Source organism: Ranitomeya imitator, chromosome 2 (assembly GCF_032444005.1).
Source record: "Ranitomeya imitator isolate aRanImi1 chromosome 2, aRanImi1.pri, whole genome shotgun sequence".
NCBI lineage: Eukaryota > Metazoa > Chordata > Amphibia > Anura > Dendrobatidae > Ranitomeya > Ranitomeya imitator.
The window spans coordinates 772722083-772866261 of NC_091283.1; the positions used below are offsets into that span (position 1 = coordinate 772722083).

Genomic DNA, 144179 nt, shown 5'->3' on the forward strand with positions numbered 1-144179 from the left:
GCCCTCTCAGACAGTCATATCTATACCCAGCGTGCATTGTCATCTACCTAGAACTTATTCCCGGGTCCTATTACCTATATTGAAAGTGTATGTTCTGTACTTCACAACATTAATAGTTACGATATTTGGATAGATTTATACCTGCGTCTCTGGCTGATCTCTGTATTGTTTATTATTTGTAACTGTGAGGCATTTTTTAATTGTTTGTGGTTTTATGTATTAATAAAGTTATTTGAATTGTTTAACGCTTCATGATCTGATGGAGTTTAACAATTCTGTGATCAGTATGATCTAAGTTGTGTTTGGAGTGTTGCCCTGCCTTGGTATTAGGGAAATGGGCTTGTGCTTTGTGCTTATTATATCATTAGAAAAATGCCTAATTCCAAAAATTTATACCTCTTAGGGTATGTTCACACGTTCCTGATTTCCATCCTTTTTTTTTCAGGACTGTTTTTTAAAAAACTGCAGCTCTTGGCAGAAAACGCAGGTCCTTTTTTTGGTCCTTTTTTTGATCCTTTTTTTGATCCTTTTTTTGATCCTTTTTTTGATCCTTTTTTTGATCCTTTTTTTGATCCTTTTTTTTATGCAGTTTTCTATGCAGTTAAAATGGCTGAAAATACCCTAACCCTACCCCTAACCGTACCCCTAACCCTAACCCTACCCCTAACCCTACCCCTAACCCTACCCCTAACCCTACCCCTACCCCTAACCCTACCCCTAACCCTACCCCTAACCCTAACCCTACCCCTAACCCTACCCCTAACCCTACCCCTACCCCTAACCCTAACCCTACCCCTAACCCTATTCTAACCTTAGTGGGAAAAAAAAAAATTCTTAATTTTTTTTATTGTCCCTACCTATGGGGGTGACAAAGGGGGGGGTCTCATTTATTATTTTTTTTTATTTTGATCACTGAGATATATATCTCAGTGATCAAAATGTACTTTGGAACGAATCTGCCGGCCGGCAAGATGGCGGCGCCCAGGGAGAAGACGGCCGGACGGACACCGGGACGCCGGGTAAGTATAAGGGGGGGAGATTAGGGCACGGGGGGGCATCGGAGCACTGGGGGGGGCATCGGAGCACGGGGCGGTGGGATTGGAGCACGGGGGGCGGGATCGGAGCACGGGGGGGCAGCCACACTCCGCCCACGCACTTCCGCCCGCTTCCCCGCACTTCCTGCTGCAGCGGTTCGGCACCACAAACCGCAGTAAAACCCGCAGATATTTTTTTTCATCTGCGGGTTTTACTGCGGGTTTGACCTCACAATGGAGGTCAATGGGTGCAGAACCGCTGCGGCTCCGAAAAAAGAAGTGACATGGTACTTCTTTTTTCCCGCAGCTATTCAGCGCGTTTTTTTTTTTGATTTTCCGCATTGTGGGCACAGCAGTTCCTGTTTTCCATAGGGTACAATGTAATGTACCCTGCATGGAAAACAGCTGCGGACCCGCAGCGGGAAAATCGCGGCAATTCCGCATGAAAAAAAGGATCGTGTGAACATGGCCTTAGCAATTAATGAAGTTTTTTTGTTTCTTGTTTTTGAAATCCGTTCTTGCTAAGCAGAGTTCTCTATGTGGAAATGTCCCATCCGTCCTTAATCCAAGAAATGTTCTCCTCGCCACAATCTCATCCATAGACGTCTGATATTATTGAGTAATTTTGTACTGGACGCTTGTAGGGAATGTCTGTCTGGTAGCACAGGGCATGGCATTAGTTGTTCTTCAGCAAGGATGACACCACTGATATTTAACAAGTGTGACTTTAGGACATGCTCACCACGTGTGGTATTTTGGAAATCAGCAGGGGCAGCACAGCCTCAGGGACAGAACAGTAGGTGCTTGGCAGGAGGAAAATTAAGGTCACAGGTGGCCAAGTCCTTTGATGAAACTTGCAAATGATGTTAAGGAGACTTTCCTTGTTCCCAAAGTCTTTTCCTTTATTATTATCTGGACTCCTTTATCACCTCCTCCCTTTTTTTGCCTCCTGTGAATAAATTGCACATTATTTTATAGTCTAAAGTAATGGGAATACACAGTATTTGTGCCTAGTGCTTCAGTATGTCAAGGTAATGAAAAAGTATCATGTCCCTTGTGCATCAGGATTGTTATTTCTACACAGATCATATTGTACATCTCAAAGATTTGCAAAAAAATGGAGGTTCAATACTTGTGTTGTAGCTATCTGATATGTGACATGCAGCTCTGGTAAAAATTAAGAGACCGCTGCAGAATGTTCAATTTGTCTGATTTTTCTCTTTGAGTAAATGTAAATTGTTCATTTATTCTATAAACTTCTGACAACATGTCTTCGAATTTCCAAGCAATAAATTTAGTATTTCTTTCTGAAAAAGAAAAATGGTCAGAATAAAAAAAACTCAGTGCTTTTAGACCTCAAATAATGCAAAGAAAAAAAAAGTTCATAATCCTTTAGAAACAACAATACTAATGTTTTATCTCAGGAAGAGTTCAGAAATCAATATTTTGTGGAATAACCATGATTTTTAATCACAGCTTTCATGCGTCTTGGCATGCTTTCCACCAGTCTTTCACACTGCTTTTGGGGCAAAAATGGGGCAAAAATGTAAGCAGTTCTTCTTTGTTTGATGGCTTGTGACTATCCATCATCCTCTTGATTACATTCCAGAGGTTTTCAATGGGGTTCAGGTCTGGAGATTGGGCTGCCCATGACAGGGTTTTGATATGGTGGTCTCCTATTTTTGCCAGAGCTGTATATGGTGGAAATGTGAATCCATTACTGTGATATGTATGAAAGTTACCCTTCTCCCTCTGCAATGTCATATATAATATCTAAACATCTTTCTTTTTGAGTAGAGACACTCTACTTATGAGTAGAAATGAGCAGATCGATCATTGGAGGTTCAACTTTGAGTCAAATTTACTTAAATTTGAGGTTCCATGTGAATTTGAACACTTTGAGATAAGATTTGAGGTTCGCAAAACAAATCAAAAACATATCCAGCACCATTTCCCTCTAATCTCTTTTTGTGTGGTCATACATGCCTCCCGATAATGCCCTGCACCTATGACCTCTAACGGATTATCATAGCTTGAAAAGTGGTGGTCAGTACCGGGGACAACACAGATCAGCGGTTCCCAGTGGTGGACAGTTTATACAGCAGTCATTTTCCATCACTGTTTTCTAACACCGGAGTCACTGGGTAAGTCTCTATCCTGTAGTGTGTAAACTCTCATGGTCAGTAGGGTCCTCACTTTCTTCCTCCATTAAATTTTAAGCTCTCATGGTCAGTGGAGCCTTTTCTCTTTCTCCTCTCCCCCACATATATTTTCCAAGCTATTACAAGCTTTTCCAGTATTGAGATTCATGCTAATTTATTTGCAGAAAATCAAATTATTGAGAAAATTTGGCAAAGTCAGAAAATTTGAATTTGAAATGATCCACTCATCTTGACCTTTGAGTATAAACCAGTAGTATTAAATATATCTTAATTGAAAACAGACTAAAAACAGCTAAATGTTGGAAAAATCTCATTTCAACCCCCTTAGCAGAAATCACAAACCATTTTAACAAAATTTTGCCTCTCTGAAAAGATTTATGTTGGCACTCACCTTAAAACTAGGGTCACGTGGACATATATTCTTTCATCCGAGAGAATTGGGTGGATTACACACTCTGAAAATGTGTAAGTGTGATCAGAGTTTGATCAGAGTGTGATTCGATTGCAGATTGGTCCGACAAAACATTGGATCACACTCAAGCCAATCTTATTCTACAGTATGTTGCTGCGCACAAGTCCAATTTAGTCCTCGAACTGAGCCGGTTCAAGGGAACAATTGCAGTATGTCCGAGTTTGATCTTATTATCAGAATGCAGCATAAAAGAGCATCGTTCATGCATTATCTTGGGGGAACAGGACTCATGCTGCTGAGAACCATAGCAGCCTATTCTCACGGACTGTTAGTGGGCATTGTTGGCTTTGGTCCACCTGTGTAAAGAGGCATTCAAATGACCACCAATAGGTAAAAGTTTACCGATTGCAGGTAGCATCTTGCCACTGGTCCGTTTGTGTAAACGGACATTTAGGCTACGACCGTAGATTCTTTCATCTGAGAAAATCAGGCCAATTATGCAAATTGACAATCTGATCAAACTCTGGTCCTAGTGTTAGCATATTGTGATCAAAGCCTCGGATGAGAGAATCGTATCACACTGTAAGAAGATGGAGAACAAAATTTCTCCATCTTCTCCATTGTGTCACTGCTCGAAAATTGGACTACACGTGATCATTTGCATTCACTCATTGCTTTGCATGGTCGAGAGCGTTACGATAATCGGATCAAATTCTGACAAGCTGCAAGCCGAGTCAAGGAAAAAAAAATCAAACATGTGCGCGGCGCCATAGAATAACATATCTCCAAGTGTGATACAATTTTTTGTTGGATCGAACTTTGACGGAAAATGAGCCCTAATTGTGTTAGTCTGCAATGTCTTATTTGTACATGTACCCTCTGATTTGTAAAGTGCTTTCGAGTTTTTGGTGCTACATAGACAACAATATGCCATGTTCAAATTACTGTATTGAAGGCGACCCCATTGGATTTTATAGGGAAAGGATGAAAGTGTGTGTTGAGTTATGGGTAGCTAATAAGTAGAAAATAAAATCCTGTAACCTGATTCTAGTGATTTACGAGCGGGGACACCATGGCTCAGCATTGGCAGGAGCAGTTCAGGGGGTGGAGTGCAAGTACTTAGCATTACAGTACAGGCACCTGAGTTTGAATACTGTGGCTCAGCATCAGAGCGGAGACATAGAGCTGACATGTGGAGAATTTGCAAATTTCCTCTGGATCTGTGTGGGCTTAGATAACACGCATTGGATATAAAGAGCTGAGGCTGCTGCTTGTCTGACCCGGAACTCAGTCTATGGTAAGCAGATCTCAGCGTAATCTACAGAAGTTATGGCAGGAATTCCTTTAATCTGTATAAATGAGAAGGAAGCGGGGTCTACATCACATCCAATAGGTCCTGTAAGAAAATGCAGTGACATAAGTTGGTGTTTGTGGTTTCATATAATTATTGCTTTTATATCGTCTTTATAAGCTATCATTATTTTAGCCTTGTCTCCAAATAAACTATAATATGATGTTATTGCTACTTAGTTTATTTAGAGATGAGGCTGAAATAATGATTACATATAATTAGAGAAGACAGTTTTTCTCATTATCTTACAATCTAAACTATATATATATTTAATTGTAAGTTTTGCACATTGGGTTGAAAAAATATATATTCAAGATCTTTTATCGTTTGAGAAAGTGGTGCAAATTTTGTCAAAATCATACGATTTTGACAAAATTTGCACCACTTTCTCAAACGAAAAAGATTAGGCATCTTAAAACGGTTCTTTTTATTCTGCGCTGTCTAATTTTGGAACTGAACGACATTTTGTTATTGTATAACTGCATAACTTTTTTCCCCCAAAAAATATTTCCCGGCTTGATTATAATATTTATATTGGAAATCACTTTACGTCTTTCTACTCTCTATTTTGTCTTGGCCTTTTCTTCTTTTTCTCTCTGTCTTGTTGTTAACTCTTCGTAGTGTTGGTTTAGATGATCTCACCATCATCTGGAGAGATGTTTGTAATGCAGATCTTTATGCTCCAGCAGAGGAGGGCAGGTCAGGTAATGGCCTCGGGCTGGGGAGAGGCAATGTGTGTAATAAAGTGAAGGATTATACACTGCATGTCGTTTACATAAGACTAGCTCTGGCCTCCACACTCAATGAGTAGGAAATTCTGCCATATGTTTTGGTTGAATAAATTCATAGTTTTCTATTGGGCAAGGGTCACATTGCCTCTCATCTGAGAGAATCGGGCCGATTAGGTTAATGACAGTCTGATCAAAGGTTAATGCGCTTGATTCGACTTTCTCAGATGTGTAGAAGATGTAAAACAAATGTCTACATTCAGTCCATGAAAACTGGACTGCAGTCGGATGTCATCTGAGTGCTCTCCAATTTTTTTATTTTTTGGGCACAGACACATTGACTGGCATTGCTGAGTGCGATCAGATTTACAGATGCAAATCATGCATGCTGCAATTTTTTTTCCTACAACAGACCCTGTCTGAGGAAAAATTGGACATGTGTAAAGCCCTATAGAATAACATTAGTTCAAGTGCAATGTGATGCTTTGTAGGATCACAGTCAGACCAAAAATACTTTGGTCTGCATGAGCCCTTACTGAGTTATGGCAAACGATCAGTATCTGATTGGCTACTATACTATTACCTGAGGTGTGCTAATCATGCCCATACAGTTGAATGTGGTGCATGGGGGGCGGCGGCGCCGGGTGGGCCCTTCTGACTCATGAGTGGCTACGGGCTGGGGACCCTAGGCAGGTGCCTATTCTGCCAGCCCCTAACGCCGACCCAGTAACTAAGCTTCTTAACATATCTGCATACCAAAATGTATACCATACCAATACACCTCTATTGCTTGTGTTTTTCCCCTCTTGGATTATCAACCAAGTATTATTATTTTAGATATTTAAAAAATCAATGAGCATGATCTTTTATCAGATATTATACAGCCTCCTATTCCTTTAGAAAATCCTTTACTCCATTTGTGCATTAAACAGAGAAACAAACATTGACATTTGTAATAACTAACATCACCCTTATTTCCTTAGTTTGGCAAGATCTCTCCATTACTCCTCTTACTGGAAAGGGAATAATAAAATACCGTTTGATCCTATGTAGCTTAATGACGTTCACATTTTCTGCCTGACATTACTCCAAATGTGACGCAGATTTTCATGTCAAGTGACAAATTCTGGCACGTTCCTTTTAAAACAATATGCCATAAGTGGTGTGAACATGCACTAGGTGGCAGCACTGAGTAAGGCTGGGAAAAAGACATGTGAAACATTTGGTGGCCATGCGTGTCCTATAATGGAATGTGCTCTGAAGTAACAATAACAACAACAGGGTCGGCTTTATTACCAGGGCCTGTCCGTGTAGGCTGCATACACTTTATACTATAAACAGATCAGAAATATGATTACTTTCATATGCACTTTACGGTATATTTGTTTCACTCCTTTATATAGCGCCATCATATTCCCTAGCATTTTACAGACATCATCACTGTCCACAATGGGTCTCATATTCTAAATTCTATATCAGTACATCAGGTGAAATAGCTATTGAACATGTAAGTAAATGTATTTCTAAAGGCACTATTGACATGACATTTTCACCAGATGTCAATAACAACCCATCCATTCCACACAGGCAAAGTAGTCAAACCATAGATGTCCATCATTTACGTTATATGTAATAATGAGAAATGACACAGGAAAAAGTATTGAATACGCTTACTGAAATCTAATTAATACTTTATACAAAAGCCTTTGTTGGTGATGTCAGCTTTAAGACCTCCTGTTTTGAGAAACTAGTCTCAGGCATTGCTCAGGTGTGATTTTGGCCCATTCTTCCACACAAACACTCTTCAAATCCTGAAGGTCCTGTGGTCTTCTATGAACTCTGAACTTTAGTTCTTGCCATAAATTTTCTGTTGGATTCAGGTCCGGGGATTGGCTGGGCCATTCTAGCAGCTTTATTTTCCTTTCTCTGAAACAAATTGAGAGTTTCCTTGGCTGTGTGTTTGGGATCACTGTCTTTCTGAAACGTCCACCCTCGTTTCATCTTCATCATCCTGGTAGATGGCAGCAGATTTTTATTAAGAATGTCTCGGTACATTCATCTTCAGGCATCACACACTCGTACCCAGGCCAGTATGGCAGCACACCTAGAAATGGCTAACAAAGGTTTCTTACGCCGCGATACAAACCTGTGCACGAGTGCATGATGCCTAAATCTGTGTTTAGATGGGATGAGCTAATATAACTAACCAGGTCCTTATGTGTAAATGAGTATTAATTTCCGATAATCTAATGCGAATATGGATAAAAGCAGATGTTGGGGGTATTCAGAATGGACTGTATTGAAGTGAATGGTGTATAGTTTTCTGATAAGATGGGTTCCAAATTTTGTGTTTTTGTCTTTTTTTATCAATTTAATTATTATTATTATTGTTTTTACAAAATGTTGAATATAATGTACAGTAAAAAAAATACAAATGAATTTACACCAGGGCAGTTCTTGTTCCAGGAAAACATTTGGCCTTGCCCTGTAAGAATCATTCCAATGAATTCCATTTACCAGGACATTTTTTTGTTCGCCACTTATCTGTGAATTGTGTGGACTTTGCCATTAGTCCCCCCTGCCTGCATTCTACACTGCATACAATACTTTAACCCCTTCAAACCTAAATCAGCACTTGGATATTCCTATTTTCACGTTAGACATATTAGTTGATCACGCGTAAAGCTTTCTAGTATGATGTTCATAAATTACATGGCTTCCCAAAGACTTACTGTATGCCTAATGGCGTGAAATATCAACTCACCTTTGCCTAGAACTGTTTTATGCATTGTTCCTGTTATTCCTCCTGAAAGTAGTTGATACTAAAACAGACATGTTAGAGTTAAAGAGGTTGTCCAGTACTTTGACATTGATGACATCTCCTTCAATGCCTGATCGGCTGGGGTAGGGCACCCAGCAACACCTCCAATCATCTGTCCTCGGTGGCGGCAACGACCGGAAGTGCTCAATTACGGAACTGCGCCATTTACTGATAGTGGCTGCGGCCAGGTACTGCACATCTACCCCATATTTAAATCAGAAATTTCCTTTGATGTTACTTTAAAAGACTAATTTTTTTCCATGGGAAAAACATGGCAAAACAAAAGCTCTTGGACATGCTGACTGAGGTACCGGAGGACACTGAAACAAGCTTAGAGAGTTGGTTCTAATGGTTTAGTAAGAATACTGACTATTGTTCCCATTTGGATGTTTGAACATATTGTAGAAAGTTAGCATGTTTTATTTTACTTTCAATTTTCAGTACCTCTTGCATAAGATTCCCCAAAAGAATCATCTGATTTTGCACAATGTTGAGTATTTTTACTACACCTATGTCATTTCTTCGACTGAAGGGGTAATTGATGGAGATGTCACCTAATTAGTCCATGAAATGTACATCTGGCTTTCTCCTTATCTCCCAACCTCCACATTCGTGTCACATGCAATTATTCTCCCACTACCATAATTACTGCTCCCTTCCTCCAGCAGCGCACATTTCCTGATAAACTGTAGGGCCAAGAGCCACCATCATTAGTTACACATTGCTCTGTACCACAAATGCCAAAACTGTCGGGAGGGAGTTATATATACAGAACATTTACAGTAATGGTAGAAATAGTCACTGAGTTAACCAGTGTTTCATTTACAGAGTGTTGCAAAATTCACATGACTCCTCTGTCATCGAAATCTGCGCAATAAGTGTAGTAATCATTAATGTTATTTTACTTAGTGCGACCATTTACTGACATCCAGGGGAATAGAGGGTTGTCAATAAAAGTGTGTTGTAGAAAATTAAAGGATGGAATTACGACAATCTTAAATTTAGATTGTGAGCCCCATCGGGGACAGCGTAGATAATGTGATAAAGATAGATAAAGCGCTGCGGAATATGTTAGCTCTATATAAAAATAAAGATTATTATTATTATTATTATTAAAGGATTTCTACTTTTGATACTTTTTTTCCTTTAAGAATGGTGCCCTGAAAATATGCTAACCATAGGGATCTATTGGAAGACGAAGCCTGAGGGGTTTAATACTGTATAACTGCAGTGCCTCCACAGGAAGAACAATGCCTCCCGCTGTGGTCACTAAAAATCAATAATCTGTGGCACGTAGACATGCTGGGTCTTCCAGGAAGATTGAAGGATAAAGGAGTTGTGAGGTCTTCTGTGTCCCTGACTGCAGACGTCTAGGTTCTCACAGCATGCTGCGTATGGTGGCTCTCCGATATTGCTGCCGAGAGCAGGCGACCGCATGGCCACATGTATGTGATTTGCATACTTTCGGCCACATTACAACTAGACGTGCTTGGCTTCACTCCGTTCACTTGTATTTATAAATAGGTGTATTGAAATGATGCTGCATGAATCAGCCATCAGCCATTATCTGATAAAAAGTGTTAAGGTACCTTCACACTAAACGACGCTGCAGCGATCCAGACAACGATCCGGATCGCTGCAGCGTCGCTGTTTGGTCGCTGGAGAGCTGTCACACAGACCGCTCTCCAGCGACCAACGATGCCGGTAACCAGGGTAAACATCGGGTTACTAAGCGCAGGGACGCGCTTAGTAACCCGATGTTTACCCTGGATACCATCCTAAAAGTAAAAAAAAACAAACGCTTCATACTTACCTTCAGCTGTCTGTCCCCGGCGCTGTGCTTCTCTGTACTGGCTGTGAGCACAGCGGCCGGAAAGCGTCACCGCTCTGCTTTCCGGCCGCTGTGCTCACAGTGAGTGCAGGAAAGCACAGCGCCGGGGACAGACAGCGGAAGGTAAGTATGAAGCGTTTGTTTTTTTTTACTTTTAGGATGGTATCCAGGGTAAACATCGGGTTACTAAGCGCGGCCCTGCGCTTAGTAACCCGATGTTTACCCTGGTTACCAGCGAAGACATCGCTGAATCGGTGTCACACACGCCGATTCAGCAATGTCAGCGGGAGAGCCAGCGACCAAAGAAAGTCCTGGACTTTCTGCCCCGACCAACGACATCACAGCAGGGGCCTGATCGCTGCTGCGTGTCACACTGAACGATATCGCTAGCCAGGACGCTGCAACGTCACGGATCGCTAGCGATATCGTTCAGTGTGAAGGTACCTTTATTCAGTGTGGGGAAGTATAGAAGTATGCTCGGCCAAGAGTGATGATCTTTCTTAACAGTATCAAACTGCATAGGATGGCACTTTTGACAAAAATGTTCTAAATCTCAAAATACCCAAAGAGATAATCTTTGGAAATAGTTTTTGCTACTGTTTATGAGCATAGTGGGTCCTGACACAGCAGTGGGCCACAAGGGTGCATCAGAAGACAACCCCATTTGGGCCACAGTTTGAGGTAACCTCTTGCCTCTATGGTCTATTTCTCGTGGGTTGTTCACAAATAGCCCATTAAATCTTGTTGATATGGTTGTACACCAATAAAGTACGGCTACATACACAGATCCATGTGACTTTTTAAGAAACGGACTGTTTTTCTTTCATCATGAGTCATCCGTTTTGCATGCTGCATACTTTTTAAAAGATGAAGGTGAACTGTCTGCACTTTTATTTATTGAGTTTTAACAATAGATTAGTGTACTGTAGTTTTTCATTCGTGTTTCATGCATTTTTCAAAGCCCGTCTTCCATGTTTCACCTGTTTTACACAGATACCCATAGACTAATGGTTAAGTCTGACCTGCAAACCAAGAATAGGACGTGCTCTGAGTCTCACAGACCAGAGATACGGATCCATTTCTAAAAAGGACGTGTGTCTGGATCAATGAAACACTATGGGTCCATGTGCTGCCTGAAAGAAGAAGAAAAAAAACTCCAAAAACTGGACAGCACATGGGTGATGGGTGAATGTAGTCCAATTCCGAAAACCAAGTCTGAAACTGTGAGGAAACCAGCAGATTTCTGACCTTAAGTTGGGATGTATGGAGAGATAAATGTTGAGCAACTCATTAGATTTTTGTTGTTTTTTTTGTATTTTTTCAATCAGAACAGGGCTTGTGTGTAATTTTAAATCCAATAGTGAAGATTTCTAAAGTGATAGAATATACGTGACAAATTGCTAAATGGGGTAAATGTATTTTTTTCAAAAAGCAGATTCTTTTTTTCTTAAAATAAACTAATTATATGATTCCTTTAAATCTACTAACCCCCATCTTCAAAGTAAGAGAGGTCAAATTTTTTACGAGAAATGTTGGCTTATTGTGTGAATAGAGGGGATGTCAGGCCGGGTTTTGTTGGGTCAGTTAGGATGCATGTTTTTGGAGAACCTTTTTGTTCAACCTGTCAGTTTGGAATTTCATATCATCTCTACAGAGTTAATTTGATTATTCCAGTCATGTAGAAGAAGGTGCAGCCAGTGCATTTTTGGGCTTGTTGAAAAATGGCTTGAATTTCAGTTCACTTTATTTTTTATTTTATGTCCATATACTGTACCTCTTGATAGAATAGCTTTTTTTCCTCAAGTTCTAGTGATAATGTGGCTATCTGTCAGATATTAAATTAGTACGTAGAAGTTGTTTATGTATTCTTCTTCAAAAGCTTCTATTCCTAGGGATAATTTTCATTGTGAAATGTTTAGTTTTACATATATAATCAGTAGTCTCTCTGTAATGAATACTGTGTAAAAGATTTTACTACAAAATACATGCCCTAAACTTTAACAAGGATTGATCACCATGACGCCCTAAGAGAAGACATGTGATGTCTGTCTGTGGTGTCTCCTCTCATGCTTGGTTTCCTTGCACGTTCTTCATTTAGAAGTTAATGAATCATGTAAGGAGACATGGTAAATTACAGTAATTCTAGCTATTTGGAAAGAAAATGAATCTGGAAGAATTGAGACTGTTCATACTATTTGCTTCGGGTATCACTGAAAGATCTTCTCACGCTTTCATTTTAAAAGTGCTTTTCCACGTCTTGGAACTAACCTCTTCATATATTGCATTTTGGATCACTTTGATTAGCAACTTTTCTCCCAGTAGCAGCATGGATAGGTTGTAGTCCACACATCTTGTAGTTTTTACTCCACGACTCATTATGGCACTGGAGACGAAAACAACGTGAATCATGGTTGGCTTGTGCTGCTCTTGGGAATAAAATAGCTTGTAATCCTGCAATGCCTCATTCCTCCTGAAAATCTGTGAATACATTGACAACCAGTTGTTGTTTGTTGGGTTGTGCCCCTGCACAGTGTGATACTCTCACCACTGAATGGACAATGTAAAAGTGTGAAGAACACCCCCCATTAGCTGGTAATGTAACACCCCAGGAAGCCTGTTGTTACAGTGGTATTGCCTTCCTCACAGGGACGGTGATGCCATGCCTGGAAGCGAGGAAGTTCCCTTTACCAGGTTATACGTACACACAACACTGTTCTGACTCCAGGCCAGAAGGGGGAGCTCTGATCCAGTTTGTGGGTGGTTTCCCTATATATTCTGGCTGGGGGAGGAGTTAGGTAGTCAGTCTTGAGGAGAGCTGGGGTCGTGCAGACACATGGTTCTGCAGCTCCTGACAGGGCAGTCTGTGAGAGACTGTGAGGGGAGCAGAGGCAAAGGAAAGGAAAGATACTGGGAGTGGAGCTGTGGGAGGGCTCACTCCAGAATCAGCCCAAGTAACTGGAGGCCGGAATTCCGAGGTTGTTGGGATAACTGTATGCCCCACAGCAGAAACTGGCGGGCAAGAGATTTCAAGTAACCTGTCCACGATTACACCTGAAGGCACAGCAGATTATTTATAACCTACAATGCCATAAGTTGTGAGAAAAGCTCCTGGCCCCTATATACAGTGGGGCAAAAAAGTATTTAGTCAGTCAGCAATAGTGCAAGTTCCACCACTTAAAAAGATGAGAGGCGTCTGTAATTTACATCATAGGTAGACCTCAACTGAGAAAAAAAAATCCAGAAAATCACATTGTCTGTTTTTTTTATCATTTTATTTGCATATTATGGTGGAAAATAAGTATTTGGTCAGAAACAAACAATCAAGATTTCTGGCTCTCACAGACCTGTAACTTCTTCTTTAAGAGTCTCCTCTTTCCTCCACTCATTACCTGTAGTAATGGCACCTGTTTAAACTTGTTATCAGTATAAAAAGACACCTGTGCACACCTCAAACAGTCTGACTCCAAACTCCACTATGGTGAAGACCAAAGAGCTGTCAAAGGACACCAGAAACAAAATTGTAGCCCTGCACCAGGCTGGGAAGACTGAATCTGCAATAGCCAACCAGCTTGGAGTGAAGAAATCAACAGTGGGAGCAATAATTAGAAAATGGAAGACATACAAGACCACTGATAATCTCCCTCGATCTGGGGCTCTACGCAAAATCCCACCCCGTGGGGTCAGAATGATCACAAGAACGGTGAGCAAAAATCCCAGAACCACGCGGGGGGACCTAGTGAATGAACTGCAGAGAGCTGGGACCAATGTAACAAGGCCTACCATAAGTAACACACTACGCCACCATGGACTCAGATCCTGCAGTGCCAGACGTGTCCCACTGCTTAAGCCAGTACATGTCCGGGCCCGTCTGAAGTTTGCTAGAGAGCATTTGGATGATCCAGAGGAGTTTTGGGAGAATGTCCTATGGTCTGATGAAACCAAACTGGAACTGTTTGGTAGAAACACAACTTGTCGTGTTTGGAGGAAAAAGAATACTGAGTTGCATCCATCAAACACCATACCTACTGTAAAGCATGGTGGTGGAAACATCATGCTTTGGGGCTGTTTCTCTGCAAAGGGGCCAGGACGACTGATCCGGGTACATGAAAGAATGAATGGGGCCATGTATCGTGAGATTTTGAGTGCAAACCTCCTTCCATCAGCAAGGGCATTGAAGATGAAACGTGGCTGGGTCTTTCAACATGACAATGATCCAAAGCACACCGCCAGGGCAACGAAGGAGTGGCTTCGTAAGAAGCATTTCAAGGTCCTGGAGTGGCCTAGCCAGTCTCCAGATCTCAACCCTATAGAAAACCTTTGGAGGGAGTTGAAAGTCCGTGTTGCCAAGCGAAAAGCCAAAAACATCACTGCTCTAGAGGAGATCTGCATGGAGGAATGGGCCAACATACCAACAACAGTGTGTGGCAACCTTGTGAAGACTTACAGAAAACGTTTGACCTCTGTCATTGCCAGCAAAGGATATATTACAAAGTATTGAGATGAAATTTTGTTTCTGACCAAATACTTATTTTCCACCATAATATGCAAATAAAATGTTAAAAAAACAGACAATGTGATTTTCTGGATTTTTTTTTCTCAGTTTGTCTTCAATAGTTGAGGTCTACCTATGATGTAAATTACAGACGCCTCTCATCTTTTTAAGTGGTGGAACTTGCACTATTGCTGACTGACTAAATATTTTTTTGCCCCACTGTAAATGCTGATACAATGTTTTCCAATACTACCTTTTGCGGTATGACATTCCACAGTCTTACTGCTCTAACTGTAAAGAATCCTTCCTATTTAGATGCCAAACTTGCCTCTCCTCAACACCTAATGAATAGTCCTTATGTAAGTTCCTTTGAAGAAATAACATGGGATGTGTTCTCCTGTGCAAGGCAACAAAGATAAATGCTAATTTGTGCCAGTCTTGTGTGTGAATTACAAAATAATTTGTCTTGTAAATTGACCAAATCTAAGGATAACTAGACATCGTCCCCTGAACTGCAATAGTAAAATGCCCTCACGCTCCCTATCGCCTCTTATCCATTCCTAGTAAGTTATTACAGCCTTATGACACCATGGCCACGTCTCTATTTGTAAATGGGAAAGATGGAGCCCCGCACATTTTTACACTACTGATGTGGAAGAATGATTACATAACCTGGGTTGAGCCACCTCGTTCCATGGGTCCCACAGCAGATTCCCTGACTACCTCTATGGGGTCACACAGCCCACTTCTCGAATGATAATCACTTTAACCCCTTATAGGATTTTTTAGCTGTTCATGCTAACAAATAGATACAGTAACTAGGTATTATGGATTCCTGATTTTCCCCAATTTTTATTAGCTTTTTTTTTTGTGATTGCACATTTGTGGATTCAGTGTGTACACAGATTACATGAGGGTGAAGCAGGTCACAAGCATAGGTCGGCATTTACAGTATCTCCTGGGACTACGCTCATGTTGAACTCTGAACGAAAGGATGCGAAAGTTGCAGGTCGCACTATTTACCTTGGAAAGAGTTGGTGCGGACCGCGGTCAGTACAAAGCACAGCACATGTGGCTTGTTCCCACAAGCAGCGAGAAGAAATCAGCCTCATTTTCCTGTCAGCAGGGATAGGCTGATGTCAGAGCAGGCTTGGATCATACGTTCTTCACGTGTTCCTGCCACAACTTATAGGCTTGTGCATTCATGAAGATACATGGTGTTCTACGGGACTTGAAAAAACTGATACACATGACCCGTATAGAAAAGACAGGATTTTCTTTCACTTTGTAAATATTCAGAATACCCCTCCCTTTATTTTGACAGAGCTAGGTGGTGTGGACTTGCCACTTCTAAACAAGTTCTTAATCACTGACAGATACAAAACCTTGAAACACTTTGACAGACAAAGATCAAGAGGCCAAAGTTTGCTAGGTGTCACTGCTACATGTTGGCACAATACAAATTGATGGGGTCGCATTGCGCCCCTGAGGGCACTGCGACAGCAAGTTGCAAAAAGTCTAACTGTGTCAGATTTTTTGCAAACTGTTTATCTCGATTGACAATATGAACGAACTGATTGGTATTGCATCTAAGAAACTTTGGCCATGAAGCCAGAGTCCCATGTAAAGCTAACCTTAGGTCATGTTCAATATTTTACAGCAGTATTTGTAAGCCAAAACAAGGAGTGGGTGAAAAAGGCTTAAGTAGTGACATGTTCCAATTATACCTCTGATTGTTCTACTTCAGGCAGCAAAATGCAGAAAAACAACCTGTAAAAGCCAAACAATGCAACATTTTTTATTAAAATGAAGTGCAAAAACTATTCTTGGCTTCCAAAAAATGCATCCAGGTCAAAAAAGGAAAAAAATATGGCTTATGGGAGCAGTCCATAATCTTTATCAGTAACGCGTTTCCATTGTAGTAGGACAGATCATTCTCACTTTGTAGGGGTGTACTTTATGTTGGAAAATAGTAGGGGTTATATTGAGATTCCTGTGGAGTCTCAAACATGATGTCACAGTGAGCAGCGCCAACACTCTGCTTCTATCGCCGTCTCCATAGCTTCTGTGAAAGAAGACCTTGTCAGGGGGCCGAGATAGCAGCAGTGAGCGACACCAGTGCCGCCCCTGGTGTTTGAGAGCAGTGCTAGAAGCTGTGTGGCAATGTTGGGGTCACTCACTGCTTCTATCTCCGCCCCCTGATGATGTCATCTTTCACAGAAGCTACGGCAGTGGAAATAGAAGCAGAGTGCCAGCGCTGCACTCACATCTCCAATAGCATCCATCACTCAGGATCCAGAAGGTCTTCAGATGGGGCAGCGATACCAGAAAATATATTTTTTAGGTGCTGGACCACCCCTTTAAACCTATCACCTTTTGCAGAGAATTGTTAAAGTCTAATGTTTATTGCCTCTAAATAAGACAGTCACACCAAGCTTCTCTTCTCTGTATGAGAACTATGGTGTTTGTAGTTAGCTATTCCTAAAGTTTGTAAGCACTTGTGAGTGAAAAAAAGTAAATAGCCATTGGACTTCTCCTTGGTTCTTGGGGGAGCCAATTTGTCCCCTAGATATTTAAAGGGACTCTCTAAACTAGCTTTGAGCCTTCTTACAACACAATGTCTGGAGAAGTTATAATTTTCCATTTCCTATGTGTCACCGCTCACTGTCTCATAGGGACGCTGTGAGCGACAGCTCAGCCGCCCATTAGATGGCAGGGGCCTACTGGGCTGTCAGTATTGTCAATGGGATATCTCAGCTGCCTAAGCAGGGACTGGAGTGTGCTGGATATCCTCGTGCTAATTAGGGATAGTTCAGTCGCCTAGTCAGAGACTGGGGCATGCTGGTTTGTCCCCATGCAAATTTAGGATTACTCATCTGTCCAATCACAGACTCTGCCTGCTGGGCTTGCTCAGTGTTTGCCTTTCAGGGTGATCACCTGGCCATTTAGCTGGCTAGCAATGATCATCCCATAGTCTGTTGTAGCTTTGCTCTGTGGAATTCCTGACTTGTGCTTTAGTGTACTGCTGTGTGACCTCAGACCTTGCCTTTGCTTCCATGTTTGCTTAGCTCCTTTGTCTAGATTGGCACTATTTTGGACTGCTGTCCTCGGATCGTGACCTGTTTACACTTTTATCTTGCCTTTGACGTACACTCTTGGCATTTGACCCCGAACTTCTTAACTTCCCTGCCTCATGGCTCATTCCTGCAAAATGACAATAGCCAGCGTCACACTATGATTCCACAGAACGTCTTGTGGAAGCAACGTTGCAGGGATGAGCAAGCAAACTATCGTTTGTGGTTTTCGGTACGGCTTTGAGTCAAATAACAAAAACATTTCTTTAAGAAAGTTGAACAACAAGCTGAGAAGGTCTTATTGCAGATGTCTCTGACAACCAGACCCTTGACCTGTGGCTACATGATGTTTCCACACAGCTGCTATTTTGTGAAAAGACAGTGAAGATTTACCTTACTAGCACTTTGCCAACACTTTCCATTATGGAAGATTTTGTACCATATAAAGCAAGGAATACATAAAAACTGATCTATATTCAAACATTTCAGCATTCTTTAGTGAATTGTAGCATCTTTGGCTCTTGTGTTAGAAAGTTGGTTGTCGAAGCGCCAACACTGAAGTTAAAATTTATAGCATTTTTGTGAGCGTCAAAGAGATTGTTCAAACAAGTCTGTCTGCAAGGCAACAAAAGAATTTTTCTTGAGGAGTTACTTGACCCAATGTACTCATATCAGCACAAAATAACCGGCATGTAAACAATGGATATGTCGTCAGCTAGTAAAATGTAGCTTAGTTAGATATCATGACTAAGCAAGTACAAAACTGTACATCTCATTCTACTGCTGTCTGAAGAAATGCTGGAGCAGCAATACATATCAACCAAGAGAAACGTTCATTTTATAGGCTGGTAGTCATTTGCAAAAACCACGTTGTTGGAGGTCTTGGCATAAAGTCAAGAAAAATACCACTTAAATCCAAAATCTTTAACAGGCTCTACAACCTTCCATATTGCATCACCATCAAAAGTAACAAATGGTAGATAAAGGACAAGTCTTTAAAAACTAATTGTTGTGTTAATTTTTATTTCATAAATCAATAGTACATATGAAAGGAAGAAAACTTTGTAAATCTGTTTCTTTCTCTGCCAGGACTGATCATTAACCCCTTAGTGACCGAGCCAAATTTTTGAAATCTGACCAGTGTCACTTTATGTGGTAATAACTCTGCAACGCTTCAACAAATCCCAGTGATTTTGAGATTGTTTTTTCGTGACACATTATACTTTATGATAATGGTAAATTTAGTTCAACATTTTTTGTGTTTATTTATAAAAAAAATCAAAAATTTGAGAAAAATGTTAAAAAATTAGCAATTTTCTAAATTTGAATGATTATCCCTTTAATCCAGATAGTCATACAACAGAAAACCATTAATAAATAACATTTCCCACATGTCGGCTTTACATCAGGACTATTTGTAAAATGTTATTTTATTTTGTTAGCATTTTAGGAGGTTTAAAAATGTAGCAGCAATTTTTCATTTTTTTAAAGAAATTTACAAAATTTATTTTTTTAGGGACTTATCCATGTTTGAAGTGACTCTAGGGGTCCCATATATTGGGAAACCCCAAACGTGATACCATTTTAAAAACAGCACCCCTAAACATATTGAAAACTGCTGTCAGGTAGTTTATTAACCCTTCAGGTGCTTTACAGGAATTAATGCAAAGTGGTATGACAGAAATGAAAATGTGTATTTTTACCACCTAAATGTTGCTAACTTCTAAACAGATTACTACAGCCGTCAGACTCTAAGGCCGCTATTTGGTCATGAATTGCCATGGCAAACATCAGGACCGCAAAATCATGATCTGAGGGCACCAATTGGGATAAAGAGGAAGCCCCCACACTCTGTTAACCATTTATAATGATGTAGTCACTATTGACAGCAGCATCTAAGGGGTTAAACAGATTTAGAAGGTGCAAATACTGATCGTGGCTGGTGCAGCAAGTTGTCAGCTATAGTGTACAGCCGACAGATGATGGATTGTCATCTGTATGGAGATACTATTCTCTTATATCTAAGGTCAGTTAAAAGACGTATTGGCGGTCATTAAGGGGTTAATATAAAAAATCTGTCTTCACTTAAAGTGAATCTGTCACCCCAAAAATGGCCTATAAACTAAGACCACCGGCATCAGGGGCTTATCTACAGCATTCTGTAATGCTGTAAGATAAACCCCCGACGTATCCTGAAAGATAAGAAAAACAGGTTATATTATACTCACCCAGGGGCAGTCCCGCTGAGGTCCGGTCTGATGGGTGACGCGGCCCGGGTCCGGCATACCCATCTTCATACGATGTTGTCCTCTTGTCTTCTGGCCATGGCTCCTGCTCAGGTGTACTTTGTCTGCCCTGTTGACAGAGCAAAGTACTGCAGTGCGTAGGCGCCAGGACTCTCTGACCTTTCCCGGTGCCTGCGCACTGCAGTACTTTGCTCTGCCCTCAACAGGGCACACAAAGTACATCTGTGGAGGAGCCGCGGCGAGAAGACAAGAAGACAGCGTGATCGTATGAAGATGGGAGGTGCTGTACCCTGGACCACGACGCCCATTTGACCGGACCGCAGCGAAACCGCCCCGCAGCGAAACCGCCCCTGGGTGAGTATAATATAACCTGTTTTTCTTATCTTTTAGGATACATCGGGGGGCTTATCTACAGCATTACAGAATGCTGTAGATAAGTGCCTGATGCCGGAGGCATTAGTTTATAGGCCATTTTTGGGGTGACAGATTCCCTTTAAGACAGATTTTATCTGTGAATTCAGAATTTTGAAAATTAACGATCGGTACTGGTAGTGAAAGAAGCAGATTTCTCTGATAATATTACAAAGTAACTTATTTTCATTTGAACTATTGATTTATGAAAGCTTCAGACTTGAAATCTCAAAGCATTCTTTGCTGGTCAATGTCTGCAGAAAAAGCCATCTGCATTATAAGGGCTCATACTCACTTGCGCGAAACTCGGATGAGTCTCGCACGGCAATACCCGGCACTGCACCTGGCACAGAGGAGCGGAGCGTGCTGCTGCATGTATTCCTATGCAGCCGCATGTTCCGATCTGAGTGCTGGCAGCAGTGACGGGTATTAACATGCGAGACTCATCCGAGTTTCGCCCAAGTGAGTATGAGCCCTAAGGGTTAGTTCCGTATTTGGACAACTGAAAAATTCCATTCTATACCAGTGAATAGTGCTTTTTTGCGGCATGTGCAGGGATTTCTGTTAGCCATGTTCAGATAAAGGAGACAATCGTAGAAAAGTTTCGACTGTTTCCAATAGCAGCAGAACAGTGAATTCTGTTCTGGACTATGATGCCTTTATATTTGCCTTTAAGACTAATCATAGATATATGATCACTTTCTTTCTTGTAGGTTTTGTATAAGTAAAAAAAAAGCAAAACTGCATCTAAATAACATAAGGTTCTTGGCAAACACTAAGCCTAAAAGCCATCCCACCATTGGCAAAGTGACCCTTTTTGGGATGGTCGTACACAGTCTAATATTTTTAATATTAGACAGTGTATGACCATCCTAAACAGGGTCACCTTGTTGCTGACACCTTACCGTGTGTCAGAGTTGAACTCAATGTGTATAAGGGCAGACAAAGAATCAGGTCCCAAACTGTGGATACCAGCCATGGGAAGCTATTTAAATGTAATATCCAGCTCAAGGGAGGGAGGCCACGCCATGGCTTGCACAAAATGCTTGAGCTTGGGTTTATGTTAAACTTAAACCCAAGCTCAATTTTTTTTGAGTCATAACTATAGGGCAGTGACCGCTCCTCAATATACGCATTAAGATTTCAATGGCTGAGTGTTTAACGTCAATTGAGCTCATCAGGATCCAGTACTGTCTGCTGGATACACACAAGCCGTGACACTTGTGTGAATAAAGCCGAACACTGGTTTACATGATGCAAGATCACTTAGAACGATTGTAAATGTCGCCTAAATCGGTAAAATGCCTTGTACTGTCTGTATCAAACATGCTCTGTATATCTCCAAAAAGGCTTGCCCCGTGTCTGTTCTGTCTGACCGCCGGCTATTCCTCTCTGTCTTACTTATTAGGTAACTAGGTATCACATTTTATACCTTGTACAGTAGAACCATCCGACCTTGTGCTGATACCAACGTGAGTTAAAATTTAAACAAATTTCCAGAATATGCCTGGACCTATGGAAATTTACAGGAGTAACCGATGGGGTTATAGCTTTAGATTCTGACGAAAGAACGGGATGTCCTCAGTTACTGCTGAGTCTCTAAATTATGATCCTACCTGGAATTATTGCCTGGGCTTTACTGTATAATACTGATGGAAAGCAATAGATATATACTTGTCTGTTGGGAGTCGATTACAAATAGGTGTAGTTTAAGCCCCTTCCATATTTTATTTTATTGCTTTTGTTTTTTTTCGTCATTGCTTTCCAAGCAATATTTTTTTAAATTTTCCATTAACAAAGCCATATGTTGCTGCTTTATAAACAGTAAAATAACATTATTCCCTTTTTATAAAGGTAATAATATCTTTGTAAACAGGGAATAATGCCTGTTCTCTAGATGGATCTTGCACTGTTAGATCACATCTTTTTCATAAACATGTTCAGAAAGCTCCTTAATTTCCAATGTATTTTATCCAAAGTTAAATAAAAATGTCTTTCCAGTAGATTATATTTTATCTTCAGGACAGAGACCGTTTGTAGCAACCCAACTGTTCTTAGATACTGGGAGGGTCGAATTAAAGGAGTTTTCATTTTCTGCATATTTTATTTCTGTTACTATTTGCTTGACAATTTTAGAAAATAAAACACACCAATACCCACTTTCCCCAAGTCCAGTTTTGCCTCTATTCAATCACTGTGATCCCGTGTTCCAAAACTTCTACCTGGTGGCATTAACAATTCCAAATATCTGACTTTTGTATCACAATTTCATACTAATAATTCCTCAATCTTGGGAATAAAGATGACTTAATAGCCTGCTTGGTAGTTTTTCCATTCATTCTTTGCCTTGATGTGGAAGATTACTTTGGACGTAGGTGCAGGTACTGGTATAACATAAGTCCTTAGTATTGCACAGGTAATAATTTCATCACCTGCGCAAGGATTAATTCCATCACCTATGCAATACTAAGGAAATCCTGAAAACATGACCTGTTGGTGGGACTTGAAGACTGGAGTTGAGAAGCACTGCTTTCGAAGATTTGCCAAAAAAAAACCTCCTGCCACTTTGTTTTAAGGATAGGCAAGGCTCCCAGAGGATGGACCTTCATCACTTATAAATTAATGGCATGCTCTGCGTAAAACCAACTTTCATCCAGTATATGGTGTATACATACTTGTAATCATTACTAAGATATTCTTATTCTTTTGCATCTTGGACAAATCCCCTTTGATAGCCATTAATTGATGAAATTGATATAATTTCCTGGATAATTTTCCACATATGATTGGGGACAAAGGTCCTTTTTCATCAAGACCAGTGTTTTTCATTTCGGTCTTAATGAGGACGCTAATTAGAGTCAGGTGCTCCTGATTCATTGAGCAGCACATCACGCTTAATGAATCTGGCATGTTTGATAAATCGTGTGCGTCTTGACACAAATCTAACTCCAGTCACGGACTGGATAATATTTGCGGCATAAGGAAGGTCGCGAATTTGATGAGCGAGGCTTTGCCTTGACCCTGTCCTGCCCCAGCTCCATCCTCTTTGTTGGGGCTGGGCAAAAATGGTGTGAGAATGCCTAAAGTGTCAACATTTTAGTGCCCAAATTTGAAGACTTTTCAATGCTTTTTGTGCCATAATTCTAGTGTAGAAGTTTTGAATCAGGCCCAAAGTATTTGATACATACATGTAAACTTCAGTAAGACACACCCTTACACCCATTACATGACATGTAAAAAATTGAAATCCTCCCATCTTTGTCCCACCCTAATCTTTCCAGCTTTAGGGAAAGTGTAGTGGATGCTTGTACCACAATTGGTTTATAGGGCAGGAGATAGGTGCCAAAAATATTCTGTAAGATAACATGAAATGTTCCTAAACATAAGTGAATTCTCCACTACAGACAAGTTAGAGCAGGTAATATTGTTAATATGCTAAGACATGAATTACTTGGGAACACATCAAGTTAGTAGGTGGTAATTATCAATGTACTATACTAGTGAATATACAGGTGCTTCTCACTAATTTAGAATATCATCAAAAAGTTAATTTATTTCAGTTCTTCAATACAAAAAGTGAAACTCATATTATATAGAGTCATTACAAACAGAGTGATCTATTTCAAGAGTTTATTTCTGTTAATGTCGATGATTATGGCTTACAGCAAATGAAAACCCAAAAGTCATTATCTTAGTAAATTAGAATACTTCATTACACCAGCTTGAAAAATTAAAATGCTAAAATCCGAATGTTGGGCTACTAAAATGTATGTTCAGTAAATGCACTCAATACTTGGTTGGGCTCCTTTTGCATCAATTACTACATCAATGCGGCGTGGCATGGAGGTGATCAACCTGTGGCACTGCTGAGGTGTTATGGAAGTCTAGGTTGCTTTGATATCAGCCTTCAGCTCTTCTGCATTGTTGGGTCTGGTGTCTCTCATCTTCCTCTTGACAATACCCTATAGATTCTCTATGGGGTTAAGGTCAGACGAGTTTGCCTGCCAATCAAGCACAGTGATACTGTTGTTTTTAAATCAGGTATTGGTACTTTTGGCAGTGTGGACAGGTGCCAATTCCTGCTGGATAATGAAATTTCCATCACCAAAAAGCTTGTCAGCAGAGGGAAGCTTGAAGTGCTCTGAAATTTCCTGGTAGACGGCTGCGCTGACTTTGGTCTTGATAAAACACAGTGGACCTACACCAGGAGATGACATGGCTCCCCAAACCATCACTGATTGTGGAAACTTCACACTAGACCTCAAGCAGCTTGGTTTGTGGCCTCTCCACTCTTCCTCCAGACTCTGGGACCTTAATTTCCAAATGAAATGCAAAATTTACTTTCATCTGAAAACAACACCTTGGACCACTGAGCAACAGTCCAGTTCTTTTTCTCCTTGGTCCAGGTAAGACGCTTCTGGTGTTGTCTATTGGTCATGAGTGGCTTGACACAAGGAATGTGACACTTGTAGCCCATGTTCTGGATACGTCTGTGTGTGGTGGCTCTTGAAGCAATGATTCCAGTAGCAGTCCAATCTCTACCAAATTTTTGAATGGCAATCCTTTCAAGGCTGCGGTTATCCCGGTTGTTTGTGCACCTTTTTCTACCACACTTTTTCCTTTCACTCAACTTTCCATTAATATGCTTGGATGCAGCACTGTGTGAACAGCCAGCTTCTTTAGCAATCACCTTTTTTGCCTTCCCATCCTTGTGGAGTGTGTCAGTGACTGACTTCTGGACATCTGTCAAGTCAGCAGTCTTCCACATAATTGTGGAGCCTACTGAAACTGACTAACGGACCTTTTTAAACGGTTAGGAAGTTTTTGCAGGTGTTTTTGACAATTATTCTAATTTACTGAGATAATGACTTTTGGTTTTTCATTGGCTGTAAGCCATAATCATCAACATTAACATAAATAAACGTAAAATAGATCACTCTGTCTGTAATGACTCTATAATATAAGAGTTTCACTTTTTGCATTGAAGAACTGAAAAAAATTAACTTTTTGATGATATTCTAATTTTGTGAGAAGCATCGGCATATTTAACTTTCAATCCATTCTTTATATAACTTTGCAGATTGAGACACTTTTCTTAAAGGGACTCTGTCACCTGAATTTGGAGGGAACAATTTTCAGCCATAGGGGTGGGGTTTTCGGGTGTTTGATTCACCCTTTCCATTGGATTGAAGTTCATTCTCTGTCCTCCGTAGTACATGCCTGCACAAGGCAATCTTGCCTTGCACAGGCGTGTACTATGGAGGACAGAGAATGAACTTCAATCCAATATTGCAGCCAGCATGCAGCCAGCGGGTAAGGAAAGGGTGAATCAAACACCCGAAAACCCCGCCCCTATGGCTGAAAATTGTTCCCTCCAAATTCAGGTGACAGAGTCCCTTTAAGAAAAGTGTCTCAATCTGCAAAGTTATATAAAGAATGGATTGAAAGTTTCATAGGCTTCAGTTGCGCTTGGAGAAGTCCACCCAATTCCCCATGATTGGTGGGAACAGACAAGGCAAAAGTTAGGGTACTAAATATTGCTGGTCACTCTTGTTTATGGAGAGGTTTTTATATAACAGAAAAGTGGATTAACCAGCATGGTTAGAGTAACCATTTTTTATTTCTTTCAACTCAATAATACACATGAATATAAGAAACTTTGCAATATACAGTATGTTATTAGAGAAATCCGGTTCTTTCACCTTCTGAAGTGACCATTCATTCTCAAAATTCTCAATTCATGGGTAAGATCTGACTTCAGTGAACACAGGTTTTCCCATTACTAAGAGCGGAGAAGACAATTTTTATAACATTTTAAAGAAAACTGTAACGGTGTTGTAGTGGAATTTTCCTTCTCCATAGAATCTTATAAGCACCAACTGCCGTCTCCTATCTCAGTAATGGGAAACTGTGACTTCACTGAATATAGATTTTACCTATTTATTTATTATATTATTGCCTATGAATTGAAAGTGGAAGCTCAATTCAAGAGGTGGAAGAAGCAGATTTCTCTGGCAAGATATATTATAAAAGTTGCTTATTTTCATGTGTAGTATTAATTTATAAAATAAAAAACTTAAAACTATGGTTAGTCATTAAAGGCAACCTGGTCCCTCAATAGAAATGAGGTAACTTGTGTAGAGAGCCTAATTTTCAGTTGTCCCTGAGCTAGTGGATAGATTAGCCGCTGTGATGTTGCCCATATGCAGAGACACAAGTGATATAGGATACTAGGTATGCTCCTGCCAACACCCTGCTTATTTTTTTTTTTGCTCCACTTCAGTATTCTTCATAAAAAAGGTCCATCACCTTGATTAAATGGCGTCAGCTCCTTGAATATTCCCTATGTGACCAGGTGTCAATGGGTTACCAACCTTCTAATCACAATGTGCCCACACATTGTTTCTCCATTGCCATATCCTCGGGGCTATCCTCCACAAATAGCAGCATCTGGTTTTAAAGAGACAGTACTCAGAAAATACTGTTAGCACAAACAGCAGATAATGCATAGAACCGTGTAATGCCATTACTAAGAGACAAGTATTAACAGCACTAAATAACACAATATAGGGCACTTTATCCCTTAGAAACAGGCACATATAACCATTTTACTGCATGGAATTCTGGCATGTATTATACATCATATTTTAGCATTAAAATAAGGCGCTCCAACAATGTGTGGATGATAAACACAATCACATCAGAGGGGCCCTCGCTATTTAACTGCCATGTTTTTGTAATCTGGTCTCAGAAAATATGCAAAGACAGACACAGCAGCCCAACAGTTGACTTGTAATGCAATGATCCTCTTTATTCTATTGATTTGTGGACCCAGGGCCGGCGTCAGCACCCGGCGCACCTGGGCAAATGCCGGGGCCCTGGGGAGAGAGGGGGGCCCACTCACACTGTCATAGATACAGCTGGGAGAGCAGAGCAGGAGAACATGCTCTCTCCGCCCACAAAGTCACTGCTGGCTGCGTTCTCTTAACCCCTATGTGCCAGCTCTGACACAAACATGTTCTCACTCACTCAGTGCAGCCAGGCAGGCACACATAGGGATTAAGAGAAGGCAGCCAGCGTGACATTGTTTGTGGGTGGAGAGAGCATTCTCCTGCTCTCCGCCCCTGGCTGGCTGCAGTGCTGCTGAACTTATCAGGCAGATTCCGGAACTCCTACCAGTGACTGAGTGAGTGCTATCGTATCCAGCAGTGGTTGCAGTTGGTCTTATGGCTCAGTCTGCTGCTGTCTGTCTCCGCTGCCTAAAAATGTGGGTGATGTCTGGAGGAGCAGCTGGTGGAGTGCAGCCTGCAACCTGCAGCCACCCAGCTCTCCCAGAATACATGCATGCCCCATCCGAACCTGCACCAGTGGGGTAGGAAGAAGCTTAACCCCTTCCCATCTGTATGAAGGTTATTGCTAAACCTTAAAGATAACAATCCGACCCGCATAAATGGGGTTAACCAGATGCCAGGAGGAAGGGGAGCTGCTACCATGGATAAAACTGAGCTGTGGGCTGTACGTTGGGGCCCCGTGGCCCCAGGCTGGTGACTGGAGGGACTCTGCCCAGTGCTGGCATGTGGGTGATTTCTGCTCCGGAGTCTCAGCTTCTCTCCTCCACATCACACTGTGCAGTCACAGCAACATTGGTTGTCTCTGTCCAGGTCCCAGCAGCTGCCACTGCTCCCACCAAGGACATGGCATCACTTAACCCTTCCCCTGCAGCAACCGGCAACAAATCCACATTATTCCTTGATTAAATCAGGTTCCAGCCCAATAGAGGAGCAGACATTTCCTGCTGCCATTAGGGTCCGGGAGGGGGTGACATTGGCTGCCCTGCTACTCTGTAGTGGGGGGTGACAAGTGTAACATGGGGTAACGATGAAGGAGAAATGCACAGGATAATAGTGAGCACGAGAGAGGGCAGTGTATGGTATGCAGCAGTCAGGGGGTGGGCTGCAGGATCCCCCCATACTGTACATGACTGCTCGGGACAGGGAGGCGTTTAATGAGGTTCTAATGGCTGGGCACTAATTGGGTCATTAGGGTTTGTGGAAAGGATTCAGCATCAGGTCCTTCATTAATTAATGCCCGAGCCGCCTGTTACTTTGTAGCACAGATCTGTTGGGGCCGCAAAACCAAACAACGTTTATGTAGAAAAGTCTTTGTTTCATAGAAATACTCAAAACAGAAAAGATTTTCTGATACAACAACGCCCTGCTCACGACACTGCACAGCACCTCTCCTGTATATATACACTGCACAGCACCTCTCCCCCTGTATATATACACTGCACAGTACCGCTCCTCCTGTATATATACACTGCACAGCACCTTTCCTCCTGTATATATACACTGCACAGTACCTTTCCTCCTGTATATATACACTGCACAGCACCTTTCCTCCTGTATATATACACTGCACAGTACCGCTCCTCCTGTATATATACACTGCACAGAACTTCTCCTGTATATATACACTGCACAGCACCTCTCCCCCTGTATATATACACTGCACAGTACCGCTCCTCCTGTATATATACACTGCACAGCACCTTTCCTCCTGTATATATACACTGCACAGCACCTTTCCTCCTGTATATATACACTGCACAGTACCACTCCTCCTGTCCTGTATATATACACTGCAGAATTTACAATAGCTATATAAATAAAAATTATTATTATTATTATAATAGCTGTCACTCATGTAAGAAGTGAAATCTGGCATTGTACTATACATTTCTCTGCCGTATCTGTGCATCATAAATTGGGGTATGTGTTAAAGGGGGGGCCCACTGAGACTCTTTCGCCCGGGGCCCTCGAAAACCTGGAGCCGGCCCTGTGTGGACCCCTAATTATTAGGTCCCCCATAGTTTCGTATAGTAAATTATATACTATTTATGGTTCCAGGGAAGTGGCATAACTAAAATCTGATAGGCCCCGGAGCAAAATTTGGACCTGGCCCCCCTGTATGTTGGTCAGATGTATGGGCCCTTGCAGCGTTCTAAATCCTATAAGTACATACGAGTTTCCCAACCCTCCCCCATTATGTAGTAATGTTCCCCATCCTAGGGCCTTCCTAGAATACATGTCCCCTTTCCTGGTATGTGTCCCTCATCCTGTTGTGTGAATATATACTGTATATATATATATATATATATATATATATATACATATATATATATATATATAACGTATATGGACATAACATCCATCCTGGTATATACTGTATGTTCCCCATCCCGGGCCCATTCTAGTGTATACAGTCATGGCCGAAAGTGTTTTCACCTTTTGAAATTGTTCCAGAAAATTAAGTGTTTCTCCCAGAAAATGATTGCAATTACACGTTTTGTGTGTATTGGAGCAACACAAAAAAACAAAGAAATACAAATTGGACATAATTGGACACAAAACTCCAAAAATGGGCCTGACAAAACTTTGTTTCAAGCATGTGATGCTCATTCAAACCCATCTGTGGCAAGTAACAGGTGTTGACAATACGAAAATCACACCTAAAACCAGATAAAAAGGGGAGAAGTTGACTCAATCTTTGCACTTTGTGCCCGTGTGTGCCACACTTAGCCTGGAGAACAGGAAGAGGAAAAGAGAACTATCTGAGGACTTGAGAGACAAAATTGTTGAAAAACATCAACAATCTCAATGTTAGAAGTCCATCTCCTCTCCAGAAATCTTGATGTTCCTTTGTCCACAGTACGCAACATAATCAAGAAGTTTACAACCTATGGCACTGTAACTAATCTCCCTGGACATGGATGGCAGAGAAAAAATGATGAATGGTTGTAACACTGGATAGTCCAGATGATGGATAAGCATCCCCCATCAAGTTCCAAAGAAATTAAAGCTGTCCTGCAGGCTTAGGGTGCATCAGTATCAGGGCAACCTATCCATTCACATTCGAATTAAATTAAATGTTATGGCAGAAGACCCAGGAGGACCCCACTGCTGACAGAGACATAGAAAAACTAGACTGCAGTTTGACAAAATGTTCATGAGTAAGCTACCATCCTTCTGGGGAAAGCTTTTTGTGGACAGATGAAACCAAGATAGAGGTTTTTGTAAAGCACACCAATCTATTGATTACCGAAAACTAAATGAGGCCTACAAAGAAAAGAACACAGTACCTACAGTCAAATATGGTGGAGGTTCAAAGATTTTTAAGACTGCTTTGCTGCCTTAACTGTGTGCAAGGCATCATGATATCTGAAGATTATCAAACAAACTTCAAGAATCACCCAGAAATGGGTGGAAACAAAGCTCTGGACAGTTCTGAAGTGGCCATGAATGGGTTTGAATCTAAATTACATTGAAAACCTGTGGAGAGATCTTAAAATTGGTGTTGGGAGAAAGTTATCACGGGAGGAGTTATAAGTGACACTCACCAATGCAATCTCCTGGGAAGATGGGACTCGGAGAGAGCCTCGGGCTTCCAGAAACGCAGGGCAAGCGAGACTGGAGAGAGATTACTTCAGGCCTGATAGGACCTGAAGCACCTGACTGCTGGGGGGCATGAGGAGCTGAAGGAAGACTGCTAGAAAGGTAACTAAAGGACAGAGCTACCAAGGGGCACAGACAGGGACGTAAACCAGATCAGGCCAGGTCAGAGCACGGGATAGCACAACGGTACCAAGGGACTTAACAGAACAGATAGTAGGGGCCAAGCAGAGGTCAATACCAAATGGACAGAGAAAGTAGAGACAGAATCCAACAAACAGTATCCAGAGAAAAGACCGAGTCAAAAATGAAGGAATCAGGCAAACCAGCACGCAGCACAAAACACACTCAGGGGTCAACACACTCAGCCAAGGGTGAAAGTATCACTGATGAAGGAAATTCCCAGATGGAGGCTATAAAAAGTCCACCCAGGATCAGAGTGAGGCTACAGGAAATAACCCTAGAAGAACCAACCCAGACAAACCATGACAAAGGCGCCTTCAAATATGAGAGACCTGGAGCAGTTTGAAAAATAAGAGAGGTCCAAAATTGCAGTTGACAGTTGGAAGAAGCTTGGTGCTGGATATAGGAAGCAATTGATTGCAGTTACTTATTCCAAAGGATGTGAGACCAAATACTAAATTGAGGGTCCCAGCAATTTTGCCCAGCCCAATTTTGGGGTTTTGTGTGAAATTATGTTCAATTTGCCATTATTTCCTCAATTTTTTGTTTTGTTCCAATACACACAATGGAAATAAACATGTGCATATCAAAACATGTGTAATTGCTCTAATTTTCTGGGAGAAATGCTACATCTTTCAATTTCATGGATGCCAACACTTTTGGCCATGACTAAATGCAGTATGTCCCAATCCTGGGCACATCCTGGGACATACGGAACGCCCACCAGGGCTGTGGGGTACCCGGTACTGGGTTCGGTGTTCACAGGGGGATGTCACGGTGGTGACCCGGTCTGTGGCTCTGGGTGCCCATGTAAAAAGGAAACTGAATAAAGTTTATGTTTGTGACGCCACCTGTGGTATTCAGTCAGTGGGGACCGATGCAGCTTTAAGGGGTCCTCTGGGGTGATGTTATGGCAGCTAGATGATACAACTTCTCACAGGTGAAGTATATCCCCAGGGCTCCCGGTGTGTAGATGGAAGATGGTGAATGGTGCAGTAAAAAACGAGGACACAGGTTTGCAGTCTCTTTACCTGGTTTACTGAAGACTTCGGGCAGCCACAGTCCAGGGCACCAGATCACAGGACAGGCAGGGTCTGGCTGGCTTTGAAGCAAATCCACAGTCCACTTTACCAAGTGGAGTTAAAAGCCTTCCTCAAAGCACAGTGGTGTTGTAGTCCCTTACTGCCTATGGCTTCTGATAAGGTCCTCTCAGTTCTCTCTGTCCTCCATAAAGGTGGGACATAAACCCATACGGCAGGTGACTCAAGCCTTTTTACAGGATCTCTATCATGACCCTAGCTCTATGTGTCACTGTGCCTCCTGGGTATTAGGGCGGACAGGTGATGTGTAATCCAGCTGTCCTGCTGGTTTCTGCTGTCAGTCTTAGAGTCCCTCACAACCTCGGTGTTTCGGCTACCGGTAATCTGCGCCAGCCAGGGAGGTAGCTAATTCACTGCTCTGCTCCACTGGTGTTCCTTCTCCTGTGCTTCGCTCTCCCACACGCTCACTACAATCTGTTCGGCTTTTGGCATTATCTCTGTCCCGGAGCTGCAGCACTTTTTCTTGGCTGCACGGCTCCTCATACATTCTTCCTGCATCAGGCTGCTACAGTGTGCACTCCGGCACTATCTGATTTACTTTTCCTCCAAACCACAATATATGTCTATATGCAGGAGAGTCACCTACAAATAGGATCAAAAGCTCCCCCTTGTGGCCTGGAGTGTGAACATGTTGCATGTTTGTGTTACCTGGTGTGACTTATCCTTCATCGCTTCCAAGCATGACATCACTGTCCCCGTGAGAAAGCAATACCACTGTGACGACCAGGACCCTGGGGCGTCACACATATGTTCCCAAACTTGGTATATGTCCCCTGTTCTGCTGCTATTCTTTAATGTATAGAAAAAAAAGATTATACTCACATCCTATCTGCTCCTCCACTGTGCTGCATCCTCTTCTGAAGCCAGCAGAGTGTGGTCTAAAGCTCTGCACGTGAGGACATCTCTACATTGCTGAGAAGTCAGAGCTTAGATGCACAGGGAGAATGGAGGAAGGAGCTGACAGTTTCCTTTTCCATCATTGCTTTCAACTGTATCTACTTTTATGAAACAGATGCAGTTAAGTGTGATGGCGAAGGTGGGTGTTGGGGACTAATGCTGCTCCCCGGTTTATGGGACACTTTTGACCAACTGACGGGTCCTCTTTAATGGAACCCTATAGTATGACATATAAATGGGTGCCAACAGCATGTACACAAGGCCCCATGTAACTAGAGGCTGGTGTAGCACAATTAATATATTCAATGTGTTGTGCCGAGTTACAAATTCTGCATTGATATATTTGTACCCGACAACTAGATCAGTCCAGTAAAATATCAGTCAGTTAGTAAATGTAGATAAATCGGATAACTGTCTTTACAACTTTATGCTCCGCGAGAGAAAATATCTCCTGCATTTGAGTTTTCTCGCCAGGTTATAGGTGATAGGTTTAACCGCTTAGATTGTGCTGAGTACACAATGTGTAGGTAAAAATAAACATTCCAGCTCAGACAGTGGTTGACTTGGCTAATTATTGGTGCTGGCCTTCAGTAATATGTAATATGAATGATTACACTGAGCGTGAAATAAGCCTCATAATGTAAAGCAGGAATATGTGGAGCGATCAGAAGTGCTGAGTGTCATTTAGTGAATGGTTATCTTTTCTCCCTGACTGCTCCAGTATTGGGCATTTAATGATTCTGCAGAATCCAGAACACAGCGGCAATTATTAACACGCTTGTCCCGCTGTCCTCTATATATTACTAATTCTTATTCATTGTGACTGTGCCAAGGAATATTACTGGGATAAGAAGCATCAACTCTTAATAACCAACTAGCTACGAAGGGTTAGTAGAGGAAAGTGCCGCATCTTCTTTAACTCTATTTTTCGATCATTTATATGCTCTTTAGGGGACAGCGTGCCGTATGGGGAAAAAAAATCTTCCATGCAAGTATAGGAATGCCCACGTAGCTGCAGTGATCCCTGAAATATTAATGTCATTAAGGGATTTCCTGGGATAAGAATATTGATTGTCCATAGTAATTATCAGATCGGCTGGGCTCTGAATCCCCTCTCCCGTTATATGGGTCTGCAGCTGTAGGTTGAGCACTTCTTCATTGTTACATCACTCCATCTACCTGCATGCCATGTACTTAGGAGTAGCCGTTATCCCATTCACTTTAATGGGACAGACCTGCAATACTTTGCGGTCACAGTATAAGGCCAGGATCACACACAGCGAGAAACGGCCGAGTCTCGCAGGTTAAAACCAAGCTCTGGCACCGGCACTCCAGAGCGGAGCGTGCGGCCGCACAGCAATACATGGAGCCGCACGCTCCGCTCCGCTCCGGAGTGCCGGTGCCAGAGCTTGTTTTTAGTCTGCGAGACTCGGCTGTATCTCGCTGTAGTGTGACTCGGGCCTAAGGCTTATTCTAGGGCTAATCAGTGCCTGTAGTAGGATGCTTTATGTGTAAGATCAGTTTTTCATGAATGATGCAGGACCATATTTGATGATTTATTAGATTGATGACTGGTTCAGGATTTGTGGCTTTTTTTTGGCTGCTGCTTTTCTGCATCCAAACCCTAATCTCTTGGCCGTAAAAAAGTTGCAGACGAAATGCAGTTTTTGCTGGCTTTTTTTGCTGAGTTTCTTTTCTGTGTTTTTCAGGATCTCAATGTTCCGCTTTGCTTCCACCATGTAAGCATAAACAATACAAGGTGTTAGGCCACTAATGAAAGGCGTAATTTGGTCAAATTATTTAGTGGAAAAAGTTTATGTCTGAAAAAATAGTGACTATGCTGAACTAAAAAGATTCATGAAAAAATACACAATTGCAAATGTAAAAGCAGTGGGGGGAGCTGAATTGGTCAGACATAGTTTACCTACATTGGTAGGGCATTGAATTAGTTGGTATTGTTCAGTTTCGCACAAATTGCTAGCATTGATTACTTTCTCACATATCTAATTTAATTAATCTGTTCTAATACTCACATCTGTGCTCATGTGAGCATATTAAGACATTATCTTTTCAGTTTGCCGGATCCTTACCTCCCTCGACAATCATCTGCCTGGGGCCCCATACACATTAGACAGTAGACCGTTGATATTGGCAGGTTTGGCCAACTTTAGTCTATTGTGTATAGGGGACTTTAAAATTGCCATTAAGCCTGCATCTTATTAGAAAACACCCTTACTTGTAAGACTTTGTTCACGGTTGCTTTCGGGGGATCCATTTTGTTTTTTTCAGCAAAAAAGAATAACTCGGTCTGCTTTGCTTTCCTTGCCCCCTAACATAACAGGGCAATATTTTTCTCACTTGCCATCTGCTGGAAATCCGTTTTATTTATTTTTTTTACAACAGTTGCTATTAATAAGTTGCAATGTATCAGTAAAAAATGGATGCTATACTTTCTCTCTATGGAATCCATTTTTTTTTTCACGCACCCATACACTTAAATGGGTGAGTTTCATCCGGCGCGCGCAAGATCTAGTACATGCTTACATTTTTTTCACATGCAGATTAAGTGAAAAAAAAAAATCTCATCTGTGCTGTCCCACTGAATAATTTTGGACCTGGTGCTGTACGGGTTCTTAACGGACAGCATCCTGCTGTAAATACGGTATTGTTAACTTGGCCTCAGAAGAATATATGTATGTGATTAATATTGGGCAACTGTTAGTGTGCAGAATTATCATGCAACTAAACGAAAGATGTTGTACATTTTCCCATCTCAATTGTTTCTTTTGATTTGTTAAAGTGAGAATATTGAGCAAATACCTCAAAATGTACAAAAATATATTTCTAATATTTGTTCTTGCATGTGGGCCTCTTCTTTACTGGCTCGTCAGAGGCTGACCCAGACAGAAGAGGCCCATGTGCAAGAACAATATATGGCCCCTTTGCAGTTCCCTAGCTCCCTGTATGTCTTCAGATACTTCTTGACCCAGTCTTGACTTGGTCAGTGATGATCAGGTTTCATCCTTCCTTGCCTTGGCCATGTCTATGAGCACTGAACACCTTGTGCTTCTGGGCCTCCTGGGAGGTTGCTGTTCTGTAATATGGCAGCACTGGAGGATAATGGCTTCCTGGTCGCTTGTCATCTGTTTCTTCTCAAATCTTTGATAGATAAGGTGCGTCTTTTTTTCTCCACACATTTTTTTTGCGACCTTATTGACTATTTGCAACAAAACCTTTGATAGTTCTGTTATTACGCCCCAAAAGCAGTTTCATGAGTGCTGCATCCCTTTCTAAGACTTGTAACAATTTTTCAACCTCTAATAATTCTGCACACAGTCTACATGTATATATGTGAGTTCATCAAAGGTGAGCCTAAACATGAAGCGTTCTTGTTGCTATCTATACCAACTGACTGGCAGAAATGATCTAATAATAGAAGCTTCTAATTATATTCTGCGGCTAATATGTGGATACAATGCTGTATGTACACATAGCTGTCTGGGATACTGTATGCATGTAATGTTTCACAGCATACATATATAGTCTGTCCAGGCTAAGTGCTAATGGGAAACCGGCAGAGATGGATACAGCAATATGGACAAAGCCACTTATAGCAAACCTACGTGTTTTCCAGGTAAACATCTTTACTCCTTGTCTTCCCATGCACATCATTACAGTGAATATACATAAATATAATGTTGAGTCTATAAAGACTGAGTCTTATGTGGTAAAATCACAACAGACATTCTATAGCAGGGGTCCCCAACTCCAGGCCTCGAGGGCCGCCAACAGTGCAGGTTTTCAGGATTTCTTTAGTATTGCATCGGTGGTAATGTGATCATCTGCACAGGTGATGATTCCAACCCCTGTGCAATACTAAGGAAATCCTGAAAACCTGCACTGTTGGCGGCCCTCGAGGCCTGGAGTTGGGGACCACTGTTCTATAGCAATCTTGCCTTGCCCAGGCGTGTACTATGGAGGACAGAGAATAAACTTCAATCCAATATTGCAGCCAGCAGGTAAGGAAAGGGTGAATCAAACACCCGAAAACCCCGCCCCTATGGCTGAAGATTGTTCCCTCCAAATTCAGGTGACAGCGTCCCTTTAAGCAGAAATCCAAGGGTCAGACCCAGATTTCTTTTGAGGTTCAACTACTAAAACATGTCAGATTTTTCCACCGTATGAATATAGCCTGACATTTTGATGGGGTCATGCATGGTATTCTTACCTGTCTGTTAAATGTGCTTTCCATTATGTTGGTCTGATTGTATTTTTTTATACATGGCCTTTCACAAGGACTTGCTTGCAAAATTGCAAGGTAAGCTGGTCTGTGAAGCCTTGGTCTAGGTGGAACTGCAGTCTCAGGAAAAAAAAAAATCTATTCACAGCTGTTCTGTGACATAGGCATATGCCTGCGGCGGCGGCGGCAGGAAACCGAGACTGCATTCATATAGATACTGTATGTCAGCTCAGTGCCAGTTGTCCTGGATGAGGAAAATAAAAATGCTATTTCAGCTTTATATCAGGTGGGAAAAAACCTTTTAGAAAGCATTATACAGTCATTCTGACGTGAACTTGCAAAGTAAATGCTCCATCCTCATCAGGTCAAGGAGATGTAAATGTAAAATACTTTACATATTTTACTGATGTAAAATACTGAATGTGTGAACGTGACGTAACACAGAGAATCCTTTGAGCATAGATTGGGCCAGCACCTACACTTATTCCCATCATCCTGGCTCTGCACAATTAGGACTGGATTTCTTCATGTAGAGCAAGAAAACGTCCCTTAATTCCTTATAAATCAGACAATTTATTTTTTATTTTTGCGCTTTTGTTTTTTCTCTGCTCTTTCCAAGAATCATCATGTTTTTTCTTATTCCATCAGCATAACTGTAGGAGGGTTTTTTTTTTGTGGGAATGGTTATAGTTTTGAACTACACCATTTATTTTAGTACTCAGTGTACTGGAGAACCCAAAATTGTAGGAGAAATAAAATGCAATTTTGCCATGTGTTTTTTTTCTTTCTTTTTTTTTACGACTTTGAGGCCGCCGTCACACTTGCGAGTTTTACGGACGTATGAGCGCAGAAAATACGTCCGTAAAACTCGCAAAACAAACGACACAATTATTCTCTATGCCCCTGCTCCTATCTGCCGTATTTTACTGATCCGTGTTATACGGCTTTCTACGGCCGTAGAAAATCGCAGCATGCTGCGTTTGTCACCGTACTGCGCAAGAAATACGCCAATGAAAGTCTATGGAAGCCTGAAAAATACGGATCACACACGGACCAGCAGTGTGACTTGCGAGAAATACGCAGCGGTGTTAGAGAGAAAAGCCGGCAATTCAGTGCAGTGTACAGTAAAACCACACTGACAGCTTACAGAAGAATAGGTAGAATAAATGTGTACACATAGAATAGGTATATATATATATATATATATGTCAGTGAAACACATATATATATATATATATTAATATTTCTTCCAGCGCGAAATAGCTTTAAAGCCGGTAATTCAATTACCGGCTTTTGCTCTCTCCTTCCTAAACCCGACATGATTTGAGACATGGTTTACATACAGTAAACCATGTCATATCCCCCTTTTTTTTGCATATTCCACACTACTAATGTTAGTAGTGTGTATATGCAAAATATGGCCGTTCTATCTACTAAATTAAAGGGTTAAATGGCGGAAAAAATTGGCGTGGGCTCCCGCGCAATTTTCTCCGCCAGAGTAGTAAAGCCAGTGACTGAGGGCAGATATTAATAGCCTGGAGAGGGTCCACGGTTATTGGCCCCCCCCGGCTAAAAACATCTGCCCCCAGCCACCCCAGAAAAGGCACATCTGGAAGATGCGCCTATTCTGGCACTTGGCCACTCTCTTCCCATTCCCATGTAGCGGTGGGATATGGGGTAATGAAGGGTTAATGCCACCTTGCTATTTTAAGGTGACATTAAGCCAAATTAATAATGGAGAGGCGTCAAATATGACACCTATCCATTATTAATCCAATACTAGTAAAGGGTTAAAAAAATACACAAACACATTATTAAAAATTATTTTAATGAAATAAAAACAAAGGTTGTTGTAATATTTTATTCAACGCCCAATCCAATCACTGAAGACCCTCGTTCTGTAACAAAAATAACATAATAAACCAACAATATCCATACCTTCCGCAGATCTGTAAAGTCCAACGATGTAAATCCATCTGAAGGGGTTAAAATATTTTGCAGCCACGAGCTTTGCTAATGCAACGTTGTTCGTGGCTGCAAAACCCCGGGGAATGAAGGTAAAGTAGGTCAATGACCTATATTTACCTTCATTTGCGGTGAGGCACCCTCTGCTGGTTGTTCCTAGATCATGGGAACTTTCCTAGAAAGCTCCCAGGCTCGAGTTCTATATATATATATATATATATATATATATATATTTTTGTGACACATGGATCTCTTCTATAGCGGTATGTTGGTTTTGCAAGCCTGCGAGAAAAACACGCAGTACGGATACCATACGGATTACATATGGAGGATGCCATGCGCAAAAAACGCTGACACACCCTGCCTACGGAGGAGCTACGGACCACTATTTTGGGGACTTTTCAGCGTATTACGGCCGTAATATACGGACCGTATTGTTTTACGCTGTGTGTGACGCCGGCCTTATTCTGTGGCAAAAATGACTCTCGATCATGATTCTTCAGGTCAGTATAATTATGGTGATGTCGATCTTGTATAGGTTTATTTATTATTTTCAATTATCTGTAGAAAACAAATTTCAGAAGTGTCTGTGTGTGTGTATGTATTTCAGCTGATTGAGCTTTTTGAAAGCTTATTTTTCGCTTGGTAAACTGGTGTTTTTTTTATACTAAAGTAGGTTCCATACATTGTTTAGATCTGTTTCTGTTGCATTCATTAGGGAGATAGGACCAGAATAGAAAACTACAGGATTTTCTTCACACATTGTAAATATTCAGAATACCACCTTTATTTTGACAGGGCTAGGTGGTGTGGACTTGCTACTTCTTCTAAACAAGAACATTCTTAGTCATTGACAAAGACCTTGAAACACTTTGGCATTACAAAAGTCATGAGGCCAAAGTTTGCTAGGTGTCACTGCTACATCTCGGCACAATACAAGTCGATAGAGTCGCATTGCGTTCCTGACGGTACTGCGACCACCACAAGCAAATTGCAAAAAGTCCAACTGTGTCAGATTTTTTGCAAACTTTATCTCGATCAACAATACGGCCTTCTGTTTCTGGCTATGACCTCTCTTAGGCCAGTTTCACACATCCAGATAATTCCGGTACCGGAGAAATCGGTACCGGAGTTATCCGTGTCCGTGTGTCCGTGTGCTCACGTGGCACATCAGTGTGGCACACGTGCGGCAGCCTTGTGCCGCCCGCGTGCCGCCTGAGGACCACACGGACCGTGCAGAAGAGACTGCGCTGTCCCTTGCGTGTGGTGCTGAAATCGACATTCATCCCTTCTGTCCTGCTCGGCTGAAAGCAGTGCTTGCAGGAGAGAAGGGATGAAAAATCAAGTTGCTTTTTGTTAAAAATAAAGTTTGGGGTCACCTCCCGCCTCTCACCCCCTGTGCGCCTGCCCGCTTGCAGAGAAATAGTCACCCAGCTCCCGTGATGCCTTCTCTCAGCGCCGGCAGCTTGTCCTTTGTCAGCGGTCACGTGGTACCGCTCATTACAGTGATGAATATGCGGCTCCACCCCTATTGTAGGTGGAGCCGCATACTCATCACTATAATGAGCGGTACCACGTGACCGCTCACACAGGACAGGCTGCTGGCACTGAGAGGAGGCATCACGGGAGCTGGGTGAGTATTTCTCTGCAAGCGGGTGGGCGCACAGGGGGTGGGAGGCGGGAGGTGACCCCAAACTTTATTTTTAACAGAAAAAAAAAAACTTGATTTTTCATTCCTTCTCTCCAGCAAACGCTGCTGGGGAGAAGGAATGAATGCCAGATTCAGCACCAAAAGCAGGGGACAGTGCTTAACTTTAGCGCTTTTTCTCCTGCGGCGGTACGTGCACACGGAGGAGAGTGCACACTGTTCTCTGTGTGCACGTGTGCGGGATGCTTTGCGGACCGTGCTGCCGGAGAAACGCGGACATGTCTCCGTGTTTTGCACACGGACACACGGTCTGTGAAAACACGCTGACATGTGCAGAGAAACATTTATTTTTGATGTGTCTACGTAAGTCAGTGTCTCTGGTACGTGAGGAAACTGTCACCACACGTACCGGAGCCGGCCTAAGGGCACAGTCACATGGCTCTATAAAGCAGACCGAGATCGGCATGCAGTGGATGTACTGGTTGGCAGCTCTACCAACCCAAGCGTGAGAGCTGCATAGAAATTCATGGGCTGCTGTCTACATGGGCTGTAGATTACAGGCTAACATAGAGCAAACTAATTCTGTAAGACAACTGCAGGCAGTATCGGAATGGGTTGCCAAGGGCCCGCCAGTGACCAACTCCAGTTCCAAACCAACACCAGTACCCAACTCCAGGGCCCCATTTTCAGCCACATGCAAATGTGACATTATCCTCGATCACAAATTTTTATATTGATGAACTGGGTAGATTATTAAATGTATAAGATGCTGCCTTTGTCTGTACATAGTGATTATAAGAAGGTGGTGGTTTACTCCTGCACAGTGGAGGATTTTCCAGTCCTGTTCTGTCCAAGCCTGACTGAAAGCAGAACTTTAATTATGAGATCTTCCCTCTAAAAGCACCAATTCACATAACATTGAAGATGTTTTTCCATAAAAGTTTCATAAACCCTTGTTCCTTGGCTAAAGTTTATTTAAAGGAAACCTCTGTCCTTTGCTCACCATCCCCAGGTCCCGAGCTGAGACTCCGCCTTTGCTTCCAACGTCTGTTATTGTATGCAGCCAAAAAGTGAGCTCGGCAGCTTGTGTCATCCACTCAGTCAAAGCTCCTAAGCTCCATTATTGGCTCAAGTGTTACCGACACAGCGTTAGTATGGCAGAGATTGATGGAAACTGCCCCCGGGAAGAAGTTTTTTCGCAAACGACAAAGTGCTTTTAATATCAATTACCCAGGATTATTCAGTGATAAAATTGGTGCTTAAAATCAGCCATTTTGAGATGTTTGGAAACAAAGTGAACCCCACAATATTTGTTGGGTACAAATGTTTTTGGGCGCGAATTGCTCACCAACAAAGACCCTCAGTACAATATGCAGGCTCCTGTGCAGACAGAATGAGCAAACCTTCAAGTAAGTGTGGTCTTTATGGATAGACTGTTTACACTCAACGCTGCCGCTGATCTGTGTGTGAGAACCTTAGACCTTTAGGAAGTACATGTGGTTGTGCCCCCCTCCCTTCACCACATAATAGTGGGTCAAAGGTGGAAAGCAAGGGACTGAAGATTGGAGAGCAGCTGCCCATAGTCCTAAAAACTATGAAATTGTCCAAGAGAGATTCAGGAAAAAGTCTAACTACACGGACAGGGGAAACATACTGCTCTATGGTAAGTGGTTTTATTTCTTTACTGAAATGGTAACTTATGCCTTAATTTTGAAGTAATTAGATTTATCTTCAGATTTGTGAATATTCTAAAGTGCATTGGCACAATTGCTCGTGTACGAATGGATTCTAGTTCTTGCTTTTGTTGCTATGGATAGTCCCATTTACCTGGTGTGTGTTCAATCTGCATTTATCTGTCATTGTACTAATGAATGGCCATGACTGTGCACAGAATGGTCACACTTTTGTATTGTGTTAAAGATTAGATTACTGCTATTTAGATTCTATAATTTCCCAGTCATTCCCATGAATATCGTATATAAATACATGTGATACCAACACTATATCTATGGGCCATACAATACTAGTTGCCATATACACACATTTTAGTATGTGGCGCAATAAAAGGTGATATCTTTACATTGCTTATTCAACCGCTAACTCTTTTATCTATTTTTCTTGTTGGTTGTATAGTGCCAACATATTCCACAGTGTTGTATAGAGATTGTCATTACTCAGTTCTGTCTCTGTTCCTAATGGGGCTCACAATCTACATATCCTATCTCAGATACAAGGTCCAATTACATAGGAATCCAACTAACTTATCAGGACGTTTTCGAATGTGAGAGGAAATAGGAGAGGTGATAAGTGTCTGATCACTGGGGGTCCCACTGCTAGTAGCCGCATTAACCGCGAGAACAAGGGTCTCACTGTACCAGTTCTGTTTCTACATGTCAGTAATGAGGAGGAGCTTGACTATAGTCGCTATCGAACTTGTGCCGATAGGACTGGAGGAGACCACCATGTGCAGAGCTCAACTACCTCTACAAGTCCCATAGACTTTGAATGATGTGGAAGCCCAAATGATTGACTATAGCTCCTTACGGTGGTCTTATTGTGAAGTGACATAGTGCCTATTGGACTCCCCATTCTTGTGACTACTGGAAGTCCTACAAATGGACTTGACTATGCAGTCCCAAGATCACAGCAGCATCGGAGTGGTGTGAGCCATTTGCCTATCTGGTGTACCACTTCTGCTGATCCTTACCTTCTGTCTTAGATCATTAATTATTGTCTGAGGGGTAAAGTTCTCCTTGTGGAGAGCGTTTTGCACCTGTTCCTCAATAGGAATCCGCAGGTGTAAAACCGCAGGAATTCCGCGGTAAATCCACAGGTAAAACGCAGTGCGTTTTACCTGCCGATTTTTCAAAAACGGTGCGGAGAAATCCACACGCAAATCTGCAACGTGGGCACATAGCCTTATAAGCCATGCATGCTCCTCGCTGAAATTAAACATGAAAATTGTCTCTTCAAAGAGAAATAGGACTAGAACTTTGCACTGATGATGGGCAACACCCCGAAACATTGTGTCTTCAAACTGAGATTCTGGTTTGGTTTTTATCCTAAGTTAAAGCCCGAAACACCGTGTCTGCGAATTGAGATATTGATTTGGCTTTTATCCTAAGTCATATTGCACGACTCGTTAAAGGGTTGATTGTGACTTGTAGGATCGCTACTTCCAACTGGTGGCACTATAGAGTTTAAGTCCTCTTTTTCTCAGAAGAGGCAGTTTGCATATTATATTTCCCAGAGGAGCATTGCATGGCGAATAAACCTCCTTACCTTGACAAGCCAGAGATGGTATGTCACTCTCCATAAGGAGAAACGATATCCCTTCGACCCAAGGCTCGTTAATAAAGAGTCAATATTAACTTTTAGAATCGCAGCTTGCAATAGGTGGTGCCAAAGTTCTAGTCTTCTTCCATGTCTTGCAATTAGTAAATTATTTGCAGCATTGAAAAAAAGCTGTGTTCCCACATTGCAGTAAAATGTGTGGGAATTTGCAGTAAAGCGATGTAACACGGCTGCGGCTTGTGAACGCAGCCTAAGAAAGTGAGACAATCTGGAATTTGCTTTTTATCTATCCATGTTCTATCAATGACTAAATAAGACGTACACTTTAAACACAGTTTATCAATAGCAGTAATGTAAAGATGTAGTAGGGAGGAATTTCGGATTCCTTGAAATCTGCTAGAAAATGTCAAGTAATTATTCATAAAAAAAATGTCTCTAATCTTCTAACTACAAACCATGTCAGCCCACTATTGGCTTCAATATTGTCCATGCACCCCTGCAGGTTAGTTTTGGGAACAGTATCAGTACTATTCTATGAAATTGCTGTTTATGCTATGTAATAATACTAGATCTGTGGATGTTATAGTTTTTTGCATCAGTGTTATCCCTGACAATCTATTGGCAAGAATGTCAGTGGAGCAACACCCATTGGATTTCCCGTCGGCTTTGCATGTTGTCAGCAGATGTACTTCCATTTGTTTGCACTATATTCTTTTTAACTGGGATAGACAAGATTCCTTTTATTTTATTCTTGATGAATCTGAGTACGCTCATTAAGGGTTTTGCTGTGGTTTCCATTGGAATTTTATTTTTGTGACTTTTGCTTTTACTTTATTTTATTGCCAGATTTTCCATATGGCAACAATGGGACTTGAAAAGTATTGGTCTTTCATTCGTTTAGACATCCCCACTTTCTACTGGTCACATTAATTAAATTCAGAATGCAAAATAAAACAAGGGTCTACTTAAAAGCAATGTATCATTAGAAAATTACCTATTTTTTAAATCATATTTTTTTGTATTTAAAAAAAAAATCTGCATTTTTTAAAAGTTGGCAATTTTTTTGCGCATGGCAAGTTATATAAGAAATCTTGCAATTTTTAGTCTGGCCACTGAGGCTGTTTTAAACTTTTATTTCCTGTTCTTTACAAAAGTATCTTCAGAAGTCTCATTGTTATCACAGGCAGGATTGCAATGATCTTTGCACACGCTCACTAGATGTTGTACTACAAACCTTGAGTTCAGTTTATTGCTACTAATGTACATGTGTATTTCTAAAGACCGGAAATAACGTTAGTGGCCAACATGAAAAGTAGAAGATTTCTAATAAATATTTTTTTAAATACAGATCATGATAGACAAAAATGCAAAAACAAAATTATTATTGTTAAAAGTATTATTATTATTTTTGTTAAAATATAGGTTCCATAAAACCTGACTTAAACAGTAGGTTATTTTCTTATGACACATTTCCTTTTACTCGATAATGTATTCCTAATGTAAATTCACTACATGTAGTCATGGCTGGTGTATGGAGCAGGCTTAGGAACTGAGTATGCACTATACCAGGCAGTGTTACAGAGAGGGCATCTATCTGCCTGTTACAGTCAGCGTCGGACTGGAGCACCTTGGGCCCACCAGAGAAAATCATTCTTGAGGCCCACTATGTAGCTACATAAAAATAAATACAAGCTACATAAAAATAAATACAAGACCACCAATTGTGTGGTAAAACAGACTAATATCAGGGTATAATATAAGGTAATACATGTCTTAACCCTCCGTCACATACAATATTCGGACTAACGAGTTCACATACAATGTGCCTGTCAGGCGCCTGCTGGAAAAATACCTATAATATCTAATGTTTGCAATTTCAGTGCTCTAAAAGTGATCAGTGACCTTCATAGGGATGTAATAAAAGAGACTACACATAATCAGTTGCAAAAAAAAAACATTTACTTAACATAAAACTAATAACTATGAAATACAAACTTTTCAAAACTCCCGCCAAATAGTCCCCAGTTCGACTCTCTCAAAAAAATGTACAAAGAAAATTTTTGAACACAAACTTAATTTTAAGGTACCTTAAGTACTATTAAAAACATATTCAATTAGAAGTAGATGCTGAGGTTTCCCCAGAAAAGTCACACTTGCAGAGCAAATAGCAAGAATTACACACCATTTTTGCATGTGTCAGGCAAATTGCTTTATGACATTTGAGACATTCATAATTTGAAAGCCTTCTGGTTCCGCTTTCCGTTTGGCAGGTGGTGCATCTCCTTCTTTTGTGAGGTGGTGCAGATGGTGACTTTTCGCCATCATCTTCTGGGCGGAACCTTTTGAGCTGAACTTGAAGGCGAGAGGGGATACCGATTGTTTTCACGCTTCTCCTGCGTAGCTCTCCAAGTACTAGTTCATGGGCCAATTTTTTCAGATACAATCGTCTACGGAGTGGTTCAAGCTTGTTTTCAAGATAAATTACTTGTGAATTTATACCACCCAAATTCAACATAGCAAAAAATATGACCATTGGCCAGCGTTTGATGTTTCTGCTGACGTTGAAAGTGGAGCACATCTGATCTGCTGTATCCACACCCCCTTTGGTGGCATTGTAAAATGTCATTATCTCCGGGTTTTTTTCTGCCCCAGTCCCAGGATCGATGGCAGCATCATCATGAAGTGTTGATAGAAGAAGTACGATTTTTTTGGCATGTGGTACATAGGAAACTAAAGCCTTTCCATTATGGAATGCAAACATACTGCTGTACTGTTGTCTCTCTTTCACACTTACAAACTGTGGCGGCAATTCCCTTTTGTTTTTTCTTACAGTTCCCACATATGACCGCTTCTGAATTTTCAGATAATCAATCAGATCTCCCTTATTTCTATGAAATATCCTCACATTTTGTGCTATACATTCATAAAACAAGCTAAATAAACTATTGTGATGAATAAAAACATAAAATACCAACCTTACTGAATGTGACGTATTCACATACAATGAGCCTGAGAGATCTGTGCAGCTATATCCTCTCCCCTGAAGCTCTGAAATCCAACTGTGATATCAGGTTTCACAGACCTTCAAGAGACAGGAGACTACCTGGAGGGAGGGGGTTTCCTCACAATCTGGTGAGGAAGGAGAAATGAAAGTAAAAGAGAAGCGCCTGTCAGATCAGTTGTATGTGACGGAGGGTTAATTATGTAGCAGGGGTTGGGGTAACCCCCTCATAGAATATAATGTAGCCCTCTCATAGAATATAATTCAGCCCCCCCCTCATGGAATATAATGCAGCCCCTCTCATGGAATATAATGCAGCCCCCATCATGGAATATAATGCAGCCCCCCTCATGGAATATAATTCAGCCCCCTCACGGAATATAATGCAGCTCCTCATAGAATATAGTGCATCCCCCTTCATAGGGTATAATGCAGCACCCCACAAAATATAATGCAACCCCCTCATAAAGTGTAATGCAGCCCCCTCCATAGAATATAATACAGTTAGGTCCATATATATTTGGACAGAGGCAACATTTTTCTAATTTTGGTTATAGACATTACCACAATGAATTATAAACAAAACCATTCAGATGCAGCTGAAGTTCAGACTTTCAGCTTTCATTTGAGGGTATCCACATTAAAATTGGATGAAGGGTTTAGGAGTTTCAGCTCCTTAACATGTGCAACCCTGTTTTTAAAGGGACCAAAAGTAATTGGACAGATTAAATAATTTTAAATAAAATGTTCATTTTTAGTACTTGGTTGAAAACCCTTTGTTGCCAATGACTGCCTGAAGTCTTGAACTCATGGACATCACCAGACGCTGTGTTTCCTCCTTTTTGATGCTCTGCCAGGCCTTCACTGCGGTGGTTTTCAGTTGCTGTTTGTTTGTGGGCCTTTCTGTCTGAAGTTTAATCTTTAACAAGTGAAATGCATGCTCAATTGGGTTGAGATCAGGTGACTGACTTGGCCATTCTAGAATATTCCACTTCTTTGCTTTAATAAACTCCTGGTTGCTTTGGCTTTATGTTTTGGGTCATTGTCCATCTGTAATATGAAACGACGACCAATCAGTTTGGCTGCATTTGGCTGGATCTGAGCACACAGTATGGCTCTGAATACCTCAGAATTCATTTGGCTGCTTCTGTCCTGTGTCACATCTCCAATAAACACTAGTGACCCAGTGCCACTGGCAGCCATGCATGCCCAAGCCATCACACTGCCTCCGCCGTGTTTTACAGATGATGTGTTATGCTTTGGATCATGAGCTGTATCACGCCTTCACCATACTTTTCTCTTTCCATCATTCTGGTAGAGGTTGATCTTGGTTTCATCTGTCCAAAGAATGTTCTTCCAGAACTGTGCTGGCTTTTTTAGATGTTTTTTTTAGCAAAGTCTAGTCTAGCCTTTTTATTTTTGATGCTTAAGAGTGGATTGCACCGTGCAGTGAACCCTCTGTATTTACCTTCATGCAATCTTCTCTTTATGGTAGATTTGGATATTGATACGCCTACCTCCTGGAGAGTGTTGTTCACTTGGTTGGCTGTTGTGAAGGGGTTTCTCTTCACCATGGAGATTATTCTGCGATCATCCACCACTGTTGTCTGCCGTGGGCGCCCAGGTCTTTTTGCATTGATGAGTTCACCAGTGCTTTCTTTCTTTCTCAGGATGTACCAAACTGTAGATTTTGCCACTCCTAATATTGTAGCAATTTCTCGGATGGGTTTTTTCTGTTTTCGTAGCTTAAGGATGGCTTGTTTAGCCTGCATTGAAAGCTCCTTTGACCGCATGTTTACTTCACAGCAAAACCTTCCAAATGCAAGCACCACACCTCAAATCAACTCCAGGCCTTTTATCTGCTTAATTGAGAATGACATAACGAAGGGATTGCCCACACCTGTCCATGAAATAGCCTTGGAGTCAATTGTCCAATTACTTTTGGTCCCTTTAAAAACAGGGTGGCACATGTTAAGGAGCTGAAACTCCTAAACCCTTCTTCCAATTTTAATGTGGATACCCTCAAATGAAAGCTGAAAGTCTGAACTTCAACTGCATCTGAATTGTTTTGTTTAAAATTCATTGTGGTAATGTCTATAACCAAAATTAGAAAAATGTTATCTCTGTCCAAATATATATGGACCTAACTGTATAGCACTCTCATAGGGTATAAGGCAGCCCCATTCATGCAGTATAATGCAGCCCATCCACACAGAATACAATGTAGCCCCCTCAGAGTATAATGCAACCCCCTCATAAGGTATAATGCAGCCCCCCATAGAATATACTGTAGCCCCCTCATAGGGCATAATGCAGCCCCATATAGTATTATGTAGCCCCCTGAGAGAATAATGCAGCCCCTACACAAAATATATTGCAGCCACACACAGAATATAATGTAGCTCCCTCAAAGTATAATGCAGCTACCCTCATATAGTATAATGCAGCCCCCTCCAGCTAAATCATTGTTCTCATCACCACCTCCATCATTGCCTTCTCACCCAAAACCCCTATCATTGCCCATTCCACAACATCCATCATTTCCTCCTCCCTCACCACCATTGTCCTTTCTACCACTACCATCATTTTCCTTTGCACCACCTCCATCATTGCTTTCTTCCCCACCACCCCATCATTACCCATTCCACCACCCCATCATTGCTTTCTCCCCCACCACCCCATCATTGCCCATTTCCACACCTCCATCATTGCCTCCCCCACCACCTCCACCGTCATTGCCCTTTCCACCACAACCATCATTACCTTCTCCCCCACCACCCCATCAATGCCCATTCCACCACCTCCATCATTGCCTCCTCCCCACCACTCCATCATCCTTTCCACCAGCACCAACATTGCCTTCTCCCCCTCCATTCCCATCACAGCTCTCTCCATCACCCACATCATTGCCAATCTCCAATACACATACAGCACCACACACACACACAACACAGCACCACATACACTCATGCAGGAAGACAGAGACATAGCAACACTCACCTCTCCGCACATTCCCCGCAGCCGCAGCACATTTTCGGCGCCGGCAGCTTGCTCTCTGAAACAGCCGTGGTGAATGATGATGTCATCCAGCCGCGCTGTGTCAGACAGAAAGCGCCGGGCAGCAGACATGAATCAGGATGTCACGGCATCGGGTCCCTGCAGCTCCACTTCGCTGCCAAGCTGCAGGGATTTTCCTGCTCTGCAGGGACCCACCTCCAGGGCCCCAATGCAGCCGCTCCGGATTTACATGCGGGCAGTGTTAGCCTCAGCCTGCGGCTAACACTGCCGGCTATGTGAAATGAATACTCACTCCTCTTCACGCCCATGGGGGCGTGGGGAAGCGTGAATATTAATTTCTCTTTAGCAGCGGGGACAGGCTCGTGTCTCCAGCTGCTGCTCAGCTGACACTGGATGGTCCTCCCTGACTCAGGGACCCCATACCTGCTGGGAGTGCCGCTATTAGCGACACACCACTGGCTAGGGTCCCCTGGAGCAGTGGGGGAATCCTCCAGTTCTCCCGTGGGCCAGTCCGACCCTGGTTACAGTAGCATCTAGAGCATGTTCTACCTGTTTCTGTTTAACTGCTCGCTCGTACGAGCGTATAACACGGTTGAATGCTATCCTATGTTTTGTTGGATAGTGCGTAGCCTAATAATTCCTCACACAGCTCCATTGATGGAAAGATAAAGGTTACAGATTTCAGAAAATGTTGACACAAACTACAGTAATTATTTTTTTACCTCTAAAATCCCCTTTTATATGGTTGGTATTGCCAAATAATGAATGCCGTAAAAATAAGCCCCAAAAATTATGGCAGAATTTAGTTTTTTTTCCCAGCATTTTACCACACATAACTTTCTCCAATTTCTCAGTACATTATATGGTAAACTGAATGGTGTAATTGAAAACTACATCTCATTCTGCAAAAAAAAAATGCTCTCATATGTCAAAAATAAAAAAAAAGTCTCTTGGAAAGAAAGGAGATAAAATGAAGGGTAAGTCATAAAGGGGTTAAAAGATTTGTACAGGGTTGGAAAAACATGGTGGCATTGTTCCAAAAACAGCACCATACTTAGCCACAGATTGTGAGTGCTATCGTACCTCAGCCCTGCGCACGTGAATGGACTACATGACAATGACAGCTCTTCCACAAATAATGTCACTTTTTCTCTGCTTTAGTACATTCTAAGTTTATTACCAGGAAACAAGAGTTTTATTAAATTGTGATGGTTTGTTCTTTCATTTTTGATATTTTATGAATTTGAATCTTCTACCTTTATGGTCTCTTTCAGATGGTGAATAAAATTGTACTTAATAAGACTTCTGTTCTGGAGTATTCCGCATGTCGCCCAAAATTTGTCTGTATCTTGGTGTGAGCTTATGTGGACAAAGAAGCTCCACCACCATTTATACCTGTTTGAGGGGGGAAGTTTGGACTCCAGAGGTGTCTACAATTGTCAACCATGACAAAGAAGACGATTCAGCACACGGCCCCACCTGATGGCGGCTGGGGGTGGATGATTGTGATTGGCTGCTTTCTTGTCACAGTCTGCACACGAGCTGTTACAAGGTGCGTACTTTTCTATTGTATTTATTTCATGTTGTATAGCTGATAAGACACTGCTGACAATAAGGCCCAAAACGCCCTTACCAAGTATGTCCAGTGGTGTACCACCAATAGTAGCAAGTCACATAACTACTATTGGGCCATCCTCTAAGGTGCCTCAGTGACAAGTCGCCCTGCCCTCTGCCTGGTGTCTTCCTACTTCTCTTCAAATCCCAGCAGCTGGGGCGTAATAAAACCCTTCCCAATGAGCCCCCAGATTTTTATGTAGGCACCTGAGTATGTCCGTTTTGAAACTCCACCATAAGCTGACTCTTGCCTAGGAGACCGACCAATTCCACTTTCTAGCTTGTTTTGCACTGTGTTGAAGCTGGCAGGGATTGGAAGGTAATAGCGCTCTTCAGTGATCCTGGGCAGCTTCAAAGGAGTTCTTGCATGCCTGACAGAAAAAAAGCTTGGAAGCACTGCGCGCGTTCTGCTGTCAGTGGTCGGTCTTCAAGGAAATGATCTGTAAACAAAAGAAATGAAGTGTTAATATATTAAGAACAGTAGGAAATCTTAATTAGCAGTCATTTACAATAATTATCCCACAATGCTCATTTATGAAGGTGGGAATGACCCTTTATCTGATTTGGAGGGCAATCTAATATAATATATTTTAGCCATGTACGTCACGTGTATTACTGCTGGGAGTCCTTTGACTTTAAGATAATAAGCTGCTTTTTTTCTTCCTATTGTATAGATGCATCTCAATATTTTTTGTTGAGTTTCAAGTGTATTTTGGTCAAGATTATTCACGAACTGCTTGGATACATTCCATTGTTGACTGCGCTACTATGCTGTGCGGTAAGTAATGTGGACATGTCCCTATAATCCTACACTACATAATGCTGGGAGCTACATTCTGAATGTAAAGATGTTAAAATGAAATCTCTGACCCAACATAAGGCACGGCAGAGAGAATGCTATGAAAAAGCTAAAGAATCTAACAGAGGATTGGTTTTGTGTTGTTTTTTTCATGACCTTTTTTTGTGTTTTATTAATATTTAATTTGTGTACCATAGAGACAAGTAATCTAGCCTCTGTGTTCCCAAATCCTTCACCATAGACAGTGTGAATTTAGGGGAGATTTCCCTTCTGGATTGGAATTATGTAGTGTGGTCCAAGAAAACAGAACCTGTTTCTTTTTGAAAGAAGAAATACTCATTCTTGTGATCAGATAACGGTACACAGACTTGCTGGAAGACGTCCACGTATAGGATTGTTCTTTCACATTTTAATCAAAATACCGGGTCTGCAATCTGAGTCCCAATAGCTGATCACCAAACACCATTTTTTCTATGGTGTAAATTATCTGTGTACCAGTACCTATTGGTCAACAATATGCCACATCTGATAAATTGTTTCATGTTTCACCCCAGACATGGTGCCTGATTCATCAAGACTTAGAGCTGAGCAGTTCACGCGGGTCTTGATGAGGGGGCGTGCTGGCTGGAGTCAGACGCTCCTGATTCATGAAGAGGCGTACGAGCAGTGTGCGCTTTGCCACAAATCCTACTCTTAAAATTTGTGGTGTATTGAATGCCGACGATCGTCAAGAATTTGACAATAAACCTTCACAATGCTCAGTCGCAACTAAACCAATTTTGGTGGTGCTGGGAGAAACTATAGTGAAGATGTCACAATGTAGGTGCAGCTCTGAGTTTCGCCTAAATTTTGAGACTTTTCAAGGCTTTTATGCCAAAATTCTAGCAAGAAATCTTTGATGAATTGGGCCCATAACGTATGGCAATGCAATGAGTCCAAATGGCCATCTACGATCATTGGTAATGATCCACCTCCTGTCTGGTAGCAGCTTTCTCTTCTTTCCCCACTGAAAGCATATGAACACTAGGCCAAGACAAAATCTCATGTGTACGTTGACTTTTCTTCCAATTTCACAGACAATTATCTCGTATATGGCGAGATTAATTTTCGCATCAATTCATCCATTGAGCCATGGATCCTATATTATGTCACTTCTGCACTACGCCACCATGTACACTGCTTTTGCTTGTACCATGAGGATCGGAACCTCTGCCCCCTAATTTTCTGTGAATCAGCCTGTGTATTATTTATGTAGTTTTTCTCCATAACTATTCTGTTTTGAATCAAGTAGAGAGTGTTAGATACCCACAGAAGACTACTGCCCGCTCCGTGAGGTACCACGTGACTGTCATAGAGAGGGATAATGGGCCTCATTCATTTCTTAATCTGATCTGGTAAAGTGAAAACTGAACTCTGATGGGTAGTTATTGGCAACAAAGGCAGTTTTGGCAATTGAGCCCCAATGTACCAGTGTATTATCCTGAAAAATCCACATCAAGGATACAAGTTTTGTTTTTTCGTGGCCACTCTGTATGATTTCATTTGAAATAGGGGAAAGGATTTAGTCAAGCAATCCAACCACTTTTTTCTGCTACAGATATTGGTGTACAGAGCCAGATAGGAGTGTGCCCATAGGGCCTGTGCCCTGGGTTCTTAGAGGGGACATCAAGCCACTTTAGTCTGATCAAGTTAGCTAGATAAAGGGCATGGGCAGCAAACTGGTTACCTAAGGTGAAGCTAATATATGGAATGTGCGGTAGAAATAAGTAATGTAATCTTCTGAGATGACATGTGTGACCCTCAAGAAGGGGATGCCATTTTGACATATTTTTTTCCTGTGACCTTTACACATTTTATTCATGATCCTGAATGGGATTCTAAATCTTGTGCCCGTAACTTCTAACTGGACAGAAGTCAGAAGTTACGTCACAGGAGCTCAATGCAATTGTGTGAGAGCCAGAACGAGGCCCCCATAGAGATGCACTGAAGGGAAGTGGATGAAGATGGCAACAGGTGAGTATAAGACGGGGCAGTAGAATTACATTAAAGCACCACTCCAGCGGCGCAATAAATAAAAATAAATAAAAAAAACAAGGGAGTGGTGCTTTAACGGACATTGCATAAAAAGCTTGCAATCTACAGATGCAATGAAATCACAAATAAGTCAGTTGCCAGACTTTGCATTGGTTTAACATGAAGGCTAACTATACTCTGAAGTAACTTTTTGAATAAGCTGTCATGTGTGAGTTTGTACATGAGGAATAACATTATTTCAAATCATTATATTACTAGTATCCTGTACTTTTGAAGACTCTTTTACTAATGTGCAACTGACACTTGGACTAGTAGAAGGAGATAAGCAGTTATGTCTCTTATACACTAAACACAAAAGGATTTCTGCTCTCTTCCCCTTTGGTAGCCCACAGAGAGAAGCAGCAGAAGCAATGTGGAAATTACCCAGTATAACTGAGCAGTGTATCTGTGAACCAGCACTGGGATAAGCTAGCTAGAATCTGCATACTGTGTTTCTTTACTTTGCTCCCCACCTCCTTATCCTCCTCCTCATCCTCTTTCTAGTCCCTCTCCTCTACATAGATTATAATAGGATGTGCAACCTGATATCTCACTGTGCCAGCAGCCTGTCTTACCTTCCGCACGATGAATTCAATCTGTTTTTTTCAGAGTAATAATAAGTTCTGGAAGCCGGGGAAGGTGAAAAAATGGTTCATAAATGTAGAAAGAACCAGATATCTCTGAAATGATTTATTACATAGTTTAATGCATTTATTTGTATTACTGATTTATGCCATGTTTGATGTCCGTATAGTTTCCACTGAAAGTAGCTGCACTTTTGCAAAACACAAAAAAACAAAAAAAAAAAAGGATTTTTCATATCTTCTTTCCAGCGAACACTGCTGGAGAGAAGATATGAATGGTGGCTTCAGCACCATGTGGGAGGGACAGCGCTTACTGTAGCGCTGTCTCCTGCACGGCACACGGACTGCACATGGACTTTAATGGGTCTGTGTAATCTGTGCGCTCCCACGAACACTGACATGTCTCTGTGTTTTGCACACGGACACACGGTCCGTGAAAACACGCTGACATGTGCAGAGACACATTGATTTCAATGTGTCTACATGAGTCAGTGTCTCCGGTACGTGAGGAAACTGTCACCTCACGTACCGGAGCCACTGACGTGTGAAACCGGCCTAATATCTATAGGCAATCAGGGGTAATTGTCTGATAACATCCGTAGAAATACTTTTATGGCCAAAAATGACAAAAGTAGTCTAGAAGTGCTACCTTTATTGGCTAACCAGAAGAATTATGTCTGGAAGCTATCAGAGCACAGGGGGTTCCTTCTTCAAGCAGGTTTGCAAGCCTAATTCTTCTGGTTAGCCAATAAAGGTATCACTTCTAGACTACTTTTGTCAGTTTTGGCCATAAAAGTACTTATAGTACCACAATATAATTTTCTATTGTACATGATAACATTCTTACAAAGGTTTGACTGGTCATACCTCCTTTTACAGCCCCTCTGGGAAGCTATGTGAGCAATCATGTCTCCTGTCAAATGGGAATCATTCTTGGTGGCCTTCTTGCTTCCACGGGACTAATCCTAAGTTCATTTGCAACAAGCCTGGAGTATCTCTACCTCACCCTAGGAGTAATCACAGGTAAGACCTACTAGGATACATGTCTCTTTTACAGAACTTCACAGTAGGCAAAGGTAATATCACTTCTTCAATCTCGCAGTCATTTGTCTTGTAAACTGGAACATAGAACTGACGCCATTGATTTGGTATAAAATGAATGATTACATACATTGCAGCACTGTCAGCGTCCTCTATCTCTTGCCACTAATACATTATACTATCCCAAATCATTATAAATATAAACTGTCAGATGCATTTAATTTTAAGATGGTTGTTTTGAAAGAATCGGATATGTAGACAAGGCAAAACATTGTAAATGATGGTCTGCATCACCATGTTCCGAATACTTTATACTATATTTACCCAAAGATTTACAGCGCGATGTAGTTCTTAAAGAAGTTGTCTCATGAACAAAGTACATTTTAATCAATAGATCTTGGAATAATAATAATTTCCACAATTTGATGTAATTAAATAAAATGTTCCTGTGTCGAGATAATCTTATTCTGTGTCTTTTACTATGTACTGTGTAATGGCCGTGTCTGACTGTACAGGAACATGGTCTGATCATACCACAGCTCCTGGGTGCGGGAAGTAGCAAAATAGAGGATACAGACAGGTCAGCATGGGATCACAGCTGATTCTATTTGGGAGTTTTTAAAAAAGACAGAAATATCTTTCACTTCACAGAATCAGCTGCGATCCCATGCTGTCCTTTAATCTATTAATTAAAACCCCTTTAAAGGGACACTGTCACCTGAATTTGGAGGGAACAATCTTCAGCCATGGAGGCGGGGTTTTTGATTCACCCTTTCCTTACCCGCTGGCTGCATGCTGGCTGCAATATTGGATTGAAGTTCATTCTCTGTCCTCCATAGTACACACCTGCGCAAGGCAAGATTGCTACTACGGAGGACAGAGAATGAACTTCAATCCAATATTGTAGCCAGCATGCAGCCAGCGGGTAAGGAAAGGGTGAATCAAACACCTGAAAACTCCGCCTCCATGGCTGAAGATTGTTCCCTCCAAATTCAGGTGACAGTGTCCCTTTAAGTCTCATGCTCTCCTGTGTGTAAAGCACACACTTTCTATAGCTTCCATATGGTTTTGTGCACAGTTGTACAATGCTTTCTTGGGTGCTCTATGTGGCGTGTAATTCTCCTCTAAGACAATGAATACCTATGCACAGGAGACAAAAATCTTTGCACCTCAGTAAGAAATTGGAGGCATTTAGAAATAAACTAAAGGCCTCATTCACCCCTATATTGACTGTATTTAGCAGACCTTATACTCAGCATTTTAATCTATATGCAAAGCTACAGGCAAGGAAATCGGACACTCTGCTATCAGTCACGCTAAGGAGATTGGTGCTAGGCAAGAAAACAAACTCAGGGAGTTAGGTTTCCTTTTAGGACGTGAGGGCTACACAGGGAATTGAATGTGTAACTCAGACATAGTTTACTGGATAAATGACAATTTATTGGCAGATGGTTATAAGCACATTGGAACTTGCATTTTCTTAATTATAGCCTAGAAGTCAGCAAACAAGAGAAAATTATATAGCAAAAATAAATCGTGCTAGTGTTGTCAATCAAGTAGAGGGAAATTGTGGTGGGCACAGCTGTGAATGTGCATGGAGTGCCAGGCAAGCATGTGAAATGAATCAATGGAAAACAAAAAAGTATATGCAAAAGGAGGGGGACTGTACATCCCAAAAAAAATAAAAACTTTATTATAAAACAAATATAGCACAGCAATTAGAAATGCCAAAGTTGTGTATGAAAACATACCTCAGCATAAGATAATTAGCATGAATATACTACGTCCTCAAGCCAGAATAATGGGTACAGATATGTAGTTGGTACACACAAAAATCCAAAAACTACAATACCCCTAATAATCATGTAATACAATTTGAAGAATGCGTGTGTAATATGATGTTTTAGAACCTAAAAGGGATGATGAGAGAATAAGTAAAGAAAAAAAAAGCGGGATGTGTGTAGCGGCAACAGTGATATTGGCCAAAACCATACATGGTGGAGAAATAGAGTAAAGAAACACTAGTGACATCTACCCATAAGCGAAAAAAATAAAGGAGCAAATTTAGCCAACATGACTGGAGACTAAGGGAGCTGTGAAGAGAACCCCAACGTGTTTCTGTGAAGAGATGCCCAGCGCGTTTCTGTGAAGAGAACCCCAGCGCGTTTCTGTGAAGAGATGCCCAATGCGTTTCTGTGAAGAGATGCCCAATGCGTTTCTGTGAAGAGATGCCCAATGCGTTTCTGTGAAGAGATGCCCAAAGCGTTTCTGTGAAGAGATGCCCAACGTGTTTCTGTGAAGAGATGCCCAACGCGTTTCTGTGAAGAGATTCCCAACGTGTTTCTGTGAAGAGATGCCCAACGCGTTACTGTGAAGAGAACCCCAATGTGTTTCTGTGAAGAGATGCCCAACGCGTTTCTGTGAAGAGATGCCCAAAGCGTTTCTGTGAAGAGATGCCCAATGCGTTTCTGTGAAGAGATGCCCAACGCGTTTCTGTGAAGAGATGCCCAACTCGTTTCTGTGAAGAGATGCCCAATGCGTTTCTGTGAAGAGATGCCCAATCCGTTTCTGTGAAGAGATGCCCAACGCGTTTCTGTGAAGAGAACTGTGTTTTCTTTGAAATGCTGTCGTATTTCTGCGTAAAACATAAGAGCTTGTGTCCCTGATTCGTACCAATGGTTCAGGCTTGTCAAATCTCCTGAATGTTTCCCATAAAAGTGGTGAAACTTTTTCACATTTCTTTTGCTTTTATATTTAGATATTTCTTCATATTTTGACATTGTCAATGTTGGGTTTGTACGCAGCTTTTAGGACAAATTGTTGTAGCTCTTACCCTTCATGTGGTTTGTTGGGGCTTAGATCTCACCAAAAACTGAAACTACCTAATATGTTTCAGCTTGTGGTTAATTTTATTTCAATCACCTGAAATACAGAACATGGAAGCAGGACAACATTTTACCTGTACTAAGCTAATGTCACATAAGTCGAGAATAAGCTGCCAAATAACCGTTGCCTTAAATTAGCTTTTTTCACTTGCTAAATGGAAACACGAATAATAACGTCCATTATTAGCCTAGAATAGCTGCGGCATTAAAAGCTTAGATTTTGGTCTCCTAGAGGATAGTATTAATAATCTGGCATTACTATTGTTTTTGCATGGAAAACTTCCAAAAGGTTACAAAGTAAAAATGTGCATCACAAGCCACCTGCATCAACACCCTGGTCACGGCTTTTGTGTCAATTTTTAGAAGTTTTTTGAATGTGCCAATATGAGCGCAGATCATTACTTGTATTACTACATAATAATATGAGCCAGGGAACTTTTAAGTGGAGAGATGATGATAAAATGCGCGTTCTTCAGCTTTGCCAGTTACATAATAGCTAGTGATGAGCGCAAGTCCTCCTTACTTGGTGCTCGGATATGCACCGAGTTTCGCGGGTGCTCCAGTAAATTTTCACATTCTCACGGCCGCAGGTTCCGAGGCTCTCAGACTACCACAAGACATGTGGGGATTGTCTGACAAACACGGGCAATCCTGCATGTGTATGTTCACCTGAATTTTTGTAGGTCATAGCTAGCAGGGACCTGCGCCAGGAAGACCTCCAATCCTTCGTTCCCCACCCATTATTTTTCAGGGAGGACGCCATTTCTAATCTACATTACTGGTGTAGTAAATCAGCTTAACTTCCCGATTACCCCAAGATCTGTGCATTTATCAGGGAAGGGAGTTCTGATAGATTGACAGCAGGACCCAAACCCCCACTTATCTTCTTGCAATTAAAAGGGCACTATAATATTAAACTTTTTACAAATATACTCTTTAAATAAGATATTTTATGAGCATGGGTGCATATGGCTATTTTTTTCCATTCGTTTTTGGTGTCTATGTATGCTTTGATTTAATTTTGCTGCACCCGTAATGGATATTGGTGGATGGTGCCAGTCTACGCTTCTATTTTTTCATTTTGCCAGTATGCTGACATACTCCATACAAAAAGTACAGCAATATCTGATGTAAAAATGCAATCCTGAGGATACATAGAATAGAAAGGACTCATAAACGAATGGACCCCCTTGCACCTCTGATGGCGTCACCAAACGCACTACTCCACTACAGCTTGGGGGCGCTACCTGCACATATAGCATTGATCTCAATGGGGACTGCTTGAATCTGTTTGCTGCGAGTTCCATCTAGACGCAGCAACAGGTAACTGCTATGAATGTTACACCATCACATTATCCTTTTGTGACCCGTGTCTTCATTTGACCCCTTAACATTCACATAGCTATGTGACCAACAATATTGTATTACTAATTTATGTTAAGCAACTTTAGTCTATAATAACTAACTGATAATGGAATAACAGTTTAAGTTCTTTTTATTCTACTAAATAATTGATTTGTTGTTTTTTTTTCTAGGTGTTGGATTTGCACTTTGTTATAGTCCTGCTATTGCCATGGTGGGAAAGTACTTTGACAAGCGGAAAGCCTTGGCTTATGGCATTGCCATGTCCGGGAGTGGGATTGGCACCTTTATATTGGCCCCTGTGGTACAAATGCTAATTGAACAATTTTCCTGGCGTGGAGCTTTACTCATTCTTGGTGGGTTTGTTGCCAACCTTTGTGTATGTGGTGCTTTAATGCGACCTATACTCCTGAAAGATGACTTTGCCCACTATTCACTAAAGCAGGAGCATAATCCAAAGGAGCCAAACCAAAGCCGCATTCCTTCCTCCAAATGCTCCCCTCTGAGCCAGGACTGCACTCACAAGAGTCTCTGCTACTGCTCTCAAAAGGAGTACAGCTTCCTGCTGAAGCCAAACTTCATCATTCTCGCCATCTCTTTTTTATTTCTCGCTTATGGATGCAGTCCTCCGTTTGTCTACCTGGTGCCTTATGCTCTTAGTGTTGGTGTGAGCCACCAGCAAGCGGCCTTCCTGATGTCCATACTGGGCGTCATAGACATTGTTGGGAACATCACCTTCGGATGGTTGACGGACAGACGGTAATCCACTTTATTTTATTTTAGAGCACAAACTGGCTACATAGTTATAGATCTATTACAGGTTTACAATATCCTAGTGAGTTGCTTTGTGTCTTGTATAAATCTCATCCATTAGTCCCCTTCTTCCATCCACCCCCTACCTAGAAATCAAAACTAAACCCCACAAGTATCTAATGGTGAAGGCTCCATTCACACTGGTGTTACCTGATACAGCTCAGGTCTTAACATTCAATGAAATGGCACCATAACTTGATGGACCCCATTATAGGCCAGTACTAGAATCTGCCATGATTTGCTGGGAACTGGTCGTCCTAGGCGCTATCATTGCTGCACATTGAATGGGAAGGATGACGCTGCTGTGATCAGAACCTCGTATAATTAAATTAAAGGGAATCTGTCAGTAGGATCAACCCTCCTAAGCCGTCTATATGAGCATGTAGGTCATAGGAAGCTGAATAAAATGATGACCTTGATATCTGCGATCTGATGTCTTATTCCAGAGAAATTCACATTTTTCTTATATGTAAATGAGCTGTTCAGAACTAGGGGCCAACACTGATTTGCAGGAGATTATTGGAAATAAAAAGGAGAGTTACCAGTGTGAGGCAAGTAATAACTGACAGTCTGATCTCCTGATCTACGTCTCACACTGGTAACATCCCCCTTTCATTTAGAATAATCTCTGGAGCAGATTCTCCTGCAGATCAGTGTCCGGCCCACAGCCCTGAACAGCTCATTTACATATAAGAAAAATTAGGATTTCTCTTTAATAAGACATCAGATCGCAGATACCAAGGTGTCATGTTATTCAGCTTCCTATCACCTACATGCCCATATAGACGGCTCAGGAGGGACAATCCTACTGACAGATTCTGTTTAATTGCAATATGTACTCAAGTTACCTCACTGTGGATAAGATATTTATCGTGCCAGATAGAGAAATGTGAGAATAAAAAATGGCAACTCTTAAAATTGAAGATCATGAATAAAATTACAGAGCTTTCAAAAGCAACCGTTATTTTTTATTTTATTTTTACCATAAATTAGTAGTTCACCTGAAAATAAGAAACTTAGCACTATATCTGATTAGAAAAATCTACTTCTTTCGCCCTCCTGGACTGATTTTTCGTTCTCAAAATTCTCAGGTAAAATCTGTCTTTAGTGAATACAGAATTTTCCATTACTGAGCTAGGAGATGACAGTTGCTGCTCATAAAGTTCTATGGAGAACTATAACTGTCACTTCACGTGAACTTGCATCGGAATGTCTGTTTCTAGCTCCTCCCCACCATAGAATATTAAAAGCACCAACTGTCATCCCTGTCTCAGCAATAGGAAGATCTATCATCACTATATACGGACTACAGGTCCTTCTCAAAAAATTAGCATATAGTGTTAAATTTCATTATTTACCATAATGTAATGATTACAATTAAACTTTCATATATTATAGATTCATTATCCACTAACTGAAATTTGTCAGGTCTTTTATTGTTTTAATACTGATGATTTTGGCATACAACTCCTGATAACCCAAAAAACCTGTCTCAATAAATTAGCATATTTCACCCATCCAATCAAATAAAAGTGTTTTTTAATAACAAACAAAAAAACCATCAAATAATAATGTTCAGTTATGCACTCAATACTTGGTCGGGAATCCTTTGGCAGAAATGACTGCTTCAATGCGGCGTGGCATGGAGGCAATCAGCCTGTGACACTGCTGAGATGTTATGGAGGCCCAGGATGCTTCAATAGCGGCCTTAAGCTCATCCAGAGTGTTGGGTCTTGCGTCTCTCAACTTTCTCTTCACAATATCCCACAGATTCTCTATGGGGTTCAGGTCAGGAGAGTTGGCAGGCCAATTGAGCACAGTAATACCATGGTCAGTAAACCATTTACCAGTGGTTTTGGCACTGTGAGCAGGTGCCAGGTCGTGCTGAAAAATGAAATCTTCATCTCCATAAAGCATTTCAGCCGATGGAAGCATGAAGTGCTCCAAAATCTCCTGATAGCTAGCTGCATTGACCCTGCCCTTGATGAAACACAGTGGACCAACACCAGCAGCTGACATGGCACCCCACACCATCACTGACTGTGGGTACTTGACACTGGACTTCAGGCATTTTGGCATTTCCTTTTCCCCAGTCTTCCTCCAGACTCTGGCACCTTGATTTCCGAATGACATGCAAAATTTGCTTTCATCAGAAAAAAGTACTTGGGACCACTTAGCAACAGTCCAGTGCTGCTTCTCTGTAGCCCAGGTCAGGCGCCTCTGCCGCTGTTTATGGTTCATAAGTGGCTTTACCTGGGGAATGCGGCACCTGTAGCCCATTTCCTGCACACGCCTGTGCACGGTGGCTCTGGATGTTTCCACACCAGACTCAGTCCACTGCTTCCTCAGGTTCCCCAAGGTCTGGAATCGGTCCTTCTCCACAATCTTCCTCAGGGTCCGGTCTCCTCTTCTCGTTGTACAGCGTTTTCTGCCACATTGTTTCCTTCCAACAGACTTACCATTGAGGTGCCTTGATACAGCACTCTGGGAACAGCCTATTTGTTGAGAAATTTCTTTCTGGGTCTTACCCTCTTGCTTGAGGGTGTCAATGATGGCCTTCTTGACATCTGTCAGGTCGCTAGTCTTACCCATGATGGGGGTTTTGAGTAATGAAGGAGGCAGGGAGTTTATAAAAGCCTCAGGTATCTTTTGCATGTGTTTAGAGTTAATTAGTTGATTCAGAAGATTAGGGTAATAGGTCGTTTAGAGAACCTTTTCTTGATATGCTAATTTATTGAGACAGGTTTTTTGGGTTATCAGGAGTTGTATGCCAAAATCATCAGTATTAAAACAATAAAAGACCTGACAAATTTCAGTTGGTGGATAATGAATCTATAATATATGAAAGTTTAATTGTAATCATTACATTATGGTAAATAATGAAATTTAACACTATATGCTAATTTTTTGAGAAGGACCTGTATATCCAGAATTTGAAAGAGAAAGATCTGTCCAGAAGGAGAAAGAAGCAGATTTCTATCCAATTGTTTTCAATATGCAAATTGCCTCTTCTGAGAAAAAGAGGACTTAAACTCTATAGCGCCACCTGTTGGAAGTAGCGATCCTACAAGTCACAATTAACCCTTTAGTGAGTCGTGCAATGTGACTTAGGATAAAAGCCAAATCAGTATCTCAATTCACAGACACAGTGTTTAGGGCTGTTGGCCCTCGTCAGTGCGAAGCATGAGAACTAATTTTTTCAAAGCATGCTGCAAAAAAAAAACTGGATCAAAAAGTCATGGCAGTGGTGCCATCTAGTGGTAAAGGGACACTTTACTAAGAGAACTTTCATTACATAGAGCATATACTGTATACTCCAACTGTCCCAAATTTGTAGGAATTCTCCTTATTTTTCGGAAACAGTCCTAGCAAATTTCCTGAATCAAAAGAAGCAGAGTTTAAGCAAACCCAACCCGTGATTAGACATTTCGAGGAGAGACCAGGTCAGTTCTAGTTGGGCCCTGGTGAGGCACTAAAGCATCCCTAAATTATCTGCACCTATATTGATGAAGGGGTTTTCTAACAATCCCTATCAATCAGCTCAGGAACTTTATGATCTAATATGAAGATCTGCTCTGAAGGATTGGTTCCCAATCTGATGGTTCTGGAGCACACATGGCCAAAAGAGCCTCCTGGAACCAGTGGTCCCCGACACTTGCCGGGTTCACTGCGTGCTGACCCTAACTTAGAAATCAATGTATCCTAACGCAAATGCCTGTGAAAAAGAATTGTCTGTATCAAACTAAGATAATAATAATTAAGCCCCCAAAAATATCAGCTTTCCATCTTCAATATGGAAAATGAATATAATAAAATGTTTTGCGCTCATTTCGTTTTATTTCTCATCAGAAAGTCCATCACTATTGGTGTTTACGCAGTAAGACGGGGCCCTCTAGTGCCCTAAAATGGTATATATGCCACAGCTCAGATCAGATACATATCAGATACAGTATCCGCTATAATTATTTTTAATTGATGAAATTATACATTTTATATGAGTTTTATTTATTTACTTTTATTCTTTTTTCATATGGCCATTGGTTTTCAAAAAAAAATCAAAACACAAAACACAAAGCTGTTTTCTTCCAGTTTCTGGAGAAACTTGTATACATTATTTTATTAAATGTAATTGTCATTATTTTCTATTCATAAGTGAGTGGAACAAAATCTTTATATTTTCTCTTGGTTTTCCAATAGGTCCATCAAACAACATAGTCTTATCTGTTTTTTTCCTTCTAAGAAAAAAAAAAAGTTAGCAACCCATGTTGGAGTAGAATGGAACAGAGCTACATTACCACACACTACACATGACAAACGTTCAACCATGTTCCTCTAAGTCATGATCCATTGGCAAATAAATTGTGCAGACACAATTTTTTTATCATTTTTTTTTTTTAAAAACTGATCTTTGCTGTATACGTGTGTTTAAACATTTAAATGGAAAACGGATCAGTTAATTCGCCATCCAATTTCTTCCATTTGTAATGGATCCAGTAAGCAAAAAAATGGATCCGTTACAAATGAAACATAAACGGGTGGCTGATTGACGGATAGGTTTTCCATGAACTGCAATGTTAAAAAATATGGCTTCCAGCAGAGATGAGATTTGTAAAATGGATTAAAAAAAATTGTCTGCAAAACTTTTTTGCCAACGTATTGCTGCTGGGTCCAATGGATCATTACTGGACATGTGAACATAGTCTAAGGCCTCATTCAGAAGGCAGTGATTTGTTTTTTGTACGCAAAAAAAGATAGAATTTTATCAATGTTTGGTTAATCAGATTTTCAACAGAATGCTGTAGATAAGCCCCTGATGCCGGTGGGCTTAAGGTACCGTCACACTTAGCGACGCTGCAGCGATACCGACAACGATCCGGATCGCTGCAGCGTCGCTGTTTGATCGCTGGAGAGCTGTCACACAGACCGTTCTCCAGCGACCAACGATGCCGGTAACCAGGGTAAACATCGGGTAACTAAGTGCAGGGCCGCGCTTAGTAACCCGATGTTTACCCTGGTTACCATCCTAAAAGTAAAAAAAACAAACACTACATACTTACCTACAGCCGTCTGTCCTCCAGCGCTGTGCTCTGCTCTCCTCCTGTACTGTCTGTGTGAGCACAGCGGCCGGAAAGCAGAGCGGTGACGTCACCGCTCTGCTTTCCGGCTGCCCGACGCTCACAGTCAGTGCAGGAGGAGAGCAGAGCGCAGCGCTGGAGGACAGACAGCGATAGGTAAGTATGTAGTGTTTGTTTTTTTTACTTTTAGGATGGTAACCAGGGTAAACATCGGGTTACTAAGTGCGGCCCTGCGCTTAGTTACCCGATGTTTACCCTGGTTACCAGTGAAGACATCGCTGAATCGGTGTCACACACGCCGATTCAGCGATGTCTGCGGGGAGTCCAGCGACGAAATAAAGTTCTGGACTTTCTTCCCCGACCAGCGACAGCACAGCAGGGGCCTGATCGCTGCTGCCTGTCACACTGGACGATATCGCTAGCGAGGACGCTGCAACGTCACGGATCGCTAGCGATATCGTCTAGTGTGATGGTACCTTTAGCTCAACTTCCATTTTGGGGGTGACAGGTTCCCTTTAAAAGAAGCTCAAAAGCCTGAGCATAAGAACAGCAAGTTGAACATTGCAGTGTATATGATGATTTTCCTTAGCATTCATTAAGCGCTGTTCAAGAGGGTTATGGAGGGGACCTACCTGAAAAAGATGTTATGTGCACATATCCGGTCCATGAAGGACAGACAAAACACAAACGGCATCCAAGTGCTGTCCGATATATATACTGTATATATATATATATATACATATATATATATGTATATATATATATATATTTCTATACATGTTTAGCCATACCTATACCCAGACCGTTACTAGCGGATTTTATCAGTAACTCTGATCATAATCGGACATGTTTCCAGGTTTTGGTGCAGACCGTCCCGTCCTAAAAAATAGATGGATGTATTGACACCCACATAGACTAAAATAGGTAGGCGTTTTGTTCGCGAAAAGAACGGTTAGAAATTACGTGTGAAAAACTGACGTCTGAATGAGCCATAACCCTGCACAACCCTTTTACCTTCTCTCTGAATTCTAATAATGTATTATGTAATTGATATTTTGTTTTTTTTCTAATTTAATATATTAACCTAAACATCTAAAAGCTAGAAAATTACATAATATCCCAGAGTTTTTTTAGCATTCATAAATGCGATATTTAGGTTTTGATATATATTGAAATCTCCATTTCTTTCAGATTTCTGAAGCAGCACCGATACGCATGCTACCTCATTGCCGTGGGACTGGACGGCCTCAGCTGCCTTTTCCTTCCGATTCTTAGGTGTTTTGAACTCCTTGTGCCTTTCTCTGTTACATTTGGTTATTTTGACGGAGCCTACGTTGCCCTGATTCCTGTTGTGACTGGAGATGTTGTAGGTACATCCAGCTTATCATCAGCCCTTGGTGCGGTGTTCTTCCTCCATGCGGTGCCATATCTGGTCAGCCCACCAATATCAGGTATGTTTAGATGTCCACAAGCCTTTTCAGTTTTGTAGCTACAGATGTTCAATGATTTATGACTATACTATATGGCCAAAAGGGAACACTTTACCATCCTACCTATATGAGGTTTATAGCCTTCTCATTCAGGAACCATGAGCATTAATATGGAGTTCCCCTGCCTTTTCTGAATATCATGGCCTTGAGTCAGGCTGAAGGAAAAGCTTCCGAGAGATACACAGCCTCTGGTCTGATATGGTGTATTACTGAGAAGGCTTTGCACAGCGGTTACATTCCTGGTAACGCCAGTCAGAGGTATAATATATAGTTAGCACCTAGCCAGGCAGGTGTTTGATGTTTTTCGATTGCTTTATTATTTAGTTAGGGCGGTGAGAATCTGGAATTGCTTGCCTGAGGAGGTGGTGATGGCGAACTCAGTCGAGGGGTTCAAGAGAGGCCTGGATGTCTTCCTGGAGCAGAACAATATTGTATCATACAATTATTAGGTTTTGTAGAAGGACGTAGATCTGGGGATTTATTATGATGGAATATAGGCTGAACTGGATGGACAAATGTCTTTTTTCGGCCTTACTAACTGTTACTATGTATTATTTGCCTCTCATATCCTTTATACGGATGGTTTCCGTCTATGTCACGGCCATGCCTCCCTACAACAGCCCTAGCGTATAACATTATCTATTGGTATTTTTCACTTGTGATACAGAAAAAAAAAGCACGTGTCTATGATTTTTACACGAACACACGGTCTGCATTAAACACTGACACGTGAACAGCCCCATAGACCATAGTGGGTATTTTTTACAAATGGAACACTTCCATGCAACACGGACATCTGATTGTGGCCTAAACGAGCACATTAGGAAAAACTGATAACTCTTCCCGGAATTTATTCAAAGGAAAACAAAGACATCCTGTAATCCGTGTGTCTTGCATTGGCTCCTAAGAGCTGGTATTAAACATAGGGATGAGTGGACCCTTCGAAGTTCAGGTTCGACCGACCTTCAACCTGAACCCAATAGAAATCATTGGGGACATTAAAAAATTCTATCTCCTCCCCAAACTGGAGCGTGTGTTCGGAGTTCAGCACCGGACACTTGGTATCTGGTACAAACCCCAAACTTTACAGTTCGGGTTCGTTAATCTCTAATTAGACATAACAGCATATATAAATCTTGCATGTTGTGTTCAACTGATACTTTTTAGTGATCTGATTCTACAGGTTTCTAATTCTTCTTTTTTTTTTGCCTTGTGCAGGTTTGCTGGTGGACACAACTGGAAACTACACGGCAGCATTCCTTCTAAGCGGGTTTTCTATGATATTTTGTGCCTTTTTATTAGCATTTGCCAAACTGGTACAAAGGTTAAAGCGCAAACGGCTGGCAATGACTGTGCCAACATCTGACACCAAGCAAGAGATCTGGACTAATGGAGATCTGACTTCTCCAGCCTCCGAAGAGTGTAACCACGGGGAGGTTTAGAGCCACCTGTCTCAACGGACAGTGATACCGGACGCCGGGATTTCTAGGAACAGGCAGAAAACCAGAAATCAACAATGCATTGGATTATGTTCTTCATTTTTAAACACCAGCCAGTATCTTTCAGACTAAGACTTACTATTTTAGAAATTGCACAATTTGAAAGAATTCGCCCGCTCGTCGATACGCCCATTGCATAGCAAATGCAGAAAAGCTGCACTTTATAAGGAACATTCTTGAAATTTAGATAAACTGGACTGACTTTTAGGATATTACAGTATATTTTAAACTTGACACCCCATGGTGAGCTAGACCTATGTGGGTGTGCGATGGATCCATTTCTATGCAATTAAAGAAGATGGTTTAAGAATGTTTTCTCACTGGAAAAAAAATCTTTACTTTTTCAGGATGAGGACGACTCAAAAACCAAAAATTCCGACGGTAGCCAATGCCAGTGAATCATTTACGTTCTGTGAATTGTTCACCATTTCAGTAGCTGACGAGTGCACCAGCCTAATGTGCGCCCTGGTCCTAAAATATCACTACGGGGAGTTATAGTCTGGATATTGATTCATCTTTTATTTTTGAGGAGGATATATTTTAAAGTGAATCTACGCCTTTTATGTTTCAGCTGCTGAAGAAATCTGAGTCCTATGTACATAGGCCTGCTGGTCTTTGAAAGCTAAATTCTCCACCACCTTTATATCTTCGATGGGTTGCTGCATTCCTGAGAAATCAGCGTTAAAAATCATATGCATTAAATGCCCTGGGCGGGTCCGAGCACTTCCCAGGTTTTTACCTCCTGAGGTTCATCCCAGCCAGAACTAGTCTCCTTAGCTTGATTTTTGTGACAACAGGTGTCAGGCAAATAAATCAAACAGGGAGCTATCAATCAAGCTAAAGAGGCTGGTGCTGGATAGGGAAACAACTTCAGGAGGCAGAGGCTCGTCCAGAGCACTTGATGCCTAGTTTGCATATGAATTAAAACACTGATTTCATGAGAAGGTAGCAACAGATAGGAGAAATAAAGGTGTAGATGGATTTAGCTCTTAAAGACCTGAATGCCGATAAATGTGTCTGTAAGAGCATCCCCACAATTACCAAATTTCCTTTTAAAGACATTTCCCCTTTCCCTTTCCCCTCTCATCCTCTTTTAATAAACAAACCCCTCAATTCCCAGCCTACTTACCCCATTTCCCTTATCACTCCACCCCCTTGTTAATTATAAAAGATTCAATAAAAATTTTGGGAAAAAAGAAAAAGGCAACATATTTCTACCTTCAGCCACCACTAGAGGGAGCTTACTGCATACTGTTTCGTTGTACCACCTACAGTCAAAAATAAGATGGCTCCCCCTAGTGGCAGTCAAAATATTATCCTTCAAATGTATGTCTTTGCAGGAAACTGTATAAAAATACTGACCAATGGCCACTATTAAAATAGTCACGTTCTGCTATTATATTAGTTTAAAGGGAATCTGTCAGCAGGGTTTTGCTATGTAATATACAGTGGGGCAAAAAAGTATTTAGTCAGTCAGCAATAGTGCAAGTTCCACCACTTAAAAAGATGAGAGGCGTCTGTAATTTACATCATAGGTAGACCTCAACTATGGGAGACAAACTGAGAAAAAAAAATCCAGAAAATCACATTGTCTGTTTTATTAGCATTTTATTTGCATATTATGGTGGAAAATAAGTATTTGGTCAAAAACAAAATTTCATCTCAATACTTTGTAATATATCCTTTGTTGGCAATGACAGAGGTCAAACATTTTCTGTAAGTCTTCACAAGGTTGCCACACACTGTTGTTGGTATGTTGGCCCATTCCTCCATGCAGATCTCCTCTAGAGCAGTGATGTTTTTGGCTTTTCGCTTGGCAACACGGACTTTCAACTCCCTCCAAAGGTTTTCTATAGGGTTGAGATCTGGAGACTGGCTAGGCCACTCCAGGACCTTGAAATGCTTCTTACAAAGCCACTCCTTCGTTGCCCTGGCGGTGTGCTTTGGATCATTGTCATGTTGAAAGACCCAGCCACGTTTCATCTTCAATGCCCTTGCTGATGGAAGGAGGTTTGCACTCAAAATCTCACGATACATGGCCCCATTCATTCTTTCATGTACCCGGATCAGTCTTCCTGGCCCCTTTGCAGAGAAACAGCCCCAAAGCATGATGTTTCCACCACCATGCTTTACAGTAGGTATGGTGTTTGATGGATGCAACTCGGTATTCTTTTTCCTCCAAACACGACAAGTTGTGTTTCTACCAAACAGTTCCAGTTTGGTTTCATCAGACCATAGGACATTCTCCCAAAACTCCTCTGGATCATCCAAATGCTCTCTAGCAAACTTCAGACGGGCCCGGACATGTACTGGCTTAAGCAGTGGGACACGTCTGGCACTGCAGGATCTGAGTCCATGGTGGCGTAGTGTGTTACTTATGGTAGGCCTTGTTACATTGGTCCCAGCTCTCTGCAGTTCATTCACTAGGTCCCCCCGCGTGGTTCTGGGATTTTTGCTCACCGTTTTTTTGATCATTCTGACCCCACGGGGTGGGATTTTCCATGGAGCCCCAGATCGAGGGAGATTATCAGTGGTCTGGTATGTCTTCCATTTTCTAATTATTGCTCCCTCTGTTGATTTCTTCACTCCAAGCTGGTTGGCTATTGCAGATTCAGTCTTCCCAGCCAGGTGCAGGGCTACAATTTTGTTTCTGGTGTCCTTTGACAGCTCTTTGGTCTTCACCATAGTGGAGTTTGGAGTCAGACTGTTTGAGGGTGTGCACAGGTGTCTTTTTATACTGATAACAAGTTTAAACAGGTGCCATTACTACAGGTAATGAGTGTAGGAAAGAGGAGACTCTTAAAGAAGAAGTTACAGGTCTGTGAGAGCCAGAAATCTTGATTGTTTGTTTCTGACCAAATACTTATTTTCCACCATAATATGCAAATAAAATGATAAAAAAACAGACAATGTGATTTTCTGGATTTTTTTTTCTCAGTTTGTCTCCCATAGTTGAGGTCTACCTATGATGTAAATTACAGACGCCTCTCATCTTTTTAAGTGGTGGAACTTGCACTATTGCTGACTGACTAAATACTTTTTTGCTCCACTGTAACAGCAGCGTTGTGTGGGGACAGAGAGCCTGAGTCCAGCAATGTGTCGCTTACTAGACTTCTTGGTACAGTTTTAATAGAATTCCTGCTTTCTCTGTTGTAGATGTATCAGTGGCCAGAATGTTAACCCCTTAGTAAACCTACCCAAACGATTGATTGACAGGTTGCTTATAGTTCAATTCACAGTGTACATAGGAAGCTGTCAATCAGTGGTGGGGGCGGCATTAGCAGATCAGCTAGACTGATCTGCATGTGAAACTCAGGCGTTGATAATCTCCTGCTGATAAAATATTGCTTGTATTGAAGGTACAGCACAAAGCCTAGTAAGCGACACATCCTTAGAATCAGACTTTCTCTCCCTAACTAGTGCTGCTATCACTGACACATTCCCTTTAAGGAATAATTTCACCCAAAATGTATATTTATATGGAAATAGCATATATTTATCGATAACTGGAATTGGGGTCAAATACCTAGAATTTTGAAAATCTTTCTATTCTCAATATTCAACCTAACAACCTGCTTGGATAAACAGAATCAGGTTTTTGCTACCCCATACGAGAGCAGCATGATGCAGGGGCAGAGAGCCTGATTCCAGTGATGTTACTTGCTGGGCTGTTTGTTGCAGTTTTGATAAGACCCTGTTTTATCTCCGGCATATCTACCAGTTCTCTGAAAGCTGAGCTCTGTATAACCCCGCCCACACCACTGATTGGTGGCTTACTGCCCATGTAGACAGAAAAAGCCAATCGTGGGATGGGGTTATACAGGGCTCATGAATATGGAGGACTACCAGCAGCAAGTTCACTAGTCCTCTAGTGTAATCTCCTACTGATAAATTAATGATTTTACCAAAACTATACTAAGCAGCCTGGTAAGTGATACATCACTGAAATTGGGGTCTCTGTCTCTACATTATACTGCTGTCAGATTAGGTAGCAAAAACTTGATGACAGGTTCCCTTTAATCCTGACTAACAGTAAAATGTCTTTATTTTATATTTTGGATGCTTTAAGGTATTAAAATTGTGACCGGAATAAAGATTCTGAAAAGGATCTGTCGCCACCACTGACATATCTGTTTTAGTAAATACTATATTCTAAATTTTACAGAGTTGCATTGCACCGTTCCTCCGTTATTCCTTCTATAAATTCTGTATGAATTAATTAGCATTTGGGTGTTACCAATTGGGGGGGTGTCCCTGTATACTCTAATACTGCCCAATCAGCACTGACAGTGCCAATCTCTGTAGGGCAGGGGTGTCAAACTGCATTCCTCGAGGGCTGCAAACAGGTCGTGTTTTCAGGATTTCCTTGTACTGCACAGGTGATAATTTAATCACCTACACACATAATGAGTTGGTGATTAAATTATCACCTGTGCAGTACAAGGAAATCCTGAAAACATGACCTGTTTGCAGCCCTCGAAGAAATGCAGTTTGACACCCTTGCTGTAGGGAATTTATAGAATAATGTGTCACAGCACCACAGGAACTCGGACACTCCAGACCCGCAGTTTCTATTGGGGTCATACCCCCTACCCGTGTCTTACCGGATTCTTGTCTCCAAAATTCATTGCTCTCCTCAGGAGCCCTCACATGACTACTTCGTACCATACGTTGTCTTAAGCGAGGTTTAAAAAAGACCCATTACGGGGTTGAAACGTTACCTCCACATCCTTTTGCTCTACTGTGGTGACGTCAATAAATGTTTGTCTGATATGCATTTGAAAATCCATAATTTTGAGTGCAGCTGTTTTTCCCAATCTCTGTAGGGACACGCCCCCTTCACAAGGGAGAATGGTAACGCCCAGTTGTCAATTTATACCTAATTTTCTAAAAGGAAAATTAGGAACAGATCACTGCAGAGTTTTGAGAAAAAGATGCTCCAGAAATGAGACTTCTTGGGGAACACAATTATTTACAGTGGTGCAGACAAGTCCACTAAAGTATTTCATACTACCACCGCTTTTCGAATGTGCCTTACTTTTACGAGCCATTTTCATGCTGTCCTCTCACCACTACAAATTTCATCATTAAACATAACGGAAATAAGCTGTTTTTTTGGCATTAAAAATTACCTTTGAAATGTTAGAGGTCATTTGCCATTTTTCTTGGGGTAACTATGAATCTCTGTCCCTGAAGCTTGGTTTACATAGGGAGTGATGGACGGATATCTAAAATCCACTGCCATCTGCTCAGAGTTATCCACATGAAAAGGAAGACATGCATGCAGACTAGACTTTCACTGTGGCTGAAGTGCGTGTAGCTTCTTGTGGTGTTTGCAGGCATGAGATTAAGGTCCATGCACACCGTAATGCACAAAGGCTCCAAAACTAAGCTGTGCAGCCTGCTAGTCGCATATTTAAGGTGCTATAGATGTATTCTTCCTTACCTTTTTTTCTGCAGACCTGTCATCAAAACAAAAGTAGCTAGTTTGTCAGCTTCTTATTGTCCCCCTGCACCCCGAAGTATTCAGTTCTTTGTGCTTTTTTAATGAAATCCACCCTGTGGTTATAGCAATATGGGCATTTTAATAAGTACATTTTTATGATATTTAGGTGTGTTTACTCCTCCCCCAGATACTGTGAACCACACCCCTTTGATAAAAAGCATAAAATTAACATATGAGGCCAACAAAATAAAAAAAAATCCCATATCTCTGTAACCGTATGGCAGATTTTAAGATATTAAGGCCGGGGTCACACTTGCGAGTGTGATGCGAGAAACTCACACGAGTCTCTCGCATCAATACCCGGCACTGCCGCCGGAGCATGCGGCTACATGTATTTCTATACAGCCTCACACTCCGGAGTGCCGGCGGCAGTGCCAGGAATTGATGCGAGAGACTCGTGCGAGTTTCTCGCATCACACTCGCAAGTGTGACCCCGGCCTAAAGCAAGAACAGGTTAGAACAGTACAGGAGGCCACTTTTGACCTAGAAACAGGTTCTTTTTAACATATCCTAGGAGTGGCACAATGTTACCAACAAAGCATGAGTTTGTGATACTCTGTCTCGAGATGTCTATGCAACATATTTGTGTGGCAACCCATTGATAGTAATATGCACTACCATGTGTCAAGAATGTTACTGCCACGTTGCGATACAGTATTGTCAGAAATTAGAGTCCTTTAGAACCAACTGATGTACATTATGTTATTGCTGTGGTGACCATTTGTGGAGGAGGCTCAGGAGCTGAGATCTCTCCACATCCATCCGATGATGGCTAAATCACCGGCATCAGTGTCTACCAGCAGAGGTTGGAGCTGAGCTCTGATTGCTACTGTTAACCATTTAAATGCCGCTCTAAATCTCTAACAAAGGCGTTTAAGTATTGCAGCTTCTGATGTTCACTCGAACTGGCTCCCCGCAACAATAAGGTGACATTAAGCCTGGTTAATAATGGAGAGATGTCAATAAGACAACGATACATTATTAATCCAATAGTAATAAATGGTTAAAAATAGACACACATTTTGAACAAAGTATTTTAATGAAATAAACACATGGGTTTTAATATCTATATTGTATGCTCAATCCAACTGACGACCCTCGTTCTTCTGAAAAAGGAAAATAAAAAAGCAACTATATCCCACCGCCGTACAGTCATGTCCCACAATGTAAATCCATCTGAAGGGATTAAATACATTTACAACCAGGAGCCTGCTAATGCAGCCGCCCCTGGCTGTAAAAACTGGGGAATGAATGGAATGCAGCTTCGTTGACTTGCGGTGCCGTCATAGAAGCTGCGCCCCCTAGTGGCATAAACTCATATGAACTGTAATATGAGGAAATATTCAGAAAAATTCCCACGCTACGGTTCAAATGAACTGCTGCTCCCTTGTGAGTTACCCGCCAGGGCCGTGGGGTACTCGGTACCGGGTCCAGTGTTAACAGGGGGATGTCACGGTGGCTACCCGCCCATGTAAAAGGGAAAGGTCTTTAATGGGAATAAAGTTTATGTTCTTGATGCCACCTGTGGTATTCGGTCAGTGGGGACCAACGCTGCTTTAAGGGGTCCTCTGGGGTGATGTTATGGCAGCTAGATGGTATAACTTCCCACAGGTGAAGTATATCCACAGGGCTCACGGTGTGTAGATGGAAGATGGTGAATGGCGCAGTAAAGAACGAGGACAGGTTTGCAGTCTCTTTACCTGGTTTACTGAAGACTTCAGCAGCCCCAGTCCAGGGCATAAGATCACAGGGCAGGCAGGGTCCGGCTGGCTTGGAGGCAAGTTAGGAGTCCCCCTATCTAGGTGGAAATCAAAGCCTTCCTCTAGCGCGGTGATGTTGTAGTCCCTTACTGCCTATGGCTTCAGATAAGGTCCTCACAGATGTTCTCTCTCTCTGTCCCACGTATAGGATAGGACACGACCCGTATGACTGGTGACTTGAGTCTGTTTATAGGGACTCTAGCACCCCCTGGCTCTAAAGGTGTCACTGTGTCTCCTGGGTATTAAGGCGGACAGGTAACTTGGAGTTCTCTGATGTAAGTCGTGGAGGGCCTTACAACCTTGGTGTTCCAGCTACCGGTCTCTGCGCCTCAAAAGGAGGCAGCCTGCTCGTGGCTGGTCTCCCCCTGGTATCCTTTCCTGTGCTTTGCTCTCCTTCACGCTCACTGCAAGATATTCGGCTTTCTGTATGTCTCTTTCCAGGAACTGCTGCACTGTGGCTACACAGCTCCGTAAACCCTCTTTTGCTTCAGACTGATCCAGCCTGTTTCCTGGCAAGAACTGTTCTCACCTTTCCCTCCAAAACTACCATATATATATATGGGGAGTCATCTAGTAAATAGGATCAAAAGCTCCCCCTGGTGGCCTGGAGTGTGAATGTGTTGCATGCTTGTGTTTACCTGGTTACAGTTATCCCTTCTTGCCTTCAAATGTAACATCACTCTCCCCATGAAGAAAGCAATGCTACTGTGACGACGAGGACCCTGGGGTGCCACACTTATCCCACCAAATGAATAGAAAATGCCATTGTGCAATTTAATGTTACTGACACACAATTCCTGCATTGTTCAAATTAATAGATCTAAAAGACTTAATGAAAATCATGTCTTTCTGTGAGAGACACAATGTTTGCTTGTAGTCTTCTGTGATTATGTTAACTTGGCCACAATCACTGAAATATCCAGATAGACAGGAAGTAAAGTTAATGTTTGGGAACATGAAGACAATATTAACGTCAGCAAAAACCAAATATGAAAATAAGCTTCTTATGATTGGGAAGTTTAGTAATGTACAGTATATATAAAATATTTGTACGAACTCACAATCTGCATGTAGCACAATCACTCTTATATACTTCCGTGGTGCTCAATAATAGTGAAACAAAGTCAAGAAAGTGAGCTCCTGGGATTGTCTGTTTGTTAGGGAATCCCCACAAATCATGCAGCTGCGGTGGCACGAACATAATCTACGAGCATGCCCAAGATACTTGGAGACCACCCGAGCATGTTCGGAAATCTCGAGTAACGAGCACACTCGCTCATCACTAATTATAACCTGAAAACTCAATGAACGAAAAGTCATGTACAATAAAATCAAGAAGTATTTACCTAGTGTTACCCTCCTCACTCTTGCATCATTTTTCTTTTACCTAAATGTTTACTAGGATATAGCCATGATGTCCTATCTACAACACATGGCCACTGCAGCTAATCACCAGGCACAGCGATTGTGCAAATGAAAATGACTTTAGACCACTGAGCCCACTAATTGGCTACAGTGGTTATGTGCTGTAGACGTAAGGTCACCGCCTCAGCCTCAGTCAACAATCACTGTTGGGTAGTAGAGGAGAGGTGATGGAGGAACGACAATGGCAATGGTAGGTAAGTACTAACTGCAGAGGTGTATCTTGGGGTGGGCAGGTGGGGCATGTGCTTTTTCTGAGCTGGCTGTCAAGCTGACAGCCGGCTCACATTAGGTGAAGCATCTTTCAGACGCGAGTACAGCTCTGACTGCCGATCATGTGATCATGCTGCTGATGTCACTCGCTGGCGAACAGAGGCACGACGAATATTGGTGTTAAGTGGTCGAGTGGAGCTGAAGACACCGAAGATTTAGTGTAATGTGAGGAGATTTAGTATGTGTGGAAGATTTAGTGCATGTGGGGGAGATTAAGTGTTGGGAGGAGATTTAGTGTGTGGAGTGATTTAGTATTGGGGAGATACTGTATTTAGTGTGTGGAGGAGATTTGGTGTGGGTGAGATTTATTGTGTTAGGGAGATTTAGTGTGGGAAGAGATCTAGTGTGGGGGGGAATTTAGTGTGGAGGGGAGGGGTGGAGGAGATTTAGTGTGAGGGGAGTAGTGGGGGATATTTAGTGTGTGGGGAGGGGTGGTGGAGATCTACTATATAAAGCTGAATGTGTGTGTGTGTGTATGTCCGGGATTGGCATCTGCACCGTCGCAGCTACAGCCACAAAATTTTGCACTGTCACACGTCTGGACCCCGAGAGCGTCATAGGCTATATTGTGAGGCGAAATTTTAACCCCGCGCGTTCCAATTCACCAAACAATTTTGCCCCTATCTACATAATGGGGAAAAAAGTGAAAGGAAAAGTGTTGGAAGCGTCGCAGCTATAGCAACAAAATTTTGCACAGTCACACGTCTGGACCCTGAGAGCGTCATAGGCTACGTTGTGAGGTGAAATTTTAACCCCGCGCTTTCCAATTCACCAAACAATTTTGCCCCTATCTACATAATGGGGAAAAAAGTGAAAGGAAAAGTGTTGGAGGCGTCGCAGCTACAGAAACAAAATTTTGCACAGTCACACGTCTGGACCCTGAGAGCGTCATAGGCTACGTTGTGAGGTGAAATTTTAACCCCTCGCTTTCCAATTCACCAAACAATTTTGCCCCTATCTACATAATGGGGAAAAAGTGAAATGAAAAGTGTTGGAGGCGTCGCAGCTACAGCCACAAAATTTTGCACAGTCACACGTCTGGACCCTGAGAGCGTCATAGGCTATGTTGTGAGGTGAAATTTTCACTCCGCGCTTTCCAATTCACCAAACTATTTTTCCCCTATCTACATAATGGGGAAAAGTGAAAAGAAAAGTGTTGGAGGCAAATTGACAGCTGCCAGATATGAACAAGGGGGACTTAAAGAATGAGAGCGATGGCGCCAAAGAGTATATACCGATCAGTTGCTAAGGTGGGGCCCCGACATGAGATACTCACCACACATGGGGATATGAACACACACACAAAATGCGCCACACACTACCACGTGCTTGAACACATATACCACCCTCAGCACACATTTCACCACACATACACCAACCTCGCCACATAAAAGTCGAAACACAAAAGTCGCCGCTCAAAACTCGCCACGCGCAAAACTCGCCACATGCAAAAACTAGGCTCACGCAAAACTCGCCACAAGTGCAAAATTCACCTCATGGAAAACTCGCCACATGCAAAACTTGCACATGCGGAAAAATTGCCACATGCACAAAATTTGCAACACATGCAAAAGTTGCCTCACACAAAACTTGCACATACTCAAAAGGCACCAGACATAAAACTCACCACGCACAAAACTCGCTATGCGCAAAACTTGCTACACACAACTTGCTACACTAACCTGTTACATGCAACTCGACACACAAAAAGTTGCTACACGCATGTTGCCACACAAAACTCATCTCACAAAAGTCGCTACATGCATGTTGCCACATACAACTCAACACACACAACTTGACAAACGAAACTCGCCCTAAAACACACACAAGTCTGGTATTAGCCTTCAAAAATAAAAATCTGATTAATAAGCAGACAAACTACAAGAGCAACAAATGTACCATATAGGAAATACAGCAGCTGTCAGTCACATGACCTGTCTATTATGTGTATGTGTGAGCTAATATATACTGCCAGGGGGAGGGCTTCCTGTTGGCTGGGGATTTATCAGGCTGCCAATTTATCTTACAAATACTGAGGTAAAAATACTGAGCAAATAACGTGTTAACGAGGTCTAATTCAGGAGATCACACAGGTATATACTATATACAGGGGAGATGACACACAGATATATACTATATACAGGAGAGATAACACACAGGTATATACTATATAGAGGAGGAGATGACATACAGGTACATACTATATACAGGAGGAGATGACATACAGGTATATACTAAATACAGGAGGAGATGACAAACAGGTATATACTATATACAGGAGCAGATTACCTACAGGTATATACTATATACAGGAGGAGATGACATACAGGTATATGCTATATATAGAAGATGACATACAGGTATATACTATATACAGGAGGAGATGACACACAGATATATACTATATACAGGGGAGATGACACACAGGTATATACTATATACAGGAGGAGATGACATACAGGTATATACTATATATAGAAGGAGATGACATACAGGTATATACTATATATAGGAGGAGATGACATACAGGCATATACTATATATAGGAGGAGATGACATACAGGTATATACTATATATAGGAGGAGATGACATACAGGTATATACTATATACAGGGGAGATGACACACAGCAGGTATATACTATATACAGGGGAGATTACATACAGGTATATACTATATACAGGAGATGACATACAGGTGTATACTATATATAAGGGAGATGACAAACATGTACAGGTCCTTCTCAAAAAATTAGCATATAGTGTTAAATTTCATTATTTACCATAATGTAATGATTACAATTAAACTTTCATGTATTATAGATTCATTATCCACCAACTGAAATTTGTCAGGTCTTTTATTGTTTCAATACTGATGATTTTGGCATACAACTCCTGATAACCCAAAAAACCTGTCTCAATAAATTAGCATATTTCACCCATCCAATCAAATAAAAGTGTTTTTTAATAACAAACAAAAAAACCAACAAATAATAATGTTCAGTTATGCACTCAATACTTGGTCGGGAATCCTTTGGCAGAAATGACTGCTTCAATGCGGCGTGGCATGGAGGCAATCAGCCTGTGACACTGCTGAGATGTTATGGAGGCCCAGGATGCTTCAATAGCGGCCTTAAGCTCATCCAGAGTGTTGGGTCTTGCGTCTCTCAACTTTCTCTTCACAATATCCCACAGATTCTCTATGGGATTCAGGTCAGGAGAGTTGGCAGGCCAATTGAGCACAGTAATACCATGGTCAGTAAACCATTTACCAGTGGTTTTGGCACTGTGAGCAGGTGCCAGGTTGTGCTGAAAAATGAAATCTTCATCTCCATAAAGCATTTCAGCCGATGGAAGCATGAAGTGCTCCAAAATCTCCTGATAGCTAGCTGCATTGACCCTGCCCTTGATGAAACACAGTGGACCAACACCAGCAGCTGACTGTGGGTACTTGACACTGGACTTCAGGCATTTTGGCATTTCCTTCTCCCCAGTCTTCCTCCAGACTCTGGCACCTTGATTTCCGAATGACATGCAAAATTTGCTTTCATCAGAAAAAAGTACTTGGGACCACTTAGCAACAGTCCAGTGCTGCTTCTCTGTAGCCCAGGTCAGGCGCCTCTGCCGCTGTTTATGGTTCAAAAGTGGCTTTACCTGGGGAATGCGGCACCTGTAGCCCATTTCCTGCACACGCCTGTGCACGGTGGCTCTGGATGTTTCCACACCAGACTCAGTCCACTGCTTCCTCAGGTTCCCCAAGGTCTGGAATCGGTCCTTCTCCACAATCTTCCTCAGGGTCCGGTCTCCTCTTCTCGTTGTACAGCGTTTTCTGCCACATTGTTTCCTTTCAACAGACTTACCATTGAGGTGCCTTGATACAGCACTCTGGGAACAGCCTATTTGTTGAGAAATTTCTTTCTGGGTCTTACCCTCTTGCTTGAGGGTGTCAATGATGGCCTTCTTGACATCTGTCAGGTCGCTAGTCTTACCCATGATGGGGGTTTTGAGTAATGAACCAGGTAGGGAGTTTATAAAAGCCTCAGGTATCTTTTGCATGTGTTTAGAGTTAATTAGTTGATTCAGAAGATTAGGGTAATAGGTCGTTTAGAGAACCTTTTCTTGATATGCTAATTTATTGAGACAGGTTTTTTGGGTTATCAGGAGTTGTATGCCAAAATCATCAGTATTGAAACAATAAAAGACCTGACAAATTTCAGTTGGTGGATAATGAATCTATAATATATGAAAGTTTAATTGTAATCATTACATTATGGTAAATAATGAAATTTAACACTATATGCAAATTTTTTGAGAAGGACCTGTATATATTGAGGTGAAAATGAGAGGTGTGAGGAGAAAATGAAAAGGTGTGAGTGCAAAATGAGAGGAGTGAGGGAAAATAGTGTAGTGATCGGAAAATGACAGATGTGAGGTCGAAATGACAAGTGTTAGGGGGGAATGAGAGGAGTGAGGGAGAAAATGAGAGGTGTGAGGGAGAAAATGAGAGATGTGAGGGGGAAAATGAGAGGCGTGATGGGAAAATAAGAGAAGTGACGTGCTATTACTAACCACAGATATTTACTATGCCCAGGCAACGCCGGGCTCTTCAGCTAGTTTAGTATAAAGGCAGTGGGGAAGATTTAGGGTAACGGGGAAGATTTGAAAACAAGTTTGGGGAGCAAGGAAGGGACAGGTGCAGACTAGTGATGAGCAGGCAATACCCACAATTCCTAACAAACAGGCAATACCTGCATGTGTTTCGGCTGTCTAACAGCCATAAAACATGCAGCCGCAGGGACTCAAACATATTATCCGAGCACGCCAAAAATACTCAGATAATACCCGAGCATGCTCAGACAACACATTATCCAAGTACGTTCGCTCATCACTAGTGCAGACACAATATGGAGGGTCAGAGAAATCTTAAGATACATTATGCAGGTCATGTATGAGGAAACAGTTTGGGGGATGGGTGCATACACATTATGGTGAGAGGAGGGATGGGTGTGGACACATTATGTTGAGTGGGAGGCTGTGTGCGGACACAGTATGAGGAACGAGTAGAATGTATGAGGGGGATTGGTGCAGGCACAGTATCGGAGTGGGGGGATTGGTGCGGACACAGAATGGGGATGAAGGTTGACAACGCAGAATGTGGAGCAAAGAGGGAATGTATGCGGACACAGTACGGGGAGCAAGGGATGCAGAGACAGTATCGAGAGTGGGCGTTTGGGTGCAGAAACATGGGTGCGGACACATTATGAGTCGCAATGGGAAAAATGTATGTGGACACAGTATGAGGAGCGAGAGTGATGTTATGGGTGCGAACGTAGTATGGGGAGTTGGGGAGATATTTACCATAGACATGCCCCCATTTGAAGAAGCTAATTAAGGCTAAACTTGCCCTGCAGTATTATCTTAAAGTCTAAGCACTTGCCTTTATAACTTTATTCACAGCACAGCACATTGCACCTTATCCTTAGGCTACATTTAATATTTAGTGCTACTACTTAGGCACATTTTTCATCTGAACTGCTTGGAAGCCAGGTTTGTTTAGTGCTGCTATTGGAGCGCCCGCTAGGGCCGTGGGGTACTCTGGTGGCGTCCGGCAGTTCTTAAGGGGGTTATCAAGGCAGCAGTGGCCCAGTCCGTGGCCCTGGGCATCTAATAAAATTAATGAAATGAAGAGGAAATAAAGTCTATAGGGAGTTAGTTCATGACGCCACATGTGGTGTTTGGCAATGGATGGCTGACACTTTTTAAGGGGACCGCTAAGACCGATGGTGACGCAGCTGGAATGGTTCTGTGTTGTGAATTCTGCTCTTGGGTTCTGTTGTGAATTCTGTTGTCGAGCTCCCTCCTGTGGTCGTGAATGGTACTTCGGCGAGTTCTGTCTATGGGCTCTCTCTGGTGGCTATGAGTGAAGCTGCTGCTTCTGAGGTTCCTTACACAGGTGATGTGGTTTATCCTTTGGTTGGCTGCTCTATTTAACTCCTCTCAGATCGTTACTACATGCCAGCTGTCAATGTTTTTGCATTCGTTCAGTTCGCTCCTGGATCTCTCTGGTGACCTGCCTTCTTCCGCAGAAGCTAAGTTCCTTATAGTCTTATTTTGTTCTCTGTTTTCTTGTCCAGCTGTTTTTCATGATTTTGTCTTGCTAGCTGGAAGCTCTGGGATGCAGAGTGGCCCCTCCGCACCGTGAGTCGGTGCGGAGGTCTTTTTTGCACACTCTGCGTGGTCTTTTGTAGGTTTTTGTGCTGATCGCAAAGTTACCTTTCCTATCCTCTTTCTATTTAGTAAGTCTGGCCTCCCTTTGCTGAAACCTGTTTCATTTCTGCGTTTGTGACTTTCATCTTTACTCACAGTCAATATATGTGGGAGGCTTCCTTTACCTTTGGGGAATTTCTCTGAGGCAAGGTAGGCTTTATTTTCTATCTCTAGGGCTAGATAGTTCTTAGGCTGTGACGAGGCGCCTAGGTCTGGTCAGGAGCGCTCCACGGCTATTTCTAGTGTGTGTGATAGGATTAGGGCTTGCGGTCAGCAGAGCTCCTACATCCCAGAGCTCGTCCTGTATGAGGTTTAATTATCAGGTCATTCCGGGTGCTCCTAACCACCAGGTCATAGCAGGGTTCCCTCCAGTGGTTGTAGATGGGAATGCAGTTGTCTCTGAGTCACAGTCCTGGCCAGGTGTATTTGCTAATTGCTGTTCTGACTGGGATATTTAAGTGTGCAGGATTCATTAGCCCTTGCCAGTTGTCAATGTTTCTTTGGAAGTATTGGATCTCTGCCTGGCCTCTCCTGCTTAACTGCCAGTTCAGCAAAGATAAGTGTCTGTTTCTTTTTCTGAAGCACATACAGTATGCTGTGTGCTTATTTTCAGTGCTGATCTTTTGTTTCTGTTTGTCCAGCTTAGACTGTGTCAGTTGTTTTTCTCAGTCTGGTTGGATTCTCTGGAGTTGCAGATATACTCTCCACATCTTTAGTTAGGTGGTGGAGTTTTGTATTTTCTGCTGTGGATATTTTTGTAGTATTTTTATGCTGACCGCTTAGTATCCTGTCCTGTCCTTTTCTATTTAGCTAGAATTGGCCTCCTTTGCTAAGCCTGTTTTCTGCCTGCGTGTGTCTTTTCCTCTCCAACTCACAGTCATTATTTGTGGGGGGCTGCCTATCCTTTGGGGGTTTACTCTGAGGCAAGATAGTTTTCCTATTTCCATCTTTAGGGGTATTTAGTCCTCCGGCTGTGTCGAGGTGTCTAGGTTTTGTTAGGCACACCCCACGGCTACTTCTAGTTGCGGTGATAAGATCAGGGTTTGCGGTCAGTATAGTTACCACTTACTCCAGTGAAGGTTTTCATGCTGCTCCAAGGCCACCTAATCATAACAGTTCTGCTCCCTACAGGTGGAGCGAGCCCCAGGGCGACCGGTATAGTTGGTAAGGGATCGTAGATGATGGGGTGCAGGACTGAGGGTGCGGGAAATGACTGGAGGACACAAGGGCTGCAGTTTCCGTTACCTTTACTTGTTAGTTGCAGATGCAGTCAGGGGCACAGGTAACAGGTGATGATAGGGTCCTGGCAGCCTGGAAGCAACATGGGATCTACCTAGCCAGGTGGGTTTGGAGGCCTTCCTCGTGTGCTATTCTCTTAGGTCCTTGCTGCTTTAAGTTCTGCTCAAGCTCCTCTCCTGCGTGTTGCTTCTAACCTGTATGGCAGACAGCGTGAGCCTATCATGAGCACTGCCTTTTCACTGGCAGCCCCAGCTCTTGATCTGCTGTGGTGCTTCCAGGCGTTCAGTGTGGCCAGGGAGCTTGCAGATCCCTGCCCTCCAGATTCAGCTGTCGGGGCATACAGCACCCACACAGCCAAGGACTCTGGCGTCCTCTTTTGTCTGCACTCTCTTCTGGGGTGAGCTCATTACAGTTCCACTCCCCAGGTTCTCCTTGACTTGCCTCCTCTCCTCTCACTCTCAGACTCCTCACTCCACTAATTCCACCTCCAGGCCAGAACTTATAAGGAAATCGGGTGTTAGAGCTCCCCCTTCTGGTCTAGAGTCAGGAAGGTGTTGGATACTGGTATTACCTAGTAAGGGGATCCCTCCTTGCTTCCAGGCATGACATCACCCCCTGTGATGGAGGCAATGCCACTGTGGCAACTGGACTCCTGGGGTGCCATATTCCCCCCTAGTGCAATTCAGTTACCCCGGATTCAGGAAACCTAAAACATTAATAAGTGAACAATTAATAACAACAATTGATACAAATTTACAAAGTCTTAAAAGAAATGAAAAAAATTACAAAAAACCCCAAAAGAAAAAACAACAACACCGTTACGGCAGCGCCTAGTCGTTATGCTGTCATCCATGAATTGTCTTTGTCCGCGTACCTGGAGTTTGGTTTGTGGTAGCCGCCTTAACCCATTTTGTGTATCAACCCTGGTAGTGGCTACAGGGCACTCTGCCGGTGGGCCTGGTTTTCGGCCACGCCGGCGGCTTATTTTCAAGACCAAATCAGGGTAATTATGTACACGTAAGGTCCTGGTCACACATAGTCTGGTGGCCCAATTGTCCGTCAACAGGTTAGATGAATATTTTTAAAAGTTCATACAGTAAATCTCTGTATCCTCCCATGCTTAACCGTTGCAATTTTACACATTAGTAACTTATTTACATTATCAACACATTTATATTTTAGTCCCTATACCGGATTGGGATCTGACCTCGGGTACTAATGGGTGGATCTTCGTAGCACTGGTAATGGTACTTACCTGACTGGATTCACTGTGCTTGCTACCACTGGTATAGTGCGCTCTCTATTGGCTACACTACGGGTGACTCTATGTAGCACAGGTATACCTAATTTTCTAGTACTACTGTTGCTCACTGTGGGCATGACCGATTCATCGCTGGCAGGGGGTGGGTTCTTTTGCTCTGCTGCTGGTGTGGCATCTTCTACTTGAGCCCCCTAGTCTTCAGGCTGGTCTTGGGGCTGGGGAAAGGTCAAAATGGGCACAACTATGGCCTGGTTCACTCTTGTCCAATTTGGAGGGAACTCGCCGAGTACTATGCTGATCTTTCCCTCCACTTCTTCCATTGGCTGAGGAATGTTTTGGTCTTCAATCCTCACTTTTATTTGGTTAGGGCATGGTTTTAGATGATCCCTCGACACTGCCGCTGAGGTTTCTCCTCCATCTTTACTGATGAGGCACACCTTGGTGTTATCAAAGTCTGAAGGTAAAACTGTGTATGGCTCATCCTCCCACTGATCATCTAGTTAATGAACTCATCTCTTCCTTTTGAGTACCTGTTCTCCAGGTGACAAGGGAACTGCAGGGGCGTGCTGATTATAATTTCTCTCCTGCCTCTGTCTTGCCTGGGACAAAATCTTCTCTACGCATTCTTGTATTTTGCGGGATTGCTGCTGCCACTCTGTAACCCAGTCTGCGTCTGGTGATGTTATTTCAGATGTTAAGACTCCCATGTTAAAGTCGACGGGTAACTTGCCAGGTCTCGGTCTCATCAGGTAGGCGGATGTACAGTTGGTGGAGTTTACCGGGATATTGGTTGTATAGATCTACCAAATCTGGCAACTTCTCTGGCCACTGATTTAGCTCTTCCAGGGGCAAGGTCTTCAACAGGTCAATTACCCCCTAGTTTATTTTCATGCACATGCCATTTGTCTGCGTATGGTACAGCATCATCCTGATTTTCTTGCAGCTGTACAGGTTACAGAACTCCTGGAACTCTTCTGCCTCAAATGCTGTCCCTTGGTCAGTGAGCACTTGTTCAGGGTAACCGTGCAGTCAACAAAAATGTTCTTGAAACGCTTTTACTGCCGTCTTTGCTGTTTGGTCTTTGACAGGCACGACTACCAGGAACGTTGAGTAATTGTCCACTATGGTCAGAGCGTAGGTGTAGTCAGTCCTACTCGGGGTCAACTTCACGTAATCCAAAGCTACCAGTTCAAGTGGCCTCTTCATGATGATCGGCTGTAATGGAGCTTGCTGGCTGTTACGGTCTTTCCTGCGCAGGTTGAATGGGCCACATTCTCGGCACCACCTCTCAATTGGTTTTTTCATGCCAATCCAGTAGAATCTCTCACGAAGTAGGACCTCCAGCTTATTCCACCTGAAGTGTCCTGTCTTCCATCGTGGTACACCTCCAAGACCATTGGTGCATCCCGCTTCGGGACTACCACTTGCCAGACCAGTTCATGTGTGCGCAAGTTCCTCCGACACAGCTTACCCTCATACATGAACAGCTTGCCCTTCTCCTTCCACAACTGTTGCGTTTCTTGTGGAGCATCTGGGCCAGGGTGTGAGTCAGCTTGTGTCAGCAACTCTTTTACTAGGCGGACTAACGGGTCGCTATCTAGCGTCTCTGCCCATCCATGGTGGGCAATGGGTTAAACGTGGCCTCTTGCATGACATAGCACTTGTTCCTCATGCAATGTGAGCAGGGGGCCACCTCGGGGCGGTGAAAGGCTGGTAGCTCAATTTCTTCTAGCTCTTCCGGGTCTTCTCCCTCGTCTGGTAAATTGGGCATCCTGGACGGTGCATCAGCATTAACGTTCTTATGCCCCGCTCCATACTTGCTGGTAAATTCGCAGTTGGACAACCGGGCCATCCATCGCTGTTCCAATGTACCTAGCCTTGTGGTTTCCAAGTGAGTCAGCTGGTTATTGTCCATGAAGACAGTAAACTTCGCTGAAGTCAGATAGTATTTGAATCGCTCAGTCACAGCGCAGACTATGGCGAGAAACTCCAACTTAAAGGAATTATAGTTGTCGGGGTTCCTTTCAGTGGGATGAAGCTTCCTACTGGCGTAGGAAATCACTCTCTCTCTCTGCCTTTCTGTACTTGTGACAGCACTGCTATCAATCCCATGTTGCTGGCATCAGTGAAAAGTATGAATGGTTGGTCATAGTCAGGATAGGCCAGGACTTCATCTCCTGTCTGAGCCATCTTCAACCGGGTGAAGGATTCTTCTAGCCTGCTGTTCCTCTCGAATGGAGGATTCTTGTTCTTGGCCTTCTTGGATTGGCCCACTAGAAGGTCTTGCAGGGGTTTTGGCTATTTTGGTGAAGCCCTTGATGAATCTCCGGTAGTAGCCTACCAACCCGAGGAACTGCCGTACTTGATGTATGGTGTAGGGTTTTTGCCAGTCCCTGATAATGGTGACTTTGTCAGGATCTGGTGCCAAGCTTTCCATGCTTACTACATGGCTTAGGTACTGCACCTTGGGCTTCAACAGGTGGCACTTGGAGATCTTCACTTTCAGGCCAAAGTTGGGCATGATTTCGAACACCTCGGCCAGGTGCTTCAAGTGGTCTTCATAGGTTTTGGAGAAGACAATGACATCATCCAGGTACAACAGAAAGGTTTTGAAGTTTTTATGTCCTAAGCAGCATTCTATTAACCGCTGAAACATTCACGGTGCATTGCAGAATCCCAATGGCATGCTGTTGAACTCGCAGAGGCCCATTGGTGTTGTAAATGCTGTCTTTTCTCTATCCGCCTCTGCCATGGGAACCTGCCAATACCCACTGGTGAGATCTAAGGTGGAGAAATAGTTAGTGGATTTCAGTGCAGCTAATGATTCCTCAATTCTGGGTAACGGGTAGGCGTCCTTATGTGTAATGCGGTTAATCTGCTTGTAGTCAACACACATCCTCATTGTACCATCTTTCTTTCTAATGAGGACTAACGGAGCTGCCCAAGGGCTACAACTGTCTCTGATCACCCCAACCTCCTTCATCTCCCATGAACATACCCTTGGCACATTGATAGTGAGCTGGAGGTACAGGCCAGTACCTTTCTCTAATGGGTGAATGATCTCCAGTGGGGATATGGTGTTGGACCCCTTTTACCTGCCCAAAGTCTAGAGGATGTTTGCTAAAGACCACCTCATATTCTTGGACCACCCGGTAAGCCCCATGCTTTTGGTGCAAAGGGGTGGAGTCAATGCCTATGTGCAGCTTCTGACACCAATCCACCAGCTGTTCTGCAGAGCCATTGTCCTCCACCTGGTCGGACGGGACCAAGGGTTCGACTGCCTGTATTGCTTTGTTACTGACAGTGAACAGCTTAGCAAGGGTGGCGTATCGGGGTAAATGGACCTCTTTTTCCCCACAATTCAGTATACGTACCGGTACCCTCCCCTTATGGATATCGACTACCCCTCTGGCTATCAGGATGTGGGCCTACTATCAGAGTACACAAATTCTACCAGGGCCTGGTAGTATTGAGCCCTAAGGCCTATTGCTGCTCGACACCAGAATAACATTTCACTCCTAGGGGGTATTGAAATGGGGATTGGGTCACTCACTCTGACACTGCTGACTTCTCCACACGACAGCTCTGGCTGTTGTCTCTGCATCAGGGGTTTGATCTCTTTTTGCAGGACTCGCTGCTCACCCAAACTGGCAGTTTCGGCTACCTGCTGCAATAAAACAATAACCTCGCCAAGACAATTTTCTATCACATTGGTACCTAAGGTCATCATTGGGTTACATTCTCGCTGATCAATATCTACAATTATCAGACCTTGGGCTTTCAACTCTACTCGCCACACCTTAATGGTCACCTCTTTAAACCCCACATGTGGCAAAGGCTGACCATTGCTGGTGACTATTGTTAAATTATTATCTGGGCTGTGGGCAATAACAGAGTCAGCCCAGTACTGTTTGTAAAGAATATATGGCATAGTCCATAGTCCAATATATGGCATAGTCCATAGTCCAAAGACATACTGATAGGGACTTTAGATTGTGAGCCCCAACGGGGACAGCAACGATAATGTGTGCAACCTGTAAAGCGCTGCGGAATATGTTAGCGCTATATATAAAAATAAAGATTATTATTATTATTATTATAGTCATCACCTGGGAGCTAGTGTCCAGTAAAGCATTCATCAAGATGCCATCAATCATGACAGGCAAGGACCAGCCATCCTCCCACGCACTTGTCTTGCCAGCTTTGGGGGTATGGTCGTCTTACTCTTGGAGGTTGGCCCTCTGCTCCAGGGGTTGCTCATTTAAATTGCAGAATCTTGCGATGTGCAGACCTTGTTGCAGTGGCGACAGATGGGCTGTCCGTACTCGTCGTAGCAATCGCTGTCTCTTCCTCTGGTTGGTGAGATTCTCTTCTGCCATCGCCACAGGGTATCATCTGGACTGGAGGCCAGCTGGATCTTTTCCTTTGGGGACACTTGCATGGACCGCACGGTTTTTATTAGTGCCACTACACTTTTGGTCAGCTCCTGGACCTGGAGACGTAGTTCTGCAGAAGGGTCATTATCTAGGGTCTGCGTGTCAGCTTCCACGAGGGTCTGGGGAAAGGACGCCGCTTCCTGGTGGTATGTAATTGCTGGGTGCCTAGGTGGCGCAATGCCGCTGGACTTTGGTTCATGCAGCACCCGGATGGCCCTATCTTTAATGTGCGCAAAGTCCAGGTCAGGGTTTTGTAGGGCCATTATACGCAGCTGTGTCCTGTGGGTGTTGGACAGGAGTCCCTCAATAAACTGCTCCTTTAGCTATCTATCCTCATCTTGCATGCTGTCAGGGTCAACCTGCTTTATGGCTCCTGAAGATTAAGGGCATAGTCCCATATAATGTCCTGCACCCAGGGGCGGATTATAATAGTGTCAATCTGAGTGGTAGCCTAGGGCCCAGTGGTGTGGGGGGGCCCTGGGCTACTGCTCAGATTGCCCGCCGCCATCAGGGCATTACTGCCCTGACTGGCGTATGGGCCCGATGGGCAGAGGGGGCCTGCATCGGGCCCCTGTCTCATCTGCTCACCGGGCCCCTACTGGCACTGCGGCAGTTAAATGCTATTGATGTGCGGGCGCGCGCCCGCATGTCAATAGTTAACAGCCGCCAGCCAATTGGAGGCTGGCAGCTGACATCAGCCGCAGCGCACGTCGCCAGGTGGGATCGCTACTTCCAACAGGTGGCGCTATAGAGTTTAAGTCCTCTTTTTCTCAGAAGAGGCAATTTGCATATTATATTTCCCAGAGGAGCATTGTACGGCAAATAAGCCTCCTTACCTTGACAAGCCAGAGATTGTATGTCACTCTCCATAAGGAGAAACAATACCCCTTAGACCCCAGTCCAGAGCCTCTCACCTAGCCTAATCAGTTCTCATACTTCGCACTGACGAGGGCCAACAGCCCGAAACACCGTGTCTGCGAATTGAGATACTAATTTGGCTTTTATCCTAAGTCATATTGCACGACTCGTTAAAGAGTTGATTGTGACTTGTAGGATCGCTACTTCCAACAGGTGGCGCTATAGAGTTTAAGTCCTCTTTTTCTCAGAAGAGGCAATTTGCATATTATATTTCCCAGAGGAGCATTGTACGGCAAATAAGCCTCCATACCTTGACAAGCCAGAGATGGTATGTCACTCTCCATAAGGAGAAACGATACCCCTTAGACTCTATTCATTTATTAATTTTTAAAAACCAGTAAAATGTTAAAACCTGAATGCAGAATTGCATTTCTACGATGCCTACGATACGGTTACAATCCACAAAAGATTGTTTTCCAATTATCAGTCCATTACATGGAATACAAAAAAAATTAAAATAATTCAATTTATCTTGCTAAAAAAACCCTGTTCTTATGGTAAAGATGACAAAAATAGAAAATAACTTAGATCTCACAAGATGGGTAATATGGGATAATAAAAGGAGTAGTAATAACTAAATTTGGTGTAAATCCTAAAGAATTTAGATATGTTTTTTCCAATGCATTTTCTCTATATGTGTTGTGTGCCATGACTAATCCCCGCTTGTGTTCCACTTACCCTGTCCCCCTGATGCTGTTTCATTGAAACACGTAGTGTGTATAGTGACTGCTCGGATCTCCTCCTATAGTGACTGCACGTTTCTCCCCCTATAGCGACCGCACGGTTCTCCTTCTATAGTGACTGTACGGTTCTCATCCTATAGTGACCGCATGGTTCTGCTGCTATAGTGACCGCACGGTTCTCCTTCTATAGTGACTGTACGGTTCTCATCCTATAGTGACCGCATGGTTCTGCTGCTATAGTGACTGCACGGATCTCCTCCTATAGTGACCGCACAGTTCTCCTCCTATAGTGACCGCCCGGTCCTCCTCCTATAGTGACCGCACGGTTCTAATCCTATAGTGACCGCACAGTTCTCCTCCTATAGTGACCGCCCATTTCTCCTCCTATAGTGACCGCACGGTTCTCCTCCTATAGTGACCGCATGGTTCTCCTCCTATAGTGACCGCACTGTTCTCCTCCTATAGTAACCACACGGTTCTCCTCCTATAGTGACCGCACGGGTCTCCTCCTATAGTGACCGCACGGTTCTCCTTCTATAGTGACCACACGGTTCTCCTATAGTGACCACACGGTTCTCCTCCTATAGTGACCGCACTTTTCTCCTCCTATAGTGACTGCGCAGACTACTCCTATAGTGACCGCACGGTTCTCCTCCTATAGTGACCGCACTGTTCTCCTCCTATAGTGACTGCACAGGTCTCCTCCTATAGTGAACGCACGGTTCTCCTTCTATAGTGACCGCACGGTTCTCCTCCTATGGTGACCGCACGTTTCTCCTCCTATAGTGACTGCACGGTTCTCCTCCTATAGTGACCCAACGGCTCTCCTCCTATAGTGACTGCACGGTTCTCCTTCTATAGTGACCCAACGGCTCTCCTCCTATAGTGACTGCACGGTTCTCCTCCTATAGTGACTGCACGTTTCTCCTCCTATAGTGACTGTGCGGACTCCTCCTATAGTGACTGCATGGTTCTCCTCCTATAGTGACTGCACGGTTCTCCTCCTATAGTGACTGCACGTTTCTCCTCCTATAGTGACTGTGCGGACTCCTCCTATAGTGACTGCACGGTTCTCCTCCTATAGTGACCCAACGGCTCTCCTCCTATAGTGACTGCTTGGTTCTCCTCCTATAGTGACCCAACGGTTCTCCTCCTATAGTGACTGCGCAGTTCTCCTCCTATAGTGACCACACGGACTCCTCCTATAGTGACCGCATGGTTCTCCTCCTATAGTGACCCAACGGTTCTCCTCCTATAGTGACTGCGCAGTTCTCCTCCTATAGTGACTACACGGACTCCTCCTATAGTGACCGCACGGTTCTCTTCCTATAGTGACTGCACGATTCTCCTCCTATAGTGACCGCACGGTTCTCCTCCTAAAGTGACCGCACGGTCCTCTAATAGTGACCGTATTGTTCTCCTCCTATAGTGACCGCACGGTTCTCCTCCTATAGTGACCGCATGGTTCTCCTATACTGACCGCATGGTTCTCCTCCTATAGTGACCGCACGGTTCTCCTCCTAAAGTGACCGCACGGTCCTCTAATAGTGACCGCACGGTTCTCCTCCTATAGTGACCACATGGTTCTCCTCCTATAGTGACCGCATGGTTCTCCTCCTATAGTGACCGCACGGGTCTCCTCCTATAGTGACCGCACAGTTCTCCTCCTATAGTGACCGCACAGTTCTCCTCCTATAGTGACCGCATGGTTCTCCTCCATTCCTTGATCATTTAGTCTTCATTTTTGTATAGCAAACTGGGTATAGCACACGGCACTACCTGCTATCACACATCCATAAGTGCTGTGGCCCAGCACACCCAAGGTACGTCAGTGTAATACAGCACATCATTCCACGTGGTTATACCTATAGTACAGGAGTCCCCAACCTGTGGCTTGAGAGGAACTTGTAACCCTCGGGCCCATGTTGTCTGGCTTGCGGCGGCCAGTCAGCTTGGTGCATTAGCACAAGGTTCAGCAAACAAGTATGGAGACAGATGGTGACTTTTGTGAATTGCCCTGCATAGAAGAGCAGATCTGGATGTGTTTATATGGGGGGACAAACATGGTAAACTGGAGATAGGATGACACTGCCAGTTAGTGCATCAATTGAGGCTGGGTGCGATAGTGTGATGAATGGGGGTTAACATGGGATTGTATGGATGCAAGTATACTGCTTATAAGGAAGGGAGGACACAAGGTTTTACTGTGCTCTCCTTTGGCTACTATTGTATCGGCACTCTAGGGCTCTTGGTGTCATACTTTAAGTGGGAGGGATCCTGCTGAATGTGCCTCGTGACCATCTATCAGAGCTAAAGGTGTCTTTCGAGGTAAGAAAGATTGGGGACCACTGCTTTAAGAGATAGTCCTGCACATGAAGTGCTTTCCTTATTTTATTTGTATATTCACAAATTATTATTATTATTATTTATTTATATAGCGCCATTAATTCCATGGTGCTGTACATGAGAAAAGGGGTTACATACAGGGTTGTAGATATCGTTTACAGTAAACACATTTACAATGACGGACTGGTACAGAGGGGAGGGGACCCTGTCCTTGCGGACTTACATTTTACGGGACTACACAACTTATTAATGCACGGAGACACTGCACCACCTCCCCATTCTCTCTCCCTCTTCAACTCTAGCATTTAATTGTTTCCAATATATGTCTTGAAGTTTACATTCATGAAAGGAAAAAGGAAAACATTACATATACAATATCTCTTGTAGTTCACTCCTTTTTCATATTGTCAGCCTTAGCTCACAGAGCTCACTCACATATTCCTCATTGTAAGGGTCATATCTCAAGGCTTTTTCATAGCAATTAATTGCATCATTCCTTTCCCCATTAGTCTTATGGACAAAGCCGAGCAAAGCGTAACCCTTAGCATCACGAATATTGTTCTTAATCTTCTTTGAAGAAATTCTTCTTAGACCCTGTTCACTCCACTCTCTCTCGCGCGAGGGTACGGTGATCTGCAAGCTCTTTTTATAGTACTCGATAGCTTCAGATTCAGACCTCAGACAGAATTCTTTGAAATATCCATAATTTTCATAGATCTGCTGCTTTTCCTCATCTACAAGATTGGTGAATGCTAAAACAGTTTTAAATGTCTCTTCTGCTTTAAGATATTCCTGTGCTTCACGATACATATTTGCCAAGTCTACATGTGCATATACGTATGTTTTCTTGCACTCTAGAGTCTTTTCAAAATATAAGAGGGCATTTTGGATGAGGCCATTTAATTCTTCCGAGATCACTCGTTTGTTATAATTTTTCCCATTTCCAAGTACTTGATTTTTACGCAAGAAATACTTTTTTCTGTAACATAGTCCAATCTGGTGATGCAAAAATCCAGAAGTTGGGGTGAGATCTACTGCAGTTTTAAGGACACGCAAGGCCTCATCTATCATCACAGCTCTTCTGTAAAAGTTTGCAACATATCGAAGCAGATATGGATAGTTTGGAGCTTGCTCTAAAGCTTCTTCAATATATCTTTTTCCCTCATCAGTCCTTTTTAGGTCTTGCAGCTTTAATGCAAGAAGCGCCTTCACCACGGGATCATTTGGATTCTTCTCTACTGCATTTTTCAATAACTCTAATGATTTGCATTCTGAAGCAGCACATCTTCTGCCATTGAAACCTTCCAGTCTGTAGACCACTGTTGCATAACCTGAGTTCCACTCAGGATCTTCTGGATCTAGCTCTAAAGCCTTCTGAAAACATTGTTTTGCTTCTTCATAATATTGTCCACAAAATTTTAGCAGTGACCAACCTTTTTCCCCATAGATTTCTACTATGTCTTGTGAACCTTCCAGTTCTTTATAAATCTGCTCTACTTTATCTACATATTTCTGAGAATTTTCATACTGCTTCATGTAGTAGTACACCCATGCATAATTTCCATAAGTGACCAAATATTTTTCACTGGTCCCATCTGGATTGTTCCCTTTTATTATTTCTTCTGCTATCTCCAAAGTGGTGATAGCTTTTGTGTAGTCCTTTTTCAGATGCATCGCATAGGCCAGGAAATTGTACACCATGTGTTTGTACTTGGTGACAAGAAATTTCTGTTGGTCATACAGTCTTTCTTCTAATTCATTAAGCTCTGTGTCCTGTGGAAGAAGTTTCCAAGTAAAGTGACATTTAAGTTGTAGCAAATGCACCTTTAATGTCTCCTTTGATGGCCCACTGTAAATATAAATAAGGGAGTTCATTGTTAATAATTATTGATTTAAAAAAATGCTAACACATAATATACACACATGTACAGTACTATTTATTAGTTATGGATCAGTTAAAGTGGAACTATACTTTCAAGAAACTTTTTAGAATAAGCTGTGTACTTATTTATACATATTGTATGACTTTTATTTTAAATTGTCACTATTTTTTTCCCTTTTTCTTACATTTTAGGTTGTAAATCTAATTTACAATTGACTCTGAGCTAGTGGGCAGACACTAGTTGCTATGATGTCTCCCATATCTTGGTAGCACACTAACAGAAGCTGCAGAGGCATGGAGGAAATTATACAACAGTTCTGAGGTGTATGGCAGAGCGGTGGGATAAGTCATGATCTGCATAGTCTATTTCTCTGCTGCTCAATCTGCTCCTCTCCTCTTCTTCCATAGAGTTCAATATTGTTGTGTAACCTGACTTTCTATGCTGCCAATATGTCTTGCCTTGAACGAGATGGATTTGAGCATTTTTTTTTAGAATAGTTGATTAGTTCATTATGGAATGTAGAAGGTAAGAATTGTCTCGTAAGTGGAGAAAGAAGCAGATTTGTTATATTTACGTGATCTATTGTTTTGTGCAAAGTACATTCCTCCTTTAACATCAGTCTCAATTTACTTTATGTAACTAGAATAGAATATTTTTTACATTGCATGCCATTTACTTATGATGTTATGAAATAGCATTGGTTTGAATGTGATAGTAATAGAGATGAGCGAACCCGAACAGTAAAGTTTGGGGTTCGTACCGTTTTTTTCAGAGGGATGATTCTATTACATTGTTCTGCACCGGACCGGACACTGGACACTTGTCTGGTACCGAGTCCCGAGTACGGACTTCTAAAATTAAGTCTGTGTTACTGTTCGGGTTTGACACCCGAATAAAGCTTGTTGAAAGGCTGCAGCGCAGCCAATCAACAAGCGTTTAGGTTATTGGCACTTCCGGCCCCATCATAGCCATGGCTGTGATTGGTCATCACAACATGTGAGTGTAGGAAAAACAAGAGGGATCCAGGATCCGCTTAATTATGTACAGTTAAAATGTCACTTTTAATTTGAAAAAATTAACATTAAAATTATAAGAACAAAAAAACATGCCAAAAAGATGAGGGAGAAAGGGAGGTAGACTTGAGATGGGAGAGGGGGAAAGATAAAAGGATCTATGCATTTCAAGCTGTAAAGCTCTTAGTCCTGGACTACATCTACATCTAGTATTTTTATGACCTCCGTGATTTTTAAGAACAGTCTCAAGTCTTCTAGGCATTAAATAAACAAGTTGGTGATATATTGCAACATCTATCTTTTTCAAATTTTCAAGAATAATCTGTTTTAGAGTCTGGATGCTGAATGGAGGCTGGTGCTCAACTTGTCTCTCCAGAATTCCCCATAAGTGTTCAATTGGGTTCAGATTAGGAGACATACTAGGTCACTGAGACACTTTCACCCTGTTTTTCAGAAACACAACCATGGCTTTAGATGTGTTTTACATCATTGTCATGTTGGAAAAGTGCATGTCTAGCAAGTGCGTGTAGTGACGGCAGCATCTTCTCTTTCAGTATAGAGCAGTACATCTGTGAATTCATTACACCATCAATGAAATGTAGCTTTTTGGATGATGGATTGAACAGTACTCCGTGATATGTTCAGAGCTTGGGCTATGTTTTATAATTCAACCCTACTTTACAAATTTATCCCTGAATTGTCTGATGGGTTTCTTGGTTTTCATTGTCATTTTTTGTTCCCTAAAAGAAACCTCTGAGGCCTTCACAAAACAGCTGTAGTTATACTGAGAATAAATTATACACAGTTGGATTAAATTTACTAATTGATTTCTGGAGGCAATTGGTCATTCAGGATTTTATTTAGGGGTATCAAACAACAGGGGACTGAATATAAATGCATGTCACAATTTTCATATTTATATTTTTAAAATAATTTGAAAATCATTTTCTTTATACTTCATAAATACTTGCTACTTTGTGTCGGCATAGCACATAAAATCCAAAGAAAATACATTTCAGTTTTGTGGGTGTAACGTGAAAAAATGTGGAATAGTTAACCGGGTATGAACACTCTTTCAAGACACTGTGTGTATATATATACACACCACCACCGCAGATACCTGCTGCAGCCAAAGTCTAGCCCCTAACGGGACTCCTGCTACCCTCCAGGGATCTGTGCCCTTCATGATTTCTACTTGTTTAAAGTGGGGTTTGAGAAAGACCCGGTGGGTCGAAACGTTACCCTGAAAACTTTGAAACACTCTGTAAATACTGCGGTGATATTTCTTAAATTGGTGTTCACTTACAACAATAAATAAAAAAAAACACGTTTTTTTGGCAAAGAAATTTCAAGACTTTCTTTCTTGAGTGCGACTGTTGTTATCCAAGACGATAGTTTGGAGAACCCCTCCATGTTCAGTCTGCACCATCTATAGCGAGAGTGCACGTCTTACCCTCTACTATATATATATATATATATGATATGCAGTGTGTCCGTAAAGTCACGGTGCACTTTTGACCACTCACAGGATCTATTTATAGTTTACAGTTTGATGCCTTTTCTCTGGCCCGATCATATCAGACCTGTTCATGAGGAGAGATAACAGCAACAAAACAAACAATACAAACTAATTTAAGCTGTTGCTGAGCCCCCAGTCAGGTTAACCCCTGAACTCTGATTAATACACTGCCAGGTTATTGACATCAATCAGCCACAAACTTATGCCAGCTGTGTGGTTTTCCATGCTAGTCGAGATTTGGATGGTACAGAAGAAAGTTCAGTGTGTTCTTTGGCTCGCTAAATTCGAATCCGTGACCAAAGTGCTATGTGAATATCGGATCGTTTATAACAAAGCGCCACCACATAGGAATAATATTACTCGGTGAAGGAAACCGGCAGGTTGGTGGAAAAACCCTGTTCTGGTAGGCCATCAGTCAGTGACAAGTCTGTAGATGCTATGCGGGATAGCTACCTAAGGAGCCCTAAAAAATCTGTGCGTGTGTGTGCTCGACAATTACAAGACTACAGTTCATAAGGTGTTAAAGATACTTCTCTGTTTCACGGGGTACAAATTGCGGCTGTTGCACGCTATCAAACCGGCGGATAGACCTAATCGATGCGCGATTACTACAGATATGCTTCATGAGATCGACAGTGATGCAAGATTTTTGCAGAAGATTGTGTTTAGTGATGAGGCGACCGTCCATATCTGAGGACATGTTCATCGCCATAACGTCTGAATATGGGCTGCTGAACATCCAGACTTCCTTACCTGCATGTGGCAAGAATTTCACTGTCATTTGGATGTGTGTAGGGCAACAAATGGAGCCCACATCGAACTGCACTGAATAGGTATGAAACTGGGAGAGTTTTTTCTTCATTTGGAGCAGATTTCACATTTCTATCGCTTTTTGTTGCTTTCCAGTGACTGGTCAAAAGTGCACCATGACTTTACGGACACACTGTATATTATCATAATTAAGTACACTTCAACAGATTTGTAAAGAAACCTTACTGTCAGTTCATGCTTGGGAAAAGCTCATAAACAATACAGCGTTGGCACTGTTTTGTATGGAGAAGTGGGCTAAAATTCCTTCAAGCCTTCATTCAGGACTTATCAGAAATGTTTAGATATAGTGATTGCTGAACAAACTGGTCACACCAGATACTGAAAACAGACTTTTGCTACTCACAGAAAAGTAATATTGGATCATTTTCTCACTATTTTTACCTATTGTTAGATTTTGTTCTTTTTACCTATTTTTAGGTGGTGTGTGAAAGTCTGAAATATATATTTTTAGGTAAAATGTATGCAGAAATATGGAGAATTATTTTCCATATTTTCTTATTTGTCATTATAAGGTAAATTATAAGCTAAATTAAATATCAACATAAATAATTAAAATAAATGTATTGGCAACAAATTTATCTTCATGTAGATTTTTGACAGAAAAATAAAAAGTTGTGGCTGATGGCATGTTGCTCTTGTATGGATGTCGAGGTACTTAACCTTGCACCTTGAGTCATTTCTACCCTATGAAACTCCTATTGTGAACGAACTATCATTTCATGAATTACTATAGTTCTCAATTAATCTGTTTCTATGTCCTTTTTTCTCTACCACTTAAACTTAAGCTTTCAGTTGTGAGATGTCTTCAAAACACAATATAGTTGACATCTAAGCTAATTAAGTAAAATACAAGGCATTAGCATTTCAACTAGATTGGGCAGTTTGGGGTTTAATAAACCCAAACATTCAGTAGAAATATAAAGCTATTTAGTTTACCTCATTCTGATTTCTGTCTTCTCGTCTTTGTGAATCAACGATGAACTTTCCAAGTGTAATATAGTGACCATAACTTGAGGCTTTTATAGCCAGGTCATTCTGGAAAAAAGGTGCTCATCATCACCAGTAGGAGGAGAAGAAAAAGAACAAACGATATTGCTCAATGCCAGTAGACAGAGAATGGAAACTGAAATCATCTAAGCTAGTAAGCGGACACTTGTGATTGGGCCTTCATAGGATCATGAATGGCGCACACTGACCACAAATAAATAAACAAATAAAAAGGATAATTGATAGATAAAGACTCTACACACCAGCATTGCATTGATATAAACCACAATATTTTTTTTACGGTTAATCTTGCATTCATTAAAACTTTAAATAAATATGAAATTAAATTCAACCAATAACAATAGTGTTTCGTTATAAAAAAGGACATGTATGACTCCAATTTAAAGTGAACACCCTTAAAGACCATATTTATATGGAGAACAATCTCATTAATGAACACCACAAAACCAAAGGAGGGAGAACAGGTTGCTGTCAGCTTTTCTTCTTCAAAGACACCGCTGATTGCTTTAGCATTGCCATAATTAGCTTCTTGAGCTTCCTGCTGAAATTATACTGGCTCCATAGTTCTCCATGTGCAGAAACCTCATGATTGTAGAACCTGCTCATGGCAAACAAAGCGGACCTTGGAATGAACTGGAACAGGAGGGTATCAACACTTCGATCGGGGAGACATCCAGTAAAATTAAAAATGCTAGCACGTCCCATGTAGTTCCCACCGCTAGAAGCACTTTTCACCATTTATGGGATCATAAGTATCATACATTCTCACAAAATTCTCACATTCACATATTCTAACTTAAAGGGACTCTGTCACCTGAATTTGGAGGGAACAATCTTCAGCCATGGAGGCGGGGTTTTCGGGTGTTTGATTCACCCTTTCCTTACCCGCTGGCTGCATGCTGGCTGCAATATTCGATTGAAGTTCATTCTCTGTCCTCCATAGTACACGCCTGCGCAAGGCAAGATTGCCTTGTGCAGGCATGTACTACGGATTGAATCCGGGTGTCATTCCCTTCATAAACCCTAAACTTCTGGGTGCACCCTGAGATATTCTCACACAGTTTGTACAGCTTAATTCCATACCTGGCCCTTTTGCTGGGCAGGTATTACCAGAATTTGAGCCTCCCCTTGAAATGTATTAGGGACTCATCCACGCAGATGTCACTTTTGGTTTTATACACCTCAGCAAACTTGTTGCTGAAGTGCTCAATGACCGACCAAACTTTGAAAAGTCGGTCAAAGTTGGGGTCATCCCAGACAGGATATTGTACATTATCATTGTAATGCAAGAATTTGTGGATGGCCTCAATGCTTGACTGGGGTATAGCCATGTGGAACACTGGAGTGTTAAACAAAATGCCAGCACTCCAATATTGCCAAATCTCTGGCCTATTCACTATCCACATGTAAAGAACCAGGGCCCAAAACTTAATAATTTCTATGGCATCTACAGGGGTCCAGTTGGTAAATGATGAAGTCGGATTTTGGGGTAAAAATTGCTGGGTGTACACATTTGTTTGTGACACCACGAGTTTTAGAAAATCTTTAGAGAAAAGGACTTTGAAAAAGTAAATTTCTGTGAGGTCGATGGTTGTCAAATTGGATTCTTCTTGACCCACAAAATCAGCAATCTGTGGCTCATAATTTTTGGGAGGTGAGGTCTATACGAGGTCAGTAATGGTGGGCGCTGGTTCAGTTTCTGCCCAGTGGCATCTGCGTGGCGGTTCGGTATCACTGGAGGAAGAGGAGTTGGAGTCGGAAAAATAAAGGAAGGTGGGATCCTCTCTCTCACTGTCAGTGTCGGAGGCATGGAAAGCGTATGTCTCTTCCACTGAATACCGGATTTGGGACGAGCGGGACAACATTTTTTTAACATGTGTGTGTTTGTACCAAATTTTTTTCAGGTGTGTTTGTGAGTGCTTGGTGTACTTTTATTTTTTATTTAGAAGAGAAAATAAGAAAAGAATATCGAAAAAAAAAAAATATAAAAATTTACTAAACTTACTAAACGGACGTCAGTAAAAAGCAAATTACTCAGCGCCCGCAGCTGACACAATCCTGATTCAATTCAGTAAAAAATAGTGTAGTAGTTGACAATTACTATGGTATATTTTATATATTTTATTGTCACTAATCTAAATTTTTTTTTATTGTTTTAAAAAAACCTTCAACAACTGGAGGTTGATCAGTGATGTTCAACAGTGATTAGCGCTCAACGGCTGCGGGACACAAAGATGATTATTTTTTTCCACGCGGACACTAACTCAATTCAGTAAAAATACCGTAGTAGTTCCAAATTACTGTGATATATTTTACTGTCCCCAATATAAATGATTTTTCATTCTTTTTAAAAAAAACTCCACTAATCGGAGATTGATCACTGTTGTGTGTCAGTTATCAGTGCTCAATGACTGCGGGACGCGCGGATTCTTTTTTTCACGTGGACACTAACTCAATTCAGTAAAAATACCATAGTAGACGACGATTACTATGTTATATTTTATTGTCCCTTATCTAAATTAATTTTTGATTCTTTAAAAAGAAAAGACTCCATTCAACCGGAGGTTGATCATTGATGTGCAGCAGTGATAGAGCAAAAAAGTGGTGACAGACTCCCTTTAAGGAGCATTCTCCAGAACAGGCATACATACACACACACACACACACACACACACACACACACACACAATAACAAGTTTATACTAGTGCATGGCCGAGTGGCCATGCAAACCTTTTATAGCTGTAGCTCTTCAGGACCTTCCTAGTGGTCCAATAGGAGCCGCTGCAGGACCTGAGCATGTGACCACCGACCTCCAATGAGAGGTCAACCCGTGGGCATGCTCAGTAGGGGAAAAGCAGGACTTAGTCCCTGGAATGTCTGCTCGCCACTAATCAGTGCTGGCTACAAGGGCTGAGCATGGAAAGGCAGCAGTAACCAAGCGCACAGTGTCAGCTTGAGCCAGACGCTGGGATCGATGTTTCTGCTGAGCAGGTTACACTGTGGCTGGAAGAGAATGGGAAACCACAGTGGACATGGTTCAAGATTCCCCCTGTTCAGTGGCGGGAACTTGACACCTAACAGCAGCCACTGTGACATCCCCTTTAAGTGCGACCGGACCCGGTATCAAGTATCCCAAGGCCCAGGCATGCATCTCACATGCAAATAAAACATGCCATTGAAATTTTAACTACAGAATCAAAGCTTTTCTGTACTATTAGGGCAGTGTTCCCCAACTCCAGTCCTCAAGAGCCACCAACAGGTCATGTTTTCAGGATTTCCTTAGTATTGCACAGGTGACTGAATGCTTGCCTGTCCAGGTGATGCAATTATCACCTGTGCTATACTAAGGAAATCCTGAAAACATGACCTGTTGGTGGCTCTTGAGGACTGGAGTTGGGGAACACTGTATTAGGGTATGTGCACACGTCAGGATTTCTTGCAGAAATTTTCCTGACAAAAACCGGACATTTCTGCCAGAAATCCGCATGCCTTTTTTTTTGCATCTTTTCATGTGTTTTTAGACGTGTTTATGACGCATTTTTTGTGCATTTTTCCCAAATGCATAGAATAGCAGGAAAAATGTAAAAAATCCACAAAATTAATGAACATGCTGCTTTTTTTTACCGCGATGCGTTTTTTCGCAGAAAAAAACGCATCATGTGCACAAAACATGCAGAATGCATTCTAAATGATAGGATGCATAATGTATGCATTTTTAATGAGTTTTTATAGTGTTTTTATCACGAAAAAACGCAAAAAAACACGAAAAAACCTGAACGTGTGCACATAGCCTTAAAAAGCATTAAAGACACTTCAATTCTGCGTCAAAAATGCATGAATAAGGGGGAAAAGACAAAAAAGCAGCAAAAAGTAAATCACAGAAAATTGTTATTGTGCCACGTTGTCTGGACACCTGCGAAAATTATGCAGATAAAAAGCAGTAGAGAAAAACGCAGCATTTAAGCTACGTGAATTTAGCCTTAGCATTAGATTTTCATTACTTTTTTATGTGTTTATTGGATGAAAACCATTTTATAGCCGTTTACCGATCACCAAAATATAACCTGTTCATAGGGTCACAGGGATACCAAATATGTCTGTATTTGTTACTGATTTGTAGTGTCTTTTTAATTATATTTTTAAGTGCATTAAAAATTACATTTATGTAATAGCTTTTCATTATTTTTTAATAAGGAAAAAATATGTCATTTACATTTTCCCTCCAGGCATAAAATTCACTCATATATAGGCATGTATCTCTATGTACCAATATAATCTGACTATAGTTTCAGATGCACATTCAAATAAAGAACATTATCCCATATTTCTCAGTGCAAGCCATGGTCCACAGCTTTTGTCACTGCCTACAAAGATGCAGATAAGGGCTAACATAGCTAGCATAGCCCCATGCGGGATGTAAGCGGATCAATGCATTCCTATGTGTGCAGAATCACCGCGATTCTGCACAAAAGAAGTGACATGCTGCGGAATGTAAACTGTTGCGTTCCCGCGCGTTTTTTTCCACAGCATGTGCACAGCTTTTTCGGTTTCCCTTAGGCTTACATTGAACTGTAAACTCATGGGAAACTGCTGCGGATCCGCAGCAAAATCCGCACCGTGTGCACATAGCCTTATACTCAGCTCCGATTCTGGTGCCGTTTCATAGAGATTTGAAAGGAGTTGTCTGAATAGTGAACAAACTTTTTAATTGAATGTAAGAGTGTGATGAGCATAGAGCTGCTAACTCTGCCTTCAAGAAGAAGGAGAATGGAGCAACGAAGATGGCAGGAGAAAAGACATCTCACGGAGTAAGTCGAAGTTGTGACACAGCCCTGATTTCCCAGGAAATTGAGACAACTCTCTCAAATCGGGACAGTCCAAGCGTTGTGCCCATCTACTCTAATGCACACTAATCCAGAGGAAATCAAGCCCATCTACTTCCCTAGGCTGCCTTCCCCTCCTCCGTTCTGTTGCCCTTACCCTCATGAGCCCTCTTCTGCTGCTCAGCGGTGCTGCCAACATCGCTGCCTGCCTGAGGGCCTGAAGCCACAGCCTCTCCTACACTTGACTGCGTTACATGTGGAGTGACCACCAGGGTCTAGGGGTACTCGGTACCGGTCGTCATTCAAAGGGTGGTCACGGTGGCAGCGACCATGGCCCTGGGCCTCCAAATTAAAGGGAAGGTCTTTAAATGGGTTTTTAGAAATAAGAATGTCCGTGACACCACCTGTGGTATTCGGTCAGAGGTGAATACACGCTTTAAGGGGTCCTCTGGGGAGTGATGGCACTGCAACAAAGATGGTATGTCTTCCCACAGATGAAGCTGGATCCCCAAGGCTCCCGATGTAGTAGGGAAAGATGGTGTGGTGCCAGAAATAATCAAGAGGACACAAGGTTGCAGTCTCTTTACCTGTTTATTGGTGATACATGGCCACAGTCTAGGGTACCGGTAACAGGTGCTGATGAGGTCCGGTCGGCCTGGAAGCGATTATGGATCCCCTTTTCCAGGTGAGGTGGTAAGCCTTCCTTCTAGCGCTGTAAGGCGAGTCCCTTGCTGCCTAAGGCTCCACAAAAGGTTCTCTCTCACTCTCCGTCCAGGGACGGTACCCGCATGGTAGGCAACGCGAGCCTTTTTACAGGTGTGCCTCAGATGATTCTGGGCTCTGTATGTGGCTGTACCTTCGGATGTGGGTGCGGACAGATGACCTAGAATCTTCTGCCCTCCGGTTCTGCTATGGGGCATGTAGTTCCGCACAGCCTCGGGCTCCGGGTGCCCGGTTCCTGCGCTTCACCTTAGAAGGAGCTCAGTAACAGCTCCCTTCCAGCTCCTTGATTCTCCTGTGCTTATTCCGTCTGGTACGTTACAGGTGTAATGCCATCTGCTTCTCCTCTTTGGCTTGGAGTTGCAGCAACACGTGGCTGCATGGCCCCAGCTCCTCTCTCTCTCCCAACTGTCTGCTCCAGACTCCTTCCTCAGACTCAACTCCCTAATTCCTCCTCCAAGCAAGAATATATATAGCTGGTGAAGTTCCCCTGAAATCGGGTCCAGAGCTCCCCCTTTTGGCCTGGAGTCAGAACATGCTGCATGTATTGTGCTACCTGATAAAGAGATCCTCCTCGCTTCCAGGCATGGCTTCACCAGCCCCAAAAAGGAAAGCAACACCACTGTAACAACTGGTTTCCTGGGGTGTTACACATACACCTGGCTAAGTTCTTTGGCCCCTCCTCCTCCAACAGTGAGATGACTCTGGCTTTTGGCTTGATGTTCCAGAGGTGAGAGACACCTGTGCTCCTTCAAGGGTGGGATTCCTCACATGTTTGCAACCTGGCTGGATGATTGCTGGCTCTGATGCAAGGCAAGCTCTGTGCGGCCCCCCGTGCAGTCTGCTCCTGACTGATCGCCCTCTCCTGGGCAGCTTCCTTTCAGCTACATTAACAGCCCAGAAGGGCTCCTAGCTGCACTCCCCCAACTGTCTCATGCCCCCAGTTACCTTATATTAAAATAATGTGTATAGGTGTCTCCCAGCAGCCTCCAATTAGATTTCCCCAGACTTAAAGGTACAGCGGCTTATCAATTCTTCTTTGCCCTCATATACTAAGACTGGATTAAGCACCGTTTGACATTTTTAGAGTTATTCCCATACTTGTGGGAATATACTGTAGGCCACTGCTGACACCTAGTGGCCACCCATTTTATTTACACCTTCAGTCAGAAAAGTTACTGCTTAATAATAATAATAATACTACTACTAATAATAATTTTTATTTATATAGCGTTTACACAACTCATAATTTTCCATACTGCCCAAAACAGCAAAATATCAGACTTTACTCTCATTAACTGGCTATATCTTTCAATCTGAATCTAAGACTGCAATAAATAAACTGCAATAAAGGCAATAATGCTAATCCTGACCGGCCGAAGCCCAGAACTTCCGTGATGATTTAACTCTTTCTCCTCTACACCCTTTAAAGCTCAATGCACAATATGCTTTCCCTTTGACTCACTCAGTCAGAGCTGCGCTATAGCTACCAGATTATACAACAATTGATAACCGCCCTCATGCTGAAATCGAGCAGAAACACTTTGGCGAATCCTAACCTCAGGGAGCCAAGATCATGAATGCCAAATAGCGTGTTGTCTGATGGGTGCTCGGGTTCTTCACATTGTGGATTGGACAGACATATTGCTAGGTGCAGCTGGGTAAAATCCAGTGGTCATGGTACATATCGATGCCAATGACAAAATCAGAGGGAAGTGAAAGGTCCTTAAAAATGATCACAGGGAACTAGGAGAGAAGCTGAAGTTCAAGACCTCCAAGGTGGTGTTTTCAGAAATACTGCCGATGCCACGAGTGTCACTAGAAAGACAGCAGGAACTTAGGGAGAAAAATAAGTGGCTTAGAAATTGGTGCAGGAAAGAAGGGTTTGGGTACATGGAGAATTGGGCCAACATCTTTGTCGGCTACAGGCTCTATGGTAAGAACGGGCTGCACCTCAATGGTGAGGGTGCAGCTGTGCATGGGGAAAAAATGGTCAAACACATGGAGGAACTTTTAAACAAGGATCTTGGGAGAGTAGTTCTCCTAAAAAGGGGATAGATACAGTAGACAGAGTGAAATAGTATGGAAATAGTAGGGATTAATAAGGATTTATGGGGGCTGGAATATTCAAGGCGGGCGGCCCACAGCTTCAGGAAGATGGCCGCAGGGAAACCAGTGATGCACTCTGCTCACCGTGGACACTAGGCCGCGGCGCCGCCACATTTCTGCCACAGGTATCCTGAAGAAGGGACCCTGCTCAGGTGCACTCCACACTGCCCACCACCGCAGCATCGCCACCTCTGCCACTGCCGGCATTCTGAGGATGGGACCCTGCTCCAGCTCTGCCTCACCACCGACACAGGACCCGCAGCATCGCACCCTGGGACTGCATCATTGCCCCACATCTGCCGCCGCCGGCTTCCTGAGGAAGGGACCCTGTCTTCTCTGACCCCGCTGTACTACTGCCGACTCTCAGGTAAGATACCTTAAATTCAGACAATATGACTGACCCCATCTTATAAAAATATTTTTCTGCTATTTTCCACCCCCAAATTTGGGGTGTATCTTATGGTCCGGTGTGTCTTATAGTCCAAAAAATACGGTATATGATAATAAATTCTGTTTTATCTATAAGTGGTTTACAGTAGCAAAAACACCTATTTTATGGGGCAGCACAGGCAGTGTGCAATAGCTTATTGTGCATTCTTCCCTATAGCCGGGAATGGCAGAAGTATCATTTGATTTGACCACATACTCTGTTTCCTGTTTTTTTCCCTTACACTTATTGCTTCTTAATTTTTTAGAGGGTTATTGATGTGACTACAAATCTGGGCTGCACATCTCCTTGAACATAGAGTTTTCACTACAAGATATTTATTTCTTTGCCAGTCCTTTGGGTCTGTAATTCTGGGTACCTCCTCAAAATTGTTTTTCTTGTGTGTGTTTTTGTGTAATCATAGTGTGTAGTATGTGGAGGGTGCAATTGGGTCTTTTAGGGCTACCGACACTGAGCGGGGGCGCCATCACATCTTCAACCAGGGTGCCAACCTCCGCTGGCAGGTAAAGGTACCTTCACACTGAGCGACGCTGCAGCAATATAGACAATGATACGACCAAAACTTGATCGCTGGAGCGTCGCTGTTTAGATCGCTGTAGAGACGTCAAACACACCAACGTTCGAACGATGCCGGAGCGATACAGTGACGTAACAGCGACTCACGGATCGTTGTCGCTGGTTGTTTGCTCCACGTCAAACAGCAGTGGTGTAAACGATCTGACAAATTGGAAGCGTAGTCAGATAGGTGTTAGCCTTCTTTGCTGTGAGGCCTGCTACCTCATGCAATAGTTCCATTTTTTTTTTCTCCCAGGCATAAAAAGATGGCACAAACATCAATTTCATAGAGTACTATTGGTAGAAAAAGGAAGGAAGGTAACACAGGTTGTTGACTGAGATATTGACTCACAGTAGAACATTTTATAATGGCACAGAAGCAGTTGCAGCGCCCCAGGGTCCTGGTCGTTGCAGTAATATCATTCTCCTCTAGGGGGAGTGATGTTACGTTTGGAGGCAATAAAGGAGATCTCTTTACCAGGTACCACAAACATGCAACACATTTCATACTCCAGTCCACCAGGGGGAGCTATGCTCCTATTTATTACGGCACTCTTCACACTTAGGTAAAACTGGTGGCCTGGCGAGGAAGTTAGGCAGTTGCTGGCTGAGCTGGCAGTTGGACCCTGACAGGGGTGTGAACCTGTCAGAGGCCCAGACAGAAGGTCACGCAGCTGCGCCTGCCCCACGTGCGGCAGTTCCTAAGAAAGGACACGAAAAGAGAGCTGTATTGTAGAGAGTGAGAAGAAGTCATAGCAAAGGAGTGGATACCAGAAGGAGTTCTGCCCTGCACAGGCTGCCTCCTCCTGAGGCACAGGATCCCGGTAGCCGGAACACCGAGGGAGCAACAGTCCTTTATGCCTTGCTCCAGAGACCGGCAGAACAGCTAAATGCAGGTTACTGATCCGCCCCATACCCAGGAGGCAAGGTGGCACCCATGAGAGGCCGGGGCATGATAGAGTTCCTGTAAAAAGCCTCAAGCCACCGGTCATACGGGTTTGTCCTATCCATATGGGGGACAGAGAGAGAGATAACATCGATAACATCTACAACATCTGAGAGGCTTAGCAGTAAGGTACTACAACACCAAGGACCTAGAGGAAGGCTACTGATTTCCACCTGGATAAGGGAACTCTGGATTTGCCTCCAAACCGTCCGGACTCGGCCTGCCTTGTGATCTGGTGCTCTGGACTGTGGATGCTGAAGCCTTCAGTAAAAAGCAAAGAGACTGCAACCTTGTGTCCTCGTTCTTCACTGCGCCTCACACCATCCACCACCTATACACTGGGAAGCCCTGGGGACATACTTCACCTGTGGGAAGGTATACCATCTAGCTGCCATAACATCACCCCAGCAGACCTCTAAGCAGCGTCAGTCACCCTGACCGAATACCACAGGTGGCGTCATGAACATTTCCCCTTTAAAGACCTTTCCCCTTTTACAATGGACGTCCCAAGGGCCACAGACCGGGTCAGCCACCGTGACATCCCCCCGAGAACCGAAGGACCCGGTACCGAGTACCCCACTGCCCTATGGGGGTGCTCCACAGTCAGCCATTGGTCATGCATGAGGTATCAGGGTCTTGGCCAGCATTTACAGTTTTGAATTGAAATTTCAATGAAGACCTGGTGGTTAAGTCTTCTGTGCTGGGAGCCCTGATACCTCATGCAACAGCCCCAATTTTTTTCCCAGCCACACTCATAAGGCACAATACTCAGTTTCAGAGAGTACTATTGGTAGAAAAATGTAAGGATAGTAACACAGGGAGTTGAGTGAAGGTAAATGTAGGCCTGCCTGTCTGGGAGCCCAAATTACAACGGCAACACACATGAAGGAGATCCAACTTGAATTCTCCACATTTAAAAAAAAATCATTGTCACACATAACTAAAGTGAAATCAATTCCTACAGAGTAGAAACAGTATAACAGGCCTCTGACACACCTTCTACTACAGGCAACCCACCAGATGGAGACACAACTTCGAGTCTCCACATTTCAAAAAAATATTGTCACACACCACTAAAGTGACATAAATTTATACTGAGTAGAAGCCGTTATGGTTTTTTTTTTAAATGATAGATTTTTAATAAGGATTTTAACATGTAAGCAAAGATGATACATCACAGAGACATTAACTCCTTCATGCCCTTGGACATATAGGTACGTCCAAAGTTGTGTCCCTGCATTTGCTGCGGGCTCCAGCGCTGAACCTGCATCTTTTCTTGCTCATGACAGCTGATCAGACTAGCTGTCATGTGTCTCTAACAGCGGTGGGTGGATCTGAGATCCACCCACAGCTGTTAACAAGTTAAATGTTGCTGTCAATCTATGCAGATGAGGGGGAATAAGCTGAGGGGCTGAGCAGAGGGGGGGGGTAAAATGAGAGCTGTGCAGATGGGTTCTCCATACTGTGCTTCCCCCTCCCATGTTCTCCATACTGTGCTTCCCCCAATGTTCTCCTTACTGTGGGTCACCTACTATGTTTTCCATACTGTGCTTCCTCCCCTCCCTCATGTTCTCCATACTGTGTTTCCCCCTCATGTTCTCCATGTTGTTCTTCCCTCATCATAATCGTAATAATACAGTTCATCCTCCCCTCATGTTCTCCATACTGTGCTTCACCTCCCCATGTTCTCCATACTGTGCTTTACCCTCCCATGTCCTCATAGTGTGCTTTACCACCCATGTCCTCCATAGTCTGCTCTCCCCATGTTCTCCATACCGTGCTTCACCTCCCGTGCTCTCCATACTGTTGCTCACCCCCCATGTTCTCTATACTGTGCTTTACCCCCATGTTCTTCATACTGTGCTTCCCCATGTTCTCCATACTGAGCTTCACCCCCCCATGTTTTCCATACTGTACTTCACCTCATTTTCTCTATACTGTGCTTCAACCCCCATGTTCTCCTTACTGTTTCACCCCCATGTTCACCATACTGTGCTTTAACCCCATGTTCTCCATACTGTGCTAACCCCCATGTTCTCCATACTGTGCCTCCATGTTCTCAACCCTATGTTTCACCCCTCATGTTCTCCATACTGTGCTTCATCTCCCCATATTCTCGATACAGTGCTTCACCCTCCCCATGGTCTCCATACTGTGCTTCACCCCCCATATTCTCCATACTGTGCTTCATCTCCCCATGTTCTCCATACAGTGCTTCACCCCCCATATTCTCCATACTGTGCTTCACCCCCCATGTTCTCCAGAGTCCCCCCGCTAGGCTGTATCTTTGGCTCTGAGAGCACTTACCTGCTCCACGATACAGCTTGTCCTTGCTGGCACTCTTCACTGATGTTGGCAGCATGATATGGTCTGCTCATCGCTCTGTCATGACATTAGTAATATGCGCACACTACCGCCGCACATGGAGCTTATTGGCGCTCCTCTGATCGCAGAAGTGTCGATGCGCATGTAGGATGCTTTGAATTCACATCTTAATGACAGAATACAAACGAATGTGGCGCACCCCCTCCTTCCTCCAGAAAAACGCCAATCTTTACCCAGGCACTGCCCCCTGCAAGCCGCCATCCTAGGCACCGGACCTCCAGTTCCTAGTGGCAGATACAGGCCTGATAGTAACCAATAGTTCTTATTTGGATGGGCTCCTACACTCGATCCTTTTAAAATCCACTGTCAGAGATTGACAGCAGCATTTCAAATGGTTAACAGCCACAGTTGTAACTCGGCGCAGGACTCGGCTGATTTACTGGGGTCACACGAGTGTATAAAAAAAATCGGCCCAATCTTCATCCAGGAGAGTAGAACGAATTTTTCCCAATTGTTATCCGTTCTGTGTGCTGCCTGTGTGCTGTCCGTTTCTTTTTACTAAGCAGGTATTAATCTTTTACAGGACCATTTACAGTTTCCTATTTTACAGAATTGTAATGTATACGTAAAATTCAGATACCATACAGAGTCAAATTATAGCATGCTGCGATTTTTTCCTCATACAGAATACAGCTAAGAAAAAATACGCAGATCTGCACTGCCTCATTGAATAACATTGGTCTGAGTGAAATCCGATTGTACTCGTCCTATTTATATGGCCATGTGAGCAAACCCTTAGAGACCGATACTGGCTATCTAACATAGCCAGTATCTGCCATGCAGGGCCAGTTTTAGGCAAAGTGGGGCCCTGGGCAAACGTTTAAAATAGGGCCACAAATGCTAACATATTGCACATCACACATAAGCATTTTGATTGCATTTACTGTACATGTGCTGCGTCCAGGCCACTAAACAAGTGTGCTCAACAATATTGAAGTCATTCAATGCTTATTTCCTGGCCTTTTTACACCAGCTGAAAAACAATGATGGGGACAAAACAATCACAAATAGATCAATCTGTCCCCATACAGTATCATGTTATCAGCAGCATATCTGCAGTTTTTACCAGGCGATGTGCTGCTGAGGACAGTGAGTTTTGTTCCAGCATAAACAATCCAATCACTCTATGAATAGGCATCATTTGGCTTGTTTAGTATAATGCACCCCATAGTCCTCCACATAGCATAATGCACCCACAGTCCTCCATATTGTATAATGCACATCCCATAGCCCTCCATATAGTATAATGTGCCTCGTAGTCCACCATATAGTATACACTCCTCATAGTCCTCCATATAGTATAATACACTCCCTATTGTCCTCCATATAGTATAATACACTCCCCATAGTCCTCTATATAGTATAATACACTCCATATAGTCCTCCATATATTAAAATACACTCTTCAGTACTTCATATAGTATAATACACTCCTTAGTCTCCCCATATAGTATAATACACTCCTCGTAGTCCTCTATATAGTATAATGCACCCCCATAGTCCTCTATGTAGTACAATGAACTCCCTATAGTATAATACACCCCATAGTTCTTCATATAGGATAATGCATTCCCAATAATCCTCAATACAGTATAATGCAGGTCCCATATAGTACATGTAGTATAATGCAGGTCCCATAAATTACATATAGTATAATGCACTGCCCATATTCCGGTAAAGTATAATGCAGACCCATATAGTATTATGCAGCCCCCACAGAGTTTAATGCAGCCACCTAATAGTGCATAATCCAGCCACCCCACAGAATATAATGTAGCCCCCTCATAGAGTATAATGCAGTCCACCCATAGAATATAATGTAGCCCTCTCATAGAGTATAATGCTCTCCCCCATAGAATATAATATAGCACCCCCATAGAACATAATGCAGCCCTACCATATAGTATAATGCAGCCCCCATAGAATATATAGTATCCCCCTCATGATGCAGCACCCCCACAGAATATAATGTAGCCCCCCATAGAATATAATGCACCCCCCTCATATAGTATAATGCAGACCCCCATAGAATATAATGTAGCCCCCTCATAGAGTAGAATTTAGCCCCCCATAGAATATAATGTAGCCCCCCCCATAGAAAATAATCTAGCCCCACAGTCCTATAGAATTATGGCCACCAGTACTCACTCACTGAGTGAGAAATATATACACAGTATATAATACATATATTGTACATGTACAGCTCTGGCAAAAATTAAGACACCACTGCAAAATTTTCAGTTTGTCTGATTTTTCTCCTTATTGGTATATTTTTGAGTAAAAAGGTAAATTGTTATTTTATTCTGTAAACTACTGACAACATGTCTCCGAAGTTCTGAGCAATACATTTTGTATTTATTTTCTGAAAATGAGAAATGGTCAAAATAACAAAACAAATGCATTGCTTGCAGACCTCAAAAAATACAAAAAAAAAATAGTTCATAATCATTTAGAAACAACAATATGAATGTTTCAACTCAGGAAGAGTTCAGAAATCAATATTTTGTGGAATAACCATGATTTTTAATCACAGCTTTCAGGCATCTTGGCATGCTTTCCACCAGTCTTTCACACTGCTTTTGGGTGACCTTATGCCACTCCTGGTACAAAAATGTAAGCAGTTCTTTGTTTGATGGCTTGTGACTAGTGTTGAGCATTCCGATACCGCAAGTATCGGGTATCGGCCGATACTTGCGGTATCGGAATTCCGATACCGAGTTCCGATATTTTTGCGATATCGGGAATCGGTATCGGATCCATATTAATGTGTAAAATAAAGAATTAAAATAAAAAATATTGATATACTCACCTCTCCGGAGGCCCCTGGACATTACCGCTGGTAACCGGCAGCCTTCTTTGTTTAAAATGAGCGCGTTTAGGGACTTCCATGACGTCACGGCTTCTGATTGGTCGAGTGCCGCTCATGTGACCGCCACGCGACCAATCAGAAGCCGCAACGTCATTCTCAGGTCCTAAATTCCTAGAATGAGGAGTTTAGGACCTGAGAATGATGTCGCGGCTTCTGATTGGTCGCGTGGCGGTCACATGAGCGGCATGCGACCAATCAGAAGCCGCGACGTCATTCTCAGGCCCTAAACTCCTCATTCTAGGAATTTAGGACCTGCGAATGACGTCGCGGCTTCTGATTGGTCGCTTGGCGGTTACATGAGCGGCATGCGACCAATCAAAAGCCGCGACATCATTCTCAGGTCCTAAACGCGCTCATTTTAAACAAAGAAGCCTGCCGGTTACCAGCGGTGATGTCCAGGGGCCTCCGGAGAGGTAATTATATCAATATTTTTTATTTTAATTCTTTATTTTACACATTAATATGGATCCCAGGGCCTGAAGGAGAGTTTCCTCTCCTTCAGACCCTGGGAACCATCAGGATACCTTCCGATACTTGGTGTCCCATTGACTTGTATTGGTATCGGGTATTGGTATCGGCGATATCCGATACTTTTCGAGTATCGGCCGATACTATCCGATACTGATACTTTCAAGTATCAGACGGTATCGCTCAACACTACTTGTGACTATCCATCTTCCTCTTGATTACATTCCAGAGGTTTTCAATAGGGTTCAGGTCTGGAGATTGGGCTGGCCATGACAGGGATTTGATATGGTGGTCCTTCATCCACACCTTGACTGAGATAGCTGTTTGGCATGGCGCATCGTCCTGCTGGAAAAAAACAGTGAATTTTAGAGGGCAGATTTTCCTGAAATAGTTCCGCAGTTCCATTTGAAGAGCCCCTGAGGTACCAATACAGTAGATAACCCCTTCAAGTGACCAGTTTTAGAAATAAAATCCCAATGAGAAATGATTTATGGGTGTTGTGAGTGATGATGTTGAATTCATGGGTATTTTCCAGAAGCAAACACTTAATGGATGTTGCAATCTGAAAATTGCAAACTAGCCTACGTAATGCCCAATACATTGTGCTCAGCTTGTGCTTCTTGAGATACGCACCCATAATGTCAAGTGGGCTATCCCCACTACAGTAATGGCATACATGTGGACTCTAGTTGCAGTTTATGCACAGTGTGGGGCTCAGAAGGGAGGAGCATTTGGATTTGGGAGCACAGTTTTCACATGATTTCTTTGAGGTGGAGCCATGTCTTACCAGCAACTTGGAATCACCCTATATTTCTGATGGACAAATGGAAGATTAATGTATAACAGGATATCCGCAATTCTGCGCTGCAGACTTTACTACTGGACAAAGATTGTAGGACAAGAAAAAGTAGAAATGATTGCATCAGCAGAAACTGCATAACAAATCTCCTGATTCCTGAGGGGAAGACATTGGAAGAGAAACCAGCTCAGGTGACAGTTGTGGCATAGTTAATAATTATGAAAGGCCCAGGAGGGCAATGAAGAGGAGAGGTTTGCGCCTGAACATGTAGCAGGACAAACACGTGGTGCTGCAAGGTTAGCTTATGTCCTCCACTTCGATTGACCAGACCTGAGTGAAAAATGGAGTGACCAGACCTGAGTGAAGAAACGAGTGACCAGACTCAAGTAGAGTGTCGAGTGACCAGACCGGAGTGAAGGGTCGAGTAACCAGATCGGAGGAGAGTGACCAGACCTGGGGAGCCAGAACATGAGATGGGAGACCAGAGCTCAGAACTGAGGTAGCAGAACCAAAGCCAAGAGAGATTATATAGCCATTAAAGAGGGACGATTATGTTAGCTGTGACTTCTGGTGTAGACGTACTCTACACTGGGGACGAATGTGGCCAGCCTAATGGGCGTACATAATAACTCATTGATAATGGGACTTCCGACCTAACGGTGTGGCATCATAGGCCTCTGTTAGGGCCTGTATTACATCCCATATTGCCTAAAGATTGACAGAGAGATGGCGGTAAGGTATTAGGACCAAGACATCACTGACGATAATATTTTTTTTATTTGTAATAATAGAACACTAGTGTGTGATTAGACTTGTGATGATATTCTGTATAACCGAATTTCTGAAATGTATTATACAATAACTTACGGTTATGTTTGCTTTGCACTTTACATTGTGCCATAGGCACCACTTATGCTTGTGATAAATAAAGTAAATATTTGCTGGTTATGCTAACCCTGTGTCCTCATCCTCTGCCCTGTTGCATCCGTGTACCTGTTTACATTTCCATTATCAGATGACTGACTTGAGTGTGGGCCTGTTTTATGTGGAATGAGTAGAAGCTTTCATCGGCAATATTTTGGGGTGCTTTTGGGGTAAACTTTGGATCACTTTCAAGGCTCGATTCAGATTTATCTTGTGCTTTACCTTAAACACTTGCATCGGTATTTACTTCTCTTTAAATCTCTAAAATATGTGATTCAGATGGAATTTCCTGTGGATTCATTCACTACAATGTTTAAAGCGAAGTTTAGCCATTATTAATTTTATATAATTATTTAAAAATATAATATTTAATTATGGTTAATTCTGCTGCTCCCTTCAATTTTACGTCCTCCATATTTTTTCCTTACAATTGTACATTCTAAGATATTTCAGGTCAAGTAGTTGAAACCACAAGCTGTTTCGAGAATATTCTTTTAAAGGCTTTCGCTGGTCACGAGCTTTTGCTTTATAAGGAGCTGCCCAGGTCAGTCACCAGAAGAGTCCCAGCAGTTAAAGGATCCCCACACAACTCTCCTTTATTTATTCTTTCTTTTTTTGGACTGTCATGATTACTAGATGGGGTTTAGTTGTTGGGCATGTTTTATTTCGTGTGGCCCCTCTGTAAAATTAATTGCCCGCCCCTGAAAGACCACGACTGTTATGGAGGGCCAAACCAATAGACTGTAATTAATACTGCTTAATATTAATATATTAATTATAATTATTATTGTATATTAATTATAACATTAAATATTAAACAGAATTATGCATGCTGGCACCCTCTATATATCGTATGAACCATCACATAGTCCCCGATATACAGTATGGGCCCTCAAATAACCTCCCCGTATGAAGTATGAGCAATCACATAGCCTCTTATATACAGTATGAGACCTCACATAGCCCCTTATATATAATATTAGCCCCACATAGCCTCTCTATATACAATATGACCCCCACATTATGCCCTATATACAGTACTAGATGGTGGCCCGATTCTAACGCATCGGGTATTCTAGAATATGTATGTATGTATGTATGTATGTATATAGCAGCCACATAGTATATAGCACAGGCCACGTAGTATATAGGAGCTATGTAGTATATAGCAAACAAATACTACGTGGCCTGTGCTATATACTATGTGGCTGCTATATACATACATACATATTGCAGAATACCAAATGAGTTAATGCAGGCCACGCAGTACATAACACAGCCCAAATAGTATATAACACAGCCCACGCAGTATATAACACAGGCCATGCAGTATATAACAGTGGCCACGTAATATATAGCACAGGCTACGCAGTACATAAAACAGCCCACATAGTATCTAACACTGGCCACGTATTATATAGCACAGCCATATAGTATATAGCAGCCACACGGTATATAACGCAGCCCATGCGGTACATAACACTGCCCACATAGTATATAAAGCAGCCCACATAGTATATAACACTGCCCACATAATATATAACACTGGCCACATAGTATATAACGCAGCCCACATAGTATATAACACTGCCCACACGGTATATAACACTGCCCACATAGTATATAACACTGGCCACATAGTATATAACGCAGCCCATGCGGTATATAACACTGCCCACGTAGTATATAACACTGGCCACGTAGTATATAGCAGTCACGCTGTATATAACGCAGCCCACGCGCTATATAACACTGCCCACATAGTATATAGCAGTGTGGGCACATATCCGTGTAAAAAAAATAATTAAAATAAAAAATAGTTATATACTCACCCGCTGGGATCCAGCGAAGCTGTCCCTATGCGCGCGGCTGCCGCCATCTTCCGTTCCCAGGATGCATTGCGAAATTACCCAGATGACTTAGCGGTCTCGCGAGACCGCTAAGTCTTCTAGGTAATTACGCAAAGCATCTCTGGGAACGGAAGATGGCAGCAGCTGCGAGCACATCGTTGCACTACGGAAGGTGAGCATAGCAGGTTTTTTTTTCTTTTTAATTATTTTTAACATTAGATCTTTTTACTATTGATGCTGCATAGGCAGCATCAATAGTAAAAACTTGGTCACACAGGGTTAATAGCAGCGGTTACAGAGTGCGGTACCTGTGGCCCGTTACCGCTGGCATGAACCCTGTGTGAGTGGAGGGGACTCGGGAGTATGCGGGCGCCGGGCAGTGACTGCAGGGGAATAGGGAGGGACTAATCGGACTGTGCCTGTCGCTGATTGGTCGCGGCAGCCATGACAGGCAGCTGGCGAGACCAATCAGCGACACTGGATTTCCGTGACGGAAGTTGCCGACAGACAGTGAGACGGACAGATGTAAGTACCCCTTAGACAATTATATATATAGATGAGCCCCCACATAGCTCCCTTATATACAGCATGAGTCCTCACATAGCCTACCTACTGTATATACAGTATGAGCCCCCACTTCGCCCCTTATATATATTAGCCCAACATAGCCTCTCTATATACAATATATACAGTATGAGCCCGCACATAGCCTCCCTATAATCATTATGAGCACTTACATAGTCCCCTATATATATAAACACATCCCATACACATATATACAATTATACATAAAAAAAATCACATACTCATCTTGCTCACATTTCTTGTGCACTCTGCTCTGATCCCCGGTGACTTTCCTCACATAGGACACAATGTAATGGCGTCATCGCGTCTGCTGTCTCAGTCACACGCGCTGATTGGAGGAAGAAGCTGGTGGCTCCGTTCTCCATCAGTCTACTCACCGCTATCTGCATCCTGTGTATGCAAAAACAATGATATTTGGATGCAGGGTATGGACAGTGGAGGGCATTATATGACTTGTGTGCCACTGTTTTCAGCCTTTAGGTTGTCGCGATCCAGACTGGGCCGCACTCCGGCGCAGGCGTACTTTGCTCTGCCCTGTTGAGGGCAGACAAAGTACTGCAGTGCGCAGGCGCTGGGCCTCTGACCTTTCCGGCGCCTGCGCACTGCAGTACTATCCTCTGCCCTCAACAGGGCAGAGCAAAATACGCCTGCGCTGGAGCCGTGGCTGAAGATCAGAAGAGGACGTCTTGTAATGAAGATGGGAGGCGCCGCAGCGGACCAGAGATGCCCGTTTGACCAGACCAGCAGCGGGACCGCCCCTGGGTGAGTATAATATAACGTCTTTTTCTCCTCTTTCAGGTAACATCGGGGGCTTATCTACAGCATTACAGAATGCTGTAGATAAGCCCCTGATGCCGGTGGGCTTACCTCACCCGCGAATTTCGGGATGACAGGTTCCCTTTAAGATAAAATATTGGGGCTTAGATAGAAGTGTAGTATTAGGATAATGAAAGCCCGGGCTTAAGGATACATTTTTTAGTTTTTCTGTTCTCTGGTCTTCATACTGTCACAGCAGATGGTTTATTCTTGCAGGACTCATATAAGTTGACCATCTTTGTAGGTGGTATTTTGTTACTTCTCAGTTGTCACTTTTTTTTGTTTAAATCTGGTGTGATAGTGGGTTTCTAATCTTGGGGCTTATAAACAATACCCACTGCCAGATGGAACGGGCTGTATCTTAAATTATTAAGCATTTCTGGATTAAATTTATTGTAACTGTGTGAACAGAACCTTAACCCTTGGCAACATATGACATACATTTCAGGAGAAAGAGTATGGAGACAGGACGTTATGCTAGCTCCATGCATTTTGGATGCCGGCTGCGTTATGCTCCCTTAAACCTGCTTGCTATTGCCATAATTGGAAACAGCTTTTACACTGACAGTTTAACCCTTTAAATGCTGCAATCCATAACGACCTGCCGATAGGTTGTTATGGAATCTGAGTTGTAAAGAAGGCCACCAGTTTTGTCCCGTTTCACTTCTATCACATTACAGTACCAAGGGTGTAGAAAGGTACCAAGAAATATTACAAGAATTACAAAATTGTAACATAACACAACTTTATTAATCATATCAAGGAATACATAATTATTTTAAAGAGATTTTTTGGTCAGAATATATTGATGTCCTGTTCCTTGCTGTTCTGCAGTACCGAATAGCAGGCACAACGCATTGAATGGAGCTCTACAGCGCGGCTCCTTTCAATGTGTTTACATCCAGTCGCTGCTGGATCTTGATACAACTTATCGGTGGTATCAGACGTCCACCAATCTGATACTGACAACCTCTCCTAAGGATATCATTAATATATTCTAACCAGATATTCCTTTAATACATACTTAGATATATAGATCTTTATTTTCACAAATTAGTAGTAATCATTTTAAATACTTCAATGCAAAATTGAGGATTAGATTATATAAACATTTATCTCCAGTGCCTTTACTGATTTGTGCGTCGTCATCGTTGCGGTATGACGAACGCATGATGTCACACAGAGCCTACTTATCAGAAGCAATGCCCGGAATGCTGCCAGGTAAGAGTAGGTTCCCTGGGCTCTGTATTAGTGGACTACTGACATGGCCACTCAACCAGGGTCTTGGGCATCAATTCGACAATCTCTATTTTAAACTTCTAAATGTGACTATAGATTCTGCATTTTTGTAAGTCACAATGATAAAATGATTTTATTATATACTAATTATGCTCTAATGCTTAATGTAGTAAAGTTGACTGTGTCAGTGTGGCACACCAGCAATTAACATTTTGGGTATGATATATATTTATTTTTATATGTTTGTATCTCCTTAAATAAAGTGCAGTCCTATGCAATTAGCATTTTGCATATGATATTCTTTTTATATGTTTGTATTTCCTTATATAAAGTGCAGTCCGATGCAAAACAGAAACGTTGTATGAAATGTAAATGTTATTCAATAGCCTATTATTATTATTATTTGATAACTTGGTGGATTTTACAGATATACTGTATATAGAGTGAACTAAACAGAAATATAGATATTGTAACTATTACTCCAAACACACTTAGAGATATATGTAGATATAGTTTAGCCATGTAGGTCCTGAACAATTAAGACCCCTCTTTCGTTCCCCTGCCACCTCATAGGATTTTACAGAAACATTAAAAGAAACACTGCGGCCACATCCCCCTGATTTCCCCAATGCATGTTTAGTATTTAATTGTTCTTAGTAGATAAATGACTTGATTTATCTATTTATGAAGGGAAACCAAAGGTAGGTTTAATCATACAAGATCTCTGTTTTACTTCACTTGGTTTTCATATCTTCAGCTTTAGCTCATAGAGCTCACTCACATATTCCTCATTATAAGGGTCATATCTCAAGGCTTTTTCATAGCAATCAATTGCATCAATTATTTCTTCATTAGCCTTATGGACAAAGCCAAGCAAAGCGTAACCCTCGGGATCCTTCATATCGTTCTTAATCTTCTTTGAAGAAATTCTTCTTAGAGACTTTTCACTCCATTCTCTCTCCTGTTTGAGTACAGGGATCTGTAAACTCTTTTTATAGCAGTCGATGGCTTCAGATTCAGACCTCAGACAGTATTCTTTAAACCGTCCATAATTGTAATTGATCTGCTGCTTCTCCTCCTCTATAAGATTGGGAAATGACAAAACAGTTTGAAAGCTCTCTTCTGCTTTTTGATATTCCTTTGCTTCACTATAGATATTGGCTAAGTCTACATAGGCGTATACATATGTCTTCTTGAGCTCTATTGTCTTCTCAAAATGAAAGATGGCCTTATGGATGAGGTCATCTAATTCCGTTGAGTGCAGTTGTCTGCTATAATTGTTCCAATTTCCAAGTGAGTTTTTGACATCTAAATACTTTCTCTTGTAACATAGTCCAATCTGGTGATGCAGAAATCCAGAAGTTGGGGTGAGACCTACTGCAGTTTTCAGGACACGCAAGGCCTCATCTACCATCCTACCTCTTCTGTAAAACTTTGCAACATATCGGAGCAGATATGGAAGGTTTGGGGCTTGGTCTAAGGCTTCTGCAATATATCTTTTTCCCTCACCAGTTCTCTTTAGGTCTTGCAGCTTTAATGCAAGAAGCGCCTTCACCACGGGATCATTTGGATTCTTCTCTACTGCATTTTTCAATAACTCTAGAGATTTGCATTCTGAAGCAGCACATTTTCTGCCATTGAAACCTTCCAGTCTGTAGACCACTGTTGCATATCCAGTGATCCACTCAGGATCTTCTGGATCTAGCTCTAAAGCCTTCTGAAAACATTGTTTTGCTTCTTCATAATATTGTCCACAAAATTTTACCAGTGACCAACCTTTTTCCCCATAGATTTCTGCTATGTCTTGTGGACTTTTCAGTTCTTTATAAATCTGCTCTACTTTATCTACATATTTCTGGGAATCTTCATACTGCTTCATGTAGTAGTACACCCAGGCATAATTTCCATATGTCACCAAATATTTTTGATCAGCCCCATCCAGATTGTTTTCATTAATAGTTTCTTCTGCTTTCTTTAAACTATCAATAGCGTTTGTGTAGTCTTTTCTCAGATGTATCACATAGGCCAGGAAATTGTACACCATGTATTTGTTCTTGGTGACAAGAAATGTCAGTTGGTCATACAGTCTGTCTTCTAGTTCATTAGGGTCTGTGTCCTGTAGAAGAAGTTTCCAAGTGAAGTGGCATTTAAGTTGTAGTAAACGCAGCTTCAACGCCTCCTTTGATGAGACACTGTGATAGAAAATAGGAGGGTGGATTGATATTAGTAATTAATTAAAAAGAGTCATCATTTATATGCAAACATATACAGTAGTATATATATATAGCGTGTGCGCCATCCTACGCTAACCTCTTTCTCGGCTATTGGGAGAGGGAGGTTTTCGGGGATGGCGCATGCGCCGCTTCCCAAGCGGTGGGTTGGTACCGCTATATTGGTGATTTACTGATTATTTGGCAGGGGTCAGTGACTGACCTTTCTACATTTTTTTTCTTTTCTTAATAGAAATGAATACAACATTAAATTAACGTTTCAATATAGTGATCGAAATATTGATTTTTTTGGACATCCATATTTGTGTTGATGGTGACTATACAGTTCAAACAGATGTGTTCAGGAAGCAGACCTCAGTGAATTCACTGTTAAGGTACCGTCACACTAAGCGACGCTGCAGCGATACCGACAACGATCCGGATCGCTGCAGCGTCGCTGTTTGGTCGCTGGAGAGCTGTCACACAGACAGCTCTCCAGCGACCAACGATCCCGAGGTCCCCGGTAACCAGGGTAAACATCGGGTTACTAAGCGCAGGGCCGCGCTTAGTAACCCGATGTTTACCCTGGTTACCATCGTTAAAGTAAAAAAAAAACCGCTACATACTTACCTACCGCTGTCTGTCCTCGGCGCTCTGCTTCTCTGGTCTGGCTGTGAGCGCCGGGCAGCCGGAAAGCAGAGCAGTGACGTCACCGCTCTGCTTTCCGGCTGCTGTGCTCACAGCCAGACCAGAGAAGCAGAGCGCCGAGGACAGACAGAGGTAGGTAAGTATGTAGCGGTTGTTTTTTTTACTTTAACGATGGTAACCAGGGTAAACATCGGGTTACTAAGCGCGGCCCTGCGCTTAGTAACCCGATGTTTACCCTGGTTACCAGCGAAGACATAGCTGAATCGGTGTCACACACGCCGATTCAGCGATGTCTGCGGGGAGTCCAGCGACGAAACAAAGTTCTGGACTTTCTTCCCCGACCAGCGACAGCACAGCAGGGGCCTGATCGCTGCTGCCTGTCACACTGGACGATATCGCTAGCGAGGACGCTGCAACATCACGGATCGCTAGCGATATCGTCTAGTGTGACGGTACCTTTACACGCTTCATCAGCCCACACCCCATCCACGGTACGGGCGATTCCGATAGGGCAGTTCCTGCGAATCAGGCGGTTGTGCTCTACACCCGATCGCTTTGAGGCACAGGCGCTGGACCTTCGGGACCGTTTTCGTGCACGTGGGTATAGCAATAGATGTATCACAAAGGGATATTCTAGGGCTAAGACATCTGTCCGTGACCGGCTTCTGACGGGCTCCAGGGGGACAGGAATATTTCTGATCAGATCAGGTTCATATCTACTTAACAGATGGGGTACCATTCATGGTATCTTAAATAAACATTGGCCTATTTTAAAAACTGAACCTGTGATTGGTGGTTTACTCCCGGAGAGACCTCTATTGACAGCAAGAAGGAGTAGCAATTTGAGGGACCTTCTGGTTAAGAGCCACTACGTGGCAACCCCGTCTCTTCCCTTTTTCATGGTTACACCACGGCAGGGCTGCTACCCATGTGGTTCATGCGCGGCCTGTCGTAATATTGTGAGGGCCGTCGATTTCACATCATCTGATGGCAAAAGGACTTTTAAAATTAGGGAATACATATCCTGTAGTAGTGACTTTGTCATATACTATGCCACATGTCCCTGTGGCTTGGTGTATGTGGGCCTTACTTCTAGGGAGTTGTGCATTCGAACAAGAGAGCATGTGAGGGACATCAGAGCAGCGCAATCCTCTACTGACATAGCCTCTTTAAAGACGATCCCTCGGCATTTCAGGCTGCGCCATGCCTGCAACCCGGACTTATTAAAGGTCCGCGGTATTGACCGCTTACATTGTGATATCAGAGGTGGTGATCTTAAACGCAGGCTGGTGCAGCTTGAGTGTTGCTGGATCGTTACTTTAGATACCATGGCCCCTGCAGGGCTAAATGAAAAAATCAGTTTCTCCCCTTTTTTATAATCCGGTGCGTCTGTCCGGGGATCCTGTTTGCCTCATAGCGATGGTCTCATGTTGTGTTTATCTGGAGCCGTTGTTTTTATTATATTAATTTATGTGTGTTTTTGTTCTTTTCACTTATTTATTTAGCGTTATCTCTTGGATGAAGTCTCCTGGATCTTGAAAAAATCTTATTCCCCACCTATTATCTGGACCCTGCAGACAAGTCGCGCATCTGTTACATCTATGCCATGTGTGTTTCTTGTATTGTGTGCGATTTCCGTAAGTTGTGCTATTATGTTCTTTGTACATAAATTTCCATGGCTGTATTATAATGACTGTATGATGCTATTATTTTAGTATAAAACTGACTGTTACAATGTTACGGATTACCTGCAGGTATTCAGTCTGGTGATCGCCCTTAACTAACATGGCGGAAATGCCTGTCCCGGTCGTGGGCTGCGCATGCGCGCGGTTGCCGCCTCCGCCCCTCATCTCATGAGGCGTCTCTGTGGGCGATGCAATTACCCGTTGTCATGGGAACACTTTCCCATACTGCATCGCATCCTGACGCCGAGTGTGATGAGGGGGGAGTGTTTGGCCCCGCCCACATGTGCTCCACTAACATGACTGCAGGCAACTTCCTGGTATGCGTCTCACCTGTTTCTGAGTGCCCAGTGGGGTATTTAAGGTCTGGGCTTGGCACATTTACACACTGCCCCCCGAAGAAGCAGCAGCGAAACGCGCGTTGGGGTATCTGTGTGGTGACCGGTGCTATCCTATGGGTAAGATATATTCTGGTTGCACATGCTCGTTACTTTAACCCCTTCCCCTATGGGTGTATGTACTGATTGATCCTGCATTCTGTAACTTATGTTGCTATGATATGGTACATCCTTTGGGAAGGTGTATACTATGCTTATTTTACCCACTTCGAAAATCTTTACTCTGGCTATCCATTACTATTAATGTGTGGACTTCTTGTTACATTTATGGTATAAATAATAACCGATATCCACCAATCCAAAAGCAATAGACTAAGCAGGGTGTGATCAATATGAGACTATAAAAATTAACTTTTAATAAATATAATTAAAATGGTATATAACCAAAATACCAAAAGTAAAAAACTGACAAGGACTCACATGAAAATCACATTCGCAGGAATGTCTAATACCACAAACAATCCCCGAGACCTAGGAAGACCAAATAAACATATGTCTCCAGGGAAGGTAGATGCTAACCAAAACTATGTATGTCAGCACAATTTACCAGTTGCATGTTCCATCTTATTCAATATCCATAATCGGACATATTGCATGAACCACGACTGGAATGTAAAAAAAATCAGAACGATCTCACCTCTTTTCCTTTATCTAATGTGGATGAATCCAGATGATTTTCATGCGAGTCCTTGTCAGTTTTTTGCTTTTGGTATTTTGGTTATATACCATCTTAATTATATTTATTAAAAGTTAATTTTTATAGTCTCATATTGATCACACCCTGCTTAGTCTATTACATTTATGGTATAGCCTGAGCTATATGGATAACCGGTCATTACCTGTATGCATCATTATAGTCTAAACCAGTCCAGTGACCTTGTTTTTATTCTTGCCCCTATTGATTGCCTGTGTTTTGTATTGTATTACCAATAAAGTTGTATATATATTTTCTAAAAATTAATCGCATGGCAATAGTGGTTATTTGAGTACGATATGGTTACATTTGGGAGTTTAGGCTCTTGTGTTTCTTCGTATGATTTATATATATATATATATATATATATATATATATATGTAGCTTGATGTGCATTCAAATAAATTGAGAAATATAAGGGAAGTTTATTGTTCTCCTACTTGCTGGATACACTTACAGTCTATGGCTCAAAACTTCTTAAAAAGGACCTTTCAGTAAATATTTATGTTGAACTGAACAAAGGATGTAATAAAGGCTGCCGAGTGGAATAAAATTATTATTTATTTATTTAAATTTCACCTTTCTGTTGTGGAGATTTTAGCAAAGTATTTGGCACCTAATGAGTTAGATTTTGTTAAAGGGAATGTGGAAATATTTATTTTTGTATTGATAAGTTCTCATGATATAATCAATAATTTTTAATACAAAATGGTATGTTAAGTTTTAACATTATTTATTAAATTTTTCTGCAGTCACTGGGGGCTGCCATTTTTATTTTACCGTTATGTCTGAGCACAACACATACACATCACATGTATGGCAGCTCCTGGGCATAGGAGACTGGGGTCAGTGTCCAATCGCATCTTTTATACTGTGGCTGCCTCTGCTGGGAACTGGGCATGACCCCTGTGCCGTCCAGTACTTAGCTGTGGGAGGAGTTGGGGGCCATTAAATTGTTGTATTTCCCCATTTCTGTTTTGCGGTGAGCGGAGAGTGACAAGAGTGGTGAGGGTGTAAAGACGGCGGTGATGACAGGTAGGGTCAGTTTTAGACAAAATGAGGACATGTGCAAAAAAGTGGGGCCCCAAATGCCAACATATTACACCATCACACAGAAACATTTTGGTTGTATTTACATGAGCTGAGTTCAGGTCGTTAAATGAGCATGATCAACAATATTTAGGTCATTCAATGCTTGTTTCCCGGCCTCTTTACACCGACTGAGGATGAATAATGGGCACAGAACAATCACTAGTAGATCAGTCTGTCCCCATACAGTATGATGTTATCAGTAGCATACCTGCGGTTTTCACTGGGTGAAGTGCTGCTGCAGAGGCGTAGCTAGGGTTTTGGTTCAGGGGGAGGTGAAACTTCTGAGTGCGTCCCTAACCAGGTAACCTTGATTACATAGTAACATAGTAACATAGTAACATAGTTAGTAAGGCCGAAAAAAGACATTTGTCCATCCAGTTCAGCCTATATTCCATCATAATAAATCCCCAGATCTACGTCCTTCTACAGAACCTAATTGTATGATACAATATTGTTCTGCTCCAGGAAGACATCCAGGCCTCTCTTGAACCCCTCGACTGAGTTCGCCATCACCACCTCCTCAGGCAAGCAATTCCAGATTCTCACTGCCCTAACAGTAAAGAATCCTCTTCTATGTTGGTGGAAAAACCTTCTCTCCTCCAGACGCAAAGAATGCCCCCTTGTGCCCGTCACCTTCCTTGGTATAAACAGATCCTCAGCGAGATATTTGTATTGTCCCCTTACATACTTATACATGGTTATTAGATCGCCCCTCAGTCGTCTTTTTTCTAGACTAAATAATCCTAATTTCGCTAATCTATCTGGGTATTGTAGTTCTCCCATCCCCTTTATTAATTTTGTTGCCCTCCTTTGTACTCTCTCTAGTTCCATTATATCCTTCCTGAGCACCGGTGCCCAAAACTGGACACAGTACTCCATGTGCGGTCTAACTAGGGATTTGTACAGAGGCAGTATAATGCTCTCATCATGTGTATCCAGACCTCTTTTAATGCACCCCATGATTCTGTTTGCCTTGGCAGCTGCTGCCTGGCACTGGCTGCTCCAGGTAAGTTTATCATTAACTAGGATCCCCAAGTCCTTCTCCCTGTCAGATTTACCCAGTGGTTTCCCATTCAGTGTGTAATGGTGACATTGATTCCTTCTTCCCATGTGTATAACCTTACATTTATCATTGTTAAACCTCATCTGCCACCTTTCAGCCCAAGTTTCCAACTTATCCAGATCCATCTGTAGCAGAATACTATCTTCTCTTGTATTAACTGCTTTACAACTGGGTGACACATCTTAATAGTGGAGGAGAACCTCAGCAGATGACAGCGCTGTTACTGAAAATAATCTCTATATAAAGACCAACATGGATATTACCGCCATATGGTCAGTCCTACAGAACATATAAGAGATCAAAGTACAGTTACAGATAATGTCTTACCACTGACGTTCTTTCTGATGGAATCATTCACTTTTCCCGTCTTTTCCATCTGGCCCAGACCGACAAGACAACTTCTTCCAGCCAGGACTCGTCTGCAGAGAATACAACAAAGACACATTTCACTTCTCATATTCCAGCCACATCACCATCTATTCCCAACCTGCACAAACTCCTCATCCTGCTGATACCCCAATACTGACCTGCTGCTGCCGTATGTGTCCCTATTACTGCACCTGCTGTGTGGTTCTCTGTGCCCTCTAAATTCTAAAGCAACTCTCTATAATATAGTAATGCCAGGTGCAAGTGCACTAGAAAACAGTGCCCATATTTTGCCCCCTATAAAGTAATAATGCCCTATGTGCCCCTTTGATAGTCACAGTAACCTGAGTTCCCCTTTAACAATAATGGCCCACTTTACATTTAATAATGTCCCGAGTCTGCCCCCTGTACAGCTCCCCTTTACATAGCATTATGCTCTCTTATACACAGTATAATGCCACCTCACTGTATAGTACCACCCACACAGTATACTGACCCCCTAGTAGCCTCCAAACTGTTTGATGGCTCCAACACTGTATGATGGCCCTTTCACTGTAATCCCCACACTGTATGATGGCCCCCTAGATAGCCTCCATATAGTATAATGCACCACATAGTCCTAAATGTAGTATAATGCACTCCCCATAAGCCTCCATATAGTATAATACACTCCCCATAAGCCTCCATATAGTATAATGCACTCCCCATAAGTCTCCATATAGTATAATGAACTCCCCATAGGCCTACTATATATTGTATAATACACCACCCATAGGCATACTCTATAGCACAAGGCAACTCCCATAGGCAAACTCTATATTGTATAATCCATCCCCCATAGGAAGACTCTACAGCACAAGGCAGCACCCATATGCAGACTTTATAGCACAAGGAAGCACCCCATAGGCAGACCCGGGAGAATAAGGCAGCACCCCATAGGCAAACTCTATATTGTATAATCCATCCCCCATAGGAAGACTCTATAGCTCAAGGCAGCACCCGTAGGCAGACTTTATAGCACAAGGCAGCACCCCTTAGGCAGACCCTGTAGTATAAAGCATCACCCCGATAGGCAGACCCTGTAGTATATGGCAGCTCCCCCATAGGCAGACCCTGCAGTATAAGGCAGCACCCCCATAGGCTGAACCTGCAGTATAATGCAGCACCCCCATAGGCAGACCCTGTAGTATAAGGCAGCACCCCCATAGGCTGACCCTGTAGTATAAGACAGAACCCCATAGATAGACCCTGTAGTATAAGGCAGCAACCCCATAGGCAGACTCTGTAGTTTAAAACAACACCCCCATAGGCAGACCCTGTAGTATAAGGCAGCACCCCCATAGGCAGACTCTGTAGTTTAAAACAACACGCCCATAGGCAGACCCTGTAGTATAAGGCAGCATCCCTATAGGAAAACCCTGTAAGTATAAGGCAGCACCCCCATAGGCAGACCCTGTAGTATAAGGCAGCATCCCTATAGGAAGACCCTGTAGTATAAGGCAGTACCCCATAGGCAGACCTTGTAGTATAAGGCAGCACCCCAAAAGGCAGATCCTGTAGTATAAGGCAGCCCCCATAGGCAGACACTGTAGTATAAGGCAGCACCCCTATAGGCAGACCCTGTAGTATAAGGCAGCACCCCTATAGGCAGACCCTGTAGTATAAGGCAGCACCACCATAGGCAGACCCTGTAGTATAAGGCAGCACCCCCTTAGGCAGACCCTGTAGTATAAGGCAGCACCCCTATAGGCAGACCCTGTAGTATAAGGTAACCCTCATAAAAAATAAATACTCACCTCTCTTCCTCCTGCTTCCTCCGCAGCACTGAGCGCCCGCTCATTTCCTGACAGCGGGCGCCAGCTAGTGACGTCATTGCGCCCCCTGTCAGTGTCTGCGTTGGTGACATCAGACACTGAGAGGGGAATGATGGGAGAAGGAGCGTAGTGCTCCTTCTCCCATCAATGCAATCAGCTGTATCGGATAAATGCTGGTATAGCTGACCTTCCGACCCATAGCGGCTGGGCGGCAGAGAAGCGAGATAGATTCTCCCTGCTCTGCCGCAGAATGTAACTGTATCGGTGCGACCGGCCCCTCTGCCCCCTGGTAGCTACGCTACTGTGTTGCTGAGAATAATGATTTCTGTTCTGGCATAAACAATCCTCTCACTAGATGAATAGGCAGCATTTTGATCGCTTAGTATAATGTACCCCATAATCCTCCACAAGGTATAATGCACCCCATAGTCCTCTATATAGTATAATGCACTCCCCATAGTCCTCAATATAATATAATGCATCCTGCTGTCCTCCATATAGTATAATGCACCCCTTTAGACCTCCATATAGTACAATGCACTCCCCATAGTATAAAACACCCTGTAGTACTTCGTATAGTATAATGCATTCCATTCCCCATAGTCCTCCAAACAGTATAATGCATTACTCATAGCCCTGCATACATCATAATACATTCCTCATAGTCCTCTGTACAGTATAATGCAGCCCCTAGAGTATAATGCAGCCCTCATATAGCCAAACGTAGCCACACAGAGCATAATACAGCCTCCATAGAGTATAATGCATCCCCATAGAATATAATGCATCCCAATAGAATATAATGCAACCCCCACAGAGTATAACACTGCCCTGTAGAGTGAAGTGCAGCTTCTATAGAGTGTAACGTAGCCCCCATAGAGTATAACACAGCCCAATAGAGTATAATGCAGCCCCATAGAGTATAATACAGCCTCCATATAGTATAATGCACTCCTAATAGACCTTGATAGAGTATACCCCATATAGTACTCAAAGTATGATGCACTCTCTATGGAAGGTTAATAATTAGTGATGAGCGAATATACTTGTTACTCGAAATTTCCCAAGCACGCTCGGGTGTCCTCCGAGTATTTTTTAGTGCTCGGAAATTTAGTTTTTATTGCCGCAGCTGAATGATTTACATCTGTTAGCCAGCATGTACATGTGGGGATTCCCTAGCAATCAGGCAACACCCACATGTACTTATGCTAGCTAACAGATGTAAATCTTTCAGCTGCGGCAATAAAAACTAAATTTCCGAGCACTAAAAAATACTCGGAGGACACCCGAGTGGGCTCGGAAAATCTCAAGTAACGAATGCTATTACCTTGCAGATTAACCCCATATTTGCAGATTAATAGTGTTTTTTCGGGTGACCGGTTGCTTTTAAGTGGTGTGTGCCTCTTAATGAATTACTTATGGCTGGCATGCACAATGCTATTTTTAATTAATCAGACCCTACATGTCTCACAAGATGGCAAAACAAACATTTTTTTTTAAATTGTAGAGCATAAAAGAAGTATATTCTGTAAATGTGGTATTGTTGCATTTGTACTGACCCATATAAAATAAAAGTTAAATGGAATTATGCTATCTCATCTGAGAGCAGCGTGATGTAGGAAAAGATTCAGTGATTCCAGTAATGCATCACTTACTTTATTGGATGCAGCGGTTGACAGTGAACTGCTTATCATAGAAGGGGGCGTGGTCAGACCAGGGCTCATGTGCCATCTAGTCCAGGCAGTAATGATCTCCTGGTGATAAAACCTTCATTGTTTGTAAACAACAGCACGCAGCCAAAACAGTGACAGATCATTGAAATCTGTTGTTTCTCAGCTCCCTCCTCATCCTGCCCTCAGAATACGTACCACTACATGCTGAAAATAAAACCGCTTTGCAACAAACGTGCCTTTATATGACTATTGACTAAAATAATAAAAAAGGTTATGACTCTTCAAAGGGAAAACAGAAAGTGAAAAAAAAAAAAAAGTTATAGGTTGTTAAACCTGAACCTAGGTTTTGGATTCCACAACAGTACACACCCAATGAAACTCCATCCGTTACCAGTGTCCTGTCAATTCTTAAAACATTGTAATTCTCAATCAAGCTCCGTTCCTATGAGAAATCTGTTTTTCCACTAAACTCAATCTACGCTCTACAGTGTCATGAGACTGAATAGTGATGTCTGCCAAATGCAAGGCAGCTGAAACTTGACATTGAATCACATTAAGTAAAGTATAATGCACAGCCCCATTAGCATTTCTATTATTAGGTATAGAATGTTAGGGGTTAATAAACAAGACCTTCAGTAAAAATATTCACCTCATTCTGTTTGCTGTCCCTCTGCCTCTCTGCTGCAATGGAAGATGAAGTTTTCTAACTGCAGTACAGGGATCTTGTCGGTGCTTTTGTAGCCTGAGATTCCTTGGAGGGGAACAAAGCTCATAACAAGAGGAGGAGAGAAGGGAGAAACGATACTGCTCAGAGTGCGAGGAAACAGAAACAGACTGAAGTTATTCAGCTGGAAAAAAAACTGGAAACGGAAAGCAGTTATGTGGGCAAACTCAGGCCAGTTTCACACGTCAGTGGCTCCGGTACGTGAGGTGACAGTTTCCTCACGTACCGGAGACACTGACACACGTAGACACATAAAAATCAATGCATCTTTTCAGATGTCATTGATTTTTTGCGGACCGTGTCTCCGTGTGCCAAACACGGAGACATGTCAGTGTTCGTGGGACCGCACGGATTACACGGACCCATTAAAGTCAATGGGTCCGTGTAAAACACGTACCGCACACGGACATTGTCCGTGTGCTGTCCGTGTTCCGAGCAGGAGACAGCGCTACATTAAGCGCTGTCCCCCCCCACTGGTGCCGCCGATTAAAATCATGACTATGCGGCTCCGCCTCCCAAAGGGGCGGAGCCGCATATTCATTACTGTAATCGGCGGCCCCACGTGACCGCATACAGGAGGCGATGCGGCCAGAAGAGGACGCTGTGGCGAGGGATCCGGAAGCTAGGTGAGTATTTTAATCACAGCAGGGGGGGGGGGGGACGCACAGGGGGTGGGAGGGGGGGGGACCTGGATCTGCATTGTAAACAATAATATTCATATGTTCCCTGCAGCAAACGCTGCTGCAGGGAACATATGAATGGGGCTTCAGCACGATGCCAGGGACAGCGCTAAACTTTAGCGCTGTCTCCGGCACGCTCCGTGTGGTACCCAGTGGGCACACGGGCGGCACACGTGTCCCGCACGTGTGCCACACTGATGTACCACAGAAACGTAGGGCACACGGACACGGATAATTCCGGTACCAATTTTTTCCAGTACCGGAATTATCTGGACGTGTGGGACTGCCCTCAAGGATGCACCATTAACTTTATCTTGTTCTGCTACTTCTGATATACAGAAGTGAACATAGGCTTTCCTGCACCCAGGGCAAAAATTCAGTTTGATGCCCCTATCCCATACACAGCTTAACCCCTGTACCCCCCACCAAGCCTATTTTCACTTTCATGACCAGTCCAAATTTAACAACTCTGACAAGTGTTACTTTATGAGGAATTAACTCTGGAACACTTCAATGTGACGCACTGATTCTGAGGTTGTTTTTTCGCGACATATTGTACTTCATGATAGTGGTAACATTTCTTCAATATGATTTATTTGTGAAAACAAAATGGAACTTTAGAAAATTTGGCAATTTTTTAATTTGTATGCCCTTAAAAAAGAAAGTCATGTCACACAAAATAGTTAATAAATAACATTTCTCACATGTCTACGTTACATCAGCACTATTTTCAAATCATATTTTTTTTTTTTTTGTGAGGAAGTTATATGGGTTAAATTTGACAAGTGAAATCTCATTTTTACAACAAAATTTACAAAACCATTTTTTGGGGGACCACATTACATTTAAAGCGACTTTGAGAGGTCTATATGATAGTAAATACCCAAAAGTGACACCATTCTAAAAACTGCACCCCTCAAGGTGCTCAAAACCACATTCAAGAAGTTTATTAACCCTTCAGGTGCTTCATTATTTGGATATTGAATATTTGGAATCTGGAAGAAACAATTAGTATTTACCTTTTTTTTTTTCCACAAAAATTTACTTTAGGCCCCAAATTGTTTTGTTTTCTCAAGGGTAAAGGTACCTTCACACATAACGATATTGTTAACGATATCGTTGCTATTTGTGACGTAGCAACGATATCGTTAATGAAATCGTTATGTGTGACAGCGACCAACGATCAGGCCCCTGCTTGGAGATCGTTGGTCCCTGAATAAAGTCCAGAACTTTATTTCGTCGCTGGACTCCTGCTGACATCGCTGGATCGGCGTGTGTGACACCGATCCAGCGATGTCTTCACTGGTAACCAGGGTAAACATCGGGTAACTAAGCGCAGGGCCGCGCTTAGTAACCCGATGTTTACCCTGGTTACCAAAAGTAAAAAAAAACAAACACTAGATACTTACCTACCGCTGTCTGTCCTCCAGCGCTGTGCTCTGCACTCCTTCTGTACTGTCTGTGTGAGCCGGAAAGCAGAGCGGTGACGTCACCGCTCTGCTTTCCGGCTCACAGCCAGTACAGGAGGAGTGCAGAGAAGCAGAGCGCAGCGCTGGAGGACAGACGGCTGTAGGTAAGTATCTAGTGTTTGTTTGTTTTTTACTTTTAGCATGGTAACCAGGGTAAACATCGGGTTACTAAGCGCGGCCCTGCGTTTAGTTACCCGATGTTTACCCTGGTTACCGGCATAGTTGGTCGCTGGAGAGCGGTCTGTGTGACAGCTCTCCAGCGACCAAACAGCGACGCTGCAGCGATCCGGATCGTTGTCGGTATCGCTGCAGCGTCGCTTAATGTGAAGGGGCCTTTAGGGCAGTCTCACACGTCCAGATAATTCCGGTACCGGAAAAATCGGTACCGGAATTATCCGTGTCCGTGTGCCCGTGCGTTTATGTGGCACATCAGTGTGCACACGTGCGGCACACGTGTGCCGACTGGGTACCACACGGAGCGTGCAGGAGACAGCGCTAGAGATAAGCGCTGTCCCCTGCATCTGGTGCTGAAGCCGCCATTCATATCTTCTTTCCAGCAGCGTTCGCTGGAGAGAAGATATGAATAATCCTTTTTTTTTCTCGTATTTAAAATAAAGATCCCTGTCCCCACCCCCCTCCCACCCCCTGTGCGCCTGGCCGCTGTTACTAAAATACTCACCTGGCTCCCTCGCAGTGTCCTGTCCGCGCCGCACCTTCTCCTGTATGAGCGGTCACGTGGGGCCGCCCATTACAGTAATGAATATGCGGCTCCACCCCTATGGGAGGTGGAGCCGCATATTCATGACTGTAATCGGCGGCACCACGTGACCGCATACAGGAGAAGCTGCGGCGAGGACAGGACACTGCGAGGGAGCCGGGTGAGTAATTTATTAACAACGGGCGGGCGCACAGGGTGTGGGAGGGGGGTGGGGACAGGGATCTTTATTTTAAACACGAGAAAAACAAAATAAAAAGGATTATTCATATCTTCTCTCCAGAAAACGCTGCTGGAAAGAAGATATGAATGGCGGCTTCAGCACCAGATGCAGGGGACAGCGCTTACTGTAGCGCTGTCTCCTGCACGGTGCACGGACTGCACACGGACAGCGTCCGTGTGCGGTACGTGCTTTACACAGACCCATTGACTTTAATGGGTCTGTGTTATACGTGCGCTCCCACGATCACTGACATGTCTCCGTGTTTTGCACACGGACACACGGTCCGAGAAAACATGCTGACATGTGCAGAGACACATTGATTTCAATGTGTTTACGTGAGTCAGTGTCTCCGGTACGTGAGGAAACTGTCACCTCACGTACCGGAGCCACTGACGTGTGAAACCGGCCTAACAGATAGTCATAAGTGAACGAGCTCGGATAACATCTTATCCGAGCATGCATGGGTGTTATCCGAGCATCTTGGAGTGCTCTTATATTATAATAATAATAATCTTTATTTTTATATAGCGCTAACATATTCCGCAGCGCTTTACAATTTGCACACATTATCGTTGCTGTCTCCGTTGGGGCTCACAATCTAAATTCCCTATCAGTATGTCTATGTTCAAGTCCGTGCGGCTGCATGATTTACAGCTGTTAGACAGCCTCAACACATGCGGAGATTGCCTGTTTGTTAGGCAATTCCAACATCTGTTGAGACTGTCTAGCAGCCGCAAATCATGCAGCCGCAGGGACTTGAACATAATATAAGAGCACTCCCAGATGCAAGGATAACACCCAAGCATGCTCGGATACAGAGGCGTAGCTAGGGTTTTGGTTCAGGGGGCGAAGCTTCTGAGTGGGCCGCTAACCAGATAACCTTGATTACAAATGGGTTACGCACCGTAATAGTGGAGGAGAACTTCAGCAGAAGACCGCGCTATTACTGAAGATAATCTCTATATAACGACCAACATGGATATTACCGCCATATGGTCAGTGGTAGATACCAGTCCTACAGAACATGTAAGAGATCACAGCACAGTTACAGATGGTGACTTACAGATGACGTTCTTTCTGATGGAATCGTTCACTTTTCCTGTCTTTTCCATCTGGCCCAGATCAACATGACAACTTCTTCCAGCTAGGACTCGTCTGCAGAGAATACAACGAAGACACATTTCACTTCTCACATTCCAGCATCATCACCATCTATTCCCAGTCTGCACAAACTCTTCATCCCGCTGATATCCCAATGCTGAGCCACTGCTGCTGTATGTGGCCCTATTACTGCCCCTGATACCCCAATACTGAGCCTCTGCTGCCATAATTGTCCCTATAACTGCACCTGATGTGTGTTTTTTTGTACCCTCTAAATTCTAAAGCACCCCTCTATAATATAGTAATGCCAGGTGCAAGTGCCCTAGAAAACAGCGCCCGCATTTTGCCCCCTAGAAAGTAATATGGCCCTGTGCGCCCCTTTGATAGTCACAGTAACCTGAGTTCCCCTATAACAATAATTGCCCACTTTACATTTAACAATGTCCCGAGTCTCCCCCCTGTACAGCTTCCATATACACAGTATAATGCCCCATAACTGTATAGTATGACCCACACAGTATACTGACCCTTTAGTAGCCTCCAAACTGTTTGATGGCTCCAACACTGAATGATGGCCCCTTCACTGTAATCCCCACACTGCATGATGGCCCCATAGATAAACTCCATATAGTATAATGTGCCAGATAGTCCTCAATATAGTACAAGGCAGCACCCCCATAAGCAGACCCTGTAGTATAAGACAGTACCCCGATAGGCAGACCTTGTAGTATAAAGCAGCACCCCCATTGGCAGACCCTGTAGTATAAGGCAGCACCCCCTAGGCAGACCCTGCAGTATAAGACAGTACCCTTATCGGCAGACCCTGTAGTATAAGACAGTACCCAAATAGGCAGATCCTGTAGTATAAGACAGTACCCCATAGGCAGACCATGTAGTATAAGACAGCACCCCATAGGCAGACCCTGTAGTATAAGGCAGCACCCCATAGGCAGACCCTGTAATATAAGGCAGCACCCCATAGGCAGATCCTGTAGTATTAGACAGTACCCCTATAGGCAGATCCTGTAGTATAAGGCAGTACCCCTATAGGCAGACCCTGTAGTATAAGACAGTACCCCCATAGGCAGACCCTGTAGTATTAAGCAGCACCCCATAGGCAGACTCTGTAGTATAAGTCACCTGCACTTGAAATTCGCTGCCTCGGGGTAACTCTCGACTCTGCCCTGTGCTTCAAGCCGCACGTCCAAACTCTTGCCACCTCCTGTCGCGTCCAACTCAAAAATATTGCCAGAATCTGTCCCTTCCTCAGCCCACAATCTACTAAAACTCTTGTGCATGCCCTCATCATCTCCTGCCTCGATTACTGCAACACCATCCTCTGTGGCCTCCCCACTAAGGCTACGTTCACACTAACGTTATGCTAGTTTGCGTCGGGTTTGCGTCGGGCGACGCAGCGGCGACGCATGCGTCATGCGCCCCTATATTTAACATGGGGGACGCATGCGTTTTTGTTTGTTGCATTGTGCGACGCATGCGTCTTTTTTGCCGCAAGCGTCGGACCAAGAAAACGCAACAAGTTGCATTTTGCTGGCGTCCAAATTTCGGCAAAAAACGACGCATGCGTCGCAAAACACAGCGTTTTTGCGTGCGTTTTGGTGCGTTTTTGAGTGCGTTGTGCGTTGCGTCGCCGACGGAGCGGCGCACAATGCTAATGTGAACGTAGCCTTACTCTCTTGCACCGCTCCAGTATGTCCTCAACTCTGCTGCCCGGCTAATCCACCTCTTTCCTCGCTACTGTCCTGCTTCTCCCCTCTGCAAATCCCTCCACTGGCTCTGGATGCTATTAGAGCCTCACAGTCCATGAAGAGAAACAGAGCAATGAGAGAAATGGTACTGCTCAGAGTGAGGAGAAAAGGAAACAGAATTATGTTATTCAGCCAAGACTGGAAAGTGAAACCAGTTACGTGAGCAAACAATGATGCTTCTTACAATGTCCTTACAGTACTGGAACAATGCCACGTTACATATCAACAATATTTATCTTACTTTCAGATTTCATACCAAATGACTTCGAGAAATGGGATGGACCTCATTCATTAGCACTAGTGATGAGCGCAAGTGCTCGTTACTCGAGTTTGCCTAGGGTACTCGGGTATGCACCGAGTATTGCGGGTACTTGAATACCATGTTCATGTCCCCGTGGTTGCATGTTTCGCGACTGTTAGACTTAGCACCTGTCTGCACTGTCAAAAGTACCAATACCTGGTTTACAAGCAACAGTATCAGTGTGCTTGATTGGCCAGCAAACTCACCTCACCTTAACCTCATAGACAATCTATGGGATATTGTCAAGAGGAAGATGAGACACCAGACCCAACAATTCAGACGAGCTGAAGGCTGCTATCAAAGCAACCTGGGCTTCCATAACACCTCAGCAGTGCCACAGGCTGATCACTTCCATGCCACGCCGTATTGATGCAGTAATTGATGCCAAAGGAACCCCGACCAAGTATTGAGTGCAGTTACTGAACATACATTTCAGTAGGCCAACATTTCAGATTTTAAAATCATTTTTCAAGCTGGTGTTGTAAAGTATTCTAATTTACTGAGATGACTTTTGTGTTTTCATTGGCTGTAAGCCATAATCATCAACATTAACAGAAATAAACACTTGAAATAGGTCTCTCTGTTTGCAATGACTATATATGAGTTTCACTTTTTGTATTAAAGAGAGGGCCATGTGCAACATTATATGGGGCAAATATCTGTATGGGGACATGTGCAGCATTATATGGGGCAAATATCTGTATGGAGCGTCTTATAGGGCCATAATCAGCATTTGTAGAGCATTATATGGGGCAAATGTCTGTATGGAGCATCTTATGGGGCCATAATCAACATTTGTGCAGCATTATATGGGGCATATTTTTATATGGAGCATCTTATGGGGCCCATCATGAACTGTATGGAGCATTATATTGGGCTCCTGATTCAATATGGATATTCAAAAACACTTAATCTACTGATGTCTCAATTAATTTTACTTTTATTGGTATCTATTTTTATTTTTGAAATTTACTAGTAACTGCTGCATTTTCCACCCTAGGCTTATACTCATGTCATTAAGTTTTCCCAGTTTTTCATGGCAAAATTAGGGCTCTCGGCTTATACTCAGGTCGGCTTATACTCGAGTATATATGGTAATTACTAAAGGCTTTACGGGCAAACATTGGATGTATTAGGCCTCAATATTTTTAAGGTTTAGCATGCATAAATTAAATAGGCAACCCCATAATAACTGAACAAGAAAGGGGAGAAGCCAGCGCTGCCTATGGTCAGAACGCAATACATAAAGTGCAAATGCACATATCGATTTCTAACTGTATTTAAAATGAGACATTTAGCAAACATTTGATCAATTCTTTGAGCCACCCCGCCACTTCACGGCAATCTCATAATGGGGCAGTCCTACTCTATGTTTTTTATATTCGCTGTGCCATAAAGGCCTCCTAAATAAATTAAAAGCAAGACCACATTAAATGCAAACTGTACCTGGAGCATTTCTGAATCACTCCCATGGCGTCAGAGGGGCAGGTAAGGATAAAGGTCGACCAGGTCCAGACATAGACATTTCAGGTGTAACCTCCACACTGCCCATCCAGCACCACAGATAAAGGGTGAGACAAGCTGAGACACAGGTGCATAATTAAACAGAGCCTAGGGCTGCATTTAATGTGGTCTTGCTTTTAATTTATTTAGGAGGCCTTTATGGCACAGCGAATATAAAAAAACGTAGAGTAGGACTGCCCCATTATGAGATTGCCGTGAAGTGGCAGGGTAGCTCAAAGAATTGATCAATTGTTTGCTAAATGTCTCATTTTAAATATAGTTAGAAATCAATATGTGCATTTGCACCTTATGTATTGTGTTCTGACCATAGGCAGCGCTGGCTTCTCCCCTTTCTAACCCCATAATAACTACCAATACACTTGTATACTGCAATCATTAAGGAGCCTTATTCTTTTTTACACCTCCAAAAAAATAATTACATAGTGTCGGTAGGTGCAGGGTCAGCGAGTGTCAGTTTTAAACTACAGCTGACACCCTGCCTTGACCTGCATAATCAGTGTTACTACAGACAGCATTGGCATGTGACCAGTAGCCTAGCCCC

General features: G+C 42.7%; 3 protein-coding genes across 5 annotated transcripts; 1 reads left to right on the forward strand and 2 right to left on the reverse strand.

Annotated features, from left to right (window-relative positions):
* Positions 1–4756: 4756 nt before the first annotated feature.
* SLC16A12 (solute carrier family 16 member 12) lies at positions 4757–70796 on the forward strand. Its single transcript, XM_069753492.1, has 7 exons — positions 4757–4905; positions 51634–51911; positions 52648–52751; positions 56309–56452; positions 60891–61476; positions 67797–68056; positions 69314–70796. The coding sequence occupies exons 2-7, from the start codon at positions 51805–51807 to the stop codon at positions 69535–69537; spliced, it is 1425 nt and encodes a 474-aa protein (XP_069609593.1). The 5' UTR covers positions 4757–4905; positions 51634–51804; the 3' UTR covers positions 69538–70796.
* Positions 52277–102005, reverse strand: LOC138665736 (interferon-induced protein with tetratricopeptide repeats 5-like). Of its 2 annotated transcripts, none has more exons than XR_011318513.1 (2): positions 101887–102005; positions 52277–52413 (listed from the first exon to the last, which is right to left on the reverse strand). XR_011318513.1 is itself a non-coding variant. In XM_069753491.1 (2 exons), exons 1-2 carry the CDS (start codon positions 101955–101957, stop codon positions 96104–96106), a joined length of 1521 nt encoding a protein of 506 aa, XP_069609592.1. In that variant the 5' UTR covers positions 101958–102004; the 3' UTR covers positions 95739–96103. The 2 variants fall into 2 exon arrangements, 1 of the variants encoding a protein (XP_069609592.1); XM_069753491.1 differs by lacking the exon at positions 52277–52413 and adding an exon at positions 95739–97553 and having other exon boundaries at positions 101887–102004.
* A 20979-nt stretch (positions 102006–122984) lies between these two features.
* On the reverse strand, positions 122985–135947 carry LOC138665738 (interferon-induced protein with tetratricopeptide repeats 5-like). 2 transcript variants are annotated; one of them, XM_069753493.1, is made up of 2 exons: positions 135785–135947; positions 122985–125687 (listed from the first exon to the last, which is right to left on the reverse strand). In XM_069753493.1, the coding sequence occupies exons 1-2, from the start codon at positions 135787–135789 to the stop codon at positions 124241–124243; spliced, it is 1452 nt and encodes a 483-aa protein (XP_069609594.1). In that variant the 5' UTR covers positions 135790–135947; the 3' UTR covers positions 122985–124240. The 2 variants fall into 2 exon arrangements, with proteins under 2 accessions (XP_069609594.1, XP_069609595.1); XM_069753494.1 differs by lacking the exon at positions 135785–135947 and adding an exon at positions 131610–131712.
* Positions 135948–144179: the final 8232 nt, after the last annotated feature.

What these genes read in the sequence shown, in the direction of transcription:
- LOC138665736 (XM_069753491.1), bottom strand. Translation starts at nt 101,957, where the DNA reads ATGGTCACTATATTACACTTGGAAAGTTCATCGTTGATTCACAAAGAC. An exon ending in AAGACAGAAATCAGAATGAG is followed by an intron (nt 97,554 to 101,886) that starts GTAAACTAAATA and finishes TTATATTTACAG; the next exon opens with TGGGCCATCAAAGGAGACAT.
- SLC16A12 (XM_069753492.1), top strand. Translation starts at nt 51,805, where the DNA reads ATGACAAAGAAGACGATTCAGCACACGGCCCCACCTGATGGCGGCTGG. An exon ending in CTGCGCTACTATGCTGTGCG is followed by an intron (nt 52,752 to 56,308) that starts GTAAGTAATGTG and finishes CTCCTTTTACAG; the next exon opens with CCCCTCTGGGAAGCTATGTG. An exon ending in GGATGGTTGACGGACAGACG is followed by an intron (nt 61,477 to 67,796) that starts GTAATCCACTTT and finishes CATTTCTTTCAG; the next exon opens with ATTTCTGAAGCAGCACCGAT.